Raw genomic sequence first — 137,956 nt, 5'->3', positions numbered from 1 at the left:
CTTTTTAAGGATTTTATCAAGAAACCAAGACAGCAGGGAAAAATACATGGATATACAGGGGAACAAAAAGAAGTGACAGTTCTGTATTGCCCAAGTAGCCAAATGCATGAAGCCAAATGCAGGTTTGCAAATACCAAATACTTAGATATGTAAAGCATTAGACCACGCTTGTAGCATGGACAGCCCTAATCTGAAGTTATGACCTCTATAGGGCAGTGAAGATACCATCAAAGAAATGGACTCTCCAATTTTTTGAAGATACTGAATAAGAGTGAGGAAAAACTCTCATTCCAAGGGCAAAATGGCATGCCTCATAATCAAGGTATTTGAAGAATCTTAAATGGTTTGCCTTATGAAAAACATTGAACTAGACACTGTAAATATCAACACAGGTAAAAATTTCAATAGTTCTTCCGTGCACCAAGTTAAGCATAGCAAGGGCAAATAACTGACGCTTGCAGTTCAAAACAGAAGATACAGTATTTAACGATGTATTTAGCCACTGAAGCAGCTTATTTAAGTGAAAGATTCTCCACTGTTTGCAGTTGTGACATTTAAGTGGGGAGTGTTTATGAAGCACACAGTCATTCACCTAAAAGTTACAGACCAGCTTTGGAGTTACAGACCAAAATGGAATGTGTTCTGGTAGGGGGATCCAGAGTGATAGTTTCTAACCTTAGAGACCCACTGCCATGTCAGTATCTTTAACATAACGTAGATCTTTATTTTGGAAAAGGAGACGGTACGGAGAAAATGCAATTTTAAAGAGGCCAGCTTGGCCTTGCAGTCTGTTGTCTCCAAATGTAACCACCTCCTGCCTTCTCCCAAGAACCAGACTTGCAGGGCCAGCAGTTTCCTGCGGGTGTCCTCAACAGCAGCATGAGCGTCTGTGGGCCACAGTGCAGCTCCTCCATCGTCTGTGCTCCCTGATTTGTTCATTGCTGATTTCTTCTCACAGTCTTAAGGCTTCTCTGTTGCACGAGCTGCTGCTGCTCTCATGGAAAGATGGAGGTGGTTCATTGCTGCTCTGCAAGTACTGAACTGCCTGATCAGTCAAGGAGGAAAGTGCTTGTGGGTGTCTGAGCTTAGCAGAGGGGAGCAGGAAGGCGTGCATGTGGCCAGTCCTGTGCTATTGGCATCAGCTTGAGCGAACTCCAGCTACCAAGCAAATCAGTTCCAATCTGCTGTATGGAATGATTTTGTCTTCTGCAGGAGAGACTTGGTTTTTTTCTTAGTATGGTATGCTGTCACGGAGCAGCGTTTTCTTCCCGTACTCAAAACTCACATTTCTGAGGTTATGAAACAAGGGTATGAAGAGCAGGAACAGGAGCAGCCAGCATCATTCGTCCTGGATTCTTCAGAAGCCAGTGGTTGTAAGGTGGGTGATCATCAGTGTTGCATGTTTTGCTCTGGGCTTGTGTCTTAGAAGCTAGGTGCTAAGAGGGATCTCAGGAGAAGTCATTTCTTTGTAAACTGCTGATTCAGGGTCAGCAGGTAAGACACAAGGCATCCTCTCTCTTGCTAGCTCTAGGGACTTTCTCAAAGAGTTTTTATTTAAGTGAAATATGGGCTAAAATTATTATCTCTGGTCTCATCTGCTCACTGGGCATCTGGACTGAGTACTCCTAGATCAGCACCCAGTGTTTGCTGCCTTATGCTAAAAATATTTTTACAGAGATTTCTAGACTCTCTTTAGTTAACCTATTTTGTTATTTTTCTACCACAAAAAGGCTCTAATATGAATCCTTTCTATTGCAAATTAAATCAATTTATTCTTGCAAGGTAGAAAATATTGAACTGTACTCGTGTTATATTTCAAAAGTCAATGTTTTTCCTGGAGCCTTTTTTGGAACCTCTTTGTCCATGTTACCCTCTAAATCCGTATTTGGCTTTGAGCCCTACTTGGGTCCTTTGCACTAGCCCATCTGCAGAATTGTTCGTGTCTGGCTGTGTTTCCTATGCAGCACACTTAGGACTGCTACCCTTTGATGAAAAAAGCATGAATGCTGCAAATTCCCCTGAACTCCAAAGTTCTGCTACCCACCTTGGCCTCCAGCAGCACCACTGTTTAAGGCTGTCTTGTACAGGAGACCAGCAATATGATCATTTACAGAACCCCCAGATCCTTTCCCACAGCTTCATCTACTGCTCTCCCTCTGCCTCCTAGTCTGGAAAATCTTCACTAGTAATAGGAAGGGTAGCATTAAATATATATTTGGCTAAGCAGACTAGGTTTTTAGCTCAGTGTTTGCCCATTGCTGGTGCTTGCACCCATGATCTCGAATGTCCTGTCTGAGCTGAAGGAACTGGGTCTATCGGTACATTACAATCAAATGTCTGTGCATCATCTTCCAGCTGGAGCTTAGCTCTTTGCTTACCTTACTGTACTTAAATTCTTTTAGGCAGTCTGCCTAACTGCTCTTCACTCATCCCCACTGCCAGTGAGGTGCTAAGTGCTCCATTGGATCTGAACTTACTACTTGCAGCCTTTTTGAGGCATTCTTTGAAACTGGTGGGTTTAACATCTTTTTCTGAGGACATCCTTCCTCATTGCTGTCATCTTCACAAGAAGAAACAAGATCCAGCTGCTTGCCCCAGACAGTGTGCCCCTTAAAACCTATTCAGTTTCCCATACAGTTTTGAGGAAAGTTAATTTTCTGTTTTTAATTAGGCTGTTTTCTTCCTAGTCATGGTTTCAGGGCAAAACGTTCTCAATAAGACCTTTGACATCACGTTCAGAAACATTCTTGAGATTGCCTAAACCATCTCAACTGCAGAAGTCCAAGAAAACAGGCCTCTTTTGGCGGGTATTAGCATTGAAAGTGGGCTGTTAACTTCTGTCAGAAACCCGCCAAAGTGATGCTGATTGTGTGGGACATTGCTGGCATCTCTTAAAATCCCCCCATCCCTCTGCTGGAGCCAGTTGTCCATGCAGCTACGTTGGTGCTGTCTCCTCTGGCACTGTACTGGCACCAAGCTGTTCTCTGATGTTGTGTTAGTAAGCATATCTATGATATCTACCAGCAGTTCTACTTAGCTTGTTGTTTAGAAAAGCTCTACTATACCTATGAGACTTACAGTAGATTTCTATTACAGAATTATCCTTAATGTTCTTGGTCTACACTCAGAAACATCAACACTTTTTTATCCACCACCTCTGTTTTCCCTTTTGCTGGGTCTACAGCTCCTCCAGTGGCCCTTCCCCAAGTCCTGTGTCCTCTGTGACTCAGTGTCACATCTTACTACTCAACTTCAAATGCCATCTGGATGCAAGGCCTTTTCGGAGATTACATGAGTGTGTGGTGCCTTTTTATTGCTCTGGCTGCGTGCAAGAGCTTGCCACTTTCAGTCCTCCTGTGAGAAGTGGAAGTGCAGCACAGACTACCTTTCTACTGAAGCAAATTAGCAGTGCAATTCATCACTAGCAGAAGTCCCCTCCTGTTCTTGGGGGTGGCTGTCCATAGTTGTATGTCCTTTAACAGCTTTTGGATGCCTGATGCTGTGCTTGGTCCGAGGTGTTTGCTCTTGAACCATAGTTGTGAGGGTGGGTTCAGGTCTTGCCCGAGTCTTGCGGAGGCCTAATTCATCCCTGTCTGAGTTTAAAAACTCCTTGGCTCTATGCCACAACAGGTTTTTTCTCCACTCAGTGCAAAAAGCAGCTACTTCTGCCTCTTCAGAGTCAGGTGGAGGCTGTCGCAAACCCTATTGGAAGGAAACAAAATACTTGCGTACTTTAATGTATTGTATGTTTTTAAAATACATTTGTATCGTTTAAAATATCTCAAAAGATCCAAAAGTCTGAATGTATCAATGTGTATGAAACCAGTGGGACCTCTAGGGCAGCAAGCCGTGCAAAATCAAGCAGATTTTAGCACTAAAGTGGTCCCAGAACCTTTTGTTAACAAGGATTGTTCAGAGTTTTATGGAACAAATCTTGGTGACTAGTTCTCCAAGGCAGCTCCATGTCTGCTTAGCTAATTAACGTGACAGAAACAAAATCACTCCCGGGAAAGGATTTCTCAGGGAGATAGTGGGCAGAGCAGACAGGTCAGCTACAGGATGTGCTAAACCATTCACAAAGCTGGATAGAGTCAAGCCTGTTCTAGTATAACCAGTTACAAACTCATGTGTTTCAAGGCAGGAAATTACCCAAAAGTTCCTCAAAAGGACTTAAAGAAGATGAACCATCAGCTGACCATCAGCTGAATGTGAACTTATAGGAAACACAGTGCTGTAACATCAGATTGCTAATCCAGCTGATGGAGAGAGGTGATGCTACCTCTCTCTTTAGCTGTGGTAGGGTCCAGCACTAGTGTCTCCTCTCTTAAAAAAATAAGTTAAAGCCTAGACACCTGGAAGGGCAAAAAGAGTTTACTCATAGTCTGGGAAAAAAAATGCTTATAAAGAGACAATAGGAATGCCATGTAGCTAGTTCATTGACAAATAGGCTCATAAATTCCCAAAGGGAAAAAATCTAGTCATAAAAGACTCTGTAATCCAGACAATCAAGACCAAAGAATGACTAGTTACTTGGAGCTGCCATAGCAAAATCAAAAAATGGATATAAATAGAATGTTTTTAAACAGTAGAGACAATTAACCATAGGAAGAGCTTTTCCATGTTTGTGCCTGATTAGCCATCAAATAGGATTCTAATCAAAATTGATTATCTTTCAAAAAGACATGCTGAAGCTCAGCAAAAAATATAGTGTTATATAGGAGGTTAAGGCACATGATGAAAAACTGCATCACTGCAGTTCATGATTGTATTTGTGTTTGTTTTTTGAGTTTGTTTTCAGATAAAGTCTACTCTCAAACTGTTTACAAGCAGATCTGTCTGCCATCAAAGGCAGCTGCTGGGGAAGGTTTAGGAGTTCTGATCAAAGCTCAGCTGAGACAACATAAAGACCATGACATGGACTATTTCCAAATAAAGGTCTCCAGTGGGATACTGCCCTCCTATCTAAAAATGGAATGGGAAATGAACCAGCCAGAGCCCAGATCTGGTGATAGCGACAGAGCAAATTCAATGTTTGGAAAGATGCATAGTGGGCTTCGAAAACAAGACTGAAAGGCATAAAACAGAAACATCATACTAAGAATCTTTACTGTGACAGCTAAGTGGAAAAGTAATGAGCTTTGGCTGAGCAGATCAGCTCTAACAGGTAGTATCACCTCCCTGGGAAACTGCATCTGCCAGTCTGTGCTCCCAGAAACATACTAACGCAAACAATACCACCAGCTGGAGTTTACGGAGGTCCCAAGGTGGCTGGCTCCCACCTCCCCCAAAAAAGACTTCGCTGTAGGCTCTCCCCATGGAGTGGACTCACCTTGCAAAACTTACTCGACGCGATCGCCATTACTTACTTTGATACATGCTGCCTCAGCTGCCTTCAGAACATGCAAAACTGCCTGAATTAGGTTCTGCGCGTTGCTCACAAGCAGCTCAGAAGAAGACTTGCTCTCTGCAATGACTGCTTTTACCCTTAAAGACATATTAAAGTATTTTACTGGAAGCATCACACAATAAGCCTCCCCCCTGTGGCCAGGTACTTGCCAGTTACTCTGAAGCCAAAAGAGGCATCTTCTGCACTATCAGAGCAGGTTTCCAGCTGTAGAGCACAGGGGAAGCAGAGACAGGCAAACTAGGGAAGAAGTTTGCTATCCACAGCAACAGGAAGAGGAGAGAGAGCCTCCTGAATTGTAACTGATCTCTAGTGGTTACAACCAGATGCAACATGGAGCTCTGGAGACCACCAAGCATGAGGTGGTCTCCTGAGAAGGGAAGCCTTCTTGTAAGGCCACTGACCTTAGGGAAGAGGGTCCTTTTCCCCAGCAACTCACCTGGCCACAATGCTGAGCTGGCTGCTGACGGTGTGGGTCTGCTCTGCAGCACACAGCAGCTCTGTGGAGCATCTCTTGTCAAGACAGTTCTTTGCAACGATGCAGCCAAATTTAGCGAACACCTGTCCATCGGAAGCAATTTGCCTGGCACAGGCGACAAACTGGTCCTTGGTCTAAAACAAAACAGAAATGCATTTCGGGAGAGAAGGAGAAAAAAGATCCTTGTGCAGCCACCTTTCTTGCAGGATGGGCAGAAAACTCTCCAACCTGCAAAAGAAATTGGAGGCTGGTTTAGCACAGCCAAGTTAATTTGCCCAGGAAGATCTATAGCTCTTGCCTAGGCTGGTACGCCAGCCTGGCTGAGGGTGCCCTGCTGGCCCAAGCCCGGCAGGAGCTCCTCATGAGGCACAGCTCAGAACCAAAAACTCATAATGGAAATGTTAATAACTAAGCAAAAAGACTAAAGCGACCTGCAAAGGAGGACCAGAAACTACAAGAGAAACAGCAGCTTTATGCATGAGTGATCCCCCTGCAGCTTCCATTACTTTCAGCCTGTTTTGGAAAGGTTAAACTCAGATTTAATCTGATGAGCCAGGCCCCAAACAGTGAGCAACAGCAAGACAAGGGAATGTCCAGAAAGCTCAGCTATATCATGAAACGAGGAAAATGTTAGACAGTCAGCTTGCATCTGCTTGCAGGGGGAAGTAATTCCCATTGCTTTGCACAAAAGCACCCAGCACTGCTCTTACAGCAGTGGGATAATGCAAGGTGCTTTAGTTGACACTAGGCAGCCCCACAGCAGAAGGCAATGTGCTTTCAGGCAGAAATGCAAACCTTCCAGGTGTACAGCTGAACGCCCTTCCAGGAAATGCCCACCTCACTGATGACTGCGTGAAGAAGCAGTTCCCTTGGGGTTCTTTGGACTTTTAAAGCAACTCAGAGAAGAGAGTGCTGTTGACTTTCAACTACGGAGGTTATAAGGCTTCTTCTCCTCAGAGCGCAGGTAGTGGCTTATCTCAAGTCATAATAAAGGCAAGGGAAAAATGTACAACCCAATTATCAAGTCCAGCTGGCAAATCTAAATGCCCAAATTGCTTTAAAGTGTTTTATCTCCATCTACTGCCTAGCAAAGTTTTGGCTTGCACACAGAGCACTGGCTGGAGCACACAGGTTGACTGTCTAAGCAAACCCAGCAAGATTTGCAATTAAATCATAAGAGGGTTTAGGCAGACAGGGATTTCTGGAGGACTCTGGTCCAAAGACCTGCTCAAAGCAGGATCAGCTCCACCAGGGTGAACAGGACCGTGTCCAATCAGGTTTGAATGTCTCCAAGGATGGAGATCCCATAGACACTCTGGGCCCATGTTACTGTGTTTGACCACTCCCATGAGGAAAAATATTTTCTTCATATCTACTAAAGCGCTGGGATGAAATAAACCATACCATGATTGGGCCTTTCTTCCTCAGGAACTGGGTCATGTGAAACATCCTTGCAGCCATGTCCTTCGTGACCTGAGACATCCATCTGGGGCCACCCTGCCATGCAATACTGTCTTCTCTCATGGGTTCCTCAGGCCTGCTGGCAGGGGAGACACTGGGAGGACCATTCTGTTGCTGCCAAGACAATAACTCTACAGATTCAAAGTCTGCAACATGTGGATGCACTGATGCTGAGATGTCTCTGCTTGCATGTTCCTGAAGCAGGTTTTGGTGAGTAAAGGAAATGGGACAGCTGCCTGCCACCTTGCTGGGGCTGCTCTGCCCTCCCAAACAGCCCTACTCTCCCCTGCCTCCACCCACAGCAAGACTATTAAATTCAAATACCCTTCTTCATCATCTCCTGGAGCTATCTATAAACACCTCCCCACCCAGGCAATGGCTGCACCAATGCATGCAAGCTGGCAGCTCCCATACTTGAGAATTGCAAGGATGCTCTAAATCATTCTGCTGGGTGCTTTGGATCACGTTGCCAAAGGCTTTGGTAGCTCCTCACGGCTGACAGCAATTGTTGTGAGAGTGGAGTTGCTGGTATCCCCAAAGGATGCCTGCTGGGGAGCTAAAGAGCTGAGCAGAAACAGGTAGGATGTTAGGGGACAATGAGCAGTAAAGTTCCCTGAGCCTCAAAAACAGTGTTTCAGAGTTGGGCTGAGGTCTCTATCAGATCATATATCCAGAACTTGGCTGGATAACCTAATCTGGCCTAGATATTAGATCTAACTTTGAAGTTGGTCCTGCTTAGGGCAGCGGTTTAGACTATGGCTCTCCAGAGGTTGCTGCCAACTTCAATTATCCTGTAACTCCATGGCTGTGAGGTACCAGGGCTGTTGGAGCCTGGTGGGATCTAGGCACCTTGGCAACCCATCACCACTTGTGGACCATGGTAATTTCTATGGCTATGGCACAGAGGTGGTTACAGTGACTGGGTAACCAGCAGCATAACCCAGAGTTCCTGTCCCAGTGCCCAGTGATACTGGAGTTTCACTGCTAAACTAGTCCTTTTTTTGCACAGAAATAACACAACTGCATCTCCTTCCCAACTTCTTGCTGCCTTCTGAGAAACCTGCCCCTTCATACTGAAGGTCAGGAATGTGTCTCCATCAGTGTTGAGGACCCAGGTGTTCTGCTCTCTCCCCCTCCTGCAGTCATTAAGTGCCTGAAACAGGCAGCAACCTCAAGGGGAGCAGGATGTTCAGCTGCTCCCCAGGGAAGGGGCTCTGCACTCTTCACAGAAGCTGTCATTACATGCCTCACTGCAAATTGCAAATACCTTTACTTTCAATAAGAAAATTAAGTATTTTCCTTGTTGATTCCCAACTTTCAGGCACTGTTTATATGGTAGCTTAGACCTGATTTACTTCACCTGTGCTCATCCACCCACAGCAAACTCAAGTATGGGATTAAGTTTACAGTGAGGACCAGTTTTGGGTCCAGAGATGCATGGGATGAAAAGGAGATACACTGACTGGCTGGTCTCACCATCATACTGAGTGATAACAGGAGCAACTGACAGGCCTCATCATAATCCTGCAGCAAGAGCTGATGGGCAAAAAAGCTACTGTACCCTTCTGCACATATCCCTGGTAGCTCTACTTGCCTGTCCACTCCAGCTTGGGTGAGTTTCTGCTAGCTCAGCATGGCTTGGAGCACCAAACTCTTGGGCTGGGAAGAGCTTGGCTATGCTGTTGCATTGACTTGGAGGGCATTGGTCTCCCATGTTCTGTAAGCACTGTCTTATGAGCTCCAGGATGCGTCCATCGATGCCCTGAACAGCCTGAAGCTGCGTCACGAGGTAGTGTGCTTTTGCCGACCAGTCCCAGACAATGATCTCTAGATGAAGATGTCCTTTGTCCTGTTGACTTTGAAAAATCTGCCTGGCGCTGCCCACTGCAGAAGATGTGAGGAGTAGGAGGTGGTCTGCAATGGAAAGTAGGCTCACCTGTGATTGCAGTTGAGCAGTGGCCTCCAGAACATCTTGGAGGATTATTTTGACCCACTGAACATTGGCCATTAGGTGACCTGCCTTCACTTCAAAGGCCTGTTTGCTCCTCTCTCTGTCATCTGGAGAAATAGGGGACAGGACTGGCCCAATGACATCTCGAATGACCTGTAAGTGTTCAATATTGGCCTTCTCCAGGTGGAGCAATAGTGCCTTGGTTCTGAGGGCTAAGTCTCTCTGCAGGAGCTCAAAACGAGTGTATAAGCTGGCAGTAGATGGAAGAGAGACTGACAGGGTATTGGAAGCATCCACCAGTGCCTCCGTTAGGACCCTTATCTCCTCCCTGAGCTCTAGAATTTCACTGCAACCACAGTCTTCAGGGCAGGACAAGTAAGAGAGCCGGGCAGCCTCCTGCAACCTCAGGGAGTTCTCAGACATAGCAGCCAAGATGCTCTGCAAGCAAAGTTTGTGCTTCATGGCATTTCTCAGCTCCCTCAAGAACAGGACATCCCTGCCTGTGAACTGATCCACAGCACTCAGCAGCACATGCATGCTGACAGCCCACAGGACACAGTGCAGCTCTAGGCTGGCCTCTTCCACCCTGTGGGAGCTGTCAAAAGACACTGCTTTCTCAAGTAACACTTTTGTGTTTTTCTGAGCATGCAAAAAATTGACTTGGACTTGCAGAAAGCTCTCCCAGACACTGGAGACAACATCATTTCCGTTATTGCAGACTCTGCTTGCAATGTCACCTGCTAAGTGAACAATTCCTGCTAAAGCAATCATAGTCTCATCCAAAGCCTGTTTGCTGCTCAAAAAGTCAGCAGACAAGATAAAGCAAAAGACTTGCTGAGACAGACTGTACCAAGAGCCTGCCATGGCTGCCAGGCAGCCTTTGGTATCACAGATGCTTTCTGAGAGTGTGAGTGCCATTTGGAGAAGTCTGCCTGGACCACGAAACTGGCTTGAGGCTGCTTCCCTGGCCAAACTGATAACACATGGTGTCAGTGATATGATATTCTTGTACTGCCCTAGTATCTCCATCAGAGGAGACTCAGCCATGAGCAAAGCTTCCTTTGATGCATTGATACAGCAGCTGGAGAGTTCAAGCAAACTGGAGCAGGCAGCATTGACAGCTGTCATATCATGGGCTCTTGTTGCAGCCAGGAGTGCTGTAATGACCGGGTGTATATCTGCTTTCCTTGGAACAACGTCTGGGTGCAGGTTACCTGCTCTTGGTGATAGACAACTTAGGACATCTTCCAGCAATGCAGTCTCATCAGTAATGTTCTTTAGTCCAGCGCATGATGGACTGAGCCCAAGCTCCTCTGCAACCTCAGTGCTTCGTACTTGTTCCCGGAGAGGGCTGAGGATATCTGGGTGGTTGGACCCATCCAGCCCATCTTGGACATGGTGAGAAGCATCTATCAGGCACTTTACTGTCTTCAAAAAGACATGTCTAGTTTGGAGGCAGGAGAGTCTTTCTGGACTAAGAGCTATGACTGTTTTCAGCTCAGCAATGGATCTTCCCAATTGCTCAACCCAAACCAGCAAGCCATTCCTGAAAATGGGGTCTCTGGCTCTGTCCACAAACCTGGTGGTAGCTTCAACTACCCATTGAGCCCAGTTGGTGAGGTTAGTTGCATGCCAAGAAAACCATGCAGGGTCCTGACTTTCTAAGGCTTTTTCACACCATTCCCTGTGCTTGGCTATTTGCTGAATGGACACTTTGAGAAATTCACGCATGCTGACCACCTCCTCAAAACATAGCAGGAGGTTTTTTGTTGTTCCTGCCCACGCTTGGTACAAGGACTGCAGCTGCTCAGCAGTGCTAATCCGGGTTATATTTCTGCTCATTTCTGTGAGCAGTGGAGGGAGACTGGCAAGGAGCTTCTTTAAATACTCTACACAGTCTCTGATTTCTCTAGCAGTTTTGGTTTTGGTGCATCTGGCCATAACAATGTCTGACACTCTGAGCATTTGCTGAGCATGTGTGAAGAAGGTAGCAGTGAGGGGCTGAAGCATCTTTAAGAATCCTCCGTGTCTTGCTGGGAAGCCCCTTGTACCAGTGATGCTAAGGGCATTTTCAACTAGCTGCTTCAGGGGCTCTTTAGCTTCAAAGAAGGTGTCGAGGATTTGGCACAGTGTAGCTGTGACCACTGTCTGGTCGAGATTCTCCACCTCCTTTCTCATGGTGTGACATTCCTCTTCCAGGCTGCTTTCTCCCCGGCTTTGCCCTGGCCATCCGTCTTGCTGGTTTATATGGCTGAATATGTTCTTGCTCAGCTGTAGGAGGGTCCAGCAACATTTTACCAAAACCAGCTTCATATCTGGACTGGATGAGTCTGCCAGAAGCATGCTGTACAAAACTACCATTTCCACATGAGTACTGAACTCACTCTTGGAGTGGTGCACTGAATCTGGGCAAGACAGGAGAGCCAGGAGCCTGCTCATATGCTGGGAGAAGATTCCATTTCTGTCATGTAGCTCCTTGCTGCCCATATTGTCAACGAGCAGGGAGGTAAGCTCTCTGATGGTCCTCTCCGTTAGCTGGAAAGCATAGTCTTTGGAGAGACTTACTTGCTGATCACAGGAGTGTTTAAGGTCACTGTGCTTGGCTGTATGGAGCAAAGGAACACACCTTTGAAGGAGCTGCAAAGTCTGGATCAGCCTCTTCTGTCGAGGAGAATCTCTGAACTCCTGGAGGCACCTTGCTGTCAGATTATTCAGCAGAAGCAAGGCCTCAGAAAATACCTGGAAAGCAGCCAGCAATCCTGGCATGTCCTCTGCATCCTGCAGCACTTTCAGGCACTCCAAAAGCCAATCTGCAGCCTGAATTATTCTCCTCGTCTTGGCAGCATCCTCAATCAGAAGGATCTAACCAGCATGGCAGAGAAAAGTGTCAGAGTGGCTAGAGGTCAAACATCACTGTTCACTTTTTCTTCCCTCTACAGCTCTCTCCATAAACAACCTCATCACAAAGCACTGCCTTGTGGAACCCAGATGAGAACAAGTCTCTAAACAATACAGCACAGCTTAAAAGGTGTGCCTGCTGCTGCACACTGGGACTCCCCAAGCCAGTGAAGTGAGTTGGGCACCTCCAAGAAGAATCTGGCTCCATTTTCTTTTCAATCCCCCAACTAGGTAGTTGCAGACAGTGGCTAGATTCCTCTGTTTCTTTATTGGCCCCCAGCTGAACAGGCTCAGCTCTCTTAGCCTCCCCTCCTATACCGGGTGCTTCAGCCCCAGCCATCTTGGTGGCCTCTGCTGAAATTGCTTCAGACCATCGATGCTTGTCTTGTACTGGGAGGGCCTCAGACTGGATATGGCATCCAAATAAGGTCTTAGAAGTGTGATCAGAAGGGAAGAATTTCTTCCCTTGGCCTGCTGGAGGGGAGGGAGGGGGAAAATTCTTGCTAATACAGCCTGGCATGCTGTAAGTGTCATCGTTGCAAGGATACACTATGTCCTGGCCATGGCTAGACAAGCAGCCAAGTGGATGACACTGAAGTGATTAAACAGGAGTGTTTTGCCCAGCAAAGCAATCCTTGCTCCACTGGAGCTTCTGCCAAGCCATGTCCTGATACGGGGATGCTCTTGTCCCTCCCATAGCTGCACATTTTGCCTACTGCTGCATCCAACCCAACCTCTTCTACTGCTGCCCTCCTCTTGCATTACCTTCACTGTGTCTGTTAAGACCCTTTTTGCTGACATAGCCAACTCCTCCCTGTGGCTAGGGATGTCTGGCTGTACGTGGAGCTTGTGGGCTGCCAGCAGGATACACCTCCCTGCCAGGATGAGAGACTTGGCTGCAGGACACATCTCCTCCTTGAAAACCTCATCGCCAGACTCCTCAGCCAGCCTAGAACAGAAGCCACTAGTCTCAGCATTTCACCATCCCCTGAGCAGAATCCCTTGAGCAGAATGGGCAAGGATGCTCAGCCCGTGATGGCCAGCCCTGGTGTGACCCTGCTGTGCCTTTGATATTAGTCCAAGAGAAAACCTAGGCCGAGCCAGTTTGGCTTTGCCAAATGCTAGTGATAGGACTCAGGCTTTATCACAATCATTAGCCATGCCAGGCCCTGTCTGGTCATTGCCCGGTGATCATTGCCTAACCTATGATTTTGGGCTCCAGTTTACTGAAATACTCAGTAAAATGGATGACTATTACTTTAAGGTGTGTTTAGATGGAATATTGCTTGTTTGGGTTTTGCTTACTTTGTGCAACTGCAAGGTTTTACCCCTAAAGAAATGAGTCCGTACATAGAGAAGGACTAATAGATTTAGGACATCCTTGTATAATCAAGCTTGTGAGCCAGTCAGAAAGAAGTGGTAGCAAATAAGCTGTTCAAACCATACAAAAAATAACACTGAGGAGGAATAACCTCCCTCTAGCAACACTGTACGTCTCCTGGTGAAGAATCTGGGACATTGACAACTCATTATACCCTCCCACTTGAGGAATAAGGGCCCTCAACCTTAGTGCATGGACGCTGGGAAGAGTGAGAACTTCACAGTGGAAGAAAGAGGCAGGTACTTGTATCTATCGATCTTACTGTGTCACTAATGATTCTTAATGGAAATTGTGTGATCTGCATTACCGATGTTAGTGTTCTTGTAATGGGACTAATAATAAATGGCTGTTGTAGTTTGCTTAGGCTGCTAAAACAACAATCAGATCGATCAAACTAACGTTAAAAATTCCTTTGGATCTATCTATGAGTGAACTGTGCCCTTTGGTTCCCCAGACTGTGTGTCCAGGCATGCCTTGAGGGTGGAAAGCACCCCGCAGTGAGACCTTGAAGCTAGTCTTGCTCCTGGAGAAGCAAGTTAAAGGCAGGCGGGTCACAGACCTGCGACGGGAGCTGCCCGACTTGCGCTCTGCTCTCCTCAGGGCCCTCCTTAGCTGGCCAGTAGGACCGCCGGCCACTGACCCCCTGGGAAGGGAGGTAATGCAAAGCATTGGGGGGTCAGCACCATCAGGCCCTGAGGAAGGAAGGGCGTCTTTTCATGGGGCTGGTACAGCACAGTTGTCTCGCCTGAAGGGCTGACCAAGGACAGGCTGTGTTTAGGTGTACAAGAGACATCAGGAAGAGCTGTGAAGAGCAGGGAGGGAAGCAACGTGGAGGACAGAATAGCATGAGGGTCAGAAAAGGTGCAGGAAGGCTGCAGGGAATGAAGGGAGCTGAACGGGTGGCAGGATGCCAGAAGTTTGAATCCCTTAGCTGGGCTCATCCTGGGAATTAGCAAAGCCACTGGTGGCTCTGGGAGAGTGTCACCACTCTGATCAGCCCGGGGTAGTGGCGGTGGGGAAATCAGAGTCACACATGCAGCCAGGGAGAAGCATGGCTGGTTTCTGGCAGCGAAGGGAAACCAACATAGTGGGCCTGAGTTCCTCTATGCCATGTCTCCTCCAAGCACTTCAAGACAGGCTTGCTTTGGCCCGTGTCACCTCCTCCTTTCATAATCCTGTTCCCCATTCTGCACAGTTCACCAGCTGTCTTTCCTGGGATGTATGTCTCAGCCCAGCTGTTTCCTTCCCTCCCCGCCCCCAATCCCTTCCTCTTCATCATTTTACTCTCCAGCCATGTTCCCACCTCTGCAGCAGGGTGGAAACAGGGAGCATAGAAGAGACAGACTCTGTGCTCTCCTAATGCCTCCCAGCCCACAGTTTCCTTGGTCTCCCTTCCTTCTCCTCCCTCGCCCCCAGATCTGCTCTGGAGACACCCAGCAAAATTACCTCTTTGCAATGGAAGCGAGTTCTTCGGTGGCTTTAGCTAATTCTTCCGCATTCTCCCCCAAATCAGGAAAGGCCTGATGAGTCTCGTCTTCCCAGTCCAGGGCTATGATTAGATGACAGAGCTGCACAGCCATGGGGCAAAGGATCCTTTGAACAGTTTTGTTTTCTGTTATAGTCACAAGGTCGTAAAGACAAAAAGGCTCCATTTTATCCTGCATGGAAGTGGGAAATAAACCTTAGGATTATTTGGGATCCTTTACAACCTAACAGTAATCAGCTGTAACAGCAACCTTGGATGTGAACAGCAATTCCTGGCCTCGAATGCCCCAAGAATACTGGAAATGCTACCGGATTCAGTTTCTTCCAGTCCTGCAATGAGGTCAGTGTCCAGCATTTACCCCAGCAGCAAACTTGCCCCAGCTTCCCCAGCGTGGCTCCACCAGCTCTGCAGTCCTGCCCACAAAGCGTCCTTGCGCTTCGCTAAGCGCCCAGGGCACGGCTGCGCCCCCCAGCCCAGGCATCCCGGAATCAGGAGGTCATATCCGGGCATCTGCAACCAGCTATCTCCACCTCCCCTGCGATCCCCGCCGGCGTTTCACACCGGCCTGCGCAGACAGCCCTGCGCTGCCGCGTGCAAACCGCTTCTGCCCGCACAAGGGATCTGGGAGTGCAGCCAGGAGTCCGATGTCGCAGGGGTGCCGCAGGCCCGAAGGTGCTACGTTCGCCCCTTCGGAGCGCCTTTCGCGTTCACCCAAACGCGCTGTTGGACCCCTGCGAATCCGCAAGAGCAGGTACGCCCCAACTGCAGGAAGAGCTGCAATAGGACCTTGAGCTTGAAAGACCATCAGAGAGTTCAGCGTGGCCCAAATCTGCCAAAACCAAGGCTGGGGTTAGCCCCGCGGCTCGTTAGACTGCGTCTTACCTGGCGACGGCACCGCGGTCCTCTGCAAGCGGAGCTCTGCGAACGCCTCCCCGCCCCCAGCGCGGGCAGGTCGATTCCTTATCAGCCTCATCAGCGGCGGTGTCACCCGAGCCCCGGAGCGCGGGGCAGCGAAGCGAGCGGTCCTCCACCTGGGTGCAAGCGGTCCTTGCACGGAAAGGCGCGCGGATCACGGAGGCGCAAGCAGACGCTCCGGACGGGACCCAGGTCCGCTGGCGGCAGGGCGACCCTGCAGCGGTGACGTTATCTCGCGGCAGCCGGCCGTCAGCTGGCCCCGGGCCTCGCCGGGGACGCAGGGTGTCCCCGCAAACGCAGAGCTGGCCCAGCTCCCGGCAAGGCTCGGAAGGAGACCGAGAGCGGGGTTGGTTAGTGAGGCGTGTTGGTTACCATAACTCGGCCTCCAGTGCAGAAGCTGTGGAAAACGAAGCTGGAGAATAAGCGTGCGGGGACCCCTTGCACACGCGGGGCAGCCCGGGGTGTAGTGGGCACCTCCGGTCCCCCTGTGACTTCTCTGCGCTGCTTCAGCCGCTTCCCAGAGCCCCTCTCCTGCCTGCAAAGCGGCGCAGCCAGCTTACTCGTGCTGCGGAAGCGCTTCAGCGACGAGCAAAAAGCACCGCTCTTCAGGGGGCTTCGGGGGGCCGGATGCTTCGCAGGAGCTGCTGCTGCTGCTGGCACGTGGGGAAAAAGCTAACGGGTATAAACCTTGCATTCAAAGTCTAGAAACTGGGTTAAGCAAGCAAACAAGCAATTTTAACTTTTGTGCTCGTGTGATCTTGGCAGCGGGTTTGCTTCAGCCCGGCTGGCGTTAACGCTGGCAGCGCAGCTCCCGCCTGGCAAGCGCTTTCCGGGGGCCAGAGCACTCGGCAGCGAGACAGGCAGAAGGGAGAAAACCGACAGAGAGAGGGAACAGCAGAGCCGCGGGCCAGGGCGGCGCGTTTCCTTGCCGTGTGCCAGGCTGCCTAGACATTTCTCGAAGTTCCAGCTAAAAACGCAACGAATCCTGGGGCCTTCGGGGCCCCTCCTGCGCCTAACCGTGGGTTTGCTTTAGCAGGCGGCTCACGAGCGGCTCTTCCTGCGCGCTGGCGGGTCAGGCCACCGCGACGCCTCGGGCTGCCCTGCTGCTCTCATAAATGATGTATTAATTGTAGATCCTATACCTCTTATCCAAGCTTTGCCCTTTAAAATGCTGTAAATATTGTATAAAGCATTGCAAAACTTTAAAGAACGCATTTAAGAGGGGCGTCCCAAAGGCTGGGATCTAGCACGTAAGAAATCCAGTACGTCCAGAGAGAAGAACACGGGTAGAGGCTAATTCCTTTAAAGGACCAAACAAAGCTTCTAATTAAGGTAGAAATTATTATTTTTTTCTTCCAATAATGAAGCAAATGCCCCCAGAATGGGAAAACCTGAGGTAGGGCAACGCAATTGCTTTCTGTGTAACCAGCATTATCATTTTTGGAATTAAGGATAACGAAGTGCCTTGAGCCAGAAGGAGCCCAAACTTCATGTCTGCCTCCTATTTTAAAGTCAGACTAATTTCATTGAAGCTAACAGAGCCTAAGCAGAACCACATTTGCAAAAAGCCTGAACTTTGGGTTGGGATAAGTAGCTTTTTCTTACGGAAGCTGTGGTTTTAACTGCTAAAAGGGAATTTATAATTAAGGCTATTGACTTTGAACTGGAGCTGTTGCCTGAAATGTTCTGGTGTTGGCCGTTAGTCATACAGCCTATGCTTAGATCTGCTCCGATTTTACAAACCCTTGCGTGTAAACCCAAACTGCAAGTCTGCTGAGTAAGTCTGCTTATTTCCTTAATCTTTTCCATAGCTAGAATTCTACCAGGCAAGAGGTAAATCCCCCCACGTTTTCATACTTGTGACTTTTTTAACTCTTGCACATTTTTTCCCACGTTGCAAAAGTGCAAAAGACCATTTATTTCAGCTGTGAACACAGGTATCAGGCTGCTTCTTTATAAAAAAAAAAAGGGGGGGGGGGAGAGAGAGAGAGAAGGGCTGTTGGAGTCCCTGCGCATCCTTATCGCTTTACTGCCGCACTGTTGCATGAACGTGGATCGCAGTAGTGCTCTAACCCTGCCTGCAGCCCACACCGTGCACCGTGAACCGCGCATCGACACGCAGCCACGGACTTGCAGCGCGGACGGGGCGCGTGCGGCGCGCAGCCCGCAGCGCGCAACTGTGCGCGCCGCCCGGCGCACGCGCCCGCCGGCGCGCCGCGGAGGAGGAAGAGGAGGAGGAAGAGGAGGAAGGAGGAGGTGGCGGCGGCCTGGCCGTCCGCTGCGCCGCGATGGACAGCTCGGGCAAGGAGCGAGAGGCCGTGCAGCTCATGGCCGAGGCCGAGAAGCGGGTCAAGGGCTCCCACTCCTTCCTGCGGGGGCTCTTCGGGTGAGCGGGCACGCAAAAGCGGGGTGCGGGGGGGGGGCTTGCCAAGGGGGACGCGCAGCGTAATGAGAGCGGGTGCGGGGGAGGTTGCAAAGGAGGGAGTGCAAAAAAAGGGGTTGCAAAAGCGGCGTGGGGAGTGTGCACGGGGGGGGGGTGCGCAGGGTTGCAGATTGGGGGGCGCACAGTGCAAAAGGGGGCTTGCAAGGGGGGATGCGCAGTGTGCAAAGGGGGTGCGTGCAAGGGGGATGCAAAAGGGATTTGCAAAGGGGGATGACTACGGAAAGGAGGGGCTCGCAAAGGGGGATGCATGGAGTGCAAAGGGGGGATGGGCAAAGGGGATGCGCAGGGGTGCAGAGGGGGCTGCACAGAGTGCAGAAAGGAGGCTTGCAAGGGGGGATGCAGAGTGTGCAAAGCAGGTTTGCAGAAAGATGTGCAAAGGGGAGGGGAGTGGGTGCAAGGGGGATTTGTAAAGGGGGCTGTGTGGTGTGCAAAGGGGGGGGTGAGGGGTGTAAAGGGGGACGCACAGGATACAAAAGGATGTGTGAAAGAGGGGTGCACAGTGTGCAAAGGGAGAGGTTGCAGAAGTGGGGACGGTAAGGCAGGGTTAGAGCCAGGCCTGTGCATGAGCTGCAGGTAACGCCGAGTAGGCAGGGATTTTTTTATTAATATTTTTTGATTTGGGATGGGGCAAATCTAGAAAGCAAATACATTTCTTGGAAAATGCAGCAAGATTTTGGGGTGCGATTTGCAGGGTGCGAGCTGGCAGGGCGCACCAGGATGCATTGCCAGTGGGGTTTCTGGTTTCTTCTGTCCAGTTTTTGGTCTGGGATTTTTTTCCCTCTTATTTGTGTTGCTGACTTATTCAAAGGCATAGATTAATTTAAACTCAGCATTTGGCCAATGTGCGTGCTAAATTTGTAGGTTTGTGTTGATGAGGGTCTATTTTCTACACAGTGGGATTTCCCTCCTCCTCTTCCCCCCAACCATGTCTGCTTTTGATTTCTTTAGTCACACTGAGCTTTGGGGATTAAATGCTCATGTTACAGGTGTGTAAACATTTATTGCTAATGCATGTTTGAAGCAATTCTTGGATTGCACGAGTCGGGGAGGGGGGCAGTTTAGAAAAGTGATGCCAAGGGTGACGTTGGATGTCTCTTCTCCAGCTTTTTGCAGTTCAGGAGGTTTTTGGAACAGGCTCATAGTTTTAAAGATTATTTTCCATCTAGCAGCACTGTTTTGCTTCTGTATTTTTGGCAAGAGGCCCTGTCGCAGTTTCCTTGGTCTGGGGCTTTGTCCCTGCAGGTGCCAGTGCCAGACGTTGCTTTAAAGCATGATTTGGGTCCCAGAAACCTGAACATGCTGTTTTTCAGAGAGCATCGCTCATCTTGCAGTTGTGTCAGCTCATCAGGTTTCATCCTCATTCCCGTGAATCTTTTCTCCCTGCCCACTGGTCGCATTGGCCATGTTTTTTTTTTTTTTTTTTTTTTTTTTTCTGCTGAATAATTCCCGGTGCCCGCAGGATAGCGAGGAAGGCGCCAGAGTCCTCGGCCTGTCGGAGCTGGCAGCAGCCTCGAGCAATCGTGGGATGGGAGCACGGAGGGAGCGACGTGTTTTTTAAAGCAGAGGCGTTACTGCAATAAATGTTTTGGCGTGTTTTGCAGTCAGATGAGCCAACGGGATGCAAAGGTGAAACTGCAGAATGTGTCAGAGCAATGTTGAGCTTGTGAGACCTGCAGAAATCATGCAGTGCAAGATAACCTGCTGGTTTTCAAGGAGTTACGGGCTTATGGGGCAGCTCTGAGAAACAGCACTAGAAGAATGGTTTCCTGCTCCACAGGCGCTTTTTCCTTTTTTGGAGCTTAGGGTTTCTGCTCTGGATCCGCTCCTGGAGCAACTGGTGCTGGAGGAAAAGGGGAAAACAGCCTCAGTGGCACGAGTGCTCCCGGCCGTGACTCGGGCTTCGGCAATTTTGATTTGCAAAAGTGCTTGGAGATTTGACTTTTCTAAAGAAATAAGCCCCTAAAATCACAGTTCAGGGAGTTTTTCTTTAAAGCAGAATTGGCTTTATATTTTTTAAAGAAAAGAGTGTGTTAGGAGAGGGAGGGGGCGGACATGGCTGGACTCACGTTGCTGGGTTGTGCTTGTGCAGGTTTTTTCCGATGCTTTTGATGTATCTCAGTAACGTCCTGGCAAAATCTAATGCCCACAACCTAGGAAGCAGAATTTTAAAGAACGAGATTTAAAAATAAATTCCTTCTGAGTCTCACCGAGATTAATCACGCAGGGCATGTGTGAGGTCGTAATCCTCACGGGCAGTTTTCCTAAAGCCCTTGGAGTGAACCAGCAGATTTCCAGAGGCAAATTTCTAATTTTCTTTTGCTAAAAAGAAATGCAAAAAGAAAAACCAAAAGACCCCACAAGCTTTCTTCTTTAGACAGCAGAAAAAAGCCCAAACACTCTCCTCTCCTTGTTCCCTTTTGCCTATCGCCTGAAAAAGCAATTGGATTCTGACAGAAAGCCAAGAAAGAAAATAAACCCCCAAAAGGTTGTTATCTTACCACTACCTAAATTAAATTGCCCCTCTGCTCTTTTGCTTGCTTTATAATCTGTTTGTAAAATAAAACAGGCTTTTTGGCTGCTTGGTTTTTATTCTACATAACTGGCACATCTAATAGGAATAAATTATTGTTGGAGAGCAGCTTGAAAAGACCTACATGGACCTGGCTTAATAAAAGCTAACTTAAACGCTGTTCTTATTTAATAGAAAGTACTTACAGGGTATAAAGCTCCCATCTCACATGCAGAGAAAAGGGGGTTTTAGCTTCTCCCCAAGGCCATGTGGAAGTGGCCTGTTGTCCAGCGGGACTCCGAGGGTTGGGAGCAGACCAGCTTGGCTGCCAGGTGATCTTCTGTGTGGGTGTGCAAAAAATGATAGCTTTCGCCTTTTTAAAAAAATAATGCCATGCAAATAACATTTGCATCGGTAGCGCAATAATATTGATTAATTTTACCTGAAAAGCTTAATTTGCTTGCATAAATTCTTTTTTAATATTTTTTTGAGACTAAAAGGTTGGAAAACATCACATTCTGCAGGGTTTAGCATTACCTGCTGTCTCTTTGTGGGGCTTTAGTTCGTGCAAAAAGCGGTTTTTAAGGGTGAAAACAGTCAGTCTTGAGAAACTGCGTATTTTGAAAGAAAACATGATCATCTATAAGAAGAGCCAAAAAAAAAGGCAGCAACAAATATTTTCATGTTCTGCTCATCAGCCAGCCAGTCTGGCTTTTTGGCTTTTTCACGGACTTTTTGTTAAAGAAGACAGAAAAGAACTTTGAGGATTAAGTGCCTGAGGGAATATGCATTTAGTTAACAAAAAATATTCAAATTCTCTCTTAAGATAAATTATATTCTCATCATTAATCATGCAATTCAGGGAGCCAAATCAGATTAATTCATCAATCAGAATATTTTGAGTTGTTCTTTCCTTTGTGTTCCTTACTGGAAAATATAGACAGAATTGAAAGCCAGATGTCGTGTTGAAGTTTGGTTTGATAACATAAGTTTGCTCCATGAGAGCGTGTGTGTTTGTTCATTATGCAGGTAGGGAGGTGTATAGCATCTTCTAGTTTTTGTTTTATTTTACATTCTCTGGACAATATTGTAGTTAGTGTCACATACTGGACTCTGTTTTTTGCAGGTATTTTGCAAAGCGCCTCGTATTGCTCTCAAACTCAGTTAAATTCCTTATCTTGACACCACTGGAACAAGGAAGAATTTGAACCGCGCTGGGTGAAATTCTTCTTACGTAAAGGTTTTATGAGAAATTGTGAGCCCCAAGGGAGGCTCCCCAAGGACCAAGGGAGTCGGTGGTGCAGCCTGTCACTGGGGCAGGCCGTTTCGTGAAGGAGTTGGTGGTGAACCTCCTATTTCAACTCTGGAAGCTCAGACATTTGGCTTCCAAGCCTCCAAACCAGTGTTTTTTTAAGCTTCGCTCTCTCTCCGAGTTGAAAGGATCATGTCTTGCTTGTAATGCTTCCTCAGATCCTCCCTGTGTAGAGGAGTACCAGACCTAGCACTTCTTTAACCCACTGTTTTATTTAGGTGTAGGAGAGGTGCAATTCAGGAGCAAATCTGTGTCCAGACCTGTAGCTTGCTGCAGAAAGAAAAAAGTAGAAAATTCTTCTGAACTATTGGATTTCTTCTTCTTAGGACACATGCTAGGGCTTCACCTACTGGCTTTGTGTTTTGCTCTGGGGGGGTTCCCGTGCATCTTGGAGTTAAAACAGATGCTCTTTGGGTGTCTTAATTTTATCTTTCCTTGAGAACACAGTGCTTTCTCCTTTTTTTTATGTGAACTTTTTGCCTCCCTCCCTCCCCCCCCCCCCAAAAAAAAATCCTTCTCTTCACTACCCTGAGGTCAACAACACAAGCCCTTCCAGGGCACTGGAGAAAAACAGCAATAGTCTCTACTTAGTAGACAAATAAAATGCAGTGCATGGTGAGCAGTGAGATAGAGGATGTTTCCCATGGGAAAACTAGCAATAATCCCCTTCTTCTGCATGATGCTAAAGTAACTTCTGAATGTGGAAAGGAGCACAGGATCTTGTAGGTTTGATGGGACTGCCAGAGATCTAGTTCAGCCTCAGTGCAGGTCCAGCTTAGATTAGGTTGCTCAGGCCCATGGCCAGTCAAGGGCTGAATATGTCCAAGGCTGGAGAGCCTACAGGCTCTCTGGACCCCAGCTCCTGTGTTTCACCACCCTTACGGTTCTCCACCTATTCCGGGTGCTCCAGCCCCTGACCATCCTGGTGAACCCCATTGGAATTGCTCCAGTACATCAGTGTATTCTCTGTAGGGAAACCCAACACTGGACACAGCATCCAGATGTGGTGTCCAGTGCCAAACAGGAGAACAACCATGTCCCATACCAAAGCTCCATATGCACTTGGCCTTCATTGCTGCGAGGATGCACTGCTGGCTCAGACTCAACTCACCCACCAGGAGTCCTTTGTCTTTTTCTGCAAAGCTGCTTTCTAACCCATCAGTTCCAGCCTGTCCTGCTGCTTGGGTTATTAGATCCCAGATGCAGGACTTTGCATTTTCCTTTGTCAAAATTCATGAGGTTCATGCCCGCTCATTTTCGAAGCCTTTTGGGGGTCCTTCTGAATAGCAGCTCTGCCCTCCAGTGGGTCGACTGTTGCCCCCAGTTTGATATCATTTGCTGGGAGTGCACTCCAGCTCATTAATAAAGAAGGCAACAATATTGGCCCTGAGCGATGCCACTGATTGGACTTTGTGCTACTGATCGCTATTTTAAGCCTGGTGGTCCAGCTGATTTTCCGCCTGCAGTATTATCCACTTGTCCAGTCCATATCTCTCCAATTTGGCCATAAGGATACAATGGGAGACCACGTGAAAGGCCTTGCCGAAACCAAGATATACAACATCCATTGCTCTCCCTATATCTACATAGCCTGTGGCCTTGTTATAGAAGGCAGTCGGGTTGATCAGATGTGATTTGCTCCCAATCACCTTCTTGTTCAAGTGATTGGAAGGGGTCTTCTGGATGGTTTACTCCATAATCTTCCCAGGGACTGAGGTTAGGCTGAGCAGCTTGTAGCTTCCCAAACCCTCCTTCTTGGCTTTCTTGCTTGAAGATAGGTGTGATGTCTGCCTTTTTCCAGTCCTGATGATCTTCCCTTGATTTTCATGACCTTTCAACGCTGATAGAGAGCAGTCTTCCTGTAAGGCTGGCCACCAACTTCAGTGCCCTAGGATGCATCCCGCGTGGGTCCGTATGATCAAAGGATGTAGGTGCTCCCTACCTCTATTTTTACATAGCGTGGGTGATGCAACGCTCCCACAAACATTGCTAGTAGGGCTGAGGAACTGGGGGGGGGGGGCACAAGCACAGCTGTTACCTGTGGGAAAACTGGCAAAAATACACCAAGTCCCCTTTTTTTTTCTGCTTCCTTTGTCACCTGGTGCCTGGTTCCACTGAGCAGCTGCAGACATGGGTTCCTTTGCCTGCCCTCAGAACAGTTGAGCCTGAGCTCTGGTCAAGCAGATCCCTGAACGAGCCTAGCTCTGCTCTCCTGCTGTGTGAGGTTGCTGTTCTGCTCTCTTGTCCTCCACCTTCATGTCTTCAGTCTGATCTCTGCTTGTAGGGGTGGATGCAGCAGAGCATCTGCTCTGCTCAACTCATCAGTGGGCCATGTCACCCTCCAGGCGTCGTCTTGATTCCTTGTGCCGCTATGGCCTTTCCAGCATGAGGTCCGTCCACCTCTTCCCTTTGCACTGGCAGTGTGCATATAGCAGACACCCACCACGTCATCATCATCGTGGTTGGCTCTTCGTAGTGCACTTAATGAGCAGACGCAAACGAGGGCTCGGTGTGGTACATTTGTCAGAGAGTGGTGCCAACTTACCTGAGGCAAAGCTCATTCCTCATAAAGCAAATTATGGGGAGCTGGCATTGGAATCGACAAGCAGGACGTTCCTGATGCGCTTGGTACAAGCCAGCATCTCCAGCACAGATGGCTGCAAACAGGAAACGTTCAACTCAATTGCATTGTGAGGCACATAAGAAATAATGTTTGGGGTCCTGCGGGGAAGAGCTGTGACAGGTCTTGAACATATCTGTGATCCCCAGGGCTTTCCAGCTGGAAGATAATTGGATTAGTATGCAGATGAGTGAAGCGATGGGGGTGGAGGGTAGGTAAGAACAAATGTCCTGGTGTCTCAGACTGCACTTGTGGTAATCGTTGGAAATTTTACTAGAGTAAAAATAGGGAGTTGTATGTCTTAGCTGTCAAGCAAGAAATGTTTGTGGTGTATTGAGTACGTGCACTCCTCCTGCCACAGCCCTGGCTCTACTACTGTCATGTCGGAGCCTCTCAGCGCCATTAGTGGATTTATCCGTACAGTAATCTTGCGGGGGAGAGCAGCCAGCTCTGCTCCCGCTTTGCAGATGAGGGATCTGAATCAAAGAGTAGATTATGATTTGTCCAAAGCTCCAAACTCTCCAGGGATGGACAAAACTCATAGGCTGCCATTTCAGCACTGGGTTTCCATCTGCTTTTCTGCCCCTGTTTTACAGAATGATTTTTTCCTTAAAAAATGCTGCTTCTTTCTAGAAAAGACTTGATTATTCTGTTTTTTTGTGAGCTTCCACCAGCTTGTTGTTTGCGCTGTGACATGGGAGTCGTAATCAAATATTAACTGAACTCTCTGCTTCCCTGATTTTTCTGATATTAAAACCTGCCTGTGCAGCATGCAAGGCAGTTGAGAAGTCTAGTTGTTTCCCACACTTCTGCTGTACTGCTTTCTAGAGGACTGGAAATCCTTCCCCATTTTAGGATACAGGCCCTGCACTTTGCTTTCGTGGTTGGTTCAACCCAGAGTGTGTTGCTGGTTGGATGCAGCCCTGCCCTCTCCACCCGTGGAGCACTTCTTCATGTAGATAAATAGATAGATAGATATCTCCAGTTAGGTACCCCCATGGCGATCTGGACTGGGAGACTGGCATCTGGAGTATTTTTAAAATGTTCAAAAATTCAATCATTGTCCTACCTGAAGTTTCTCTTCCCCCTCTTCCTCCTTTCGCTGCAGCAGTAGCAATGCTGGTGGCACATAAGCAGTTGTTAGAGAATGCACGGGAGCTACCGGCAGCCAGCCAGCTCTTGCCTCAGCTTCTCCTGCTCTTCTCAGCCAGCTCTCCAGTGCTAGCTTTACAAACCATGGACCTTGTGTGGCCTTCTCGGTTGGTTTTCCAGAATGCGATGGGAGAAAATTCAGTGTAAGGCCTGCACGAGCTAGTACATTTTATAAGAAGTTGATTTGCTTAGAAAGGATCTTGTAAAGATGAGGGTCTCATGAGACACCAGTGTGGTCGAGCTATCTAAAATACGTTTTTCTTCTCTCTGAACAATGATATAATGCTTGTGTTGTATCTTGTGGGCCTTATCCTGTGTATTGGGATTATACCTGTTTAAAGAGAAGAAAGCAGTGGGAGCCTTGCATGAGGCACAACTGGGATGATGGTGAATCATGGTCTGTTGATGCAGTAAAGTACAGAGGGGTTAGGTCACCAGAGCTAACAGGGTTGCAACCTCCCAAATCTTATTTTAGCTTCTAGACCATGTTTTAATAACTGTATTTCATCGCAGCATGGTATAATTGGCTCTCTCGCTCTCTTTCAGGGGAAATACCAGAGTAGAGGAAGCCTGTGAAATGTATACCAGGGCTGCAAACATGTTCAAGATAGCCAAAAACTGGAGTGGTAAGTACAGCCACAGCCTGTTAGCCAGGGAGAAGGGTTGGAGCGTTTCTTAAACCGAGGCGACCTGTGAAGGCTGAAGTGACGTGGTGCAAATTTTCAAAGTGGAGTTTTAGTTCATAGGCTATTTCCATGGGAGTGGTTCCTATGGCAATGTAATTTCTATTCCTGGTGGAAGAGGCCTTAGCTGCACTTCTTGCAAGTCTTCCTCCGAACACATGTGTTGGTTTCCAAACTTGTGCATGGATGAACACTGTGGTTCAACAGAACTGGAGCGAGGCATCATTTACCTTCCAAGTTCAGGAATTACAAATTGGGCAGGAAGAAGTAGCACCTCAACCTTGGTTTCTCTGTGCATGAGTTGCATCTTCTGCTACGTGCTCTTCTAAGCTACACTGTTGCCCATGCAGCTCCTTCTCTAAAATTCCCTGTTATAAGGGGAGTGAAATCCAGTGGGCTTCAAGATCCAAAGGATTCCCCTTTCCTAGTCCACTGGATGTAAGGCTGCTGTGGTCTCCTATTGCTAGATTCAGACACTGGCAAGGATGAGTGTTTATTTTTGAGGATGTGTGTGCATTCCCGTGTTCATGCCCTTGTGCTCTGTAGAGATGCGGTCGACCCCCAGCCAATTGACACAGAAAGCAGTGACGTGACTGACGCCACTTGGACACAAACAGCACTTGCAAAAACGAGATTGCAGATGGCCCATTTCTCCTCTTACTGAATGATGCAGCTTCAAGCTTGCTGGCTTATGCACACTCTCCTACAGGTCTCTGCAGGAGCTGGCTCCAACCCCCTGGTCCCAGGGGACATGTGCATGCACGTGCGCGCACACACATACACATGCATGCATGTTACATTACATATATACATATATGTATGATGTTACTATGCTGGGCACAGTGTTGCTGAGATGTTTATATAGGTATCACTTGCCTTGTAAGGTTCTGCTCCCAGAAAGGTCCCTGGTGCTGCCCCTCAGTGACATTTCTCACCTAACTCCCCCTTAACCACCTGTGAAATTTGCTGTCGTGCATGGTGCTGTTGGTGTTTATGTCGGCTTCTCACACTGATCTCTCATGTCTTGTCGTATCTCATATTGTATCTGGTAGCCAAACCTGAGGTCAGGGCCAGTTAGCTGCCCAGGTGTCTTAATGATGTGAAATCAAGGGTAACTGCGAAGAAGCATGTTTTTGCACTGAGATACAGGGCAAGTGCAGCTAATTCTGCAGACGGACACTTGGATCTATCCCAAGTAGTTCTTGGAAATCCTAGTTCATAGAAATTTCTCATCGTGGTACTGTAATTCTGCTTACTCGGTGGGATGGGACTGGAGAGGTAAATCCTGTCTGTGTTTCTTTCCCAGCTGCAGGGAACGCATTTTGCCAAGCAGCCAAACTTCATATGCAGCTGCAGAGCAAACACGATTCGGCCACCAGCTTCGTGGATGCTGGGAATGCTTATAAAAAAGCAGATCCGCAAGGTAAGGCAAATGAAATCCTGGGTTATTTAATGCAAATCTTAGTTGTGGAGTAGCTGGTATGCTGAATTTTTTATTCAAATGATTTGTGTGGTTAAAGATCTTCAGTGTAGACTACTGCAAAGCCTGAAGCATAGCCTGGGCTTCTATTTTTCAGGCAAGATATTTACTTAAATGTAATGTTACTGCAGAGTATGACCAGGCAGGGAACACTTTGTCATGGTTGTATTTATCTTGTACTTATCATGTATAAGTCTGATGGAAATTCAGTGAATTAATGACATTTTTTCCTTGGAATAGAGCTGCAGGTCTGCTAGGTGAATCCTCATGGTCTGTAGTTGTCACACACTGTGTACTCCTTCCGCCACAAAATATAAGGGGTCTGTAGGTGTTAGTACTGTACTAGCAATGATATAAATCAGGTTACCAGTCATATGTGGAAGGTGGTCTGCAGTCCTGTCCTGGCTAATGTCTCAGGAGCATTACAACTGCATTCGTTGCTTTGAAACAGGATGTGATTTTAAGTGGCCATTTGATTATCTTTTTTTGGTATCTTTTGAGTATCTTTTTTTTTCAAATGAGTGTACTTTGCAGATGAAATTTTAAAAGGTTTGGGTGAGATCCTAAATGAAGTTCCTGAAGAGAGCTCTGAATTCAGACACTTGCTCAGGATAGATGCCACTGTTTTATAACTTTAAAATACAAATTGCCTGGAAACCGCAGCCCTGTGTATTTACTAGATTAATATTTCGAAGTTTTTTCCATTTGAGCATGCAGAGTGATAGACTTGGAGTACCACTCGGCTGTATTCTGCCCATCCTAATTTTTGACAGTCATTTCGATGTCAGAATTGCTGCCTGCACTACAAGGCAGGCTGCTGGCGAGACACGGATATCTAAATTTGGTGTTGATGAGGGACTCGTGACTAGATTTGGAAATACAAAACTGCTGGTGATGTTGAGTGTCCTCATGCACAGGCGTGAAAATGTGTGCCTGTCGTCCCAGGCGTACGTCTGTATAGGATATTAAGGAGCTGGTTTGCAGTCTGCCTAACAGAAGTATTACCAGAATGTGGTGAACGATTTTTGGGGGGTTGTTCTGAAATTCAAGGTGTCTGATGTGCTGGCTGACCTTGTGTTGTTTTTCCTGACTGCTCACGCTGCAGAGGCCATCAACTGCTTAAATGCAGCTATTGATATCTACACTGACATGGTAAGAAGCTGCGTAGGCTGGGTAGGTTGTGGACTGATACATCGTTAATCGTGTGACTGTAAGAGATATAGCTGTCACATTTATCCTGATGCTCTGTAGATGTTAAATGTGCCAGACTGAGAGGGAAACCCTCATTTTATTCACAATCTCTTACATTTTCTAGGGGCGATTCACTATTGCTGCCAAGCATCACATCACCATTGCGGAGATTTATGAGGCTGAGCTGGTAGATATTGAGAAGGTAAAAACTATGTTGTTACTGTTGTTGCCTTTCCTTCCTTAGCCAGAAGAATGCCTAGATCAGCTTGTTTGACAAAATTCGTCTTTCGTCCAGCACTGCTTGCTTTTGTGAGTGTGAGTCACTGAAACTAGAGTTATTCGTACAGCAGTCTCAGTGAAGTGTTGACCATCAGCAGTCTTTCCAGTTGACAATGTTTAATCTAATTACTTGACAAATGACTACAAAAGTCAACGGCAGCTGGTTTGGCGCTTGCATGATGGTTCAGAGTGATGGAGCTAACAGATTGAGACAGAATTTTCTCCCTCCCCACTGCAAGGGTATCCTAATTATTTGCGAATTAGTTATCTGCAAGAGAGTGATGGTGAAGCTCCTGCATAACCTCTTTCCTCTGACACGGCCCTGAAAACCTGCTCCAGAAAATACTATGTGGAGGAGGCTGCAGTGGTCTAGGATTGACTTCTGCTGCTGCATGCTTCTTGCAAAGACTGAGCAATTTAGACCTGTTGCTCTGGAAATCCTTTGGGCACGGATTTCGCCCTAAGGAAACCACCAAGGCTGGATTTGGAGACAGCTGCAAAGCACTGCTGCCCACTAGAGCATGGTCTCCAGCTGATGCCTGTCTGTGCAATGCCAACAGAGGTTTTGAAAATCCACTCGCCACACCTGACATTGTTAGGATTGGCTCTCATTGGAATTGGTGTTGGAAAGATGGAAGCCTTTCTTATCATGATAACCACGTACCTGTTATAGAGAACATGCAACTTGATTTCTAAACTAAATAATATTAAATATATAGCAGGTCAACTAGTTACAAATCTTGTACTGGTTGAGGTTTGTTGGATGCAAATTTATTGTTTCTAGATACTGTTTTCTAGAGAATTGTTTGCCTCATCAGTTACACTTCATCAGATCCTGTCTGTCTGTATTAACAATTTCAGTGTTTAACTGTCCATGTGCAGTCCTGCTTAAATCAAGCATTATGTCAGGACAGGTCTTTCTATTAAAAGTTCATCATAACATGGCAAAATGCAGAGAAGATGTTGCATTGTGCTTGTGAAGATTTTTAGCAGTTATCTTGATAGTAATATCTCATCTTTATTAAACATGCACTGGGCATTTGGGGGTTTTACCAAGTTCACAGTAAAATTTTAAAGGATGGCATAGCATTAGTAGTTTGCTGGAGGGCAGCGATGTTGCCTCACTTACCAAGAAATGCTGCAGGGTGCTACAGTGCTGCTCCTTCCACCTGCAGAGCAAAATAGCTTTTGTAAATATGGTCACTGTGTGCTAACCAAAAATGCTACTTCAGAAGCAATATTAATGGTTTTTGTCTCCCAGGCAATCGCACACTATGAGCAGGCTGCAGACTATTACAAGGGAGAAGAATCCAACAGGCAAGTTGTCTTTGCAAAATAATTACCTTCCACAAGGAAGGGTTAGAAATGCAGATTTCTCCTAAATTGTACCCTGGCCCTTCCCAAACTCCCAGGCTCTTCCAGGATGTCCCTTGATAGGATACCCAAAGCCTCATAAATATTTTAGCTTTAGCAGCTTCAGGACTTTAGGGTCCACATGTCTTCGTGCAAACTGAGTTTCTAAAGAAAACCCTTTAGATTCACATCTAAGGCTCTTTTCCTGCAAACAGGCTTGGCTTGTTGTGGACATCCATTGCAGATGTACTGAAGTGCGGGACTGAAAGTCCGTGCCCAGCTGAAAGTCATCCTGTGCTTCTGAGTGTTTTTAATTTTGACCATTACAAAAAAAAGTTACCCTATATGCAGCTTTTATATACACCGGTGGAAGTGGTGCTTGGAGATAACGGGATGCAGATTTCCCCCCTCCCCACCGGTGGCTAGGATGCTACTGCTCACTGTAATTGTACTGATTGCAGCTCAGCCAACAAGTGTCTGCTGAAGGTTGCTGCTTATGCCGCTCAGCTGGAGCAGTACCAGAAGGCCATCGAGATTTATGAGCAGGTTAGTGTGAACTCATCTCTTGCCCTGGCATCAGCAGAGGTTAAAATATTAGGGCAGTCTCAGCAGTAGAAAATGGAATGAGCTTTCTGTGGTAAGACTGAGTTTTATTCGTCCCTTGTAGCCGAGCCCTTAAGGACTCGCCTACACGTTAAATTTTGGGTCTCTTCAAGGGTGGAAGGTTTTTTTGGTTTAAATGATGCTACCAACCAGATGAGAGATGCAAATTAGGAAAAACACTGATCCAAAGCCAAGAATTCATCAAAAATGAAAAGCAGGTCAGTGTGGTAGTCTCTTAAAATTGTCAGGGCCTGGAAGCTTCAAATCTTGCAGGTTTTGGAGTTGATCATGCCTTTAAAAGCAGCAGCTTGCTTCTCTGCTTTTAATAATTGCTTTAACTTAAGCTTTTTTTTTTTTCCTCGCCCTGTATCCCTATTATTATACTTTTGCAATCTTCCTGCATCCCTGCAGAGATGCTGAACCCCCTATTTATCAACTGATGCAGGGCCTGACACCAGGTACTTGGGCAGACCGGCTGCATGGGGATTTTCTCCTTCACTTTGGATTAGTCAAAAATCCCTAAGCTTCCTAATAGCTCTTTTTAAAGATGCCGGCAATTTTTTTCACGGTATTTCTTTACAGACAGTTGCGTGGTGTCGCATGTCATTTGAATCAGCTGCTGTGTTTTTCATTCCGTCCTTAACGATGTAATTCTCTTTAATAACGATACGCCTAGGTTGGAACAAACACTATGGATAATCCTTTGCTCAAGTACAGCGCGAAAGAGTATTTCTTCAAAGCTGCCCTCTGCCACTTCATTGTGGATGAGCTGAACGCCAAGGTTAGCGGCTGTCCCGAATTTCCTGCGTCGCGCTGCCTTTGCAAGAGCGACGCGCCTGCAGGCACAGCGCCTCGCCTCGCTCTTGCACGGCTTGAAACGTTTTATTTCCACACGCACGTTATTTGCCCCCAAGAAGCGGGCGCCCGGCGGGGCCCGGAGCGGTTACGGCCGAAACGGGGCTAAACCGCAAAGCGGCCCCGAGGCGGGAGGATCCCGGCACGTGTCCAGGACGCTCCTTCGGGGCACCCAGCCTCGACGACTGGGCTCGGCTCGCCGGCCGGGCGTTTTCCCTCCTCCCGCCGCGTCCTCTCGCCCGCTCGAGGCTCCGACTCCGCTCGGACGAGCTCGGCGTCCGCGTGTCCTTGCGCTCTCGGCTTTGCTGGGAGTGTTTTCTCAAGCTCTCCGCGCTGCTTCGGGACGAGGTGACTGGCAGAGCAGAGCGGAGACAGAGAGCGGGTATTTGTACGCGGCGCGAATGCGAAGCGTGGCCTCTCTCTTCCAGCTGGCGCTTGAGAAATACGAAGAGATGTTCCCAGCGTTCACGGATTCGAGGGAGTGCAAGCTGTTGAAAGTGAGTGAAGCCGCTGTTCAAACGCGGCCGTGTCGCGTTCGAAAACGGATCCCGCCCCTTCCCTCGGCGCCTCGCCGCCGAGGCTCGAAGAAGCCCCCGCGCTCGGCGCGCGAGGGATGCACGCCGCGCTCGCGGGCGCGCCGGCGGGGAAGGACGGCCCTGCCGCCGCGCCGCTCGCGCTCGGGCGGCCGCGGGCGCCTGCGGCGGGGAGGCGGGCGCGCGGCGGCGCCGCGGGCCGGCCGCTAACCCTCCCTGCTCTTGCGCTAGAAACTGCTGGAAGCCCACGAGGAGCAGAACTGCGAGGCCTACACGGAGGCGGTGAGTGCTGCGGCGCCGGCGCGCCCGCCCCGGGCCCTCCGGAGCAGCTTCCTCCTGCTTCCCCGCTGCTTTGATTTGCTTTTCTTTTTTCTTTTTCTTTCTTTTTTTTATTTTCTCCTATGGCGGGGGAGGGCGAGGGGATGCCGGGACGCCGGCGCCGTGCTGGGTGTGCACGTGTGCCTGGATACCTAGCTTTAAAAGACAAAACGTAGCGAAACGCGGCACGCGTCTTTTGCAGAGTTCTCGTTTGCTTTCCAGTCATTGCTTTTCTACCTTTTTTTGTCTCCCCCCCCCCTCTAACAGGTGAAAGAGTTCGACTCGATATCCCGTTTGGATCAGTGGCTCACGACCATGCTGCTTCGCATCAAGAAGTCCATTCAGGGCGAAGGGGACGGGGACCTGAAGTGATCCGCTCGTGATGCCCGCGGCGTGCGGCCTACGTTAACCCGTCCTCGCGTTACAGCCGGGGACCGTCACGGAATAGGTGATGAAATATCTCGCTTAATTTTGTTGCTTATGAGTCAGATGCCTCGTGTGTTTCTTTAGTGTCCTGCTCTGTGTCGTGACAGCATGGGTAGGTGAGAAATGATGCTCTGGGTATCGCTGGAGAGGTCGAAGAAACACTTCTGGCAGGATTTATTTATTTATTTATTTATTTATTGGTGAGCCCAGTTGTGCACTTCCAATGCTTTCCTTCCCATTTTGTCTCCTAAGGTTACGTGAACATTTTTGTCCCTGCCCCTACGGTACAAAAAATCGCTCCTGATCTATTGCTGCGTTGTGCCTGTTCTGTGTTTTCACATGGACCTCTGTCAGATGAGCTGGGACCTTGCTGGTCTTTTTTAGCGGTGCTGGTGAAAGGCTTTGTGACTCTGACGTCCCGTACGCACGTGTGTGTATACGTGCTACACAGATACATGTGTGCACACAGAAATACAGACTACAGAATGACCTAGCATAGAAAACATTTATAATTCAGAGAGGACAGGACTGCTTAGGTTGATGTCAACCCTCTGGATAGTTGTGAATGGGCCTAGTTAATCCTGTATTTTGTATTTAAGATCTAAATATAAAATGTAAGGTTCTTCTATATTTTCTTGGATGTATTTTTCCACCTATTTTATTCTGTGATGCACCCTATCCCTCCACTCCCGAGATAACTTGACCCGTGTAATAATATATTTTTCTAACTTTGTTTACCTAAAGCCCTGCTGCCGTCTCGAACGCAGCTCCGTTGTGTGTGCCGGGCAAGGCTGGTTATTTTATGATCCTTCTGCTCATTCCTGGGCTGTGCAAAATTACCGGCTGAGACTTGATACGATCCAGGGACCTTCCCTTGCCTCTCTGGGTGACAGATCACGCAAAGCTTACCTTGAAAAGGTGTAGACACTCTGAAAATTCCTGTAGCCATTACAAAAACGTGTTTTAAAACAACATCTGCAGCCCAGGCGCTTTTGTGCAATGCTTAGTTTAAGTAGAGACGATTAAGCTACCTATTTCACGTGTATATATTAAGAGGGACTGAGGAGCCTATGCAGTTTGTTGGAGGGAGCCAGTGCTTAGTATTGCTGTAAGATAAAGTAATTTTCAGACTCATTGGGGATATGCAGAGAATGAAGAAAGACTTGATTTATATATCAAATGCTGCTCTTTTCCATTGCCAAAGCGGGAATATCATAGCAGCCCCCAGTAGTAACTGCTGCAGCTATATAGGCATCGCCGCAGGTACCACATGGTCATCACCTGGCATGCTGGTCTTCAGTTTGTTTTTAATCTAAGCACTTATCTGAAGTACAGCTCAGTACTAACTTGTCAACTTGTTGTCGTAAGTGTTGTAGCAGTATTAAAGTAGTGCTATATCTGCCACTCGCTTGCCAAAAAAAAATCCTTCTGATATGCCCTTAAAAAAGGGGGGAGGAAAGAGAGAAATTCCAGACTTTTCCTCACTTATTTTCCACGGACTCTGTTCTGGGTATCACACCTTGCAAGAAAGGGCCCAGGAGCTTTGCAGCACTTGCAAGGCGAGTGGAGCAAAGCCGTGGAAGATGCTGGCTCTTGCAAGCAACTCGGTTCTTCACCTCTCAGATGGGTTTTGAGGCTCCTGTTTGTGACCAACCTCTGACTGCAGCAAAATTGTCACTTAGGCCACAGTGTTTCGTGTGCATCTTCCTCACCAGCTTGGCAAAGAAATAGTTATATTTGGCTTGTGGTCCCCATCTGCCTCCACCTGAGATGCCCTTCACTAGCTCCGTTCTCAGCTGACACGAGTGTTTGATGCCATTTGTTGGCTTTTCTGGTTGTCAGTGCTCACGCGGTGGCAGTGACGGGTGCGCGCGGCCGCTGAGCAGCCGGTTTTAAAGTGACCATCTGCCACTCTGCTGTATTTCCTCTCCACCCCAGTATGAAACTCTGTATAACGACAACTTAATGAAATGGCCTTAGCAAGAGCATAGTCTGTTGTGTGTGAATCTGTACAGTAATAAAACAGAAATCGTGAACATAGTAGTCACAAGCGTTTTTTCTTGGAAAACGCACCCAGCAAGCTAACGCTAGAGCCGAACAAAAAGCAGCAGGGCTTGATCGTAAAAGCCAGGCTGCGCCGCGTGCTGTGCTGGGTGCTTTGGCTGCCTTTTCAGGGGAGAAGACTTCCATGCTGAGGATGCAAGCCCATATGGGAAAGCACTGGATGGTCATTTTACGGTGACCATCATATAAGTAACTCACTTTCATGTGGTTGTGGAGTGCAAAAGCTTCCTTGTCTGCAGGTACTCATGCTCAGAGCTTAAATATATCTACATACTCTTTACATGGGTCATTACAGGACCACAAAACAGTTGAGGTTGGAAGGGACCGCTGGAGATCATCTAGTCTAACCCCCCTGCTCAAGCAGGGTCACCTACAGCATGTTGCACAGGATCACGTCAAGGCGGGTTTTGAATATCTCCAGGGAAGGAAACTCCACAACCTCTCTGGGCAACCTGTTCTGCACTGGGAATACAGAGTTTCAAAAGCAACATTGGGCTTGAATAAATATTTCAAATATAACCTCTGGGTTATACTTCTGCAGCTGAAGTAACTTCAGAGTAACCTTTAAGGTTCACAAAAAAAAAAAAAAACTGTTCTGGCTTGTTCTATATCCGTGTGTCCCACAGGAGGCTGGGGCTCTGTTGGCGCTAGGTGACTTAGCAAGTGAACAAAAATGTTCTCTGATGAAATAAGAATAAAATGGCCAAAGACCAACAGGAAATAGGGAGAAAAGAAGTCACCTGGTTCATCACTGCTAGTAGGAACAACTTTGTCTAGCCTGCTCTGAAAACCCTGGCACGGGAGGCTGTAAGCCCTCACTGGATTTTGCTTGCTGTGGCTAGACAGAATTTTTCCCAATTTTAACCTGACCTCCGGTGCTGCAGTTCGAGCCCATGGTTCCTGTCACCCTCCACCTGCCTGGGCTCCCCCTTTCCCCTTGGATTTCTTAGCCCAAATGCTAAATGGCCAGAAGGGAGAGCTTGGGGACGGGGCTCCACGGTGCTGAAATGCCTGTCGCCTTGGGCAGTTTCTGGCTGAGCTCCCTTACCGGCGTGCCGACGGGGGGGTTTACAAGGCTCTCGTGGCTCGAGGAGCCTGGAAGACCAGTGCCCCTGCGGCGCTGCCGGCCAGGCTTGCTGCCAGCGGAGGGGCTGGCGCTAAGCGTTGTGAAAGGACTCTGGATGTTTTCCTCCTAAATAGTGCGGAGCTGGGCTCAAGCTTCACAGCTGCAGACAGGCGAGCGCGGCAGCAGCCCTCCTGCTCTGCATCAGCCTCGGCCGGCTGGGTCGTGCGCTCTTCCTGAAGATGCCGGCTGTGGCCTTGGCCTCGGTTTATTTGAGGAGTTTAAGGGCTGCTGAAACATACAGAGCAATAAGGTAATGATTCATTTGAGCATTTACGTGAGGCAATGGCTCTAGGGAAGGTAACACCTGTCCGAGCGCTGTACCCCGGCTCGGGGAGGGACGCGCTGCCCCTGGGGCCTTCAGGAAGGTGTTTGCATTTGTGCTTACATGCAAAATGGCTCTGCCAGCTGCAACGATAACCTAGACTCTAGGTGCATGTAAACGCTGCCAGAATAAAGGCCCCATGACAGATAAATCCATTTTAATTATTTTTTCCTGAGATTATGTGGGTGGTCCCTCAGCACGGTATCTCAAAGCACAGTGATAAGCATTTGATGGTGAAGGAAAACTGAAGCAGCACCATTGCAGGAGGTGAAGATTTCCCCTGTGAGTATGCAAATAGATGTGTGACTAGGAGTGGGCCAGATCTGGTGCTTTTACAGCACATTTTCTACTTTTACGCCTGCTTTAATGTATTTTTCTGCACATTTTATTTCCCTTGCAGCACGCGCTGCGCCTGGGGAGCTGTAGCAGGAAGCCGGTGAGACAGGGCCTGGACGTGTCCTGGCAACGAGCCCGCACCCTGGGCCGCCGAGCAAGCGCCTGGCCGCGGACACCGGGCAGCCTCGGCTCCCGGGCCACGGTCACGGCCAAGAGCTCCTCCAGGCCGGCCTGGGCGCTGCCGCCGGGCAAAGCTTGAACCAGCCCCGGAGAGCCGGGGGAGGCCGGGCTGGAGCCGGGCAGGTGCCCGCCCACCACCCCAGCGCTCACACCTGGGTCGCGACAGCGGTACCGAGCGCTCCCCGGTGCCGCCGCGCGGGGCTCCGCGGGCCGCCCGCAGCCCCGGCCACGCCGCCACGGCGCGCGCGCGCGCGGGAAAGCGGCCCCGCGCCGCAGCCAATGGGGGCCGCGGGGCGGGGCCCGGGGCGTTGTGACGCGCTCCCGGGGCGGGGCCCGCGGCGCCGGCCGCGGGGGGCGGGGCCCCGGGGCGCCCCGCCGCCGTGGCGTGCGCCGAGCTGTGCGCGGCCTCAGCGGCGGCGGCGGCGGCGGCGGCGGGGGCCGGCGAGCGGCGGGAGCGCGTCCGCTCGGAAGCGGCGTAAAACTCGGCAAAGAGGCGAGGGCGTCGGTTTGTACCGCTCGGGCGGGGCGAGAGGGCGGCGCCGCTCACGCTTCGCTGTATGTGCAGCAAGGTCGCTGCTGCCTTACTGGAATAAAGAGTATCTGGTTTGGGCAAAAAAATAAAACTGTTCGGATAATTAACAAATTGCACAGTGGTCAGCAACCTCATTATTCTCAAGAAGGGACCCGGCACCCCGCAGGCCGCCCCGGAGCTGAGCCGCGGAGGGGCCCTCCTGCGCGTGGGGGGCTCGAGGCAGGTTTCCAGGCGCTCCGGGGGGGAAGGACGAGCCCCCTGCAAGACAGGAGCCGAGGCGGGCGCTTTGCTGTGCGAGGCCGGGGGGGTTTGCAAGATAAACGGGCTCTTCTGCCCGCCGGCCGGCGCGGGGTCTGGTGCCCCGCGAACGCGCTGCTGCTGCCGCCGGGCCCCGGTGCCTGCGGACCAGCAACGCATTAAAAATAGCGTGGGGATTTTTACCCACCGGCAACACGTTTTACCTCCTCGCCTGCTCTCGCGGGCCAAGCGTTTAAAAAACAGAGGTAACAACAGCATGGGGCCTTCGGCAAAGCGAAGCCCTCGCCTCCCGCCGCCCCCGCGGCCCGGCTCCTCCGGGAGGTCGCCGGCGGCCCGGCACCCTTGGGCGGGTGCCGCGAGCAGGGCGGGCGAGCTGCGAGCTCCACGGCCCGGGAAGAGCCCCCAGCTGCAATGGGCTCCCCGTGGGGCTTGGAAGAGGGACCCGTGGCGGCCGGAAGGGCCTCGTCCTGCACGGGAGGGCGAGGGGCGGCGCAGGCTTTGGCAGGAAAGGGGTTGGAGCAGCCCGGCGCTTGCATGAGGCTCGATAGCTGCAGGGGTGCGTTTGCTGCCCCGCTTTGCCGCGCGTCGCTCACCAGGACGGACGAGTCACCTTGGCCGATGGGAACGGAGCCGGAGCAAGCAAAAAGCCAGGCAACGAGGGCAGGAGCCCGCGTGGCGCCTGCAAGAGCAGGAGCTGAGCCAACGGAGAGGGGGGCGCCGGGGGGGGGGGTGTCCCAGAGAGAATATGCAGGAGCACTACTGCATCCGTCAGGAATCTTTACAAACTTTATTTGGCTGTGCATTGTGTACCATTGATAAGGATCATCACAATTAGTGGACTCGCTGCCTATAGTGGTGGGCAATACACACGAAGAAAACTCAAGGAAGCCAAACAAATGAAAACGAAACCATTGCACAGAAACGTCACCGGGATCCTGAGCCGCCTGCGTTTGTCCTCGCTGCTTCCCCCCCCCCCCCCCCCCAGAGCAACGAGGAAGAAGCAGCAGGAAAGCCCCAAGAACCCTCCAACAGGGAGAAAAAGGTTTGACAAGGGGGAAAAAATAAAATAATAATTAAAAAAAAAATTCTTATGCTCCTAGAGGAAATCTTACAGCCGGGTAGCTAAAATTTCCTCGGATGGCTGTTCAGAGTGAGCACGACCACCCCCGGGCAGCGGGTTGGGGCAGCAGCGTCGGCCGCCTCGGCAGGTGCCACCGGCGGCCGCGCAGGGCCACGGGCTCTGGCTCGCCGGCGGCACCGAGCGCCTCCTCCGCAGGCGCCCCGGGGGCGACGCCGAGCCCGGCCGATCGCAGGGAGACGACAGCTCTTCTCCCGGCTGCTTTCCCTTCCCTTCCCTTGGCCAGGAAAGCCGGGCCACGCGGGAGGCTGGAGCCGTTCCCTGCCCTGGGAACCTCCCCGCGCCCTGCGGCTCTTGGCTCCCGGGGAGCCGCGCGTGGGGCAAGCGGTCCCTCCTCTTACCCCTGGTAAGAGGAAGCAAAAACGAACAGAAACCTATGGAGGAACTAAACTAAAAATAAATAAAGCCAGGTGAAAGGAAAGCACTTGTATCTGCAATGCTCAGCCCACGCGGCCGGCAGGACTATCGCTACAGGATGCTATATACAGATAGGGCTCGTTTCAGTCATGCAAAATGCTACAAGTACCACGAGAGCATGCCTCCAGGGGCGCGCGCGCGGCAGGGACCCGCGCCGCGCTGCGGGGAGCCCGCGCCGCGCTGCGGGGCCTCGGCTTGGCCTTAGGACGGCGGACACGAGGGTGGGGCTGGGCACCTCCGAAGCACAGAGGGCGGGGGGCGAAGGCGGGCCGGAGGGAGAAATGCTAACTGTACACACGCCGAAACAGAACGGACGGACGGACGGACAAAAAGCAAACCAACCAACCAAAAAAAAAAAAAAAAAAAAAAAATCAGACGACGGAAAAGGTGGTGGTTTATCCTCAGAAAGCTCCCAGGCTCCCCTTTCCTCCAGTCCGGTCGCCGGCTTCTTGACAACGGGGCTGCGAGGGGCCGTTCCCGAGTGGCGAAGGCAAACGGATGTTTTGCAGAAGTCAGCACCCACTCTCTCCTCGCCTTCCCTTGCCCACCGCTCCACTTCTCGCCAGCTACTCTGGCCTCCCCCCGGCCGGTGCGCCCCGGCTGCGGTCACATCCATCCTCGCCGGGGCGGGTGGCGGGCGGGAGAGAGCGAGAGGAAAGGCCGCGGTCTCTTCTCGGCTGCGCTGGGCGGTGGCGTCGCAGAGAGGGCCCGGCGTCCAGGCGCCGCCGCGCCGCGGCCGCTGCTCCCGGCCGGGGTGCTGCCGGCTTTGGGGTCCTGTCTAGTTCAAAGAACGCTCCAAAGCCGCTTTCCATCAGCAGGTGTGTGAACATGGCAAATCTCTTATTCTTTCTCTGTTCATTATACACAGCGTTATATCTATATCTATACCTATATATTGCTCTATATAGATACATATAGATATATATATATTTACTATCTCTGATTGTTCCTTTAGAAGCCCTTTATGTGGCAGTAGGCTTCCAGAGATGAGAAGAATATGTACAAGAGCCAAAGAAGGATAAAGAGTGAGGATGTGAGCAGCTTGGAAGTCCGCGGCCCACCCAGCTCACCTCCGATCTCGGGTCTCCGCCGGTAGAGCAGCACACCCACACTGATAAAAGCAAAAATGGTGAAGAGGGTGACGGAGAAGGCCAGGGTGCCGGGCGAGACTTGGAAGGCTTGTCCGTGTGCCGCATGGTAGATGGCCGCGATGGACCAGGCCACCCCGATGCCCAGGAAAACGTTCACAGCATTGCTCCCGGTGACGTTCCCGATGGAGGCATCCGCGTACTGGTCCTGCGTCGCTGCCACTTTGCTGGCAAATGTGTCTGCAGAGAGAAGGCAGAGAGAAACCCCCAGGAAATAGCCAGTCGCAGCAGGATGGAGGCAGGCAGCTTGGGAATCAGCACTGACAGCATCACTGGAGGAATGAAGATACTGGCACAGTATCTACAGGCTCTCCTAGGGAAAGACCCAGCTGGCCCCAGCCCGAGTGACAGCCAGGGCTCCAGAAACTCCCAGGAGGAAGATCTTAACGCCCAGAAATACAGGGCTTCCTCCTAAACAGCCCAGGATGCCTCACAGTGCCCCAAACAAGACCGAGAGGACCGTTGAGACCACACTTCCCAGTACTACGCTGTATTGGTGTGTTCTCCACATCCACTAACTTGCTGACTTGCAAAAGAAGTGACAAGATTAGAAAAGCTTTGTGGGAGCCACAATAATTTGTCTCTATCCTAACACATCCCTTGAAGTGTTGTCTTTGCATTTCTCCACTTCCTCTAATGATATCTTTCCAATGCCTTTTGCCCTGGAATTTTGCCTAAATTCCAGGCTCTTGCTCAGACCATGACACACTGGTAAATGAGTGCTCAGCTTTCATCCCTTTTACAGGGAAGAAAAACTATGAAGGAGGGTGCATGCAAGCCTAGGCTCCCCACCAGCTTTAACACTGCAGGAGTGGAGCTGGGGTACATCCACAGCACAACACTCAGCAGCTGCCCCCATTTTATACCCTGCATCAGACCAGATATTTTCTACCTTGTATTTTGCCTCTAGGTAGAAAGTAGAGGTTAAAAAAAAAGTTCCATAAAATCAACAAAGCAACCGGAGAGAGGCTTGATTTCACTGTACATTTGTCTGCTCTCTGCCCATTTCCTTTGAGGAGCCCAGCCAATGCCCAGATAATATAACAAGGTCTGTGGGTATCTTTTAGTTCAAACAAGAGAAGTCAAAAGCAGCCATGAATAGAACCTCCTGCCTTTCTGAAATGTTTCCTTAAATGCCAACTTTATTAGCAAAAACAGGAGAGAAGTTTTAGGCCACCCAGGCTATGAAACAGCCTTGCAAAACTAATGCCTTAAAGCTCCAGCTCCAGAAGTCCAGAAAACTCCCTTTCCTAAATCTATTCTCTGTTTTTATTGTTTTGCTTCTTTTTCTAACCCTGAGATCTTTAGGCCAATTTCAAGATTTTAGGGCACCCAAGTGCTGATTATTGGAATTCAGGACTGGTGAGAGAAGGAAGTGGGAGGTGGCTGGGTTGGATTAGATCCTGCTCCTTGTGACCCAGACCCTTCTTCACTGGATTGAGAAAGAAAATGCGGGACTCCCGACACAGGCAGCGCTTTAATAAAAGACCATTTTCCTGCTCTGAGAGTGAAAGCCATGAGGGCTGTCCACAAAAATAGATACTCTGCAATGTTTGCAAGAGAGAAGGTCTTTCTTTGAAATCATTTCCAGGGGACTGAATTCACATCCCCGGTTCCATCTTCCTGTCCCACCTGAGACTGAAAAACAGCTTCCATGAACGTTTCAAATCTCCCCTCATTTGGTTTTGGAGAAAACAGTTGAGGATCTTGGTGTGTCCAGCTTTCCCAGCCCAGACCTGAGCCCTGATTGGGCAGAGGTGGAGCTTTACAAGAAACTCCACCATTGGCCTTACCAGGCACTGACGTTCCCAGTGCGACAAACACGACTGCAGTAACGGAGTCCTTCAAGCCGATGGTGCAGCCAAAATGGGATGCCAGGTCGCCGATGAAAGCTGTCAGGAGGCCAATCATGAGGATGGAGACGACAAAGCAGGCCCAGCCGTTCCAGTAGTCTGTTGGGGGCACAAAGGCGAAAAGGACCTTCCAGAAGACGGTCAGAAAGTGCATCACGTAGTCAAAGCAGGAGGGCAGCTTCTCCTCCCCGCATTCATCGTCATCGTCGTCTTCCCCTAGAAAAAAAGCACCAGTGCCTGATTATAGTCTCCCATCCTGGGGGAGCTTTGATAAAGCCCCTGTGCAGGCTGGAGCCCCCCCAAACAGCCTCCCTCATGGCTTGGGCTCAGAGCTGGCCCTAGAAGGCTGTGACTTCCCAGTATCTCCTTTTCTGGAACCTGGGACACACTGAGATGGGTTTCTAAGCCACAAGCGCTGGGCATTCAAAGAACATTGCAAGCTGCGTTAAAGGTATCCCTTGCTTTGGAAGAGGTACCTTGTCATTGTCTCTGATGTGTTTTTTTTCCCCCTCCAGGAATGTAGAGCACCAAATCTCCTACCCAGCAGGAGAACCCAGGACAGGAGACCTCAGGACAGCACGGAAAGGGGGCCAAGACACAAGGACACCACGAGGACTTGGTGAAATCCAAATAGCTGCTCTGCTCCACAGTAGATGAAGCGACAAGGTTCTACCCCACCAAACATCAGATTTAAGGGAGGATGAATCTGTGTCCTGCTTCACCCAGCAGCCGCAATATCGATCAAGCAGGCATATGCTTTCTAATGAGATCGTGCAATTTTTATCTGCCCCATGGCTGGCCTGGGTGAGCATTCTTCTTTTTACATCTTTCTCCACAATGAGGATCTTTAATTGAATAACAAAATGTATAAAGTCTCCCAAAGGGAGAATAAAATGGTCTTGTTGTACGCTTTGTACCAATACATAAGTGTCAATTAACCTCACATTCAAATGGTGGTTCTGTGCCATGACAACAGAATTACTGGGAGAAGCTGCTGGTGTGCTGTTTGCTGTTGTTGCTCATAGTAACAATTGCCTTCTGCCCTGATATAAGGTATCAACATAGCGCACCCCTCCTGAGAAGGTTGAGGTCAAATCCATGCAAGGAAAGGAAAAAGTCTGAGGGTGCCTGGATTGCTCAGGCCTTCCCAAGAGCTTCAGTCACCTGTGAGGGGAGCCAGCCTGCTACAGGTTTGGCCCAGCTCCAGTGCACATGGGGCCCTGCAGTCTGTTTGCATGCTGGGGACCCTTGGCTGAGATCGAGCTGCTGGGGACAGAGTAGGGACAGAGACAGAAGAAGGCAAGGCAGGGAGGGGAAGCCTCTAACACAGATCTCTGACCAAACACCAGGAATATGATATCCCAGACAAGGAATGGGGAGAAACTAGAGAGGGGCCAACAGGGCCACCAAGGCAATTGGGACCAAGAGGACGCTGCCTGTGCAGGGTGGTGGAGCGAGCTGGCTTGGCTGGTCTGTAGGAGAGGAGGTTGGAGGGAATCTAGCCCACAGCAACTCAGAGGGCAGATAGGAGGATGGACCAAACTTCCCTTGGCACTGACAAGAGATACAACAAGAAGCAACATTCATCAACTGCAGCTTGGGAGGTAACAGCTGGATAGCAGGAGAAACTTCTTCTCCGGGATGGTGGTGCAGTCCTGGAATGCATAGTTGGGGTAACGGACATCTCCATCTTCAGAGGCTTTCAAGATTTCACTAAATAAAGCCACAGTGAATCTGGGGGAAGTCCTATTCAGTGCCCTACTGGGATGCAGCTTTGGCTTTGAAGCACCTTTGCAAATCAAGAGCAACACATAAGCTAGAGGCAGTGAGGAACTTGGCATCTCCATAATACAATGATGGAAAATAGTGTCTTGGTCAGTGTTAAAGCATCATACTCACTATGGCAGAAATGGTAACTAATCAGGAGCATGATGCTGTTATTTTGGCAGATATCCCATTTCTGTGCATCGAGTGGAGACAAGGAACATTTTTTCAACCTGGGAAGCCTGCATTGGCCTCTTTTTTACTCACTGCACAAAAGCTGGTACTTGCAGGACACCCTGTGCTGTGCCAACACTGTAATTTTGCAGCATGCATTTTAAATTTCTCCCAAGCTATATGGCAGCAGAACTGTCGTGGATCTAAATCTTTACAGAAATGATAAAACAGACTGAAAAATGAACACGAGGACCACTGTCATAACATTCATGTAGATCTGTCGATCATTTTGTTAAGCAGGAATAATGGTGCTCTCCTGCAAAGAGCCAACCAGCTCCTGCCAAGCTAACTGGAAATGTAGAGTGAGGTCGGATGGTGACCCAGGGGGCCCGTTCGGGAATGGGCTAACAAAGCCTGGCATAAACTTGCTGCAGGAGCAACTTTTGGGGCTGCTGGACACATACCAAGGCCAGCTGCACCCGAGTGGCTGACCTCTGTGCAGCAGGCTCTGGCATAGCCCCGAAAGGCCCGGCACAGCCTTCCCTGTGCGGTCCGTCTGTCGAAGCCCTTCTCCCATCTGCTCAGTCGCTCATCCCCTTGGCGAGCATCGCCTCCAGTTGCTCACTGCTTGGGAAAGGGGTTTTTAATGTTCCTTTCCTCAGCTGGGATATTTCATTTTGAAGTGGGAATGTGTGACTTCCATACACTTGCCATGGTGGGCTGCGGGGAAAAATAAAAATCTAAACTCCAGCCTTTGAGGTGTGACTCAGCTGGCACAAAACCTGAGGAGCTAAACCCTGGCAAAAACTTAGGTCTGGAGCTCAGAGATGAACTCCTAATCCTCATTCACAAGGGACTGCTCCTGTCCACCAACATCAAATCTCGATTAATCACCCTTCTAGCACTGATGGTGGCTGCATGTTCAAGGCACAGTGGTGATGGGGCTTTCCAGATGACTGCAGTCATCACATGTGCCACAGAAGATGCAGAGATGCGAGGACCAATGATTATCTTTGCTATAATATGGAATGCAATTAAGGAATTGATTCTGGCATAGATTATTTTAGCTGTATTAGCTACAAAACCTGCAGGAAGGACTGTCTCACATAATATGTTCATGCTATATCCAAAATAATGGGAAGCTCTTGGCTGGAGGCTCTGAGAATAACAATGCTACAAAAGCAGGGACCACAACTGAAGGAGAGAGCTGCTCCAAGATGTCCTGTCCTCTTTCTTAGAGGCAAAGAGAAGACGGTATGGCCACCACTTTTAATTAATTTGTGCTGGGCAGAGGTTGTTCTGTGCGCATCAGAGCTCAGGGCAGGAAGTGTGAATATTCCCTCATGCATTTCAACACAAAATTAGGCAGATGAGTTCAAACTGCCTTCCTCAGCAATTTAATCTAAGCTGGTTGATTTTGCCCTAATGCGTGCACACACACAGCCCAGGCTGGGCTACAGGGACTGTGTCATCCAACCAGTGAGTTATAATGTCTCCAGCTGTTAAAACCACATGTCGGGGAGACACTCTGTCTTTAACTTCCCACCAGAGTGGGATGCTACTGGGCATACTGGTAAACCTGAATCCTGTGCTGGACGTACTGGTAAAGTTGGCATTGAATATAGGGTATTTCTGAGGGAAAGGCAATTCTGCAAGAGAGAGATGCAGATATGATCACAAAATAGCATGAGATGCTATTGGGCCACTGAGCCATAACCTCTGGGGTTGCAATCATCTACACTGAAGTGTGGGAAAAAAAAGGAGATTCACACTCTGCCTTTCTGCTTCTAATACGATACAAAATGGCAGCTCCAAAGAGAGCAGAAGCAAACAGCACAATCACAGTTCCCAGCCCTTAGCCTGGGGATATAGGAATAAGGCAGGCAGGATTTTCCTTGGGAAGCTAAGTGGGACAGCCAAATGTAAGACATCTTTCCCACACCTCAGAAAACCCCTGCCCGTGATCTCAGAGATGTTTGCAGCAATTGCAAAAAAGATGATCCACCACAGCCTCTGGGCTCTCTTACCCAAAAGACCACCAGAGGACAGTGCGTGCAGAGCCCTCAGACCAGGCTGCATTAAAGGCAGGGCCCACAGCACCCTGGGACTGGGCATCCCCGAGGTACAACCTCCCCCTTAGCCTCCTGTCCTCGAGGGTGGTAGCAGCATCTAACTGGCTTCAAAGCAAAATCCTCCCATGGCTGCCAGTAAAACTAAGCACCTCTGCAACGGGAGGTGAAATCTGGCTTGTGACACATCCACTGCCGATCAAGCTGCGGGCTGATGGTCCTCTTATCTCTGCAGCCAGGTGATGGGTGAGCCATGCTTATCCTGCTGGGCTCAGAGGCGCTTGGCTCCTCAAGATGTGCCTGATTGCCTTCCTGGAGAGCCAGCACAACGCTAGTGGCTTTAAACGCACAGTTTGCCCCCAGATCTCTCTGACCAAAATGACTTTTCCCCTCTGCTAACCCCTAGGATGTATCTCTACCAGGTGCTACAGAAGCACTTACTGGGCAGGAGGTTTCCTATGCATCAGGCAAGGTGATTGCATGATGGGCTTTACTCAGCTGTTTTATTTATGCAGACACTGTAAATAACTCTGCAGCCTGTTTCGCCTCGTGCCACTCCACCACGGTCAGTATTACTGATACAGCCAAACTGAGACACGAGCGAGCTTTAGCGTAATTCACCCGGAGCAGCAGCCCGCACTCACCGGCGCTGACAGTAATAGCCTCGATAAACTGCTCCCTCCAGCTGTTCGTTCCAACCACCAGCGCCAGGTTCGTCTTCTTGATGAGCTTGTCCACAGTATTCTGCAGACGGAGGCAAAGAGCACAGAATTAGGGGCTACCAGGCTAAAGCCAGCAGGTCTGGTATTTATGGGGGGCAAAAAAAAAACCCCACCCCTCAGCCGGTGTTAAGCTCAGGTCAAGAGCCCCAGCAGCGAAAGCAAATGTAGGTGCTCGCAATTCCCCTCGTTGCCGTTCAAAAAGTCGCTTCGAAATGGGCTCACAGCGGGGAGCGCGACCTGCCGCCGCCGTTCCCGTCGCCTCGGGGGCTCCCGGCACCTCGGGGCGGGGGCGAGGGCGAGGGGGGCGGCTCCGAAGCGCGGCGGGGCTGCCGCGGGGCCGGACGGGCCCCCCCGGGGCGCAGGCGGGCCGGGGTGGGGAGGCGGGTGGGGGGCCGCTACCTTGAACTCGTAGGACTCCTCGATGATGACTTCGAGCTTGGCGTGCTCGCCCAGGACCGGGCGGCCCATCTCGGCGATGCGGCGCTCCTCCTCCTCCTTGCTGGTCAGCGGCTGCTTCTCCTCGCACGCCTCTGCAAAGCAAAGCGCCCGCCCGTGAGCCGGGCCCCGTCGGCCCCTCTCCGGAGCTGCCTTCCCTCCCGAGCCGGGGCAGGGGGGAGACCGGCGGCGGCGGAGGCGGCGGCGGGCGGGCGGGCTCGGCGGGGCCGGCGGTACCTCGGATGGCGACCACGGCGCGGGGCAGCGGCCGCTCTCGAGGCTGGACCTTCCTGAAGACGGGCCGGCCTGCCGGAGCGAGCGAGCGGCGGGAGGTCAGCGGGGGCCGGCGAGCCGGCCGGGGCGGCGGCGGCGGCGGCGGCGGCGGAGGGGGGCCGGGCCGCCCCGCTGCCGCCGCGGCCCGGTGCCGGCTGGCGGGTCCCCGCGGGCCCTCGCCCCGCGCCGCCGGGGGGGCTTACCGTGCCGCAGCTTGCCTTGGGGCACCCCGAGCGCAGCGCCGGCGGCGGGCCGAGAGGAGAGAGCGGGGTGAGCGCGGGGCCGCTAGCAGCCAGGGAAAGGGGGCGGGGGTGGGGGGTAAAAATGAGGGGAGAAGAGCAGAAATCCCTACCTGTGACGGTGAAGGCACCTAACGAGCCCCCAAAAAGCCACCCCCAGACAGAAGCAGGAGAGAGAAAGAGAAGGAGACAGAGAGTTAGCGCGGCGGCCCCGGCCCCAGCCCTGCCGCCCCGGCCCGGGCTCCCCGAGACGGAGGAGGGCACCCCTAAATCCTCCCCACACACACACACCTCCCCACCCCACCCCTTTTCATCCCCCTTTTTTAACTCCTTTTTTTTTTGCCCGGTGCGGGGCCTGGCTCCTCCTCGGCGAGGAGCCGCCTTCCCTGTCCGCCCCGCGCGGGACGGCCGGGAGAAACGGGGAAGAGAAATGGATGCGCGCTTACCAAGCTCATTCAACAACAGGGCTGTGAAGGAGACAGACAGAGACAAACACAGAAGAAGAAAAGTAAATGAACAACGAAATCAAAAAGGGCACATCCACAGAAAGGCGCCGGATCCCGGGGCAGAGATTTCGGATCTGTAAAAGCTGCAGGATGCCGTTAGTGTCGAGAGAGAGGGATGCGCTAAGAATGAAGGAACAGAAACGTTTCGTGGGGCTGCGGATTTAAAACGATGATGATGATACTAATAATTAAAAAAAAGAACCACTGCAAACATGGGGCGACATGGGATAAAAGGCACACTCCCAAAAATTCATTTATCCCCTTGGAATCGTATGTGCAAGATCTTCCATTGGTCTCGGTGGCAGTTCTGCCCCCGGGAGGACAAATATATCCCATGTGCGGTGGCTACTGGCTTTGGCCTCCTCCGGCTCCCTACGTGGAGAGCGACAGCTGTGGCAGGCAGCCGCGCTTCGGACAGCAAAAACGAGAGAAGAGATGTTTGCGGCAAAGGAGTTTGGCTTAAGGAGCTTCTCGCTTAACAGACCACGCCAAGTCTCTAAAAATGAGACAAAAAGGCTCTTCCGTGGTGGCTCGCTGAGACCCGTATCTCAGAGACGCTGCCGGTCTCCGGGGCGCTCGTTGCATCTCATGGAAAAATGACCAAAAAAAAAAAAAAAAAAGGGAGTGAGAACAAATCATTGGATGGCCAAAGCAGTAAACAGCATCTCAGAATCACAGAACGACTGAGGTTCAAAGGGACCTCTGGAGATCATCTAGTCTAACCCCCCTGCTCAAGCAGAGTTACCTACAGCACATTGCCCAGGTAGAGACTTCACAACTGCTCTGGGCAACCTGCTCCAGTGCTCTGTCACACTCATAGGAAAGAATTTCTTCCCCATGTTCAGGCAGAGCTTCCCATGTTTCAGTTTGTGACCATTGCCTCTCATCCCATCACTGGGCACCACTGAGAAGAATGTGGCCCCAACCTCTCTAGACCTTCCCTTCAGATATTTTTACACCTTGATATAATCTCCCCTCAGCTTTCTCTTCTCCAGGCTCAACAGGCCCAGCTCTCGCAGTCTTTCCTCATAGGGCAGATGCTTCAGTCCTCTGATCATCTTTGTAGTCCTACACTGGGCTCTCTCCAGTAGCTCCATGTCTCTCTTGGACTGGGGAGCCCAGAACTGGACACAGGACTCCAGATGAGGCCTCATTAGGGCTGAGCAGAGGGGCAGGATCACCTCCCTCCACCTGCTGGCAACACTCTTCCCAATGCACCCCAGGAGACCAGTGGCCTTCTTGGCCACAAGGGCACATTGCTGGCTCATGGTCAGCTTGTCATCCACCAGCACTCCCAGGTCCTTCTCTGCAGAGCTGCTCTCCAGCAGGTCAGCCCCCAGCTTGTACTGGTGCCTAGGGTTATTTCTCCCTAGGTGCAGGACTCTGCACTTGCCCTTGTTGAACCTCATGAGGTTCCTCTCCACCCAACTCTCCAGTCTGTCGAGACCCCTCTGAATGGCAGCACAGCCCTCTCATGTACAGGTTTCTAAACTATCCTTTCCCTTCCGGCTAGCAAGTTTTTAGAGCTGAACTTCCCTCAACCGTCCTTAATTACCTGTGCGTCCAGGAGGATGAAAAGCCTGGTGACACTCGCTGTGGCCCACAGACATCCCCGTACCACCTAACGATATCGCTCCCACCTCCTGCGACTGGACCATGCCAGCGTGCCCGATTGCTGAGCCCTGCTTCCATTAGCCAAGCCATTCATATCAAACACCAGGCAAGCTGCTGGAGGGGACGGTACAGCTGATCTCTGAAGGGGAATGTGGCACCACTGTGGGACTTTGCACCTAAAATAGAGCTGCCTCTCCTTGCCCAGCGCAGGGAGGGCCAGGGCCGTGGGGTCCTGAACGAATAGCACATCATAACCCTGTGCCTGCTGAAGGGGGAGCTTGTGGCCTAGAAATCAGAAAGCAGCTCCAAGGCAGGCAGGCAGGCGGACCAAACGTTGCTACCCGCTTCTTACACAGGCATTAATAAGGGTCTGCGGCACTGCAACTCATTAGCTTAAGTAACTCTAAAACTGCTTCTTGCTCAGCCACTGCGAGTGCGCAAAATCAGCTGTCGCCATGAATTTTAATTTCCTCGCAGAAAGAAAAAAAAAGCCATGGAGAAATAAGTGCGCCTTGCCTATTTAGGAAGGCTTGCAGTTGGTGTAGAGCTGTTTCTATTTTATGTGATGAAAGTAAAAATTATTTTTATTATTCCTATGAGAAGCTATTATCTAGTGCACAGCCATGAAACTTTACTTGAGCATAACCCAATTTCTTCTAGAGTGATAGCATCGCATGATATTACCTGCTCATACCGTGATTCTGAGCTATTTTCAGATCCTAGTGGCAGTATAAAAAGGCTAAAGTTACTGCTTTGGCCACGGGTTTTATTTCAAGCAAAGGCTATTTTATCTTCCAACAAAAATGATGCAGCATCCCTTTTTTACCCGCCAAGCCTGCATTTTTGCCTTGGCTAAATGCAGGCCTAGCTGTGGGGTGCATTCAAAATGCCTTTTGGGGGGGCTAGTGGTGCTCATCCACCCTAGGGCCTCCGGGGTGGGGTGGGGGGCACGGTGCCGCCGGGGGCTGCGCGAAACTAAAGAGTAAAGAAAACAGGAGCAAAAAAGGCGCAGCGGCTAAGCTTCGAAGGAGGGAGGGCAAAAACGGCCGGGAGCCAAAGTGCGAGGAGAAAGGAGTGTGAGAGTAGGGAGACACAGAGAAAGCGGACGGCAGCGTCTCGAGAGCTGGTCTGGTTTTACTCTCACACCTTTCACTCCTCTTCGTAGCCACACTGGGTCCTCAAGCACAAGGAAGAAACTGCACTCTTTCTCATACTCCTCACGGTCAAGTATTCTAAGGGTAATGAATTTCCTGTGGGAACACAAGACAAAGGCAAACACATGATTGGCATCGCACGCTCATGCATTTCACGTCCGCCCAGGTGCCGTGGTGCCGGAGATGGTCGGGCAGGGGGGGAAGCGGCTGCACTTCTGCCCCGGCGGCGTACGGAAAAGGGCAGGAGCTGCTGCGAGGCTGAGCCTGGCTGGGACACGGCTCGCCCCCAGGGCCGGACTCAGCAAGGGCTCGGAGGGCAGCGGCAAGGCGCCCCAGCCCCTGCCCTTTTCCATAGGCCACGGGGATGTGGGCTGTGTGTTGCGGGTGCCAGGCATGAGTGAGCCAGACAGGGACACACAGGCTGGGTCGGCCCCGGAGCACGTCCCCCACCTTTCTTCTCACTCATCTCCACAAGCCGGGGCTCCCCGATCTCTAGGTAGAAGGTCTTGTTTTTCTCATACTCCTCATCATCTATCACCTTGATTGATATCGTTTTGCTGGAACAGAGAAGAAGAAATAGAGATTCAAGAGTGAGGAGGGAAAAGGGAGGAGGGGAGACAGGGAGGAGGAGGAAGAGGAGGAGGAGGAGGGGAGGAAGGCCAGGAGAAAGTGGCTGCAGAAAGAAAACAATGGATTTGGTAGCGCAGGCCGGAGAGGCAGCACAGCCGAAAGCAAAGGGCAGGAGTCGAGGGGCCAAGCTCACCCCCGGGCTGAGCACGGACCAGGGCGTCAGGGCACCCACCACTCCCAGGGCACCATCCTCTCTGACATGGCTGAAGGCCGCAGCTGGAAAAGGCACAACCCTCCCGGCATGGAATGGGCTCTCCAGTAAGTGCCTCATCCTGGAGGCAGCCAGACACGACTGCTCCCCAAAACCCAGGGTCCAGCGTGCAACACAGCCCCCGGACCCCTTTGCTCCCTTTCGCTCTGCCCGAGGTGCACCAAGGGCACGCGAAGTCTCCTCCGCAGATCTCGTGGGCTCACGCTGCACTCGGGCACTGGGAATGGGCTCCTAACCCCAGCCCCCTCGCCCTGAGCCCAGCTGCCCTGTCCTTGGAAGAAACACCTCTTGCCCCATCCCCGGCTCCTCCGGGGAGCCAGCGCAAGTTGGAGCAGCCCCACGGCTGCTCTAACACATGCTCGAGGAGCAACCTGCCAGGTCCCAGAACTGCAAACCCATAAACAGGGGAGCAAGCCACTCTGTCAGGAGGAGAGAAATTCAGGCCACAGGGCCACATCTCCCAGCTTTCTTGCCTCCCTACAGGCATCTACATGGCCACCCAGAGTCCCTCTGTTAAGCTGACAAGCATTTGGCATCAATCATCATCTTTTTTTTCTTGTTCAGAGCAAATATCGCCAAGCATTTGGAGGAACAGCAGAGATGATTTCTTGTGCTGTTTGCTATGAGTCAGAGTATTAAGTTTGCCCTTCATGCTTATAATGAAACCATTTACTCCAAGCGAGCAATGGCTCTGAAAAGTGTAACAAAGGAGCACCAAGTAATTGTATTTTATAATGAATATCCGTAATAATTTGTTCTGTTTATAATTATTGCTGCAATGATTCGGTACATAGGAAAAATAGTTACCTAGCACATAGCCGGTCCTGCTTTGCATTGATGAGTTAAGGAAAATTACTGTGTATTAAAAAACTAATGAAGGATGCAGAAATGCTCTCAGCTACATCGTCAAAGAAGACCTGACAGAATTAACAGAACGGCACAATTTCAAAAACATTACTAACAAAATCAATAATTTTCCTGACAACTTCCATTAAAATGTACACTGCAGCCTCCCTCTACATATTTTTTAAAAAGCCCTTCTCAGGAAAGTTAATTAAAAAAAGCTGCTCTCCATCAATTCTAAAGGCACCAGCAGTATCAAGACATAAGCTTCCCACGGGTGTGATCTGGGCTTGTTGCGTGCAGCAGTTCTGAAAGCCCCACAAAATAATTCTCTCCCCTGAAAAGAAACTGAGGTGGCAAGCCCCAAAGCTGCTCCTGATGGGTAGGTGGGTCCAACAGCACAAGGGACCCCTTGTACAATGCGGCTGCAGGACTGAAACTGCTGCTGCCAGCAGGTGCTGCTGTTTCCCAGCTGATCCTCCTCAGGTGTGAGCAAGTGCTCCGTGGTGGGCAGACATTGCTGCTGGCATTGCTGCACAAGGCTGTCCAGACACCGGGCCAGGGGAACAGCTGGGGAGTCTGCTCCCTTGCTGAATCTCCGATCGGCAAGAAACGCTGTGGCAGATTTGCTACTGGGATGCCACTGTGATCACGGAGGAAAGGATTTCCTTGCAATGCTGTTTGAGATCACACGCATTCGAAGGCCAGCTGGCGTGCCAAAGTAAAACTCACGCTTCCTAAACTGCATCCAAACAGCACCGCGCTGCCTTGCCCCTGTGGCAAAGTCAAGCTGCGGGACCCCATGCACAATGTCCGAGCGGTCGAGAAGAGCGGACCAGAACTGCATGACTTATCTTGCATTAGAGCATAGGCCACTTCCTGCTGCAATCTGGGACTCACATCTAATGCCCAGCTCTTGCCAGACCTTCTAGCGTGCGTGATACCCTTGGTCTCTGCCTCTCACTCCTCCCCCAAGCAGAGATTTGCTGGGTAGAGCCGTGAAGCAGGTGCAGGCTGCAACAAGGTCTGCAGCACACAATTTTCAAACTCCCCTGAGCTGCCACAGGGCTGCCTATGTTGGTTGTGGATTGCCACCCATGGCCTCATCTAGTCCCACACTCCTCAGTGTAGCCAGTCTCCAGTTTTGCAAGCCCATCACCTGCAGTCTGCTTTTCCAGAGGCGCTCCCTGTCCAGACAAGCGGGACCAAATTCACTGAGACCTGTGCTGAGAAGTCCTGATGGCACATCCTGGGAAAAAAAAACCCACTGTGGAGTCACTGCAGGGCAGGAACGCAACAGGGGCCCTTTCCAAGCATCAGCACCAGGATTTATCAGCTGAGACCTTGGGTCCTTGCCGGAGTCGAGGTATCTCCTGACCTGGCTTTATGCTCCAATTTAGGTGCATGGGGTAGTGGCTCTGATCAACAGTGTGTTCTGTGCTGCCAAAAAAAAAAAAGCGGTGGCATCAGCCCACCTGCTCCTGGAGTTATTGCAAGGGGAGATGGTGCCACGGCATACCAGGGACAGCCACCATAAGGACACATGGCACCCAAAAGGGATGACCCTGGACCCCTGCAGCCTGCCTATAGTGTGAGGGAAAGACAAAATGTCCTCTGGAGGTGCTGAGCACTCAACATGGAGCAGAACGGACAGTACGGCTAGCTTAGACCCTTCAGAGCCATCTCTGAAGACAGGCTGGCTAGGTTGGGTGCTCACACACCATCATTCCTGGCCACTGTCAGGACTGCCACCTGCTACGCCGCAAGCCCACAAAGCAAAGATGTTTCCAGCAGAACAGCAGCTCCTCCTGCCCACCTCTCTCCAGCTCAAGCATGGAGCCTAGAACAAGCACAACAGCGATCAAGTTCCAGAAAACTGCATGGGCGACTGTTCAGCATCGCCAACCACCCACGAAAATGACCCAAATCCAAGGGATCCCTCGGCGCCTCAGCTGGCGTGGAAGAAATGTTGGGCAAAGTGCTGAAGTGTGGAAGGTCTCCAGAAACCAGGATTCAGGCCTCTCAAACACACGAGATGAGGAAAATACAGAAGATTAAAACGTTACACACATTTTCTTCACCTCATGGCAATCTGAGATCAACTTTGGGATTTTTCAAGTCATCCCTCAAATCTGCTCAGAGGGATAGAAATGAGCTTTGATTTGGGGATGAAAGTGGGGTTTCTGCCATAATCTAACATCTCCAGGAGCTGAGGATTTAAGCCAAACACTCAAATTCACATGAGTGTGTGATACCACAGCCCTTGAAAATGCTGGACTGTTTTCTTCCTGCCCCATTCCTGGGCCAAACAGTGAGTGGCCTCAGTCACATTGCAGCTGGGAAAGAGCCGTTTCAGAGCCAGGTTTGGGTGCAGCCAGGCTGCATGCTGGTCCCTGTCCCCCCAGGCTTGGCAGACCTCCTGCCTGTCTCCTTCTCGCAGGCCCTGCTGCAGGGAGCACCAGCGACAAGTTCACAGCAAACCACTGCAAGAAGCAGTCCCAAGTGATGGAGCAGGGATGCCACGGACAGAGGCAGGAGGCAATCTCTCCATCAGATCCAAGCCGGGAATCAGTGCAGACCCCTGCACTGACTGCACATGGAGAGAGCACCAGGAGTGCGGCCCAACCTGATGCTGATCTGCTGGACAGAGGGAGAGAGCCGCTTGGACACGTTACTCAGGAGGTGTGTGCAGCACAGCTGGTTTGGGCAGTCCCCAGGGGCACCTACTCTGCAGTCCTCCACCCACATTGCATGTCCTCATTTCACTCTCCAGCAAACAGCAGCCTTCCTCTCCCATCTGCTGCCCTACTGCTGCCTTGCTGTAAAGCAAAAGCAACGGCGATTTGGCACCCTCCGTGATCCAAGTGGTTTTGGACTGCCTCAAAACAGCATTACCAGCATTCTTCTCCTTTTATTAAAAAAAGAAAGAAAAAAAAAAAGAAAAACTCATCAAGCTGGCAATGCTGAAAGCACATAGCCTGGAGGTGCAGGACACTTGTCACACACGGTGTCCTGATGATAGTACTTCCAAAGTGTCTCCCCAACTGGCAGGGAAATGCAGAGCTGCGGTGGATGCTCTCAGCTATACTTTAAGTGCTCTTTCCACCCCATTAAACACATGCCAAAGCTATCTATTTGCAGACGAGGTTTCACTCCAGTGCTGACGTGATCCCACTCTGCCATCTTCTCAGCATGCTGCTAAGTGATGATTTTAAGAGAGCCTGGATGTGGTCTGGTATGAGATGCAAAGTTACTACAGATGCTTAACAGGCTTTGAAAAGGCCAGTGGGGAGGGCAGCAAAACCAGTTCAGAAGAAGAAAATCCCAGTGCCAGTGGACAGTGCAACAGGCTGATGGCTCTGCGAGGGATGTCCAAGGAAGCTGTGAAATGTCATTTGCCAGAGTTGGGAAATAGCACACCAGAGGGTTAAGACAAGATAAGCATGACTTTCCTTCAGGACAACATGGTCAAAGGGGTTAAAGACATAAGCCCCTAAGCACAGGGAAGGGGAGCAAGAGTGGAAGGAGAAGAGACAGTGCCACCCAGATTTAGAGTCTCAGGCGGCTCAGTTGGGATATTCATGTGAAGGATGGAGAGATTCACGTGGAGGATGGAAAGTGATTTGACGGTCTTAAGAGTCCATGGCCCCCTTTCTGTTTGAAGATCTGCTTTCTCAGAAACGATTTCCATCCAAGCTGGTAAAACTTCACTTTGAGAAAGCTGTTTGGTTATTGAGTGCTGCAGGTTGGGGAAGGAGCTGAACTGATCTCTTTGCCCCTCATACTTATCTGAAAACATGGGACTCCCATGGACAACGCACCCATCAATTGTCCCTGTGGACCAAAAAATAGCGACTACCAAGGAACGATAAAATACTCACCCAAGCTTTTGCTTGGCAAAACCAATGCTGCTGGGGGGATCACTGGGAGGAAAAATACCACTCATTGGGGTCAAACTCACACCAGTGAATGACCTGGCATAGCATGAACAACAAAACCACCTGCAGCTGACACTACGCTACAGAAAAGCCCTCCTCTGGGCAGAGGTCACAGCAGCTCCAGCACACAGGAACCCACGCACTCGTCTAGTTTTCACCCTTTGAAAAAATGAAATGGAGGTGGTGTGGCTTGGCACCCTGGCCATGCAAACAGAGGCTTCATTGCCCTGAGGACAGGTGAAAGCACGCTGAATGCCACGGGTACCAACACAGGTGCTGACAGGGCCACCAAAGCCAAGCCTCCTATCAGACACATGCTTGCCTCCTCGGCTTGTTTTCAGCACAGGACTGAGTGCTGCTCCGTCAGCAAGAGGAGTAGAGCTGGAGTTGCAATTCTGCAAGGTTTGTTTTATTCTTTGATTGCTGGTACATGGAAATGAGATGAAACTCATTCCCGCAGCCTCAGCTGCAGGCTCGGGGAAGAGCAATTCCCACTAGAGAAATGCAGACAGTTGGGTGCAGGGTGGATGTACTCTGCCTTCACACCAGAGCAGGGCTCTTTGCCCAGGTAAAACAGACCCAACACCAGCGGACTGAAAACCCCAGCAACAAGAGAAAGCTGTGATCTTCATGAACAGCGCACACAAATGCCCACCCCTGCTCCAAGCCCCATGCCTTCCCTTGGGATTTAGGGACCTTCCCCGAACAGAAGTGATTTTAAACCATGCTACTTCAGTAGGTCTGCACAGCTCTTCTTTCAAAAGAGCATCCCCACACCACCCTCTAGTGCTAGAGCCAGCAGAGAAGTCCTCTTGGCTGGTGATGCTCTAAGGACAGTCCCACCAAGAAGGGACAAACTGCTGTGCCCCATCAGACCCCAGAGCCTCCCAGCACAGACTCTTGTCCCTGACAAGTGCCAAGAGCACCTGTCTGTAGGACAGAAGAGCAGGATAAGTATATTTCCAGCTGATGCACTCCCAGCCCCAATTATTTGTGTCTTCCTGGCTGGCCCCAGTTTTTAGGTATTTAGCAACTCCCCATGGATTTCTCCAGTTTCCCCTCGAGCTTGAGTGAGCTTTTGGCATTTGCAAAATCCCACATGCCAGAGAGAGCAAAATGGTTGCCAACCAGGCACATGTGGTGCCTGCTCAGCAGCGTGGATGGCAAATAGCTGCTCTTAGGAGGCAGCATGCCTCAGGACAAGCATGCCAGCCCACCCGATGCTTTCCGAATGCAGCGCTGGAAAGGGCAAGCAAGAGCACCTGAATGCCTGCCTTGCCAGTGACCCCAGCAGGGACAAGGTACTGACAGGATAGGGTTGAGTGTCCTCAGGAGGAGGACCTCACTGAGTGTCCTCAGGATGGAAACTTTGTGCAAGGGGAAAGGGGAGGCACGAGGAGAGCTAATGTTTGCAGAGAAACACCAGAGAGGGAAGCCACCCTGTTAGCAACTACGTTTCCAGCTCTCCTACCTCCACCAGCCTTTCCTCTCTCATGGGGTCAGATAGCACCAGGGGTGATGACACCTTTTACTTGCCCAGACCTTTGCATTCATTTTGAACCTGAGTATCTACCCAGTTACAGTGCACCAGTGGAAATCCCCAAAGCCTTGCGCTTCCCACACCAGGGCAGGCAGTGATTGCTGCAAGCAAGTGAACACAAGGGATGCACTTTCTCCAGACACCATTTCCAAATCACATTTGCTGCTGCTGCCCTTTACAGCACATGTTCTCAGGCTCCTGCAGAAAACTGCTGCACTGACTTCTCGTGCATCTGCTTGTCAGGCAGTCACTTAGTTAGCCAAAGTTAAAGCTCGCCACGAGAGGCAGACATGTGATATGGGAGACTCCCTGCTTCGTGCGGCTCGTGCCGCCACCTTGGCAAGCAAGATGCCATTGGGGAGCTAGCACAGCCAAGGAGAAAGCTCCCAAATCGGCATCAGGGCTAGGCACAGCTGGAGCCAGGGTCAAAGCAACATCAAGCAGGGTCCAGGACCCCGGGGCACGGCTGGAGCCAGCCACCAGAAGCGAGTGGCTCTTTTGCCCCTCACCCCCATATTTGACACTCTGCTCTCCATCGTCCTGGCTGGGCTCATCGGCTGGGTGAGCTCTTGTCTCCCGGGGGACTGCAGCAACTCAAGTGGTGAGTGGACTCTCTGGCCGCGCTGCTAGAGACGCAAAGTGGCCTTGCTGCTTCTGTGCCTGTCTCTGCAGCATGAGACTCTTTGAGCCCTGGCACTGGGGAGTGCTTTTCTGCACTTAGCAGCTTCATTGCTCAAATTTCTGACAGCTACATGAGGAGGGAAGTTGTTTTGTTGCTGGGAAGGAAAAGGAACAGATTGTTTTTTTCATCCAACTGGCTGACAACCAAATCGCACCTGATGGTGAGGAGCTGACAGCCTCACGTGCGTGGAGAAAGCCCGCTCTGCGGTAGGAGCGTTAGTCCTGGGTGCAGGCAGCGCACACATATTTGGGGACATGCAGAGAGGGCAACAGGAGTGCCCAGTCATCACAGAGACACTTCTTCCTGAGAGACAGAAGATGCACAGAAACGGGATGGACTCACGCAAGAGTTTTAGATGTTACCCAGTAGAGAGGGTTCGTTAAAGTTTCTGCCCCCTCCATGCAGGGCCCAGGCTCTCTGGAGTCCTTCACCACCATCTCTGAAGCACATGGGTATAGCTGCATCAGCAGGCAATGGACTTGTATGGAAAGACATGATGATCTTGGGGTCCAACCTTGTCTCCCTTCACACCAACAGACTGGAGGTGTCACTTCTGAAGGGTCTCATTTCCCCATCTGGCTCCCACCCAGTGGCTGCAGCTGCCTTTATTCAGCCAATTCTCAGTCATCTCCATCCCTACCAGTGGTGCAACATAGGAAATACACTGAGAAAACCTCACCTAATGCACCCTTTGCCCGCCAAAAAGCAGAGAAGCAGAGCCCTCACCTACAGGTAGTGCTATAGACCTGGGTAACAGTCTTGTGAACCCGTTACCATGGGCTCCAAGGCTTTGCCCACCTGCAGAGGCTGATTTGAGGAGTTCCTTCCCAAGGAAAACCACCACCTTTGGAAGGCCACGTCTCAGCCAGGCAGGGCTCCTTGGCTTGGTGCATGCCTTGCTCCCTCAGTTTTGAGCTGTGGCCACAAAGTCTGCAGGTGATTATCAGCAAGAGTCACAGTACAAACTGTGCTTCCTGACAAGACTGTGTGAATTAGCCCACCACAGAGAACAAACTGGCATGGCCAACTCTACCAGCTGGAGATGATAGTCAAAGGGAAACAGGAGCATGTGGGCAGACAGTGGAGATGAGCAGCCCTGAGCCTGCATTGATGGGATCCTGCACATCAAGACACCCTGTGAGTCACAGATTTTTATCCACACAGAGCCCTTTCCAGGACTGGGGTTTGCTGACGTGAAATGTCTATACTTCGTGGAAGTCTTGCTGGAGCTGTGTGCAAATGTGGCATGGAGGGCAAAGGAGAGCCTCCCTGAAGCACAGCCTGACATGAGCTTTAGGAAGGGCAGACATGAGCTGATTCGACATGGCAGCTCAGTTTGTTGGTCCAGCAGCCCAGGTTTGGTGCCTCCCATCCTCCCCCACCTTCAGAGCCAAAACTGGCTGCCCTGCACCTTGTTTGAGAAATCAGTCCTGCCGAATCAATCTCTGTAAGACCGCAGGGCTGTGTTGTCCTCTCTGTGGCTGTGCAGCCCAACACCCACCCCTCTGACCTCCAGGCGCATCAAGTTCAAACGATATCACACAGTTCAACTGCACAATGTTGGCCTGCTCCAGAGCATCGCCACCAACAAAGCCTTGAAGAAGCAATGTCCATCCAGCCTGTTCTTCCTTGGCCTTGCACAGATGCAAGATGGGAAAGGTGGCTAGCAGATACAGCAGAGTTGAGAGCTGCCACTGCTCAAATCGCTGGGAGATGGCAGGCACCGCTGATGCCCAGCACATCAGAGAGCACTTTTCAGGAGCAACGACTGCCAGGCAAGATGATTTCACGTGCTAGATCAAATGTTGCTTGACTATATTTTCAGGAAGGCCAGACTGGGCTGGATTTGTCAGATGAGAAGTGCTGCTTTTCCGGGGAATCCCTGGCATTTGCTCCAATCTGACTGTGAGTTTTGCACTCTGGCTCATGCTCTTCTTCATCCCTCTCCCAAGGCCACATTTCACAAGCGGCTGCCTGAACAAAGATGCATAGCTCTCTCTTGACTTGCCCCAAAGCAGGGCCTATGCACTTGTCCATACTTAAAAGTGTTGTTGTCTCAGGACAGCTGGAGCTGAGGCTTCCCCTTTCCCGTGAGTCTGGATACAATAACACTGAGACAACAGTTTTTTGCTGTTCTTCCCTATCCCTTCACCACTCGCCTCCAATGATGGGGGCCCACAGTCCTCAAAACCCACCAAACGCTTGCTGAAGGCATTATGATCAGCGGAGGATCAAGCAGGGCAGACATCATCTGGGTCACTATCTGGATCTCCAAGGACAGAAGAGACAAACAGCACAGTGCAAGCGACAATGACAAGGAGGGAAAAGCCTGTTTGATGCGAATTTGATGAAAAAGACACCCTCCGCAGCAACTGCTTGCAGCGCCTGGGAAAGCCGGCAGAGCAGAAACAGCTTCTCCCCTGGCTTCACACAGCCCTGCCCGTGCCAACTAGAAATTGCCATCAGCCCTCCAAAACTCAGCCCAAGTAAAGGCTTGGCTGCTCAGGGCTCAGCTTAGCCAAGGTCCCTGCACTGCATTCAACCCTGCAAAGCCCCTTCCTAAGAAGCTGGCAGTGACCTGAGACACAGCCAGGCCTCAGCATCTTCCTCCCGAGCATTTCCCAGGTTACAGAGGGTGCAGCAGTGTTCGGAGCAAAAGCCCTTGCAGATAGACGCTCATTGGGTGTCTTAGGGCTAAAGAGCAGAGCGAGGGTACTTCTTCCACCGTGCCTCTCCCTGACTGTTCTCGCACAAATTTGTGCCGAGGGAAAGGAACGGGAAACTCATGCAATTGCTCTCGACTCCTCTACACCCCAAAGGAGGCACAGAGTTTTTGTTTGGGGCCGGATCTGCGCTCACGATGATGACTGCCTTAACCTTTCAAACAAATACGTGCTTCCCTTCTCTGCATGCACCTGGCAGAGCTGCCACGACAGAGCTCCTCAAACGCAAGCCATCGCTCTCTTATCCGAGCGCCTCTGGCGCTCCCCAAAATGAATGTTAATGAACGGGAGAGCTGATGTTTCTCCAGCCTCATAAATTATTTAGCAAACTTTGCTGAGTAAACCCAACAGCAGGAACCACATGAAACATAACAGCGTGGTTTCAGCATCAGGAACTGGGGGGTAAAGGAAGCCCCCAATACCTCTGCTCTGCAATGCTCCCACGCTGCCTCTGCAGTGGGATTTTGGCTTGATCCTAGCAGTGATTCTCCTGCAAAGGCAGGTGCACGGCAGAGCCCATTTACCTGGATTTCAGGGCAAGGGGTAATTACCCATGTCATTTTGGAAGATGCTGGAGGAGGGGTCCCGACCGTACCCTGCCAGCAAGACTGGCTGGGAGCTCCACTGCTTCGCACGGGAGGAGGAGAAGGCCAAGAGGACAAGGATGACGCACGGTGACAGTAGAGCAGATTGTGCGGGAATTCAGAGGAAAAACGTCAGTGCTGAATGAGCAGGCTGGGGCTTTGCAAGACACGTGGGCACGCAAACTCGCTCTCTGCGGTCGAACTGTTGAGCAAAAAGGCACCGGCCGCGCCGCGTGCACCTGCGCGCCTGCCCCACCTGTGCTGGTGAGCCCAGCACCTGGCTCGCGCCCCAGCCGCGCTCCCCGCTGGCACCCCGCTGATGCCACGGAAGAGCCTCTTCGACCTTTACGAGCCCGTCACAAGGGCCACGCTGCACTTCGGAAAGAGACGCCAGGTCTCCTGAGATCCTGAGACCCCTGGAGCTACGTGGCGCCAATGCTCATGCTGCGAGCAGAGAAGCAAACATATTTGTTAACAAGCATGATGGATAACAAGGGCTCTCGCATCCCTCCTGGTGCCGAGATCGCCAGGAAACCAGCCCTATGGGAAGGAGGAAGAAAGCTCAGCTTCTCCCTGTAGTTACCAAGGAGACTGTTTAAACAGGGCTAGAAAAAGAGGATACAAGTGGCCAAGGGGACTGCGAGCACAGAAAAGCGTTCGCTGTTTGCTGCCAGCGTGCTGCTGAGCACGGTCCCCGCGGTGGGTTCAACCGTGGCCAGCAGCCCTTTGCCCCCTCCCAAGGAGAGGAGCCCGTGCTTCGGTGCACACGCACTTCGGTGAAAACGGCCCTGAGCACTTAAAAACGGCAGTACAGAAACATTCCCGCCCGCAGAGGAACGGATGGATGGACGGATGGATGGTGCCAGCCCCATGTCAGGCAGTTGCAGCGGCAGAAGGCGTCGTGTGGTGCCCTCTGCCTAGACCTATCTATAGCTGCCCAGGTCATCAGAGGAGGCTTCCCTGTGGGAGCAAGCTAAATGCAGTTGGAGATGGTGCTAAAAGTGATTCCCTCTGTGGCCAGCTCGGGACCTCTCACCCTCACCTATAACCCTGGAGGACTTCTGACAGCTGGGCTCAGCAGCCAAAGATGATCAGCTTTTATTTTATTTTATTTTTGCAAGCGCCAGGGAGCTGCTTCCCAGCCTTCTGTGGCTCCCAGGTCAGACAGCAAGAAGGGAAGAGCTCCCAGATCCCGTTTCTCCAGCTGCTCCTCATGCCTTATACATGAGCATCCGGATGACTGACGTCCCTCAGGGCAGAGCATGTCACGCCGCCTGCCATTAAACTTGCCCAGGACTTTCCTCTCCTTTAGAGTCTCTTGCATTTGCTTGAGACTTTAACCATTCGGGCCGAGACTTCCCACGTGGGGTGGCTGCAGCTGAAAGAGCGGCAAAATGCCCCCACCGCTGCCTCACTGAGTGGTTCATCCACTTGCATACTGAGCTTCGGGGAAAAAATATGCTGCTTTGCACATGCTAAACAACAACAAAAAAGTCATTTCTCAAAGCCCATGGTGAGTAATTCTCTCTTCCTTATGCTTTGCTGCAGAGAATGAAACTTAGCAGAAGGATCACTCCAGTGCCTAGGATATGCCAAGTCCGTGAAAATTTGCTTAAATTAGACCAAGTTATAAGGCTCCAAAAACTTGCAAAATATGTAGGCTTCCTTCAACTGGCAGCTTAAGATCTTGGAAGAGTTCAGCTGCTCTGGAAATGCTCCATCCTCTCTCAGTGCCAAGCCGCCTTTGCACAAGCCGTGCCCTGCACAGGGCTTTCCCGGCGCCCGGGGGCCACGGACATCTCGGCTCTCTGGGGCGCCAGGAGATCGGAGGCCAGAGAAGATCCTTGGGGGTTGGGGGGGGTGTCCAGATCACCTCTGGTCAAAGTGCTTTGCTAAGAACCATATCGTCACGGGACCAACAGGCAGGACCCCGAAGCGCCCATGCGCACGCTTTTTTATTGCAAGCTGCCGTTTCGGAGCTGCGACGAGCACCAGGGAAGCGGGCAACATCCTTGCAAATCAAGAGCGAAAGGCAGCGGCGCCGCTGGGAAAAAGCCGGTAGGTCCAAAGGGCTTCTCCTCCTCTCGCGTGTCCATAGCTACGGGAAACAGAGCCTCCTGCAAGCTCGCACAGCCGGGTTTCACAGGTGCCTTATTAAGTGCAACATTACACTCTGCGAGCCCGTATTTACTTATTGATCTTGGCTCTGCCAAGCTGCCTGGCAGCGAGGGTGCCCGGCCTCACCGAGACTCAGACTGAAACAACGCTGGAGATCTGCAAGCCAATGAAGGCCGGAGGCCAAGCTGGAAAAAAAGTACATATCAGAGCCCTTCCTTCCAAGCCGGCTGCTTAGGGCAACGTATAAAAAGCTCAGGCTTGCTCAGCATAGCCAGCAACCATCGCGGCGTTCTGCTTTGCAGCCTACCGCTCGGGTCATCCCCCAGGAAGCGAGCCTGGGGAGCAAGGTGTTTGTTCAATAAATAGCTCTTCCGCAAGCCGGATCTCGCCCTTCTGTGTATCGTTGCAGCCGAACCAGCTGCAGCTCAGCGGAGCAGTTCCAGGCAGCGAGAGGCTGGTTTTTCCCGCTCTCGCTGCGCTGTTTGACCCAGCTCAGCGCCCAAACACTTCAGAGGGAGCTCTCGGGTGTCTCGCACAGGGCTGAGCTGCTGCGGCCGCCGGCTCGTTCGCCCAAGGCGTCAGTCAGCCTCAAAAAAAGCAGGGCAAATCCGCTCAATTCGCCCGTCCGATGTTGGCTGCCGGGTCTAGGCAGAAGACCAGCAGAGCATGTGGTGGACACCGAGGTCTCCCAGCGCAACTGGTCCGGTGCCCAGCGGCCAGGGTCACCCGCTGCGGGCAACAAGCCGGTTCGGCAGCTCGGGAAACCCAGGCAATTTAGGGCAAGCACTGAGCTGCAGCAGGACGCGGGGCCCGCGCAAACCCAGATTAACCAGGGGCTGGCGCGGCGCGCGCTGGTTTTGGCGTGACATTTCCCGTGACACTGAGAATTTTTCCACAACACCGAGAATTTTACCACAATGGTAGGAAACAACGGGAATATTCCCGCGGTGGCAAGAATTTTCCCATGACAGCGAGAGTTTTTTTCCACAAAAGTGAGAATTTCCCCACGATGCTGGAGGGAAACAGTGGGAATTTTCCCATGACAGCGAGAATGTTCCCGCGGTGGCAAAAATATTCCCATGACAGCGAGAATTCTTCTATGACTATGAGAATTTTCTCATGATGACGGGCAACAAGGGGAATTTTCCCATGACCCCAGAATTTTCCCGTGGTGGCAAGCATTTTCCCAAAATGCCAAGAATTTTTCTATGACAGCGAGAATTTTCTCATGATGATGGGCAACAATAGGAATTTTCCCACGATCCAAGGAATTTTCCTGTGGTGGCAAGAATTTTCCCATGACGTCAAGAATTTTTCTATGACAGTGAGAATTTTCTCATGATGACGGGCAACAATGGGAATTTTCCCATGACCCCGGAATTTTCCCACGGTGGTAAGAATTTTCCCGTGACATCAAGAATTTTCCCGTGACATCAAGAATTTTCTCATGATGACGGGCAACAATGGGAATTTTCCCATGACCCCAGAATTTTCCCGCGGTGGCAAGAATTTTCCCATGACGTCAAGAATTTTCTCATGATGACGGGCAACAATGGGAATTTTCCCATGACCCCAGAATTTTCCCGTGGTGGCAAGAATTTTCCCATGATGTCAAGAATTTTCTCATGATGACGGGCAACAATGGGAATTTTCCCATGACCCCTGGAATTTTCCCACGGTGGCTAGAATTTTCCCGTGACATCAAGAATTTTCCCATGATGACGGGCAACAATGGGAATTTTCCCATGACCCCAGAATTTTCCCGCAGTGGCAAGAATTTTCCCATGATGTCAAGAATTTTCTCATGATGACGGGCAACAATGGGAATTTTCCCATGACCCCTGGAATTTTCCCACGGTGGCTAGAATTTTCCCGTGACATCAAGAATTTTCCCATGATGACGGGCAACAATGGGAATTTTCCCATGACCCCAGAATTTTCCCGCGGTGGCAAGAATTTTCCCATGATGTCAAGAATTTTCTCATGATGACGGGCAACAATGGGAATTTTCCCATGACCCCAGAATTTTCCCGTGGTGGCAAGAATTTTCCCGTGACATCAAGAATTTTCCCGTGACATCAAGAATTTTCTCATGATGACGGGCAACAATGGGAATTTTCCCATGACCCCAGAATTTTCCCGCGGTGGCAAGAATTTTCCAGTGACAGTGAGAATTTTCTCATGATGACGGGCAACAATGGGAATTTTCCCATGACCCCAGAATTTTCCCACGGTGGCAAGAATTTTCCCATGACAGTGAGAATTTTCCCATGATGACGGGCAACAATGGGAATTTTCCCATGACCTCAGAATTTTCCCGCGGTGGCAAGAATTTTCCCATGACATCAAGAATTTTCTCATGATGACGGGCAACAATGGGAATTTTCCCATGACCCCAGAATTTTCCTGCGGTGGCAAAAATTTTCCCATGACGTCAAGAATTTTCTCATGATGACGGGCAACAATGGGAATTTTCCCATGACCCCAGAATTTTCCCACGGTGGCAAGAATTTTCCCGTGACATCAAGAATTTTCTCATGATGACGGGCAACAATGGGAATTTTCCCATGACCCCAGAATTTTCCCGCGGTGGCAAGAATTTTCCCATGACGTCAAGAATTTTCTCATGATGACGGGCAACAATGGGAATTTTCCCATGACCCCTGGAATTTTCCCACGGTGGCAAGAATTTTCCTGTGACATCAAGAATTTTCCCATGATGACGGGCAACAATGGGAATTTTCCCATGACCCCGGAATTTTCCTGCGGTGGCAAGAATTTTCCCATGATGTCAAGAATTTTCTCATGATGACGGGCAACAATGGGAATTTTCCCATGACCCCAGAATTTTCCCACGGTGGCAAGAATTTTCCCATGACGTCAAGAATTTTCCCGTGACGTCAAGAATTTTCTCATGATGACGGGCAACAATGGGAATTTTCCCATGACCCCTGGAATTTTCCCACGGTGGCAAGAATTTTCCTGTGACATCAAGAATTTTCCCATGATGACGGGCAACAATGGGAATTTTCCCATGACCCCAGAATTTTCCCGCGGTGGCAAGAATTTTCCCATGATGTCAAGAATTTTCTCATGATGACGGGCAACAATGGGAATTTTCCCATGACCCCAAAATTTTCCCGTGGTGGCAAGAATTTTCCCATGACATCAAGAATTTTCCCATGACATCAAGAATTTTCTCATGATGACGGGCAACAACGGGAATTTTCCCATGACCCCAGAATTTTCCCGCGGTGGCAAGAATTTTCCAGTGACAGTGAGAATTTTCTCATGATGACGGGCAACAATGGGAATTTTCCCATGACCCCAGAATTTTCCCACGGTGGCAAGAATTTTCCCATGACAGTGAGAATTTTCCCATGATGACGGGCAACAATGGGAATTTTCCCATGACCCCAGAATTTTCCCACGGTGGCAAGAATTTTCCCATGATGTCAAGAATTTTCTCATGATGACGGGCAACAATGGGAATTTTCCCATGACCCCAAAATTTTCCCACCGTGGCTAGAATTTTCCCATGACGTCAAGAATTTTCCCGTGACGTCAAGAATTTTCTCATGATGACGGGCAACAATGGGAATTTTCCCATGACCCCTGGAATTTTCCCACGGTGGCAAGAATTTTCCTGTGACATCAAGAATTTTCCCATGATGACGGGCAACAATGGGAATTTTCCCATGACCCCGGAATTTTCCTGCGGTGGCAAGAATTTTCCCATGATGTCAAGAATTTTCTCATGATGACGGGCAACAATGGGAATTTTCCCATGACCCCAAAATTTTCCCACGGTGGCTAGAATTTTCCTGTGACATCAAGAATTTTCCCGTGACGTCAAGAATTTTCTCATGATGACGGGCAACAATGGGAATTTTCCCATGACCCCTGGAATTTTCCCATGGTGGCAAGAATTTTCCTGTGACATCAAGAATTTTCTCATGATGACGGGCAACAATGGGAATTTTCCCATGACCCCAGAATTTTCCTGCGGTGGCAAGAATTTTCCCATGATGTCAAGAATTTTCTCATGATGACGGGCAACAATGGGAATTTTCCCATGACCCCAGAATTTTCCCGCAGTGGCAAGAATTTTCCCGTGACATCAAGAATTTTCTCATGATGACGGGCAACAATGGGAATTTTCCCATGACACCAGAATTTTCCCGCGGTGGCAAGAATTTTCCCATGATGTCAAGAATTTTCTCATGATGACGGGCAACAATGGGAATTTTCCCATGACCCCTGGAATTTTCCCATGGTGGCAAGAATTTTCCCGTGACATCAAGAATTTTCTCATGATGACGGGCAATAATGGGAATTTTCCCATGACCCCAGAATTTTCCTGCGGTGGCAAGAATTTTCCAGTGACATCAAGAATTTTCTCATGATGACGGGCAACAATGGGAATTTTCCCATGACCCCAAAATTTTCCCGTGGTGGCAAGAATTTTCCCGTGACATCAAGAATTTTCCAGTGACAGTGAGAATTTTCTCATGATGACGGGCAACAATGGGAATTTTCCCATGACCCCAGAATTTTCCCGCGGTGGCAAGAATTTTGCCGTGACAGTGAGAATTTTCTCATGATGACGGGCAACAATGGGAATTTTCCCACAACCCCTGGAATTTTCCCGCAGTGGCAAGAATTTTCCCATGACAGTGAGAATTTTCCCATGATGACGGGCAACAATGGGAATTTTCCCATGACCCCAGAATTTTCCCACGGTGGCAAGAATTTTCCCGTGACATCAAGAATTTTCCCATTATGACGGGCAACAATGGGAATTTTCCCATGACCCCGGAATTTTCCCGCGGTGGCAAGAATTTTCCCGTGACATCAAGAATTTTCTCATGATGACGGGCAACAATGGGAATTTTCCCATGACCCCAGAATTTTCCCACGGTGGCAAGAATTTTCCCGTGACATCAAGAATTTTCCCGTGACATCAAGAATTTTCCCATGATGACGGGCAACAATGGGAATTTTCCCATGACCCCAGAATTTTCCCGCGGTGGCAAGAATTTTCCCGTGACATCAAGAATTTTCTCATGATGACGGGCAACAATGGGAATTTTCCCATGACCCCGGAATTTTCCCGCGGTGGCAAGAATTTTCCCGTGACATCAAGAATTTTCTCAAGATGACGGGCAACAATGGGAATTTTCCCATGACCCCAGAATTTTCCCGCGGTGGCAAGAATTTTCCCATGACGTCAAGAATTTTCTCATGATGACGGGCAACAATGGGAATTTTCCCATGACCCCTGGAATTTTCCCACGGTGGCAAGAATTTTCCTGTGACATCAAGAATTTTCCCATGACATCAAGAATTTTCTCATGATGACGGGCAACAATGGGAATTTTCCCATGACCCCAGAATTTTCCTGCGGTGGCAAGAATTTTCCCATGATGTCAAGAATTTTCTCAAGATGACGGGCAACAATGGGAATTTTCCCATGACCCCAGAATTTTCCCGTGGTGGCAAGAATTTTCCCGTGACATCAAGAATTTTCTCATGATGACGGGCAACAATGGAAATTTTCCCATGACCCCAGAATTTTCCCGCGGTGGCAAAAATTTTCCCGTGACATCAAGAATTTTCCCGTGACATCAAGAATTTTCCCATGATGACGGGCAACAATGGGAATTTTCCCATGACCCCAGAATTTTCCCGCGGTGGCAAGAATTTTCCCGTGACATCAAGAATTTTCTCATGATGACGGGCAACAATGGGAATTTTCCCATGACCCCAGAATTTTCCCGTGGTGGCAAGAATTTTCCCGTGACATCAAGAATTTTATCAAGATGACGGGCAACAATGGGAATTTTCCCATGACCCCAGAATTTTCCCGTGGTGGCAAGAATTTTCCCGTGACATCAAGAATTTTCTCATGATGACGGGCAACAATGGGAATTTTCCCATGACCCCAGAATTTTCCCGCGGTGGCAAGAATTTTCCCGTGACATCAAGAATTTTCTCATGATGACGGGCAACAATGGGAATTTTCCCATGACCCCAGAATTTTCCCGCGGTGGCAAAAATTTTCCCGTGACATCAAGAATTTTCCCGTGACATCAAGAATTTTCCCATGATGACGGGCAACAATGGGAATTTTCCCATGACCCCAGAATTTTCCCGCGGTGGCAAGAATTTTCCCGTGACATCAAGAATTTTCTCATGATGACGGGCAACAATGGGAATTTTCCCATGACCCCAGAATTTTCCCACGGTGGCAAGAATTTTCCCGTGACATCAAGAATTTTCCCATGATGACGGGCAACAATGGGAATTTTCCCATGACCCCAGAATTTTCCCGTGGTGGCAAGAATTTTCCCGTGACATCAAGAATTTTCCCGTGACATCAAGAATTTTCTCATGATGACGGGCAACAATGGGAATTTTCCCATGACCCCGGAATTTTCCCGCGGTGGCAAGAATTTTCCCGTGACATCAAGAATTTTCCCATGATGACGGGCAACAATGGGAATTTTCCCATGACCCCAGAATTTTCCCGCGGTGGCAAGAATTTTCCCGTGACATCAAGAATTTTCTCATGATGACGGGCAACAATGGGAATTTTCCCATGACCCCAGAATTTTCCCGCGGTGGCAAAAATTTTCCCGTGACATCAAGAATTTTCCCATGACATCAAGAATTTTCTCATGATGACGGGCAACAATGGGAATTTTCCCATGACCCCAGAATTTTCCCGTGGTGGCAAGAATTTTCCCGTGACATCAAGAATTTTTCTATGACAGCGAGAATTTTTCTCATGATGATGGGCAACAATGGGAATTTTTCCATGACCCCTGGAATTTTCCCATGGTGGCAAGAATTTTTCCAGGACCATGAGAATTTTCCCACGACCCCAAGAATGCTCCCATGACTTCTGAAATTCTCCTATGACATCAAGGATTTTCCCACAACCCTGTGAATTTTCCCACAACCCTGAGAATTCTACCATAATCCTGGGAATTTTCCCATGACACCAAAAATTTTCCCATGACCTTGGGAATTTTTGCAAGATGGTGGGAATTTTCCCATAGTAGGAATTTTCCTACAACCCTGAGAATTCTCCTATGACCTTGGGAATTCTGCCACGGCCCCAGGAATTCCCCCATGACCCTGTGAATTTTCCCACAACAGGAAAATTTTCCAGAAATGCCAGGAATTTTCCCACAGTGCTATGAATTTTCCCCTGACAGTGGGAATTTTTCCACAATGCTGGGAACTTTCCTGTGATGTTGGAAATTTTCCCGCAACACCAGGAATTTTCTTGCAGTGCGGAGAATTTTTCCATGACAGCAGGAATTTTCCTGGGACATCATGAATTTTCTCAAGAAAGTGGGAATTTTCCCATAGTACTAAGAATTCTCCCACATGGTGGGAATTTTCCCACAACAGTGGGAATTTTCCCATAATGCCCAAAATTTTCCCATAACACCAGGAATTTTCCCACACCCAGAATTTTCCCATGGTGACAATAGGCGGATCTGAGCTCAGCACAGCTCTGCAGCAAGGGGCTATGACAGGCCTCTTGCACCCAGTACTTGATATCCAGCTTAGTTAACACCTGCTTAATCACTCATAAGTCAGACTCTTCTAAAGGAGTAATAATAATAATAATAATAATAATAGCTCTTCTTTAGTCTCTTTGCTTTGCATTTTCCTGTTTGTAAATCTCAAGGCCGTCAATGAAACAGTGTCACTGCTGAGTGGACTTAGCCATCAACCTCCAAAGAGCCACCGGTGATTTTGCCTCTGAAAATAGCTTTTATCCATGCCCTCCGCTCCTCTTTGCAGATCTAGACACAAATGCTTAGTGATTGTTACTTGGCAACCACAGTAAAAACGTAGGGAGCCACAAGTGGCTACAAAGGATGAAATCACTGTCACGAAATTTCCAAAATAAGTACCAAAATACCAGAACTCTTATTCCTAAGAGGAACAAATAAACCTCTTCTTCTGTCCGATACATATTTTTTATTAGCCAGCCGCATTTTGTTCTCCTTGCTCCTTTGCGAAGCAGGGACTACACTTCTTGTTCGGCTTGTTTTCCCACAACGCGTAACACACGCTTTTCTTCCCTATACTTATCAGATGCGGCGTATATGCGTCTCAAGAAATACGTGCGCGTGCACGCAAACACATCCTCCCCGCCCCCATCCAGGATGCTTTCCAGACTCGGGAAAAAAGCCAAAACCACACTAAAAAAAAAAAGAAAAAAAGCTTAATCCATCCGAGACCGCTTTAATCCCGATTCCGCTAGCGAGAGCGACAGCCAAGACGAACACCGGCTAGCGACCAGCCGACGGCCGGCGGCTCCGGCCGGCGACCGCCCGGCTGGCTCTCCCTTCCCGTGCGGCTCGGCGGGCGCCGAGGAGCCTCGGGGGCTGCCCAAGGAGGGAGGCACCGGGAAGGGCACCCGCCCAGCCAGCCGGCGCCAGAGCTTTGGGCCTTAACGAGCAGCAGGAGAGCTGCGTGTTCAGAGGCCGAGGCAGGGTCATCTCACTCTATCACACATCACCACTATCTTCATCGGCGACGCGGGGGAAAAATTAATTTTCCTTTTTGCGAAAGTGATGTATGAAGAGCCTGGATTTGCTGGAATAATAATACCAACCTCAGATCTGGCTGTCACCCTTGGTCTGAAGCATTAACATTAGCAGCAGGCAATTTAGGAAGATTGCTTTTAAGTTGTAAAGCCAGTGTTCAATTAGAGCATGAAATGAAAGACTGATCGCTAGTGCCGGAGCAGAGATTTATTCTCCAAAAATTCCCTTTCAAACATAAAGACATCACTTTTGCTAGAAGTGACATGCTTAGAGCAAGTTGCTTTTGTCTAACATAACTAGGAAAAACGGTTTGGAAGCAAGCATTTTGTGATCAGGAAAACGACAATAGTTTGTTGAGAAATTACAGACAAAAAATAAAATAAAATAAAATAAAGGAGCAGACAAAACCCCAAAGCAGAATCCTGGAAGTCTGAAACATTGTAGGATCCCAAAAGGAACATCCAAAAGCGATTACTGAAAACTTTTAACTTGCAAGAAACTGGGAAAAGAAAATATATATATATCTCTATATGTGTATTTATGTGTGTATATATACATATCTAATAATATATATATATATATATTTGTTTGCTGGGCCCCAGGACACAGCAGTTGCTCAGCCCTGCACGTCCCAGTGGGAAGCAGCCCACAGCTGAGCTGCTGGCAGCAGGTACAGGGTTTTCCTGGGCCAGGCACAGAAGAGCACCTAGCTGCAGAAATAACGAAAATACGAACTCGCTGCCGGGCCAGCAGTACCCTCACGCCTCGAGACCGCGCTCCGGGTCGGCCAAGGCCGGACACGCTGCGGCTGGGATTTGCCAGGAGCGTCGCGGCGCCCCGGTTCCCAGCTCGGCAGCGCTCCAGCCCCCAGGGCTGCCGGCAAACACGGGAGATGGAGATCTCATCCCGAATCCCTCCTGAATTAACAGGCTCTTCAGTGGAGCTTAGGGGATGCTCGGGCTGCTGGGGCTGAGCCGTGCCAAGGAGCCCCTCTCCGCCGCCTCCCGCCCGGGATGGAGCCGCCTGGTCCCGGGGCAAGTCGCCAGGATGGCTTCGTCCCGCTGTTAAAGCGGCAGCTCCTCCGCCAGCGGGCCCTGCTCCGAGCGCTAAGGCCCCGACCGCGAGAGGTGAGGACAAAGCAGGCAGCAGGCTCCGCGGGCTGCTCCGCTCCGTGCCGGCCTGCGGGCACGGCGCCGCTCCCAGCGGAGCGGGCAGCCTGCTCCGAGCCCCCACCGGAGTTCAGCTTCTCCGTCCACATGCATCTGTCCCTGACCCCGTTGTGACGGCTTGGAAGCAGCATCACACACAGCGGCTCTCCGCATAAAAGGGCAGAAGACGGAAAAGTCCACCAACTCCAGCGGAGAGGCACTGATTTACACACGGCAAGGGTCTAGCCCTGCGTTGCTGCCAGGACCTTCTTCTTCTGGAAGAAAAGTTATTCAGCTGCGTTTTCGTGTCCTTGCATTGGCAGTTGTTCGGTTTAACAGTACGATACGCCAAGGATTTGAAATGGGGATTAGAGCACTCCACCAGGGTATCTGCAATCAACCCATGCCTGAGATGGGCTGAAAATGAGGAATACAGTCATTCTGGGGGTCCCAGGGTGCTGGTCCAGAAGCCCTACGGAAAAGACTGATGGAGGAAAAGGACATCATATCTCCTACAGAAGTGAATTCCCACAAAAAAGAAAATCACTGGATTCCTTTATACAGCACCGTTTCTCAAGGCTGCGGTGATTATCACCTCACTGTGGTATTTTCCAGTCGCACTTCACAGAGGCCTGGATGGAGCAGAATTGCACCTTAGTTCTGGGCAGCCTCTGGCAGAAGTTTATATTGCATCAAGAAATGGAAAAAAGTACTAGAAAGTTTCTCGCAATGAGAACATTTGTCACTTTGATGTTTCATGGAATAAACCCTGGGCACAGGACCAAAAGAAGTAATTGGACTGGCTATACTCCATATTTAAGATACTTGTCTTGGACTTTTGAAACGTGAAAGGAATATCAGGTCTTGCTTACAGAGAGCCAGGACAAGAAGGGCTGACAGTGTTTGCTCCTCAGACCTCCGCGCTTCACAGGTCCTAATGCCACCAAACACCCACAGCCAGTGGGCTGGAGAGTTCGTGTGACATCTGAAGGCAGCCCAAAAGCAACCTGCATGGCATGAAATAGGTTTTCTCGACTCCTTTTACTCAGTTATGAGTCCCCATGCTCTGAAGCGGGGATGAAGTCTTCTCAAGAGAAGAAGGGCTGCTGGCCCAGCTTGGGCTTGGCTTTGCAAGGATGCTCACCCCCGAGCCCTGCTCTTCCAACTCCACCAGCACCTCCACTTCTGAGAAATGCTTCAGCGCATCGGGGAACTCAAGCATCGGGAAGTCATGCCCATGCGGGACACTTTGTCCAACATCACTGCCTTTGGCATGCAAGGGATGAGAACCTGCTGTTGATTGGCATACCTTGTGCTGGCTGCTCCCTGGGACTCTCCATGGGCCACCTCAGTCTCAAAAGTGCCTGGTGCAACCCTCGGCCCAAATTCCCAACAGCTTGGGAAGGGAAAGGAGAAGAGCGTGTCTGTGGAGGCATACAGGAATGCCACACAGATAGAGAAGACCATGATCAGAGCTACTACACTGGAGACAGGCGATCATAGATGGGTCACCAAAAAGCTGCTTCTTGCAGCGCTAGTCCTAAGCCCAGCCAAGTCCCCAGGTTCCTCTGGCATCACCCTGGCTCTCTCAGCACGAATTTATCCCTTAGGTTTATTTTCACTCATCCCCTGTGCTAACTTGGGCCTGGCAAGTTCTGAAGTGCAGTAACAGCAACCTGAGCCACCAGCCGCCCAAGCGATAACAGACACAGAACAACGGGGCCAGCCAAAAACACCAATCATCTCTCAAATGAATGTTTTTCAATTGTTTTTTCTAAATTCTGTCCTAGCAATGCATGCTGCATTGCCAGGCAGGTCAGTATGCAAGCGTGGATCCACCACCTTGCTTTAGCGGGTAAGCTGAAACTGCACAACCCCTTCTCCGTGAGCTGAAAACCATAGATTTACGCAATATTTGTTTTCCAACAGGAGAGCCCCCATCAATATGTAAAGCCGAACAGGTCTGAGAGCCCTTCATAAGGCAGCATCCATCATTTTGGTTCTTAATTTTGTGCTTGCTCACAGCATTACCCACACAGTGGGGAAATGAGTAACAGCTAAATAATTCACCAAATCACTTGACCTCTTGGTTCTCCCAATCATTGCTGAGCTTGGACACCCATCACGGGGATCATGCAAAGAGATAACATGGAAAAATGAGATGGTGGGGTGGGGGGGGAAGGTTGTGCCACATTGATACATTATTCACCACTCCCAAAACACAGCAGTAATATCACAACAAGCTCTATAAAGAATCACCACAAGCTCTATAAAGAGGTATTTCAACATCTCTCGTGCTGCTAGTATCACTCGGAGGCCCCCCCAGAGCTTGACCAGACCTCCTGTGTGCCCACTTAGAGAGGAGGACCTGGTAAGGCGTTGGAGCTCACAGGCTTTGTCTGGTCAGGGCGAGCAAGTAGGAGACATGGCCCATCTCAAACCCAAGTGGGTAGGCTCTGAAAACTGGGATCCTCAAAGACAGAGAAGCTTGCAGTGAAAGGTCATCTCCCAATGACCCAGAGCAATGCTTTGCTGGGGGCCAGTGAAGGGATTTTTGGCTGCAGGCCACTGCGAAGCCCATACAGTACTGAAGCGCGGGTCCCAAACACCCAATAACAGAAGGCAGTGTGAGGGAAGCACAGAAACGCTTTGGACTCCCCTGGGCACGGAGCTGCGTTTTGCATTGAGAAACGAGGCTGGCACGTGGCGGTGCTCCCGAAGAGGTTGTACACCCTGCCTGAGCAAGGAGGAGGAATGAGAAGCCAGCATCCACGCAAATGCTGACCAGATCCCCCTGCCTCCTCCGTGTGCTTTGTGATGACCTTTAATAAATGCAGAAGGGGAAACGGGCTGCTCAGTTTGCATTAGAGATTCACTGACGTGTCTTGTGCTTCCTCCTGCTTGTCAAATTCAAGCCGCTTGGATGAGCCCAGTGAGCAATTAGGGCTACAACCTACAGCCAGAAATTTCAGAAGCCCATTTGCATAGAGTTAGGCAGGAAAACATTGATTAATTTGTTCTGATACACTCCTAAAAAACTGCTCCAGTGGTGCTGGGGAGCTCAGGCAGATTCTAAATTGTTTTGCTCTAGACTGTAAATATTGCATCGGTGCCTCCCTGTGTGTTTTAAAGACAGCTTCATGAGCTGTGCCTGCATGGAGGAGATTTGTTTTAATATTTTACCACGGAATACATATTTCATCCATGAGGTGATTGAGAGGGAGGGATTTTTTTATTTCAAAAAACTTCAGTTGGGAGGAGAGAAAGCATGGACTATACAGAAACCTGCAACCGCAGTAAGCTAGGATGCAAATCATTACAGCTACCCCGAGATGTGATTAAAAATGCACAGAGCAAGAGCACAAAAAAAATCAAGAAGAGCAACAAAGATGGAGCAGGCAGTGCTGCAGCAAGGAGGCAAATGAGGGACTAGTACAGCTGGACCTAGGAGAAGGCGCAGAGCTATCCAGAGTCTCCATCACATCAGGCTGACGGCAACTGTGAGCACACCGGGGCTGGCCACACCTGGGCAGATAAGGACCTTTACATGGTGGCTGCTATTAATTCAAGGAGATCATCCTTCACCATCAAGCTCCAGTCACTTACTGATTAGGTTGGCACAGTACTGAGACCATGGGAGCTCCTCTCTGTACCAAGTATCGGGGGATGGTGGGTCACCCAAAAGGCTCAGTGCCCCCAAAGCACAATGACAAAGCTGTAAGGCACTTGGACATGCTGATGGCCTCTCTTGCAACATTAGCAGCTGATAACACATTTTGTCTTTCCTTCAAGCCTCTTCCACCTAAGGACCCTCCAAACAGTAGGTTTGCTTGGTAGACTGACTTCCACAGACCCCTCGGAGGTCACCCATAGACCTTCACAAGTTGAAAGCAATGGTCGAGTGTGGGATGTTTCTCCCACAGGGTTAGGGGACCCTATCTCCAACATGCATTGCTGCAGTGAGCCCTTGTTTCCTGCACCATGCTGGGCAAGCTGATGCTCTCCCAAAGGTCTGGTCTCAGGGACCCAGGGAGCTATGCGAGAACTTACCTTTTCCTTAAAATATAACTAACTTTTAGACTATATGCTTGCAGAGGGGGAAAAAATGAAAGTGAGATCCAGGTACAACCTAGCAGATTCCCAAGAAGATTTTGTGCCTCCTGCAGCTCCTTGCTGCTCTGGGCTGCAGCTAAGTGCACTCAGCAGCAGGCAGAGCTGCTTCCTAACAGCACATCAGGTGGGGGAAGTGAGGAAACACAGAGGCTGATGCAACGCATTGCCGTAGGTCTCACAGCCCAGCAGGTCCACAAGCCACCAAATTCCCTCCTGTGAGTAAAAACATTGTTCGGGTGACACAAATCCGATCCGACTGCGGCAACGTGGCTGTTCAGGGTGCAGTTCTGCACAAGAGCTGGTGGCATGCTCTGAAGATGCAAGGAAGTGCATCAGAGGTAGCAATGCTACGAAAGCCACCAGGCCTTTGGTCCTTGAAGTGTTAAGCACGGCCACAAAACATCTAAACATCTACAGCCACTAATCCCCAAGGTTAAACCTCAGCTGCTCTCACAAACATGAGACAAACATGTGTCTCACAAACATGTGTCTGGGTGCACAAGGGGAGTTTTCCACCAAGGCCAGCCACCAAAGGCAGGGCTCAGCGCCTGCCGGACACTTAGATGTTGCATCTGCCTTGGCTTTTGTTCTTGTTGAGTGGCATAAGCAATCAAACTGACATCAACACAGGCATTCGGTGGGGGCTTTTAGGGTTTATCTTGCTTTTAAGGGTTCATTCAGCTTCCTTCAGCCTTGCAACCCAAGGGCTCTCCATCTCTCTCTTCCTTCAAGCACAGGTGGTGCAGAGGAGAAGTAACACCCAGCTGCACCTCAGCCACCCGTTCGCTCACCACCAGCCTGAAGCTGCTTTTGCCTCTGCACTGTCAGATGAAACAGCCCTCATCCCCATTAATCTGGAATGGAGAAACCCTTTGGCGCACCCACCAGCCGTCAGACGGCTCCTGGACGCCGACGCGCAGCCCTCTTGTCTAGCTGCCAGCAGAACCCTTTCTACCAGAGAGCTTTAATCTCAAAACAAGCCCTGGAAAAATATCATGAGCTTTATTTGTCATTCGCTCTGGGAATGTTTGGAGCTAATAAATAAAGCTAAGATATTTTAAAGGACAGCAGCTTTGTGGAAAACTTAAACTTGAGTCTCTCACAGCAAAGCCGATATCACCCTTGCCCCAACACCCGGCACCACAGTTCCTGCAAAATTAGGTTTCTCCAGCTGTAAAAAACAAAACTTTGCAGACTCAATGCCTTCATACAACCATCATTAGCAAGTACCTCCCTGGTGGAAAATGACTCCTGCTACCCTATATTTGGGTGAACCCAAAGAGGTCCTTCTGCCTTTTTTTTTCCACGTATGCACACAAACACAGAGGCAAGTCTGCATCTGGGTGGACCAGAGCTCTAAAGTCGTGCACCAGGACTTGCTTTTGCATAGCCTTTGCCTCCACCATCCTCTGAAAACCATGAGCTTAACTTAATGCTCAGGCAACAGGGCACCTGGCCTGCCCAACACTTCCCACGCATCCTTCCTTAACGCCAGGGTAAGCAAGCGCTCTTTGGAAAATGCAAAAGTGGCGGATTTAAAAGCAAAGAAACGGATTTATTTCTTCATTGCACAAAGCGCGGCTCAACGGCGGCATCAACCGACAAAATATTTGTGAGGGTGGAAGATGAGGAGGATTAAAGAAGGAGATGTTCAGGTGGGAAACGCGGCTACGTGAAATGCAGGTTTTGAGAAACGCCCGCGGGCCCCTGTGTTTTCGTGCAGCGGGGTCGTCGAGCATAGCGCAGCTCACACCTTCGCCAGGCGTGTGGGAAAAGGGAAAAGCTGCCTTACGGTGGAGGGTCAGGAGAGCCCGCTACCGCTACCGGGGGAGCTGCCTGCTCCGGCGCCTGCTCTTCAGTAGCATTTCGGAGGATTCCCCCCCCCCAAAAAAAAGCTGGAATACAACGGGAGAGCTGGAAAAAGCCCCTGGCAGAGCAGCGTGGGGAATAAGGAAGGGCTATTTTGCTCACGGAGGAGAGACTCGCCTGACCCCAACAGCCACCGATCTGTGCTAAGCGGAGCCCGAGGAATCCAGATGGCGCGGGAATGCAGGCAAAGAATTAAGATGAGCAAAAAAAAAAAATAATAAAAAATATCACTGTGTCTGCAGACAGGAAAAAAAAAAAAAAAAGGATCAAATCTTGCCAGAGAGAGGGAGTCATTTGACTCACTTCTCTCGGCACAGCTCGGCGTAACGCCCTGCGCAGGTCCCCGTGGAGAGGAGCGCGTCCATCCCGCCGGCAGCCGCGTTCCCCCTCCCTCCCGTGGCCCCGCTGCAGGAGACGCCTCGGGAACCGAAATCCCTGGGAGGCCACAGAGGGCAAAGCTGGCCGCCCGGGGGGCGCTCCCAGAGGCCGCGGCTTCCCGGCCTTTCCGATGGGAAAGCGCTCCGGAAACCCACAGGTGCGTGCTGCACCGGCAGCGGCTTCGGCACCCGGGCTAAAAAGGCTTCGTCGCTGGCAAAGCGCTGCAAAAAAGCGACTTTCCCCTTAGGAAAAGCAACTTTTTCCCTCCCGGGGGGTTGGTGCTGCGCGGGGAGAGCTCCGCGCGCCGGGGCGGGGGGCCGAACGCCGGCTCCCGGCTGCGCCGGCACCGTCCCGTGCACCCCGCTCGCCCGCACCCGCCGCGGCGGACCGGAGGAGGGCTTGCACCAGCAGCGCTGCAAACTGCCCCCCTCCGAAAAACTGCCTGTGCGGTTACCTCCGGCTCCCGGGGCCGGGCCGGGGCGAAGCCCTCCAGGGCACCTGTGATAAAAAGGAAAATTAGCATCTTGGCCCCGATTCCCGGCTGCACCTTGCAGGGGGGCGCGTGCACCCCGCAGCTAAGTGCCGGCGCTCCGGCTCCACTAACCCTGCGCTCGGGGCTAAGGCACGGCTCCAGCAGCCCTGATTTTCATTAATCCCGGAGCTTCTCCGCCTCGCCAAAGGAAGGAGCTGAGGGCAATCAAAAAGAAGGAGGCGCTCCCGCCGAGGCCCCTATTCCCCCGGGGCCCGCGGAGGAACGGGCGCTTAGTCCCAGCTCCGTTACCGCGCTAACAAGATTTGCGAGCAGCTGGTGACAACGCAAGCGCTTCCGAAATCCAAGGCACGGCATCCGCGCCGAAGCGGAGCAGGGCGCCGGGGACGGACGGGCAGGAGGACGCGGCGCCGCGGCGGCTGATTTCTGCTGGAAGCGGAGGGGGAAGCTCCCGACGCCCCTGGAAACCCGGCGCGTTTCCAGCGCGCGCGCCCAAGCACGCCGGGCTGCCGATCGAAGCCGAAGGCGTCTTGCCGAAGCCGTTCGCCCCAAGCGGGGCCGCAGCCGCAGGGCGGACCGGGACGGCAACCGGCAGCGGCTTCCCGCGGTAAAACCCCGATGTCCTGCTCTCGGAGGACCAAGGGAGGCAGGAGAGGGAGCCAACGGCGCGCGCGTGGTTTGGGGTTGGCCCGGGGACGCCGAGCGGGACGCAGCAGCCCCCCAAGCGTCGCTCACCGAAAGCCGTCTCGTTTCGTTAACGGCGTTTGCAGCAGGCGGGGCGGGAAGCGGGAAGTATTATTAATATTAATATTGTTAATAACCAGTATTAATCATCAGTACTGTTGCACTGCCTATTGCTCGGCGCCCTCTGCCACATTAGCTCTTTTTGCATCACAGCAAAATAAATAATAATAATAATAACAACAACAAGAAGGCGGCTGTCACAGGGATTAGCTATTTCCCCCCTCGCCGCCAACACTCGCCTGAGCGTTTGCTCTTTCTCCCCGTTTGCAGCCAGCGCTGCCCTACTTGCATCGCTTCCAAGCAGCCTTTCTCGCAGCAGTGGGAGCGGGCCTGCACTTAGTTCTCACACGTACTATTTGCAGCCCTTTAAACAGCCTGCATTAAGTAAGGAGGAGAAAAAAAAAAAACAACCCTGGAGCTGCCAGCTCCTGCCACATGCAACAGGGCAAAGACGCTGCTCGCTGCCCCGAGACGCCAGTTTTTAAGCGCTTGCCTACGTTCCCTTTCGTTAGCAGGCACGCTCGTTTGCTTGCAAAAGAGGTTGCAACGCAGGCGAAAGCCTTTGGCCACAGGCATCTATCGCCTCCCGCCTCTCTCCGCAGCCGTGCGGCACCGCACAGGCCGGCGGGATGGATTTCACCAAATCTCACTCTACAGACCCCAAAATAGGGGGAAAAGAAAAAAAAAAAGGCATCACACCGCTTCGGCTCAGGGCAGCCGGCGGCAGAGGGGCCCGGGCAAAGCAGGCGGACGGTACTGGGAGCAGCCCGCTGGCTTTCTCTGGAGTTTAATAATAGCAGCGGTATTTATACAACCGAAATATTTTTGTTAAAAAGCTAAGTGCTGGTATGTCACGCCAGTCACTTTAATTTAAAATTAATGCTGAAAGTTCTCACTGGGAAAGCTTGCAGCTAACTATAAATACATGCAATATGCAGATGGGGTTTTTTTTTGTTTTCGAAAGCAGATTTATGCTTCTTCAGAGACCCTAAACTGCACATCAGCGCAGCGTTTCTATAGCACAAATTTCCAGACGCCCCAGGAGTCAGGACTTCAACCCTCCTGCTGCCTTTTTTTTTTTTTTTTTTTCCTTTTTCCCTCTCTTTTCTTCCATTCCCTCTGTGCCGAGCAGCAGCTCCAGCTGTGTCGATGAGGCTTTTGTGATATGGGAAGAGATTTTAAAAGATTGAAGGGGGGGGGGAAGGGGCAACGGAGGAGCTCGGCGTGGCACGGCCATCCTCATCCTCCCCGTTTCTTCGCTGGCCGTCGGCTCCCGACACGCGGCGCCCGCTCGGCCCCGGCTCCCGCGCCGGGTTTAGCACTCGCGCTGCTTTTGCAAACCCCGGGGCCGAGCGACGGAGGCTCCTCGGCACCTCGGGTCCACGCAAGAGCGACTTCCTTGGAAGGGGCCGAGGACAGGCTGCTTCCCGAGAGCGGGAAATATTTATATCCACTGCTCCCAAGCGCAGCCTTTTGGCCGAAAGCTAAACAGAAAGCTCAAATCCCCAGGCCTGCAAGTTGATACCTTGGCTATATATGGGCAAAGAACTACCCTGGCGGGGGGAGAAAACGATGCTACGTCCCTCGCCAGTCTCGGACCCGCCGTGGTCCCGTTGAGCTCTGCAGGACCAAGCGGCCCCGCGGCAGCCGTCAGCAGCGAAACGGGGCCGGCGCCTTGGCTGCCCGAATTGCCCGGCTCTTCCCAGGTGGAAACGGCAGCAAAAACGCCTCCTGCGGGAAAACGGACTCGTCGAAAAAAGAAAAATCACGATGCGCTAGTTTGCTTGAGACACTAGCGGTGACTAGAGCTTTCCCCTTTCAAAAAGGTTCTTTGAACACTAGCAGCCAATCTGAATTTGAAAAAAAAATAGAGATTATAAAAGAAAACTCACATTTCCTTTTGTGAGATCTTAACATGCTGCATCGACCTGCTTATTGCTCCTTGGCAGACAGCGGCAAATTTGTTTCTGCACATGTCCCTGCCATATGTGGTGATGAAACCACAAGAAACGTTTCTATTTAAATAGAAATCCTCTTTTGTTTCTCTTTCTGTAACTCACGCTGCAGCTCAGCAGGCCACAGCCACAAAACCACCAGAGTTTTGTCCCAGACAATGCCAAAGCTGCAGGAACACCAACCAGCTATGAGAAGGGTGAGCTTGTGGGGCAGCAGCCATCAGATGCCACGAACCTCTCGGTTCAGCAAGGAAGACACTCCCTTGGGAAGTGACCTGATGGGGACTTCCAGTGAAGGTATCTCTGACACACCTCAAGACAAGCTGTCCGCAGGTCACTTTTCCCTCCCTGTTGAAAATGCCCATCCTTTATGCGCTTGCAGACAGGTATTTGCAGGCCTCTTATCAGTTCCCTTTTCACCCTGCTTCTCCATGGTTTGGGAAGAGCACACTCTTGCTGCTGCTCGCTGCAAGAAGAGCTTTCCAGGCTGCAAATCAATTCTTTCAGCCCTTTCTTGAAAGGGATTTGAAATGGGCTCCTCTGCTGCTGAAGCAGCCATGGAGCCCACTACCAACAGCCTCTGCAAGATGGTGAACCCTGCTGCTCCAAAGTGCTTTGAGGCCCCCCAGTCACTGAGCTGGTGTTCCCCTGCCAGGCTGCAGCCACCCGTGCACCTCTTTCAGTGGAAAGAGGGATTCTCCATTCACCCAGCACTGGCCTCTCCCAGGGCCTCAGCACCTGCATTCCCGGGGCCCAGCTGAAACCCTCTCCTGCTCCCCCCTGCTGATCCGTTCTCCTTCTCCACTCCACAGACCCCACACAAGGTAAGCTCCCATTGACAAGACAATGAGCAGGAAGAAGCACAAGCCTGAAAAAATACATCTCTAATGGGAGCATTTTGAAAGGCAGCCTGCTTCTAGAAGGTAAGAAGCTATTCACGACCTCATCAATTATCTACAGAGATGAGCGAAGCTGGCTGACAAAGAGAAATTCGATAATAAAAGCTCCGATTTAACTCATTAAAGTTTCCATTGTGGCTCCAAGTATGTGCAGTCCAGGGGATGCTGGATTTTATTTACACCCATGTTGCAGCCACCTTTGTAGAGCAGCACTCCAGGCTGCTAGAAGAAGATCTAGGGGGAAGAGAGAGAGGCCAAATGTGAAATTTCTGCAGCCCAAGAGAGGCGAGCCATAAGCAAGTAAGCAAGCAGGCCTGTCGCTCCATCATATTTGACCCCCAACCACCCTAACAGATGTGACTGCATCGCCTTAGCAGGTCATGGCCCGGGGCCTTCTTGTCCCAGCAGATCTCCACGGGTCTGTTGATAGTGGTGTTGCAACATGGATTCACTGAGGACTGAAGGGTGATGTTTTATTTTGTCCAGGTGCCCTCTCTAAAAAACAAACCAAAAACCCTTGCAGATTCCTTGTGGTTCGTCCTTTTCTAGATTTTTGATGAAAAGCAGCTAAGCTTCTGTGAAAAAAATCCCAGTTTCCTCTTTCTTGCTGAGAGAAGAAATTGCAATAAGGGAGGGAACCTTTGGGCAAAGCTGTGGCCTCCCAACGTAAGTGTTGCAGGGTTGACAACCGCCAAGCCTATACAACTTCTGTCCCACAGGGAGGTAACCACAAGACCTGTAACGGCCATCTCTAGCAGCCTTGTTAGATGTAACTATGTTGTATTTGTAGATTAGACCATCTGGGAGATGAAGCCCTCCTTTACAGGCTAAAATGATTAAAAATCAACGGCCTCCATCTCGTAGCAATCTGCCTTCAGGCAGCGGAGATAACCCACAGAGTAGCGAAGACCATCTTGCTCGAATGGAAAGGTCACTGAGGCTGCTTGGAAGCAAGCTAAGAAGATGCTCAGGAAGTGCCTGCTTTCCTGGGAGGTTTTTACTAGGCTTGGCAAGAAATCCCACGCTTGAGGTCAGATAGTCCTCCGTAACTTCATGTCACCCTACTGCATCAAGGACACTGCTCTCACCACACTATGAGTTGTTACTTTAGTCACACAGGAGAGACGATTGCTGCCAAATCAAGACCCCTATTCCCAATAACTGCTGCAAAGGCAGCATCGTTTTGCTTCATATTTAATGACACAAATACAAGCCTAAAGCTATCCATATTCAAATTCAGCAGAGCTCGCCAGTTCTGCTCTAATTAGTATACATACCTAAGCTCAGAAGCAAATAAATGAAGAAAATGCATGCCACAAACCAAAAAGTGTGGTGCCCCAGCAAGGGCTGGAGAGCAGCCGCTGTGCCCAGCTCCCCCAGCTCCTGGTGGACATCACCACCAGCTCCAGAGCCAGCACACACCTTTGCAGCCCCTGCCTACTCCTCAGCAGGAATTCATCGCATAACTAGGGTGCTAGTAGCAAACCTCCACTTGCAAAAAGTTGTTGCCCAAGTTGCATGGTGTGCTAGGTACTTTCTAACCTACTGGCTTTCACCAAGAAACCACGATGCCGAAACATTATTGCTTCACCTACTGCCACAGTTGCTGCTAGCCGGGGGTTTCAAAAGTGCTCTGGTGAGCAACATTTCCCTAAAACGCAGCTCTCACTCAAGGTCCCAGAGTGAATGGAGAAAAGCTCATTTCAAGATGCATTTCCTGTGATGCAATAAAAAAAGAGAGAGAGAGAGAAAAAAAATGAATCTCAAAACTTCAATTAATTTCTTCAAACTTCCAAGTTAACTTATCCACTTGCAACTTTTCTGAAAAGTAGAGCTCTAAGTGAATAACACACAGATCAACACGTTTCTCCTCACGTCCGGTAATGGAATTTCACACCACCACTCTAGCTAGAAGGGAACGGATCAATGCAGCCTTACAATGTGGACCTCTCCAAGTTACTTTTTTTCTTGATGGCTCTCACGCATGAGAGCTCACCCATGCAGAGTGCCACTACCTCAGCACCAAAATCCTGACCAAGCAAATCCTGATCACTACAGTTCTCCCTTTCCCATGCACCACTTGAAATCACCTTAAGGATGATCTTTCTTGGCAAGGCCAGAAGTATTCCTTTTTCCTTATTACTTTTACCTGTCCTGCCTCACGCCAAGCCAGGGCTCTCCCTGTGAGTGCACTGAAGCTGAGCCTCGTCCAACATCAGCTCAATGGATTTAAGACACAGATGTCAAATCCGTTCTGCAGTGAGAGCCAAAGGGCTTTTCCTGGCTGGCCCTAGCGAACAGGAGCAGCCCAGCTCCAGGCTCCGATGGGACCAGCACGGCCGCAGCACGGCCCTGAGCAGGCTCCAGCATACCGAGCTCCCCAGGTTGGCTTTTTGGGACAAACCGCTGCTTTGCTGCATTAGCAGGCACTCTGTAGGAACTTATCTGTGTATTTCCAAGGGACCAACACACTCACTCATACTGGGTCTAGACAGACCAGCATCGAGAAGTGACTTAACTCTCCACCTTCCCTTCCAATTCCACAGGACTGAGATTGGGGAGTAATTCTCCCCCCAAAAGCCGCAGTCCCCTTGCACTGCAAGGGCCAGACTGAGCACATGATATTTCACATGGAGTCTAGATGCTATTCAGCATTTTTCTGAAAGCCACAGCTCTGGAATTAGACAAAAAAATAATAATTTTCACCTGAGACATAATGAGTGAAGAAACCCCCAAGGTTTTAGCTCTTGGCGTTGTAGAAGAAAACATTGCCAGAAAGGCTCAGGCAAATAAAATGAATCTAATGGCACTACAGCAACACTTTCATATCTTGTAACATTTAAGTGGCCAGATCTCCAGCAAAGCTGTGTGTGACCACATGCAAATGCGACTCATGGGATCTACACATGCACCTAGAAGAAAGCAGGGGCAGAGACATGCAAAAGAGAGTGACACCAGCAGAGAAGGAAGCACAAAAAGGAGCTCTGGGCTTCTGCTTTCTCAAAGCCACTGCCTTAGGGAGCAGAAGTCCTCAGGCACTTGCTATTTGCAAACTAAACCAGGCATCAAACCACCTCCTTTCACACCCAAGGCCGAACCATAGCCTTCCCTTAGGGTTTAAGATTGCTGAGGAGGAGGAATTTGGGAAACCTTCAGCCTGGCTCTGCAGTTCTTCCCTGCCAGGAGCTACGGATCCAGCCAAGCTTTCCCTCACCACGGATTTTGCTCTGTTTATCTGTGGGATCAGAGCCACTGCTGTGACCCAGGACGCCCCCACGAGCACTCAGCCATGCAGTGGGCCTGTTGCAGGGAAAGGAAACAGCCGTGCGGGCTTAGGGAGGGCAGGCCAGAGGCTCAGCAACCAACGTCTAGACGTGCTTTGAAGGGAGTAAAAGTAGCTGCATTTGTGGCTAGAGCAGGCTCATGAGAAAATAACCTAAAAAGATCCTGCAGGATTAGGAAGCCAAGAGGAGCAGCAGCATGAAACTCCCTGGAGATGCCCCAGGCCCCAGCTGGCAGGACCAGGAGCTTCTCCTGGTGCAGCTCAGCTCCTTCTGCCCACCAGGAGGAAGGGGCACCAGGACCGCTTCCCTTTCTCAGGCTGACTACCAACGATCCTCTCCCATTTCCCCTTTGTTTTGGGGACAGCCTTCTCCCATCCTCATCACCCTCAGAGCAGCGGAGAGATCGCTCTTACAGTGCTGGAGCACTGGGGCCCCATTACCTGCTCTGAGCGAGGTGGGATATCACGCAGAAACAAGGAGCTGAAGAGCCAAGGGGATTTTCCCAGGTTTTCTAATCAGATCTGTTTTCCAGATCAAGTTTAATAAGCGCAGCCCCTTGCCCACCACCACCTTCGGATTTGCTCCTCCACGAGGGCTCTCCGAGACCGCCTGTTCCCAGGGGGCTGAGGCACTTTGATTTAATTGTATATAATTAAATACTGCTCCCTTATCTAGATTTCAAAGTTTGCTGTTGGGGCTTGAGTACCTATGTTCTCTTCCCCTCTAATTAGCTCCCTTAATCTGCACAGCCTTGTTTCTTCCCCCGGGGGGATGGGGCTCTCCTGCTGGGAAGTTTGGTTTGCATCTAATTATTAGCAGAGGAGATAGATGGCCGGTGAGCATCAGCCCCGTCCCAGATATCGTCTAGAGCAAAGGGCCCAGCTGGGGTGGCCACGAGAGAGCTGCGAAGGGTGCACACGTTTGGCCTTTCTGCTGCCTCTGCAGCTTGTTATCTCACCACCCATTTGTGGCATGAAACCTCACAGGATGGACGGCACTCCATCTGAAATGCAACTCATCCCATGAAAGCTGTTGCCTGGCTAGAGCATAAAAGACAGGAGAGGAAGAGTTCCCAAGATGTTATCTGACCCACACACATCCTATGAGAGATGATCCACCCAACATCTCCAGCAAATCCTTGACCAAGTGTCCTCTCCCATTGATGAAGGTCACTCGCTTCCCCCAGCTGCTCCTGGGGGACCCATTTCCACCAGGAGGAAATTCTCCCTCCTAGCTAAGCCAAATTGCTTCTGCTGCAATTTCAAGACCTCATGCTCTTTCCCCGCAGACACAGCAAATAGCTCAGTGCCCTTCACTTAGCTTTGGTCTTCCCTGTGCTGGCGTCCTTCTAAATTTAACAGCCCCAGCTCTCACATTGTTTTGCCCTGGGTCATGTTTCTCAGACCGCCAAGTACTTTCCATTCTTTCTACTGGACTCCCTCCCTCTTTGCCTGGAGCCGGGTGCCCAGAGCTGAAAGTAGCTGGGCAGAGTGCGGCAGAACAACTATATTCCCTAGGAGTAGCTCCAGGATGATGTCAGCCATGGTTTTTTTGTTTGTTTGTTTGTTTGTTTGTTTGTTTTGTTTTTTGTTTTTTTTTTTTTTTTGCAGGGCATGACATGAGCTCACACACTGCCTCTAGGTCACGATGGCTTGTAACTATTCTCGTCCAGGCACTTAGAGTGTCCTGCCTCTGGACTATCTCCCGAACCATCCTGGCAAAACTCCACCCTATCTTCCCCCATGTCACCTCATCCAAAAGCCTGGCAGGAAAGGAAATCAGGATGGCTTGATAAGATTCACTCTTGACAATTCTGTACCAGCTGTTATTCAGCTTCTCATTATCTCTGAGGTCCTTGCAAATAACGTGTTGATTTACTCCAGGCTCTAGCAGGTAGAGGAGGAGACCCAGTCTGGTCGAGCTCTCCCCTGTTGCTTTCAAAGGTGGCAAACGAGGCCCTCTACACATCCCGTCCATTACCAGGGAAGCCCCCAAGGGCTGCTGTACTAGTTATTCCAGACTCCCCACGCAAGAGATTTTCCTGCCTCAAATGCTGCATTTTCACATTGCAAAGTTTCAGCCATGCAATATTAGGACAGAGGAGCCTGGGCTGCAGGATAGCATTGCCAAAAGGGAACAGAGGGCTGCAGCAGAGGTGTCCTAAGCATCATGGAGCAAGCACACCACCGCGTTTCTTTATCAAAAGGCATGGCAGGAGAAATCGTCTACAAGCCAGCAAGGGGAATGCTTTCCCTGCACGGGTCCGGCAGGCAGAGGAGCTGAGCCATTACCACCTTCAAGCTGAGAGGCTGCCTGCAAAGTTTGAGGGGCTGATGAGCACTTTAATGGATCAATTTATTTCTACTCCAAATTGTTTGCAAGGGCTCAACATATAATTATGTTGCTCTCACGGAAGTAAGTACCTTTACTCAACAGAGCTTGCAAAAGAGCTCCTCAAAGAAGCAAATCAATATTTTTTTCTTTTTTTTTTTTTCTTTTTTTTTTTTTTTTTTTTTTGCAAATCAATTTTTTTTTCTTTTTTAAGTTTTGGGCTCTGCTGAACCCATCGCCATCTCTGTCCTTCACCATCAGGGAGCATCTGCGCTCGGTAGACTTTCCCCGGCAGAGAGCTTTGCTCCCATTGGGCAGACATGAGCTATCAGCTCCATCTCTCCCCATCCAGTGCCTGATTCACAGGGATCCTGTCCGGGCCCCAGTTCTTCATCAGCGCTTCATTTCTCCTTGCCAGGCACATTTAATTGTTGCCTTGACTGTGTAGGAAGGAGTCCAGCCTCTATGGAAATGGCACCATATAGGGACTGGATGGAGAAGATGCACGCTGGTCACCCTCACGCTTGCACAGCAGTGGAAATATTTTCTCTCTTATGCTGAGATATTTTTAAAACCGAGAATGACATTATTATTTGTTGTCACCCAGGATCCAGCATTGCCATTCTTGGAAGCCAGCATAACCTCAGTGGCACAAATGTTATTAGTAGCAGGTTTGATATCTCCTGAGATAGATATCATCAAGTTAAATGGTGTTATGGCCCAAGGAGCACTGACCTTAACTCCAGTGATACCCAAAGCTGACACTGGAGTCTGCACCCCCTCGTACCTATGATGCCTGTTAACAGCTATCTTTCATTTGAAGCTCAAGGCAGGGACAAATACGTGCATTGCCTTTCAAGCCCACAAATGCCACTCTGCCCTGGAACAAGACTACCAAGCACCATCCCTTGGGTCAAAGCATCTGAGCAAAGGTTGTCTATTCCCAAAGCAGAGGAACAACCTGAATTCACACTGAGGTCTTGCCCATCAGCTATTATCCCCTTCCCTTCCTCGAGAGCTTGCCGCAGGAAAGGATTGCAGGGGGGAAAGGAGGGAGATCGACAGGTCCCTGCTTTCTCTAGGAGACCTACACAACACAGCTGGTGCCCACGCTGCCGTCAGCAGCACTCAGGCATGTACCAAGAGCCTGCAAAGGCAGGACGAGGGCTTCTCTTACTCCCCAGCCATCCCTCATTCCCAGCAAGGAGCTGGGCAGCCACACTACGCACCAGGACCAGCCTTTCCCACACCCCCAAGCATCAATGGGGCTGCTGCTTTAGCGCCTTAAAACGAGCCGGGATCCTGCGCTTTATGAATTACTACAATGCATCTAATAGGTAGCCTTTTCATAAAGGAGCGCAGCGGATGTGTACGCAGGCCCTGATGAAGCTAATAACTGCCTCTCAATGGCTTTCGGAGCGTTATTACATATTTAAGCTCCAAGCTCCCTTAATCAACCACAGAGATGCAGCTGGCAGCGGTAAATTGCCAACAACAGCTCATTACAAATAAGGAAACATTGGTTTTTCAAGGACAAAAACCATGTCGGTCCTTCAACTGCAGCTTGCCACTTCCATCCTCACCATCCTCTGCCCTGGTCTCCCGCCATCCACAGGTGCCGCATGCTTCATCCTAAAGCCCCTTCCCAGGGACGCAATCAGACCGAGTTCCCAGGCCTCCTGCATGGATAGCCCTCTCCAAGCTAGCCCAGGGCAGGGCTTGTCCCATGCCACTAGGACAGCAGGAGACAGCAAGGCCCAAGATCACACCCACTGGCACTGCTCCGGCAAGGAGAGGATCCATTCGAGCCACAAGACACGGAGAGACACAGATGCCTCCATCTCCATCGCACCTGCACCGTACAGGATGGAGAGGAGATGCCATCCATGGGGAGCTTCTACCCTGAAGCCCAGGAAAGTTTTCCTTACTGCTAAAGGCATATATAGCATAGATACTCACCGATTTTCAGCCACAATGGCAGTTTTCCATAATAACAAACCAAAACCATAACCAAAACAACACAATAAAGGCTGCAACATCCAAGCTGGAAGCTGGCTGAAGAAGAGCCTAATCTTTCTTTGGGCTATCTGGGTATCTCGTGCTGTGCTGCTGGCCTTGATTCTGTGCTAGCCCAGGGGGGAGAAAGAGATTATGCATTCAGCAACGCGACGCTTGCCCGCTTTGGCCCTGCTCGTGCCAGCATCTCTGCTGCACCGCAGACCCCCTCCTCCCCCCATCCCACGGCAAAGCCAGAGGAGCCAGCGGTTGCTTTTCCCTCTTTGAAGCTGCACACCACAGATGCAAAACCAAGGCAGACAGTTCCCAGAGCCAAGTCAGCATTTCATTTGTGCCATTTCTTTAAAAATCCTGCACTCAACTTCTTTTAGGAAAGGAAAGGAGAACTTGACAGAGCAGTGCTGTTCTGTTCCTGCTCCCCTCAAAATCTGCTTTTGTTGACCCTGACATTTTCGCGGGGCTCTTGGGAGGGAGCATGTGCAGTCTCGGGGGACAAGGTGATGTTTCCCCAAAAAGCTCAGAAGGGTTTAGCTGGCGTTTGTGTCCCCAGTGGTATTTGGCTTCTAGATTTAGGTTTCTAGAGAAATGCCAAAAACAGCTGGGAAAAGTTAGTTTCAGTGGGCTGAGAATTTCACTCCCTATAACCACAGAAGACTCCTTCCCTAAACTGGTTCAACGGCAGTGAAAGAAATACTATGAATAGCAAGGTCTAGTCACATCAGTTCCTCCATGCATTTTGCAAGTGGAAAGGCATAGGCAAAATATCAGTATAACTGACCACCACGTATTTGCTTGTAACACCTTTGAAGCTGATGAAAACAAGAGCTTGCTTGATTCACGCACAATTAAGAAAAAAAAGAGACAATTTCAAAAACATTACAGTTTAAAACAAAACAACAAAAAAAAGAGGGAGGAGAGGAGTGAAAGGGGCAGGCATACAGACCACAGATTGTGCCAGATCCCTACTTGCAATCTCAGCTCTAGAAAAAATACTATTTCTTGACCACAAAAGAACACACATTTTTCATACAGCTTTGCAGTCAAACCTGGAAGAGCTGCTGCTCCTCCTGACATTTCAGGACAACAGCGAGAAGCAATCCGATCAGCCTTCCCCCAGAAAAGGAGGCTGGACTCCTTTTGGATTATTAGGCATGCGATCAGGAGATAAAACCCCACTGGCTAGATGAACCACCGACCTCCCTTAGGACGAGAGCAGCTGTGACAGATGGGCAGGCAGCGAGAGCCTGCAACTACACATCTTATTAACCCACGTTCTCCTGCTCGTCAAGGAAGCGCAAATCATGAACAGCGATGCAAGATAGAGCTGGAGTCACCTTGCCGAGGATGGCCTCGAGGAGCGGCCGTCTCTTGCGGTCAGCATCACAGCACCCTCTCCTCCACGGACGCCTTGGAGCCCCAGGCCCCCCGCGCAGCGTCGCTGAGATGCCAATCGAATTCCTACAGCATTCCCGCGGACCGGCCGCTGCGCAAACCCGCCTCTCCCTCCGCAGGAGGCATTTAAACACCATTTCTTTCGCATGCCAACACGCTCTTGTCAAACACGCTAGCTGCACTTCAGGAGCGAGAATAGCCTCCTCGTAGAGGGACTAACGTCTCCTCCATCGCACAGCTCTTTTAGTAGCCTCAGAACGGTATTTTTGTTTAAATGCCCAGGAGAGGCTCTTCTCTGGCTGTTTCATAGCTATTTTCTCCGCTCTGGGAAAGGAGACACGAACAGACTGCAAAACGGGGAAATCTCTCTGGACGCTGCTAACAAACAACATGTTACGTAATTGGGCCTTCTGGGAGCAGAGGGATCTCCAGAAGATCAGACCCTCCCAGCACCTTCTGATTTTACTGCGACTGGGGCAAGCCAGGCCTCTAGTAACAGAGGCTTGTGCACTGTTTGCTTTCGTCCTCATGTCCTCCTGCACTGCTCTACCTTTACTGTTAGAGAAACACATCTTGCTCAATTTCATCAAGTTAACCCACGCAGCCTTGAGTGTCAGAGCTGAAAAAACACTGAAGACCTTTTGAAAGGGCAACAAACCCATCCCTTGGCCAGATGATGGGAAAACTCAAACTCTTTGAACTTCAGCAGGTCAAATATGCTGGGAAATTTCACCATGCTACACAGCTGTGATTTATATGAAGCAATGACATAGCAAATTGGCTTCAGCTCTAGAGGTCCACTTATTGTGCTAGCAAACCACATGTGCCCTCTCCTACCTGCATGAAGCAGTCCCTTGGTGAGCATATGGCCCTGCAGCGGGACAGCAGCCACCTCCTCCCACCCCAACATCTCTGCCAGCCCAGAGGCTGCTAAAACACCCAGCACAGACCCCTCTTCCCATGCCCCATCCCTTCCCAGTCTGCGGTACCAGCAGCAGATGGCTTAAAGGCAGCAGAGATACAATGGCAATGTGCTGGCATCTGCACAGAAAAACCACACTCCGGTTTCTAAGAAAGCCATTTTCCCTGCTTCTTGTTTGCTGTGTGCATGCAGTGGGTTGATAAGAAAAGGAAGAAGCAGGTTCTGGGGGGATGGCACACCGCCACCCCCTCCCGGGACCGGGAACTGATCTGACAGGATGTGGTCTGCCCACTTCCAGCACACCCCTTGGTTAGTTGGTGGTTGGGAGAAGCCAGTGGTGAAGAGGCAGTGAAAAAGGCTACCAGCAACCACAGCAGGCCCTAGTGCAGCACCGCCGAGAGAAAGCAGCAGCGCTCCACAAGACGCTGTCTCGCGCCAGGCACCCATGTCCAAAGGACGACTCGGAGACCCCGGCCAGAGTGCTGGCTCCAAGGCGCTGGGGCAGCCCGACGTAGCCGCTGACCGTGCGCCGGCCTGCCGCACGTACTTGTTGCGGGCAAATCAAAGCCAAATGTCAAAGCTGCACTGCCAGCAGTCTCACTGACGCTCAGAGCGACCTGGTTAAAAAGTAAAGAGCTTTTGGGGGATATATCCTTACAGTGTAGTTCATTCCCTCTCTGCAGGCACCTCCCTGCCTCTTCCCAAAAGAAAAAAGCCCCAAAACTGTAGCAGTTATTGCTCAGGAGTCCAGTTCAGAAACAAGAGCATATTGCGTGCTCCTGACCTTTGTGTGGCCTCCAGACAGCTTGAGCCACGAAGTTCTCGCCTAGTTCTGAGAAGCAAAAAACCCAACATCCGTCCGCTCATCTAACACTCCGCTCAACAACTGCAAATCACTTATTAATTCCCCTCAGAGCAGATACGAGTACCGCATGCGGTAGCAGGCCCAGTCCCTCTGCTCGCCAGGGTCTGCCCTGCTTCCTAAGAAAACAGCTACACAAGATGTAACATCCAAGTCAACCTTTGGGTCTCCTTTGAGACAGTTACGCTATTTTTTAGGAACCGCTTCAAGACCTACACAGCAGTTATGTGCCACAGAGTCTGCTGCCAGCAGTACTAGCCTACAGACGGGCTTCACCCTAGGAAAAGCCTCTGGCTGGAGCAACAGAGCTCCTGACCCATGCTCCTCCTAGAGCTACAACCAGGCAAGGAAGTCTCTTTGGGCCATACCTGAGGAGAGACATTTTCCACCATGATTTACTGGGCTAATTTACATTTTCCACATTACATGATAAACAAGGCTGCAGCATAAGTAATTTTTCCACCAGTCACCCAGTAGTGCTCAAGATTAACCTCCAACAGCTTCCAGCCTCTTTTCTATTTGCAAACCTCTGAATAAGGTGGCAGTTAGTCACAAGCCTTCTCTGTGTGACAAGGTTTACTCAGGACACGCACTGGACAGCAACCCAGGCCCGCAGCATTCAAAAGTGGAGGAGGAAGAAGAAGCCTCCTCCAAAGCCAACAAGCCTGAAGGGAGCATCAGTGGAGCCCAGTCCCAGCTGAGCTGACCCTCAACGGGCAATGGAAAGTACATAACCCAATTCAAAGACTCAGCTTAGGCCCTCTGTAAGAGAGGCCACTGTTGTTGAGTGGTAACAGCCTCCTCGATTCTGGTCCCCACCTCGCTGTAGGGGTCTGCCCAGCACATGGGTTTGATAGGGGAAGCTGGGCTCACAAACCAGCCCCACCTCCCTGCTGCTGGGGGTGCAGCACCCCAAGCAAGCAGCACTCTCTATTCACTAGCACAGCAGGAACATAACATTTCAGGTGTGCATACATAAGGCCCCCGGAAGCACACAAGGCCATTCTGGGCTTGCTGCAACACTCTGGCACCTGCACCCCTCCAGCGCAGCTTCGGGAGCCACGAGCATTTAACTTTCGGAAAAAGACTTCATAAGTAACAAATAAAACCTCCACTTACACTATCTCATCATTCTGGAACTCCAGCTCCCCGCAGGTGTCTTCAAAGTCCTCTCCTCCACCTTTGGCTGTACCTTCAATGGTTTTGTAGGGCACAATAACATTTCCTCGTGCACCAGAGGTTCGCAGAACTTTCACTTCCATGGTCCCCACACTCTCGCTGACATGCGTAACTGGCTCCTCAAAGGTAAAGATGCCAGCGTGGTCATCATCAAAGATGGTGACAGTGGCAGTAGATGGAGAGCCAAGGCAAGCGAGCGTTGAGACACGACCAGCCTCAAGAATGCTCTCATCTGAGGCTTCAGTGCTCACACGGACATTGCTGAGATGGACCAGGAAATTCTCATCCTCCTCGAAAATGTCATCGTCGATTATGCCAACCCGGATTTCCTTCTGGGTCTCCCCGGGCTTGAAGACTACCGTCCCTTCAGTGAACTCATAGTCAGAGCCGGCATTGGCTGTCCCGTCCTCTGTCCGGAAGTCAACGTACACTGTGTTGGTTAAGTCACCTCCTCGGCGAATGATGGTCAAGGCAACTGTGCCACAGTTCTCCAGACACTGATAGGTGCCCTGCTCAAAGTAGAGCTTGCTGATGGGATCATTTTCTGCTACCTCGCTATTGACTTCATGCATGCTGACAGCTTTGCGAGCCTGGTCTGCAGCATGTCTCTTCAAGATGTTGCCAGCTCCGGTCATGAGCCGGGTGGCCTGGATGCGGTAAAAGGCCCTGCTCTTCTGCTGCTGGCTCAGGACCTGGTAGTTGGCCAGCTCAATAAGCTGCTCAATTTCCTTGTCAGGGTGCTTTTGTTTCAGCTCCTTCAGGATCCGAGCCATTTCCCTCCTGGCTTCCTCATCGTCCTGGTCTTTCTCATCGACTGCCAACACCAGTGTCCCATCCAAGAAGTTCTCCACATGAGAATTGGCCATCTTTCCATCCATCTCAATATCAGCTTTGGAGGAGGGTCGGTCACCCTCGTGTTCAATGATCATGCCTCTCTGCTTGCCAGCCCGGTATTTCTTGTAGACATACTTGTAAAATAAAAGCCTCCTGTCAGCTACCCATGCAAACACCACACAGATAGGGAAGAAGAAGAAAGTGAGCAAGCCTTCCCAAACTTCCACAATCCCAGGAGATGACACAGATAAAATAATATAAAGCCAAGTATAGGCAAAGATGCTCCAGGCCGCTGTAACAAAAAACACTCGCAAGTGCTTGATCTTCCTTATCTCTCCATCAGGAACGACGTACACGCAGATCGCAATGATGACAAACATGTTAAACGCAGCACTTCCTACAATTGTGCTTGGCCCCAAGTCCCCCGCTGTGAAGCCGTGACCGCACACTTCGATGACTGATAGGAGGATCTCAGGGGCTGATGAGCCCAAGGCCATCAGTGTGAGGTTGGAAACGGTCTCATTCCAGATCCTCACTGTGGTTTTGCTGGTCTCGCCATTGGGCTTCTTGATGGTTATCTCCCGCTCTTGGGATGTAATGACTTCAATGGAGGACATGAAGCGATCAGCTATGATGGATACTCCCAAGAACATGTACACCATTGCTACAAAATACACTGTTGCCCGAGCGATTTTGTCACCAAACGAGGGGTCTTGGGGTTCCCATATTGGTAAAATCACACCTTTCTTGCAGATGTATGAGCCAGTGCACTCCTCTGTCTCATTTGCTGGCTCTTCACTCGGGCTCTCCGCACATACACCGTCTGCGTGGAAGAGCAACACCACCACGACGCTCAGGAGGTGGAAACCCACCGGGAAGGCAGGGGGATAAGTTGCTCGTGACATGGCCATCTCCGCCAAACAGCTCCCAAATGTCCTCAACCTGCAGAGACAAAAGGAAAGATGCATTAGCTGAGGCTGACCAGAGATAACAGAGATCTTCCTTTCCACCCAATTTATTTTCCACTTTCCCAAAAGCACAATCAAATTACTCCTTTGCTGAAGAACACCCATCTAAGGAGCTCAATTTGTATTATGATTACTGCAGGTTTCCACATACAGACCATCTATAGCGCAGTAACCTGAGGAGAGACGGATCCAGATGCTGCCTGCAGGCTAGCACCCGACCTCCTTCAGCTACGTCGATATTTAATGCCAGCTTCCCTCTCTTTGCTAAAAGCTTTATTTCTTCAATTGTGTTTTCATGTTTCTCATCTAATTAAAACACATCATTCTGCTTTGCTGCTGGCAGAATTGTCTCCCATTTCCAAGTTAGGAGCGCTCACTCGTTGGAGTCCAGGGTCAAGACAGGGAAGTCTCCTACCCCTTCTGCTGATTCTTCAATTATTTTTATACTTGCTGCCTTTAATCACTGCAAGCTACATATTTTACAGCCTTTTTACGCTCACAGACCTCCCCAGCATCTACTCCATATCAGAAGCCGACACGACACTAGAGGAAGCCCTGGCAAAGCCACACTCTTTGCAGTAACTCGGTCATAAGGTACACCAGAAGGGCAATCTTTAATTAACGATTTTGGAGCCATTTCTTCCATGGTGCATCGCTTTGCACCTTCCCGATGCTGGGAGAGCCCTATGTGCATCCAAGCACGGCTCTCTTGGCACGCCTCAAGAGGAAATCTGTCCCTATGCTCTCTTCCCACTAGGTCAGCTTTGCCGGCTTCCCCGTCAAGGGCCTTTCATGCTTCATTTCCAGCAGTGGACACGGCGGCAGTCCCTGCCCTTGCCCTGCCTCACGCTTTTCCAGCAGTATTAAAGAGGTTGGCAATGAGTTAACAGTGCATAAACCTGCACAGCGGATGCCTCTAAGCGCATAGGGATGCTTAGTACAAAAGTCTGCGCATGCTCCGTCTTTCATGCTCAATTTTACTAGCCAATAAAAGCCAGATTCCTAGTTAATAAACCTGAATTTCCTCCTCAAGGAGAGCCTTTGCCACACTTCGCCTCACCATTCCAAGTTAATTTAATCACACAATACTTAATGTTTCTATTAAGTGCGAAAATGAGTATGTCAACACCTTTACTTTGCTGGAGCCTACAAATGACTCAACTGGTAACGACGCACCAAAAGCCCTCTGCTCCACTTGCTTTTATTGCAGGAGGCTGTAGTAGGATTAATGCAGTGGCAGAATACTACTGAAATTTGATTAAGATGGTTTTATGCAAGTCAATGACATTTCTTCCCCGGGAATCCTGTCGGGCTCTCCCTCCCTGCCGCAATTTTCTAATTAAGGAAAAGGCGCACAGAGCACGAAGGGAGTATTTTGGCAAGCTGGGCGATAAGAGCAGATAAGGCAAACGAGGAAAGCAAGTCTCCGGCAAGACAGTCCGTGTAAATAAATAAATAAATAAATGTTTAGAAAAGTGTTGGGGAGAGTCACTTGTATTAGAAATCCTGCTGATGCTCCAGAGAGCCCCGCTGCCCAGCTCTGCGCACCTTCTGCTCTCCACAAAGCCGGCTGCAGCCGTCCCTTACAAATGGGAAGCAGAAAAATTAAAAACATCGTGTTCTTAAAGAAGAGTACCTCGTTGCAGGCCATTTGGCAGGCAGCTAATTGGAAACAGATGTGTGTTCAACGGACATGGAAGTTGAGCCGAAACATGAGTTAGTCACCCGGCAGCTGTAATCCTGACTGTGTTTCGCGCTGCTTTGAACCAACATCTCCGAGACGTTTGATAAAGGGGCTGTCAAAATACAGGCTCGCTGGGTATCTGCTTGGTTTATCCCTGATAGCTCCAAAGCGCATTTTTTTTTTTAATATATAGACTTAAGAAAAAAAAATCAGTGTGGGCATGAAATAGCGCTCAGCTGCGTGGCTCTTCACCATCCCCTTCTGAAGGGCAGCGGTTTCAACAGAAAACGCTGAGCATCCACCTGCCCTTGCTCAGGGAATTTTCTCCCCGTGGCAAGTCAAATCCTTGCACACGTACAATTATTCAGAGCAACCAGGCATTGTGAAATCCCCTTGGCAAGAAGGGAAAGCAGATGGTCCTGGAGGAAACGTTACGCTGCGGGTCACTGATCCAGGTCAGAAAGAATAGGAGCGTCCCATCGCGCTTTGGACCAACTCTGCAGCCTTAAAAGGACACTGGTAGTGTCAGCCAGCAAAACAAAAAAATTAAAATAAAAAAAACAGATTAGATTAATAAGTTGCTCAAAGTTTGTCATGTTTTTCCCTTTCAATCATTCTAACATACATTGAGGTTTTGCTTCCAAATAAAGTCCCACGTTTTGTTCGGAGGAGGGACGGAGGCCTAGAGGCTTGTAGCCGAGCTGTCCGTCCGTCTGTCCGTCCGTCCAGCTCGCCGCGCGCCCAGGCAGCGTTCCTCCTTTGTGCGGCAGGAGAGCGGAAACACGGCGCGTTGGGAGAAGACAAGACGCCAGCACCCAGCTTTGGGGCGGCTGCAGCGGCCCCCAGCCCTGCGCCCGACTGTTTCGCGTGGCCCTGCCGTCAAGCAAGACCCACATAGCTCCCTTCCCCAGCTCTCCTACCGGGACCAAATTGCAATTAATGTTATTAACGGACTGGGGAACTGCAGAGGGCTAGCAAACACTCGGCCGCAGCATGCTGCTTTCGCACACGCAGCCACTGCCCAACGCTCAAAATCTCTCCGAGAAGCCGTTGCTATAAAATTAGCAGCGCTCCTTTATTTGTATAATCCAAGATAAACAGCTCGATCCCCGGAGACCCTCTTGCTCCACTTTTGCCCAGGGTCTCGGGCGGTGGTGGCGGACTCCGCGGGAGGAATATTCCCAGACAAATAATTCTCGCTGTTCTCCAAGGGGAAGGAAGCAAGGCCCGTCCCCATCCTACAGCCACCACATCCAGGCAGAGAGGACTTTTTCCCGTTTTTTTTCTTTTTTTCTTTTTCTTTTTTTTTTTTAAGCACGCTGCTGCAGGCAGCAGGGCCGTCAGCTCCGAGCCCCTCGCCGGGGGCAGGAGAAAGCGGGTCTTCCTTCGGCCAGAGGGGCCGCGAGCTGCGGAGGAGCAGCAGCAAGCCCCGCGCAGCAGGCGCCGCAGGGCACCGCTCGCGCACGACCTGGGGAGACGCAGCCCCGAAGCGAGCCAGCTGCTCCCCCCGCTCCGCAGAAAGGCACCCGCTCTGCAACCCCACGCGAGACCCCACCGCCCCCCCAAACAAACGGGTCCCCACTGTGCTCCTACCCCGCGGTCAGCCCCGGCGCCTCCAAATCACAGCGGCCCACTCCCAGCCGCCGGCGCGGGACAGCGGCACCGAGAGCACTACCCAGCCCCCCGGGGAGGTGCAGCCCACCTCCCCGCCGCCGGTGGCACTCCTATGGGACAGCCTGTCCCCGGGAGGGCTAAGGACCCTCTCCACCTCCCGTGCCAAAGCCCATGCAGCTGTGTCCTGCTGGAAGCAGCAACCCGCTGCTGCCACCAGCAGCAAAGCCCATGCTGCGAACGGACGTGGCTCTAGGAAAAAAAGCCCAGACAAACTGTCCGGGCTCTGACCGGCAATGAGCCGAAGTCCAGCCTCGACACTTGGGCACCAAAGGCATGCAACCTGCCTTGGAGGGTGTGGAGCAGCCCAGCGAGTCACCCAGGAGGCCACAGAGCAGGAGGACCCTAGCGCCCCACCGGCTGGACTTGCGGCCCTGCGGCCGGCTCCAAACACCACGTTCCCGCAAGCTCCTCTGGCATCCCCTCTGGATGCCTGCTGGCATCCTCCGCCCGTGACCCTCGGGACCACCACATCGGGAAGGCCATTTCCAAGCCATCAGCACCCTGATCGCATAGGGACCAAACCCCCTCCCCACACAAAAAAACAGCAAAACCTTTCCAAATATAGTCAGGGGCGCAGCCCGCCGTGAAACCACCCAGGTAAAGTACACATCGGGCCACCCTGTTTTCTGCAAAGGGCATTAAAAAGTTAGAATAATTACCGGGCTGCCACTGATTTTTTTTTTCCAAGGATCCTCTCTGTTGAATGCAGCGTCCAGCCCCTCCCACAATCTCCCCAGCAACTTTCCAAAATAAACAGATAAATAAAGAAAATAAAGCATCTCCGATAGAAAATTTCAGCCAGATTGGTTGAGTTTGGGGGCAGCTCGCCGGGAACTGTTTGTCAGAGGGATTGCAGTCTCGTTTTATTAATGCATCGAGACCACGCGGCGAGTTGTTCCTCTCCCCCGCGATGCGAGATCTCGGCAAGGAAAATGCCAGGAAAAGAGAAGCGAGGCAGAAATACTGTTTTTTTTCCCTTGGGGCTTCTGGTGCCCTGCGTCTCCCGTTGGAAGAGGGGGAAGCCGGGTGCGCCGGCAGCAGAGCACACGGTGGACAAGCCGGAGGCTCCTGGGCAGCCCGGGTGGCGGGAGGCAGCGGGCCCCGCGTCCCGGCGGCATGGCTCTCCGGGCGCGCGGCTCCCGCGCTGGCGACTCTAGAGGGAGCCGAGTGCCGGCGTCGAGCAGACGCCCGGTTTTTCGCCCGCCGAAGCTCGGTGAAGGGGATGGGAGGGCAGGTGCGTGCCAGGCCTTCGGGCACCCCGGGCCTGCGGCGTGGGGCTCAGCCGCCCGCCGTCCTGTCCCACGTTGCCGCCCGCCCGCCCGCCCTGCGTGGCCGCGAACCTCACCTCCCTTCGCGGCCGGGCCTCCCGAGGAAGCCAGGTGTACGAAATCACACTTTCCGCGTCCGTCCGTCGGTCTGTTCGCATCCCTCCCTCCCCCACCCGTTTCGGCCGACCTTGCCAGAGGGGCAGAGGTAGCTCCTCTCCCCCGGAGCTCCTAGGAGCTGCCCGAAAACGAGCCGGAGGGCCAGACGGGGGATGCGACGCGCGCCCTTGCCGGGGAGCTCCCGCCCGTGCCGGACCGCGGCGAGCCCCGGCGGCGGCGCAGCAGGCCCCGGCGGCGGCGGCGGCGGCGGCGGGGCGGGCGGCAGCGCGGACCGCCGGGCGAGGCGATGCTCCGGCCGGGGCAGGGGCAGCCCGAGCCCGGCGCCGCCGCCGCCCCGAGGCACGGGCGCGGCCCGAGCCCCCGCGGGGCTGCCCACGCCGCGCGGCGCGGCCGGGGCGCCCCGACGCCCCGCTGCCGCCCGACACCGGCCGCGCCGCGGCAGCAGCGACACAAAGGCGGCGCCGGGGCCGGTGCGGGGCGCGGGGCCGGGGCCGGGGCCGGGGCCGGGGCCGGGGCGCCTCCCGCGGCGCCTCCCGCCGGGCGGCAGGTGCCGCCGAGCCCCGGCCCGCCGCGCCGCGGACGAAGCCGCCGCCAGGTGCCCGCCGGCCCCGGGGCGGCGGCCGCCGCGCTCCGGCCCCCGCCGCGACATGTCGCGATAGGGGGCGGGGGGAGGGCGCGGGGAGGGCAGGGGAGGAGGGGAGCGAGGCTGAGCCCCGCCGCCTCCCTCCGGAAAGGCGGCGGGAAGCGGCCCGGCGGAGCGGGCAGCCCCCCGCCCGCCTCCCGCGGCCATCCGCCGAGACCCCCGGGAAGCCGCTGCGGCCGCGGCCGGGGCCGGGGCCGGGGCCGGGGCCGGTCCTACCTGGCGGGGGGCAGCTGCGGGCGCCGCCGGGGCCGGGGCCGGGGCCAGCTCAGCAGCCGCGGGGCACCGCGGCGGGGCGCGGGCGGCGGAGCCCCGGTGCGCGGCTGCGGCGCGGCGCGGCGCGGCGGAGGGAGGAGGAGGAGGAGGAGGAGGGAGGGACGGAGGGAGGGATGGAGGAAGCGCACACACACACACCCGCGCACACACACACGCACCCGCACACACGCGCGCGCACCCGCACTCACCGCACCGCGCGGGGATGCGCTCAGCCAGCGCCCTCCCTCCGCATCCCCCCGCGGCGCTGCGCGGGCAGGGGCAGAGCCGCCGTCTCCCGGCGCCGTGGCGGTGGCAGCTCCAGCCGCCCTCCTCCTCCTCCTCTTCCTCCTCCTCCTCCTGCCGCTGCTGCAAATTTTACCCGGTTTCCTCCTCGGAGCGAGGGACTTTGAAAGGCAGAGCTGGCTGCGGACCCACCCCCGGCCCGGCCCTGCCTGCCCCCTGCCTGCCCCCAGCCCTGCCTGGCCCCTGCCCCCTGCCTACGCCCGTCCTGCCCGCCGGGGCTCCGGACCCCCGGCTTCCCGGCAGCCCAGCAGGTCGAGCCCGACCCCAGCTGCAGCCTGCCGGGGGGAGGCAGCTCTGGGAGCTGCTGGTGCCCCGCAGCGCGGCTCAGGAAGCCCTCGGGGGCTTGGAGGGGGGAAGCCGGCAGGGCTGGTGAGGGCTGCCCTCCTCTGTCTGTCCCCCATGGCCCTGGTGGGGAGGCGGGAGGGGGCCGGGGCACCACGAGGGGTTCCCGGGTTGGGCTTCAGCTCTGGGGACAGGTCCGCCGTGCGTGCAGGGGTTGTTGAGGGCCCCGTGAGGGCCACACGCAGGTCAGCCCACACCCTTGAGCCTCCCATGGCAGCCCTGATGCTGCTATCCCCCAGCTCTGCGGGGCTGGCAGTCACCCAGGGACGTGCTACCCCTCAGGCTGGCCCAATTGTCCTTCCTCGGGGCAACTCGCTATCCACCCAGTCTCCGAAGGCCACAGCTGGACAGTCCCTCCACTCCTTCCAGGCTCCAGCAAGGAGCAGATGAACCTGTTGTCCCACCTTCAGGCCAAACTCTGTGGCTTTGAGAACTTAAAATAGGACTAAGGCCAACAAGGCATGCACTGAGCAGTTGCAAGTGCTCCACTACCTTCAGTAGCCCTGTGTGTCCAGGCCCTCCGGTGTAAGGAGACCAGTGGGGACACAGAGCCACATTTCTAGCTCCTGCCCCTCTTAACACTTCTCCATCTCACCCCATTGCTGTGCCTGTAATTTCTGTTACCGCTGGCAAGATAACGGGACAGAGGTTTCCTGTGGATTTCATTTGTGCTTTTCTTTCCTTTTTTTTTTTTTTAAGGGTTTGCATCGCCATTTCCTCAAGCAGAGATGGAGAACTAAATTCCTCTGGTTGGGATCTGGTATAAAATGCATATGATGTCCCAAAAGCCTTTCGTAAGGCATCCACAGCTGAGGTGAGCTGAGCAGGGGACATGTATCGGTGGCCTTTGCTTTGGCAGCGGGTGCAAGGTGCCGCACGGGTTTGGTGGCACACAAGCGGTGTGGTCAAACGGCATCTACCTGCTCGCAGCAAACGGCCCCCGCCGCTGCTTCTTGCAGCGCACGCTGCGATCTAATCATTGCAGCAGTAACCAGCGCGAGGCAGATTTTAATTAGCTGTCAGCCGCCAGGTTCTCCCTAAAGCTCCCCGTTGCCCTCAGTTGTGCTGCTGACCTACTTCCCAGCTCCTTCGCTCAACGTGGTGCCAAACTGGAGCACCAGGACGTCACCTCCACTGCCCGGGCTGCGGCAAGGGGCAGCGCTTTGCTCCCTCTGCCTTCTCGGCCACGTCTCTCTCTTTGCAACGGCGCAAACGATCACCTGCCGCTGCAAACGCCCTTCCGGCCGCTCGTTAGCGGTCTCGAAATCGTGGAGCTTCTCACGCCGCTGTTAACGAACCGCTCGCTCATTCATTCATTCATGCACACCCACAGGTCTCCCCGGGAGCCACCGAACCGCCCGCGCCCCCCTGCAGATGCTGGAGGAGGCTCCCCCGCGGCGTCTGCCTGCGTACGCCGAGAGCGGAGAGACGACGATTGCTCCCTGCTGAAGGAGGAGACGGGCAAACAAGGCGTTAACGGCGGCGGTGGCATCGGGAGCACGGGGCCGAGCCTCCGCTCCGCACCTGGGGCAAGAGGAGGGAGGCACTCAGCCCTGCGTGTCTGAAGAATCCCCTGTGCGCCCCTGCGGGCGGGACGAGCGGTCAAGGCAAGGGCAGTCCCCCATAGCTCCTCCGTGGGACGCTTTGGTCCGTGCTCCGGAGTTTGCGGGTTCAGATAACGCTGGAGGTGTCACCGGTGAGTCTTTGGGGGTTAGCGCTTGACCCTCGCCATCCCCAGCCTTCCTCGAGTGCCGCAGGATCTGCTCTGGCAGGGCCTGAGGAGCTGCTTCCGAGTAGCTGGTGCAGTCCGAGTCCTGCTAACCCCAAGGGGGGCTGCACACGTAAAGCTGGCCGCCGGCAGGCTTTGTACGCTGGCCGGCCCGAGCTCTTGGATGCAGAGGGTGTCTCCAAGCTCTGGAAAGCTGAGTGCAAAGACCATACCCCAGGGAGAAAGTGGTGCCCAGTAGGACACTTGCGCGTGTCTGCGAAAAATTGGCAACTTAGGCTTTGCTCTCGCCGTGCCGCTGCGGGAGCCTGCAGAGGTGACAGGAGAAACCACGCGCGTGCCGCTTGCAAGCTTTCCCCCAAGCGCTTGCTCTGTGCTGCATTTCACGCAGGCTTAAACAACAAATCTGCAGCATTAATTGCTGACCGCAGCCTTTAACAGCTGGGGAGAGAGTTTTCCTGGAGGAAGCCAAGTCTCGCAGAGCGCAGCCCGCGCGCGGCAGACGCAGGAGCGCGTTCGCACGGGAAACCTCCTGCCGTGCACCTGGGCCGGAGGCCGGATTAGCTGTAGGGGCCGGCTGTGAATTCAGGGAGCTTGGGAAGGGAGAGGACTGCCTGCATTTTGCAAACGTCTTGCATGCAGAACCAGCCAGCACCCTTTCCCCATAGCATTCAGCTCCAGAATCTCGTTTTTCTTTTGGAAAAACCTGCTTTCTGGTCATCAGGGTTACATAGAAGAGCTTCAGCACGTGCCCAGAATATCTTGAGCACCTGACGCCAGTGTAAGGGGCGCGCTGGGTGCGAGCTCTCTCCCTGCTCGGCCCAAAGGAGTGGAAACGCAAAGGCATTCTCACAGCCGTCACTCGTCTCAACAGCGGCGCACGTTACCACCGGCGTCTCACGCCCGTGCCTGCCCCACGGGCCAAAACCAGCTCCTGGAAAACGAAGGAGCAGATGTCCCCGGCTTAGCCGCCAGTCCCCGTGGCACCCTTTCCCCCCCCAGACTACCCAGCTTTGCTTCGCCCCTCCAAAACCGCAGAATCTTGGAGGGAGAAACGCGGAGGCGACGTCAACCGAGGCGCGTTTCCCGGGGACAGCCACGGCGCGGGTGGGCTCTGCCGCCCCGAGCCGGGCGCCCCACGGCGGGCCGTGGCGCCAGGCTGCGTCCCTCGCCTGGCCCCCGGCCGCGAACGACGGGGGCTCCCCGCCTCGCTCGCAGACCCAGCTATTTGGGAGCAGTTTTCGCTGCTTGCACCTCCCAAGATGTACAAACCGGTGATGGTCGCCTTCTCCGAATTGCGCCGCCAGGCAGCACCGGGGCAGCGGCCAGTGCTGCGTGTCCTGGGCACGGTAAGCACCGTCCCGCACGCAGAGAAAATTTAAACAAGAAAGAAGAGAAACAGAAGAAAACCGGCCGTAACTTCCGGATTGATGTATTTTTTCTGAGAAGGATTTTTGAGAAATGAAACTGTATTGTCCGTGAGACTGGATTTTCTTTTCACCTTTCCCATGCCGTCGTGCACGGGCCTGTTCCCATCCCCAAAGTTCAAACGGAGCCTGTTTGAAAGCCACCCTAACCCAGGTGGCGTCTTCGCAGCTCCCTGGGTTGTCTGCTGCGTCGTGACCCCTACCTAGCCGCGTGGCATTCCTGATATCTGTGCCAGGGCTGTTAACAGCACTGACACTTTGTTTGCCATCAGTAGACTTCAGAGTTAACAGCTACACTTGGACTGAAGATGCTCCTCTGCCACCTGTCTCATGGTTCAAAAACCCCCTGTTGCTTATGAAAATCTTCCGCTCTCCTGGGGGCCGTCCCCCGTGTCCAGCAAAGCGGGGCTGGGAGGCTGAATCTCCGGGTTTGTATGCGCAGGAGGGACGTGTGTGTGTCTGTGTGTGCGCACAGATGTTTCCTCCTGCAGATTGCGCAAGCGCTGGCTTCTTCCCCCTTGCATTTCGGCTCGCTCAGATGACCTCGTGCTCTTGTGCGAGCGCTCCTGTCTCTTCCGGGGGTGGGACGGTTTCCAGTGCATAGCTCTGAGTCCAGGAACGCAGCCCGCATGGGGGCTGGAGACCGAGGAAACGCGACGGAGCGGGGGCTTGGGCAGCTCGCTCTGCTCTGCGAGGATGGGGGGCACAGTGGCAGCAGGAGGGCATGGCCGTGGGGGTAAAAGCAAAGATCCAGCAGTCGAACCAGTCCGCTAGGATGTCTGAAGCCCCATGTCTGGTGGAGTACCAGGGTCTTAGCAAAGCTGATGGGAATATGGGCTTTTCTCCTTTGTTCAGCTCTTATCCTAGGCACTAAGAAAGCTCTGGCCCCCTTCTGCAGCCGAAGGACCCCTACCCAGCAATGTGGTATTCCTGTATGCATGCCAGAGCTGTTAACAGTACTGGCATCTTTTTGCCGTCAGTAGACTTCAGAGTTAACAGCTGCATTTTGATGAGCATTGGCACCAGGAAGGCAGGCAACAACTGTGGAGCCACCAAATGGGGAGAGATAAGAGAAGGGAGAGGTCGAGGAGACATGATCCAAGAGGAAAAATCATAGGAATGTGGACTGACAAGTCAAAAGGAGACCTACAGCCTCATAAACCTGAAAGAGCATCTGAAAATCTGACCGTACCACTGCTCTGTCAGGACAGCAGCATAAGGAGCGGCGGCGCACTGCCTACAGCAAAGCGACAGCAACGTCCACGCGGGTGGCTAACCCTGACCGATGGCCACTGGAGATCCATAAGAAGCCAACGATGTGAGAAGCTATCAGAGCCTGGAGATAATAAAGAGAAGAGTAACGTGTATGGAGCTAGCCATCGCTGACCAGCAGGACAAAATTACCAATGCAACCTGCTGGTAGTACCAAATAAGTTTAAAAAGTCAGCAAATCTGGGGCCGGTGGGGAAAGAGTCACTGGGGGTGGATGGTTTGTCCAGCAGGAGACAAGCGTGGGGAAGAAGTGGAGCTCGTCTTGTTCCATGATTTTCCTTCCTTTGCATGCTCTAAGGTGCCTTTCATGATAACCAGACTGGCTGTTACAGAGGCAAATGTTTAAATTGGGTATGTTTTTGTCAACGGGGACAGAAAACATCTAGAAATCACGAGCAGTGGTGTAGCTCGAAACACTTATCAGCTCGCCCGGTTTCGTAGAGTTCCTCAAGGTCTGGGCATCAAAGCCAGCTTAAAAATAGACTGCCTGGCTATTTTTAAGGTGCGAACGCTGAAGTCAGACATCCCCTCATCACTAAGGGCCCAAAATTTTCTCGAGCCCTTCCACGGAGGCCCATCTGCAGACCTCTTAGCGCACTGAGGCATTTGCCAGGCACGCAGGAGGCCAGGTGGACATCTGGGCAGATTGGCCCAGCCTTGATAAATGCAAGGACTCTCACCGATGCAGGGTCTTCGAGTGGAGCTTGGGCGCTTTCAAAAGGGGCGTCCGGAGTGTCTATAAAGAAACCAGCTGATTTTCCCAAAGTGCTAATATTCTGCAGTAAATCTGACCCAGTGTTTGCTCGCTGAGCACATAACCTGTTGCCTGCTGGGTGGATTTTGCAATGTAGCCAGAGAGGACAGCGAGGGCATCTCTCGCAGCCGCCCGTTTGTCCCTTTACGGTATTTAGCCCAGGAAGGAGCATTCCCAAGAAGATCTGGAAGTCCTGCTAGAAGATTTCCTCTCAAGTTTTGGCACAGCTATGTCTTTGGAAAAGCACGCAGGGAAGAATTGCGGGGCCCGAATTGCGGCTCGCAGCCGAAAGCCAGCAGAGCGGGCAGCGGGGCAAACGTCGGGACCATCCGTAGGGACGGGGACCTCCTCCCCGAGCCAAAGCCGGGGCAATCCAGGGTAGCCATGCTGCTCCCGTGCGGGGCACTTACACTGGCCGGGAGATGCTTTCCAAGAGCCGCGCTCCACCAACCGGGCTAAATCCGGAGGTCAGCTTGCGATAGCAGCCGACGAGCCGGAGGGGCTTAACATTTAATGTGCTTTAAAGGACCAGATGGAATAAGTTATTTTCCCATTTTCCCTGCTAATTCCCTGCTTTTGCTTAGATAAGCGGGGAAAGAAAAACCAAGCCAAACAGTCGGAAAGGAAGGACAAGTCCGTGGAAGAGCAGGAACCGGCAGGTGGTGGTGGCACAGGGGCTCAGCGTGCAGCCGCGGGACAAAACCGCCCGTGCCGAGCCCCGAAGCCCCGGGAGGCCGCGGGTGGGAAGAGGGCTCCGCACCCCGCTCAGCTCGGCGTGGTCCCTGGGGACTCCGAAGGAGCCAAGCACCGAAGCTCCCGGCCGGGCAGGGGAAGATCTCTTCCCAAGCAGGGGCAGAAGAAGACCTGGGGCGTTCGTGGTCTTTGGCTACTTCCAGACCGGGTCGATAGCCGTCGCTAAAGCAGGCGGAGCGCGAGCCGGGGCGGTCCGGGGCGCTCGGCCGCCCGCCGGACCCCGACCCGGCCGCGGTGCCCCCGGGCGGGTTCCCGGCGGGGAGCGCCCGGCTCTCCCCTCCTCGCGTCCCCGGGAAAGGCCCCGCTGGCGCGCTCTCGAGCCGGAAACCTGCATTTTTCTGCCAGCGACGTCAGCGTTCAGCGTCGCAGGGATTTGGGAAGGCTCCTAAAAACAAACAACCCAAGCGCGGGAGGAAGTTCAGCGTTGAACGTAAAAGAAATCCAAATATGCTGAAGTGTGGAAACCAAAGCAACTGCAGCTTCGCCCTGCAGTAACCCCAGGCAATAACGACACGATTACGTCTGGACCACGGTGACGCTCGGAGCCCTCGGCAGGAATAACCTGAGTTTCGAGGGCCTCGGGAGTTAACGGCGCTTTCGCTCTGGTTTTCCCGCCAGGAAAGGGAAGCGCGTGGGCTCGCTGGGAGGGCAGAGCGGAGGCAGCCGCGGGGAAAAAGCCTTTCCTCTCCCGGCGGGCTCGCAGCACCCGGGCCCGCGGGGACGCCGCCGGCCCGCGCCGCCGCCTCGGCCCCCTCGAGCACCGCCCTGCGGCGCAGCGGGGGGAGCAGCCCGCAGTTTCGGTCGCGCTGCCGACGGGATTTTTGGTCTTCCCCACGCAATTTCGCTTCCCCTGCTCTACCGCTTTTTTTTATTATTTTTTTTTTTTTGCGGGGGGGGGGGGGGGGGGGGGGAAGGTGTCTCCCAGCTTATTAACCCACCTGGAAAACGAGCAAACTTTAGCCAAGACGTCGCAGGGGGAGCGCGAACGCCGAAACGCAGGCGGGCTCCTACCCGCAACGCTGCTCCGCGGCTTGTAAGGAAAACGGGACTCGAGGCCAAGCCGCGAAACCCTCTCGGCATCCTGTTTAACAGAAACGCCGCCGCGGAGGAAGCTTTTTTTCTCCCCCCCCCCCCCCTTTTTTTCCTCTTTTTTTTTTTTTTTTTTTGGCCGGCGCCCAGCTCGCGGCGCGCGGAGGGAAGCCGGCCGCGGCAGCAGCGCGCAGCTGGTTTCGCTGGGGCCGCCTTTCGCGGCGGCAGTCCGAAAAACGGCCAGAGCAAAGAAAAAAAAACAAAAGAAAGAAAAAGGAAAAAGGCAAAAGGGAGGCAATCGACCTCCGATCTGCGGAGCGGCGCTGAGGAACGGCCGCCGGGCTCCCGGAGGAGCAGCAGGCGCTTGCAGCGGGCTCTTCCCCGCGGCCGGCCGCGCTGAAACGGGACGCGCTGCTCGAAACGAAAGCAGGACCGACGGCAGCAGAGAGGGGGAAAAAAAAAAAACCCAAAACTCTTTTTTTCCCCCGGCAGAGCTGCTGCGGGCCCCGTGCCTCCCGCAGCCGCAGCTTTGCGGGTCTGCCCGGGACGACGGTCCGGGCGAGAAGCTCGGCGCCCCCGAGAAAACGCTCGCGCCGCCTCGCACTTACCCTGGGCGAGTGGCTGCAGCCGGGGGCAGAGCGGGAGGGAAGAGCAGCCCCGCTCCGGCTGCGCCTCTGCGTTCACCATGAGGAAAGGAGCCGGCGCGCTTGTCCTTTAAGTGTCTCTAAGGATGGTTTGCATAGCTGGATCGCAGCTTATCTGTGCTTTTCTGCTTTCGCTTCCATACATGGATCTGTTCCCAACAGTAACTTCAAGCTGTCGAAAAGAAGCTATCTGGCAGCTTGCGGCTTCATTCGACACATAAATGAGCGAAAATAAATAAATAACAATCTTTTCTGCCGACTCCCCCGCTCCCCGCCGCCCCAGCACCTCTGAACCCCTTTCCTTTCTTCTTCCCTTCCCCAGATTAACGTCTTGCTATTTTATCCTGAAGGAATCCTTAAGTGGGGCTAATAGAAATGACCAAAGTGGATTTCTCTCCTTCTCCCTCTCCTTCAGGCTCACATCATTTTATTCCCAGAAATACTTTTTTTTTTCCTTTCTTCCTTGGTTTACTTTGCTTTGCTTATAGGTCAGGGTTTTGTATGTTTGTTCCTTGGAAGCATTTCAATGCAGTATACATCATGTCTGCAGCGAGGGAAGGTTAAGAGTCAAATTTTTGGAGCAAGAGCGGCTATAGGAGAGCCACGTGACGGCTCCCAGATTAGCAGCAGTAGCAGGAGTAAGCATTCCTCCGATATTACAGTAGCCACCATGGGACGTGCTGGCAACACTGACGAGGGGAAGCTGCAGTTTGGAAGCTCCTTGCAGATGTAGTTTTGCATAAATCACTCCTCGTTCTCCTTCCTACCTCTCCATCCTTCCCAGGTTTCAGTTCCAGAAAGGGAAACTAGCCACATGATTAACCTTAACTCTGCCCTTCGTTATCTCTGCGAGTGTTCAGGCTACAGCAGAAGGGCAAGACTGAGTATATGTCATTATTATTGCATGCTGTAGTGACAGCTGGGAGCAAGGAAGTTATCAGGGACCTAACTGCTTGCTTCAAACCGGGCTCCCCGGGCAAAAGAGGTGGGTGAAAGACATCTTTGGGCCTTTTCCTAAACAGCTGTTGAACGCTCATCAGAGGAAAGTTGAGGGCTCACCAGCTCCACTGCTACAATTAACGACACACTATGTTCTGACACTTTTACATTACCAATCACCCATTTAGAGAGGCCACTTCAAATGCCTGTTCAGCTCCTGCTCGTTGGTGTCTCAGAGGTCTGGCGGAGGACGTAGCTCCAGCAGCTACCTCACATCCCAGACGCACACCTAGCCTGGCCGCTGGGCCGGTGGGAACGAATGGGAGGAGGGAAAGCCCTCCTACGAATCTGTCCTGGGATTTCTTCAACCCTGCAAGAGCAGGATTCAGGCTCCTCCTAGGAGGGTGCCTGGATGGGAACACATGCCGGCGTTGACTGCCGGACAGGTTTGGTGATTCAGGAGGTCACTTCCAGCTCTGTAGTCTAGCACAAGTGAGACCTCAATCCAGCAAAACACTTAAACATCTGCTTAAGCACCTTTAAGTACATGAATAGTACTTTCGACTTTCCTGGGGTTATTCCTGTAGTTACAGTTCTGTGCTTTACTGTGTGGTCCAGAGAGAGGCACGGAGCAGCCATAACATGGCTTGAAAAATAGAGGAGATTTGGTGCTGAGCAAATGAATATGTCTGCAATTCACAGGTCTCTTGGCTTCCACACGTTGCTCCTGGGAAGGGTATCAAAGCAGGCTTACAAAAACAAGGCTATCAGCTTCAATTCATTGCATGAGTGTCCTCCTCTCTGCGAAGGAAACATTGAAAACCACAGGTGTACCTAACTGAAGAAAAACATACAGGAGGTTTTAGGTGTTCGAGTATATCATGATAATGCTGCATGCAGCGTTTTGATAACCGCAAGGCCGAGGGAGGAGGCTGCTTGCTAGCTTTGATCTGCCCTTCTGCACAGCCGCTGCATGTCACCCTCCCGGCCAAGTGACACCACCCCCGTTGAACTCGGCCCTTACTACAGACTGGCCAAAGAGCTTCTCATATTTTCCACTGAGAGTTTTTCCATTTGTCCCATCCCATCCCTGCAGGGAGAGGTGAAGCTTGTGTCAGGGCATGTGGGTGATAAGGTGAAAGGCATTTTCCTAAGGCAAAAGGAAAAATAGAGAGAGGGAGAACATCTGGCTGATCTGACAGTTGGACATGTGGAGGACATCAGCAGCAATGCTTTGCACATGGTCAAACAGATCTGCAGGAGAGCTGGTGGGAAGGACACCTTGTAGGTCTCTCATCCAACCTCCTGCTGTTCCACCAAACCTGAGCCCCCAGATGGGGACCCCATGCCAACTCCTGTCTCCAGGCTGCTTACCATCCCAAGGAAAAATCCTTCCAGCTGGTAGCAGGCTCTGCCCATCACCTCTGCATGTGTCCTTTGCTCCTATGGAGGAGAGTTGGGCTCTGTGGTCTTTGAACCTGTCCATCAAGTAGCTGCAGGCTGCCATTAAATTGCCAGGCAGATGGATTTGGGGTGGCCCAGCCACACGCACTGCCGTGAGCACCATCACACTTGGCATTTGCAGGCACAGGACGGCCTGGCACTGTGTCCCCGGCCCCAGGAGGTCGTTCCTTACACTATGAGAAATGTGGCAACCTTGGGAGGAGATGGGGCCCTCGGTCTTCAGAGCCACTCGGGCTCTTCCCCACGCGTGGGCTGCGCTGTCGAGGAGGCGTTCAAGCCTCTCGCTGAATATCAATGCACATTTCGCAAGCGGGGTTTAAATATAGCCGCCTGCTTCCCTGGGAGACCCTGTAGCGGTATTCTCGCTGCAGCACGAGCTGCGCCGTATGCCCAGAGCTCACAGCCGTTTCCTGAAGACCGCCAGGGACTTGTTGTGCTGCATTTGGCAGCATGCATTTGGGATGTGGTCCCAAAGTACAGGCTTGCTGGGGAGAAAGGGCAGATGGACAGACAGCGGTTTATATCTTCAGCGCATTTGGGCAGGTGGGCTCAGCTGTGTTTACACAGCATTTACACGCTAGGAGGGATGGATGCCGCTCTGAGCAGCCCAATCTAACGTGGAAGTCAGCCCGGCTTTGAGTCAGGGCAGAGTCTCCATCCAGAAGTCCCTTGCGACCAAAATTATCCCACGATTTAGCGAGAAACTCAGCTTAGGATGTAGTCGTATGGCAGAAGAAGAGCTACAGAAGCCTGAACTTCTAAGACACCTGGGTCCTTTCCTGCCTTCCTCTCGCTTTTCATGACTCCATCTACCTTTCAAGCTCTTTGAGCAAGGTCTACCTCTCATTGCACACACACACACGGCCTGTCTCTGATGTTGGCCAGGCCTCGCTGCAATGCAAGTAAAAATATCCCCCCCCCCTTCGAATTGTAATTTCCCCTCTTTTTTAGTGCAGACTGATTAAAATGCAATTGGGCCTGTGCCCAGGTAAAGTACAAGGAAGTCAGGCAGCCATTCTTTGCCCGTGTTAAGCATGTAAAGCTTTGCAAGTGAGTAAGCCTTTTTCTGTACAGCATAAGCAAATATGTCTCAAACCTGGGGAAAGTCCAATTCTTAGCGATCACTAAGTGATTGTTTATTTCACCAAGGCATAAATTACTGTGCTTTCAGGACAAAGCTAATAGAAAAATGCTAATTAGTGCTGGGCAGAAATTTTCCAGTGGAACATTTTTCTGTCAGAAACTCTCTTGATTAGTCAAAGTTGAAATGTTCCAGAAGAACGTGTTGATTTTGCCGACTCTCCAGTACAACCTGGTGAGCTGGGCCAAGGTGGAAGTCAGGAAAGAGGGAATCCATCGAAACCCTGCATTTTGATCTCCTGCCAACTCATCTGCCTGGCTGCAAGCCTCATGGCAGCCTTAGGGACTGGAGCTTGGGGCAATCTGCCATGCAGGCAACAGAGGTAGATGAGCCCTCAAAATACTGAAGTCAGGGAGCTGGTCTAATCTCCACAGCTCCCTTCTGGCAAACACCAGCCTGGAAGCAGGCATGCAAAATGGCCCATTGGCATTTCCAAAGAAGTTATTTGAATCAGTGGCATATTTTGTCATTTCTGTTCTGTTGGGAAACAAGAAATTTCTCTTTAGTATCCAATAAAATGATTGTATTCTGGGATCTCTGCTTGGAGGACAAGGAAGAGTTCGGGTCCAGTACTAGAAGAGTTCATTGGGACACTGATTTCTACGTGTGTAGGCTCTCCATGTTCCTGTCCCTGGCAGGTAAAGCCAGCATGCTGTGCTTTCCACTTCCCCCTCTCCTGACTTCCACCAGAGCCACCTCCAAGGCAGAGGAGACAAGAGAATCTCAGCAGCTTGGTCTCTGTGATATCCCTAAATTCAGAAACAGCCCTGATGGTTCTAGTTCCTGCATCTGGAAACACTCTGGGCTCCATGGCTAGATGGAGCTGGAAGGCCACGAGCATTGGGGCTCGAAAGGCATGAAGCCCATGAGCATTGGGCTTCTTTGCTGATCCTGGCACCTCCTGGACCTGTGCTGCAGGACCTGGAGATCACAAGCACAGCAACAGCATGATTAGATGGCATACACAGCACTACACATTTGCTCCAGGCTCTGCTTGTGCTTCTTTGACACTCTCCTGCTGAAACACTTCTAGCTCTTTGCACATCCACCTTTCCCTCCCATGAAGAATGCTCCTATGGCCAAGCACCGATGCAGGGACTGGATGTGTCCTCTTGATGGTCAGGACCTCCTGTTCAAGTCCCAGAGCTGGGAGGAGTTGGCTCTAATACCAGAGTACTGGAGGAACCAGGACTAAGGATGCCTTGAACTGTCAAGCATTAATTTTTGATGCATTTCAATATTTAAAGAGCCTGATAAGATAATTTAAGAAACACTGTCGCTTTTTAAATTATTTGTAGACAATTTATAATGAAGCAAATCCACTTGAAATGAACAATATTTTGGCTAGGGTAGGTGTATGGCTGAGACAGCTGCCTTCATTTATTTAAAACATCAGAGAGAGGACAATTTTGAAATCCACTGCTGGAAACCCCGGGTCTCAACAGATCAGCTTCCCAGCCAGTGGCAACATGCAGGGCATCCAGGCAGCATCATAACACTGGTTGCAATTTTGTTGAAGGAAAGTTTGGCCTTTGGAAATAAAGAGGAAGAGGTTTTTTCTGAAAGTTTTGTTTTCAGTGAAAATATTTATGTTGTCATCTAAACTTTAAAACCACAGCTGAAAAAAAAATTAAAAAAAAGAATTGCTGGTTGCCAAAAAGAGGAAGAAGACTGCTGCTATCTTTTTCTTGAATGATTTGTTTTCCTGGAAACATCCTGGTGTGTGCGGCTCCAGTGGTTTACATCTGGTCAGGATCTGGCCTAATCCTGATAACACCATCACTTGCTTAATACGTCAGTGTAGAGTTTGCTGCTAGAGTCACATCTCCTGTACATACCACAGCGCTGCCGTGTGCCGGGAGCGGAGGGTGGGGAGGAGATAGCACAGTTCATGTGACCCGAAAGGGAGCTGCTTTGTGTGCTACAACATGCCTCCGATGCACCCAGCACCCCACGGAAACTATGAGAGCGAAGCAAGGAAAACTCTCGGCCAAAGAGTCCATAAAGGACAGCACACTTGGGTACCGGCGAGGTAACATTTTGCATGAATCACCCACTTTGTATCCGACCTTCTAGTCCTGATCATCAAGGGAGATCTATAAACATATCTTCAAAAGATGACCCTGTGAGCAAAAATTCATACCTGAAAAACAGGAGCTGTAGGCTTTGTAGCTCATAGAGATTTCCTCCAGCAGCCTCTTGGTGACTCATGGAGAATCATGGCACTTTCTTCTTCTCTTTAATCTGCTGAGAGATAGCCAGTTCTTTGCCTCCTTCCTCTCTGCTGTTTCTGTCTGCTCCCCAAATATATCTTTGTTCTTTCGCGTAGCCTTATTGATTTAAGGTCATTATAAAACCATTCTCCACCTGCACTTGGTGTGAGTGTGGAGAGTGGAAAGTTCTCTTTTGCTTGACTTTTCCTGCTGTTGTTGGTTTAACACAACAATCTTCAGGGCAGAGGAACGTATCTGCCCCAAAAGGCACAGGCAACCATGGCAGAAGTGTAGCAATGCAACAGCTGGCAAGAAGAGCCTCCCAACAGCCTTAATTTATTCCTTGATGATGCCACAGTTGGTAGCTTGGAGGCCAAACCCAAAGGCAGGTCTTATTTCGGCATAACTGAACATCCTCTGTGCCAGCCGTGATGCAGCTGGACGGGGTTTGGGAGCCCTGAACTGTTGTTTATGATGAATTTCAGAAGTTCACACAGGTCAGTGGAGTTGCTGGGATAAAACTGTTGTTTTTAAAACTGGGCCACAGAATATCACGTGAGGGTGTCCATTGCCCTGGGAATCCCAGAAGTGATTTTTAACTTTCTAGGTTGAGGAAAAGGAGCTTTCATGCTGCGGGAAGGAGAATGTAGCTGAGGAGCTCCCTTGCTTCAGTGAGCATGTAAGGATAGTGGGATTGCGACAACCTTTCTCCAGTGTGTTTTCATTTCTGTTGATCGGCCTATTGGTCTGATAACATCAATCAGTACTTCTGTGGAAACAGTGCTTTCGGAGACAAACATTGTAATCAGGATGAAGAGATGCTGATGAGTATTGCTAAAATTAAAGAGTCTAAATCCAGCAAAATTGCTTTCATTGGGAAAATGTATTTTTATCTGTAGCCACTGTTATCTGCTAGCTCCATGCTATCTCGGCAGGGCTGGGCATGCTCGCACTCGCAGGGGGTGGCATCTCGGCAGGAGTCCCAGCACAGATGTTCCTCACACCTCACATTTTCCCAGTCATGCTTTCCTTGGTGTGTCAGCGCTCCCACCCTTCGCCTGTCATCTGGCCAGATACTTGCAGTGAGCAGCTTTGGCTCCTGGAGGAGACACAACCCAGAAACAGAAAATCCAGCCCCACACACATGTTGGAAGAATTGGCAGCTGCCTGGTGCCCTCTGGAGCACTCCATGTCCCAGATCCTACTGCATATTAAAGAGGTTTGGGGTTTCTGCCTGATGCTGTCAACCTCATATGGTCTGTAGATGTACCAGAGCTCTTCTTGATAGCATCTCAGCCACAGGATAGAGGAAAGATCTTGGGATGGCAACCAAACACCACTGAGACAAGAGGTGCAGCATGCATGTCCTTGTTTTTCCTTACTGTCTGGCTTCTCACCATTGCTGGAGACTCATGCTATCAAGTCCTTCCAGGAGAAGCTCCTGGAAGGAGAAAGTCCTTCCAGAAGCTTAGGCTTCTCCTAAGGCAGCTGGAGGAGGAGTGCTACAATTCTTTCGACTGGCCCTTCTCCCATCCCTGACAGCTCCTCAGGCAGCACCTGCTACTCTCCATTCCTTGCGCCTGGCATTTCTCAGTTCTTTGCCGGCACATCTGTCTCACTGTAGACAAGCAGCAACACTATGTGTGCCAGGGAGTCCTGTTCCTCACCTCCTTGAGCTTCCCTGCCTCCTCACTGCATGCCTCACCAGCCACGAGCTCCCCTCCAGGCAGGGATGGGAGGCAGAAGACACCTTCCTGGGTTTGGTCAGTCACCTCTTCCCTTAGCCACAACAGTGTCTCAGCTTGGAAAAGCCCTGGTGACTTCCAGCAAATGCATGAACATAGTGAGACAAGCACATAGGTGCATGTGCTTGGAGACAACGGGTAAAGCTCAAATCTCGTCTTCTTGCTTTGCTTTCTGAGGCTGCACAAGTCTCCTGGAGGAAGGGGTTGTCCTCGTTTTCCCTCTGGTGGCTCTGTGCCTCGGAGTATGATCCTTCCTGAATGGGTGCAAGCCCTGCCGAAGGCAGCAGCTCCAGCCATGGAGTGTGGAAACGGGAAGAAAGGGCTCTTTGCACACCTCTGCTGCAATTGTAAGAGCTGGAGCAGATGAACGTTCAAATAAACCCACAGAGTGATGCAAGGGTGCAGCATCAGTGTTAGCATGACTAACTGGGATCTGGTAATTTGTGTGCGAGTGTGACTGAATGTTAGAAGACAAGATCTATTTGCTCATAAACCTGTCAAGGGTGAAGCATTTCAGAAGCACCTCGTGGCCTATAAAACTGAAATACAAAGCCTGAGTGTATCGTTGCCTGATGGAAGGCACTAACCAGCTCAAACGACAAATACCGGGGCTGTAAAGCTGCAAGTGCACAGCCCTGGGGCATCACGGCCTCTCTTCTCCTACCCTTGCTCCAGAGAAGTGAGAATTGTTTCAATTTCCGTGAATGGTTTCCTGCTTAACCACCTCTTCAGAAAGAGTGAGGAACCAGAAAAGAAAACAGAATTTCTCATCACTTTGTATTACACACACTGACACTTTATAACATTAACATGGTACATCCAATACAGATTTAAAATACAATGAATACAAGTAATAGGCAATCATTTCCCTGTCTAACACGCTCTAGGTGACCCTGCTGAGCAGGGGGGTTGGACTAGATGATCTCCAGAGGTCCCTTCCAACCTTACTGATTCTGTGATTCTGTGTTAACGATATCTCACGCGTGCATAGGGGTGGAAAGCCAAGCCCCAGGCTGGCTGAGCAGCGGTCCTCCTCTACACATCCAGTCAATGACTGGCTCTCCCAAATGTTTTCCCTGCCCTAAGAATACCTGCCCAAAGTGTTTGCATCATTTTTAGTTGGAGAGTGGGAAGAGGAGGAAGGATTTTGCCTGCTGCTTTGTTTTATGCTGTCCCAGCTGCTCGTTTTTTGGTGCTTTGATTCAATGGTGGCCTCTGGGCCTCGGATGTGGAAAATCTACCTGGCCCTGTGTGAGGAAGTGGTTCCCGTCAGTCTCCCATGGGCCTTGGATTTGAGGGTGGGAAGATGCTGCTCAAGGGAGGACATTTCAGGAGCATCTCAGCCCCCAGAGAAAGTTCTCATCTTCCTGCTCCTGCTCATTGGCTATTATACCCAGAAGACCCTCATGGTAGGAGGCACAGCACTGGCCTTCATTATGCCAGCACTGCCCCTTGGCATCCTCACTTTTTTCTCAAAGAGGATGATGCCAGCAACCGATGGGAAATAAGAAGATACGCTATTTTTCCCCTGGGGGGTGGTAAAACGTGGGAATAGAGACTCAGAGGGGCTGTACAGTCTCCATGCCTGGAGATATTCAAACCCTAGCTGGACACGGCCGTGAGCAACCTCATCTAAGTTAGTCCAGCGTCCCTTCCCATCTTAGCAATTCTCTGTATTTCCAAGATCCAAGCATTTAACATAGCCCACATCCTAGAATTAATAGTTATCTCTTATCCACTAGGGGGCCCAGGGTAGGCCTGGAAGCAAGCTCTTCTTTCACCAGAGGGCTGGCTCCAGATTGACCGCAGGAAGAACCATCCTTGTCTTGCACATTGTATTTTGCCTTCTGCTGGTTTAATATTCAGGATTGAAATGGCTATGGAGACAGAGATTGATCACCTAGTACTTTAGCAGTGATTATTATGAATTCATTCATTTTAACTAATTTGGAATTTATTTTTCTTGCTTTTGAAGGCTGCTGTTGGATAGTTTAATAACATTATTTCTAAGGACTGCAAGAATAAATATCTGACAACTCTAGTTCAGCAACGTGTCATCTGTATGGATGTTTTCTGATGTATAATAAAAAATACATGCTTGTTAGAAATATGTGATCTATATATCAAACTTTTTCAAGGTCTTTGATTAATCTTTGCGAACGGTGTAAGGGAGATTGCTTTTAGCCTGTGATAGGAGATCCCTCCTCTGGGCCCTGGTAACAGCCACTAGAGTTAAGGTCATAAAACTGTTTCTATTCAATCCCCTTTGTTTTCATTTCCCTGTAACTTTCTGAGATACTCACCTCCAGGGCTAAAATTTTCCATGCCAAACCTCTGCTCAGAGGTGAGTGGCAAAGCCTGGAGAGCTTTAGGCAGCTTTGGCTGGGAAGGGAAAGCAGAGAGTAGCAAGAGGCATCACTTCCCCCTCCCCCTGTAGCAAGAGCCTTAAGATAGCATTTGCAAAGTGGTGCAGAAGTCCTTCTCTCTAAGGAGACAGGTACAACTTAGCATTGGAAGGCTTACAGGCATCAAAAAAGTACCGTAGCAAGCATGATATTCCTGTTGCATGGAGAAGCAACACACCACCCTATGGCCAGGACTCCCTTCCTGCACAGGTGGTGCCTATTCTCCTCTGCCAGTCACTCCACTCCCCAGCTGGACATCATCCCCAAGAGATGGGGGTGGGAGAGAAGGGGGAGAACCTTGAAGGTGACATAAAAGGCTCAGAAAAAGGCTATTTAAGATTTGCTAGTGTTTTGAGTGGTGCTTCTAATAACTTTAGGCACTTCTAGGCTGGAATCTAGGGAGATCCTGAGGTCTGTGTAGCAATGTGAGAGGCTGCTCTGCCTTTTTAGCTGGGTGTTTTATTGAAATAGCAGCCTGGAGAGTTGGAAATTAAAAAATCTTCTCTGTCTACTCTGGTTGTTAAATAGAGCAGCCTGCTCTTTAGGCATGCAACTGCCTACCTTAAATGCTATTGTCAAGGACAACAGCTTCTTGCAGTCACCAGGGTAACACTTGCTTTTCCAAAACTCCTTGGGATTTGGGAGCTGCCTGATGATCCTTCCAACCTTCAGCTGCACACTGGCAAATGTTTAGTAGGAGAAGACCTTTGGTGCTGAGGGGGTTGTAATGGAGAAGCTGCACATCAGTAACGGTAAGGGCTGTTTGAGAGCCTGTGTTAGAGAAGATTTCAGCCTGAAGAGCTTGCTATGCTTTTGTGTTGGTGTTGGGGTCTCCCAAGTCAGGGATGGGCACCCTTTGCATTGGGTCTCTATAAAAACAGAGCTGAAGGGCCTGCAGCTGCCCTGAACTGTTTATGGTCTGAGCAGGAGCTTTTGGGAAGTGCCCAGTTCAGACTTGGACCTTGTCTTTAAGTAAGATCTTCAGGCCTTGTTGGCCCTGAATGCAGCAGGATTTTTATCTCTGTGGTGTTTTTTCTCTCTTCCTGTGGAGTGTTTTGTTAAGAGTGTTAAACATCTGATTCAAGTCTTCTGGGAGTTGATAAAGATCAACTGTAGCAGTCTTTGTGTTGTGTGCTCTCTGATGTTTCACACTTAGCAAATGATGGAAACTGTCTGTGCCATCATCAGGTAAGGCAAGGAAAAGGTCATGTTCAGTAATTGACTCAGCCATCAGGAACCAGCGTGTCCCCTTTGGCAAATGTCAGTGCTGCCTGTGGCCTGACCTTCATCCAAGACCCTGGGGTGAGGGTGTTGATTTGCACAGGGACTGCACTAGGGTGGCTGCTGGAGAAATGGTTTCACAGGATGAATATTGAATCATGCAAGAAATCTTCTTGATCAGCAGTAATTTATACTGCAAATGGCTTACCTATGTTGAGATCAAAAAAGCTCTCCCAAGGCTTGATAAAAAGACCCTTCTTTGGATACAGTAATTCATTTGTAACAGTGAAGCCTATAGTGAGCCTGTAGCATCGGGTGATGCTGCTAATGCCCTGTTTATAATACTGATGTTAGTAGTGAGTATTTCTAGACTCTCTTAAAACAGTCCATTGACTTGTTTGATACTAACATATAATGTTTCTAATAATTGGTAATTAATAGTTATAAATAATTCCTTAAATTGGATTGTTCTACTAAGGGTGACCCCAGGTGGGCCCTATAGATGTGCTGATGGGAAGCTACCTCTGCAGTCTCTAGCCCAAAGGGTGCCTCAGAAGTTTATTGGCCATATATCCAAAGCACAGCTGCTTCCTGAGTCTATCCATTTCTGGCTTTGAGGGCTTCAGCCTATACGTACAGTGCAGTGAACTGCAGCAGGTGCTGCTGTAGCTGATTGTAATGTGGTGTTTTATGACCAGCTATCTCTTAAGGGGACCTGCTGGTTCAGTGCCAGGTAGGCAGACTGGGTAGGAGACTAGGTACCAAATAAACCCTGGTGGTACCCAGCATGTTTCTTGCCATGTGTCAGTCCTCAAAAATTTTCTGTTAAGGTGGCCACATGGCATGTTTTGTTGAGCATTATTCTTGCCAGTTCCAGAAGAGATGTGTGGTATCTTCAAGCCTGGATTTAGCAAGGCAATATACAATAGCTGCATTAAAAAAAAAAAAAAAAAAAAAAAAAAAAGAAGAAGAAAAGGAAAAAACCACCCTTTTTGTAATGGAATTATGCCTTTATCTAAACCCTAGCCTTAGCTTAAAGTACAGTGAGGTCTTTTAAATGAAACTCATCTTTTCAAACCCATATAGTTATTCTCAGCAGTCCAGGTTCTTAATATTGCCAGAAGTGTAAGGATTCTGGTTTAAAAATATCCAGGCAGTTTTGTGTCTGTGCTTGCAGTGTATCTGGAAGCAGCAATGTTCATAATAATTTCAAGTCTACGGATATAAGCTGCAGTGTGATCCTGCTAAAGCTTCCTCTGTGCCTGGATCAGAGTCAACTGGTGCTGTGACAAGCATGGGAGCAGCCGGCGTGCTGCTGGCATCAGCTGGAGTGTCTCTTCAGGATGAACATATGTTCTCCAGTGCAGCCACTGCATTTGCTGTTTCCTTGTTAACTTTAACTGCATGATTCCCCACCCACCCATGTATACCTTAATTAAGAACTTTGACCTTCTGAGAAGTTTTTTAATTTTCCCTTATCTATGGAGATAGAGAAGGGCAGATGCTAGGAGACTGAAGCTTTCTCTGATGAAACTAATGAGATTTTTTTCATATCCTATCTAAGAAGGAAATTGGAACAAAGACACCAGTAACTGGAGTCATGTTCTGAAAGATTTTCATGATTGGCAGGATGTTAAAACTGGATCTCTGCTATCTGGCAAAGAAGGAAGAAAATTAGATGAAACTACATCAGATGAAGCTGGTGAGCAAACCTTTAAAGACACCAGACTCCTCAGTTTAGCTCAGAAATGTTCCTCAAGATTGCTTGTGGCTCTGGGTGTTGCAGGGCATTGGCCATACCAGGTTAATGGAAATCATAATAAAGAACAGAAATAATGGACATGGAGATAAGAAATACAGTCATGATGAAACGAGGAGAAATAGGACAAAAGTCCTTTGCATATTAATGTGCTAAAAAATGGAGGAGGCATAAGTGCTTATTCTCTCCATGGAGAGAAGTTGCCTGCGGAATCTCCTGTGTCTTTGAAAAAGATCTAGGAGAAAGTTGCCAAGCTTGTTGCTGATACAGATCTAGTCTGGGTAGTCCAAAATGCCTGAGGAGCTGGAGAAGCATCTCTCAATGTTCACTGTGTTTAATTGCAAAATGTTTGTGTGGGGGAGCCCTTGATACGCTTCCTGTTTGTCTGTAAATTATCGCTAAACCACTGACAAAAATGATAGATGTAGCTCTCTGAAACCATGGGTCTATAGCTCACCATGGTCAAAAAGGCAGATGGGATGTGAATAATTATCAGGAAAGATACCTGGAGGAACAGAGATAATGCTTTTACCCCGTTGTATAGATCCCAGGCACGCCTCAAACTTGCATGTGGCATGAAGCTTTGTGCACTCTCCCAAACAGTATCATGGGAGGAAGGAAGGGATGGGAAATGGTGTTTGGGGAGCCAAAGTTTGGGAGAATGCTCTTTTATGAGAAGTTTAAATACAACTGGGAAGGAAATAACTGGAGGGGCTGACAAAGTCCTCTGCGTTCATGAACAGTAGCAAGAGCAGAAAGGCTCTCAACCGAAAAGCATCAGATCAGTTATTTAAAAATAATTAAAAAAAAAAAATTGGAAGGAAGAATGTGTTCTACACATTGTATAATAAAGCTATGGAGCCCCCAACAAAAGATGTACAACAGACTGACGTCCAAATGAGAGACAGCCTTTCAGAAAGGGATAAGAAGACTCATCCAGATTTGATCTATCAAAGGTTATTTAACATGACAACAGCTGCTGTGGCCAACACTGTGGGCTCAGATGCTAAGTAAATATGGCTAGGAAGAGTTGCTTGTGTGGTATCTCCTCTAAATAATAGCTAAAAATACACTAATTAATATGTAATCAAACATATGATGTGTAGATGAGTGTATAACAGCTCTACCTGGTCTCTGTTATCTGCTAAAAAGAATGTAACTTTCATGTGCATTTTCCTTCCTGTGCGTCGAGTTTTCAGGCTGTTCAGAGAGGGAATGAGTCACTATATGAATTTTTAGCAGTAAATATGCTGGGACCTTCACCTTGGTTGGACTCCTGGCTGTAATTCCTACAAAAGAGGATGACAGTGTAGCTCGCAAGGAGAGGTGGCAGTGAAATCCTTGTATTCGAGACAATAAAGTCTTTTGTTCTACATAATCTCAGGAGCCAAAGCACAAGGTGTCTTGCAGTCAACATCTTCCACGTGTCCCTGAATGATTTGGAGCAAGGATGTGAAATGTGATTTAGCAGTTTCAGTGCTTGTCCTTGAAAGCGGTGGCATTTTGGTGGCGTGGAGTCCCGTTGCATGTATTTTTTTTTTCTCAAGTTTTCTACTCTTCTGGAGTAAAGACACTTTGCACATCGAGTTGCTCTAGTGAAGATTGCTCTCAGAAGTGTGAAAATTTCTGTTTTTCTGCCACTTGCTAATCCTGTTTTGGCTGGTGCAGTCCCTGCGAAGAGCTCTCTCCATAGGATGTGTTACTCTGAGACACGCCATAGTATTGCTGAGATACAAGAAGGGCTTTGATCTGCTTTGAAGTGTTTCACTTGCAAAGCAAACCTGGTGAGCATTTGCTATCCACCAATATAGTGAAAAGGAGGAAGAAAAAAAAAAAACTCTTAGCTGTTTTATTTTATCTCTTTCCCTGACATGGACAATTTTGCCTCTGTTCTATATTTGCTAGTCTTCCCCCAGGGAAGTCTTAGCTCTTTGAATTTCTTGGTGCAAGCTAACCTTCCCTGGTTTAGCATCAGGTAGATGTCACAGGTGTGTCCCCAAACTGCTCCTGCTTTCAGTTATTGGCACATACCAGTCCTGTGATGGGTAGCAGATGAGCTGGCTGTGCGCAGGCAGACAAAAATGGGCTATTTGACTGTTTAAAGAGGAAATTGGAAGAAGGAGCTGGCTGGCAAGCTTGCAAATGAACCGCACCAGAGTTGCTGTATCATTATGTGTCTCCTGCCGGTGGCCAGCACAGACTGCTTCAAAAGGAAGGTCAAGTTGCAGTTGTGCACCCTCACACTGTCTAACCACCGTCCCCTTTTCTGCTGCATGCCAGGTACTGAAAAACAGTGGGGATAGGCACGGAGGATGGAAAGGGATGGGATTTGGGGTGGGAAGCAAGGGAAGGGCTTGGACCAGAGGTTGAAGGCTGGGGAAGGAAAATGGGACTGCTTATGGGTAGAGGAAGACACCAAACTGGTTGGCAAGGAGGCTAGGTGGGCTTGAGGAGAGACCAGATCACAGAACCACGGGTGGAGATAAATAAGAGGAGATGAGGGCGGGTGAGCCGGTGTACCTTCCTATGGCTTTCCTCCTTGAGCCTGAAGTGTCTGTATTTCCCTGCTTCCACATCCCTCTAATAGCTCCCATTTGGTGAAAGGGAAGTAATATCGTCTTGATTAGTGGTGTGGTGAAGGTAAGTGACTTGTAAAGAACTCTAATAAGCTCTTGAGCTGGGGGAATGACCAAGCGTGATCGCAAGGAAGGCTTTGGATTGTGCAGTAAATTAGGCGTTCAAAAGCATGGATCATGCAAAATATTGAATCTTAAATGAGGTGGAGAGACCTCCATCTATCTGGTCTGAATGAGAAAGGCATTCTGCGGACAAAAAGATTTTAGTTAAAAAGAGGCAACATGCACACAGAGGGATTGAGTACTGACTGATGGACAGACTTGCCGATTCATTTCTGGAGAATTTTTTTTGTTGTGCTTTGAACTGGGAGAGACTCCAAGAGCTATAGCACCTTTTTTCATAAGCAGTGATAGAAATCTAAGCAAAATATGCTCCAGATACAAGAAAGATTTACCATTTTTGGAATATCTAAATCTCTTATCTTCACAGTACGCTAATTCAGTACTGAGGCCTGCATCTGCAGACAGGGGAACAAACTGTGCTGCCTCTGCTTTTCTGCTGAGGAGCTCTTTCTGTCTGGTAGCTGCTCCATATGGCCTATTACTTTTACTACCTTTTCCATATTAATAACATCCTTGCTTTCCTGACATATATTCCTTATGAGAGCTGTCAATTCCTCTTACCTTCATCAGTGAATGGGTCTGGCAAACATATGTTCATGTACTGGGTCAGATGAGTCCTCTAGACCAAAGTGGAAGTAGAGTTACTGTGACTGGTGTCTACACCTGCTGCTGCGTCGTTCCCTTGGGAACAAAGTGGGTTGCTTAATTACAAGATCTGCCGAGCCTTGCTAAGCAGATAGCTGAGCCCAAGTCAGGAAATGGGCAAGGCAGGACCACAGCATGGTGCTTTGAAAGAAATAAGACTTGAGTTGAGATCAGTCTCTCTGGCACGGAGGAGAAAGGATTTTTCAGTTCCCTATGGTTGAAATATACCCAAGAGCAAAGGGGATTTCTCCTAGACACACTTGGGTTTCTGATGACTCTAAACTTTCCTAATGTTTTGGGTTCTTTCTAGCACTAAATTGTGAAATCTATGCAGACATGAGTCTACTAGTTTCTTTACAGCGTGGCAATTACAGTGATTTATATGGATAAATGTGATCCTGAAAGAGCAATAATGAGACAATATAGATCAGTATTAAAGCAAATGCATCTTGAAAATCAATTTTTGAAATGAGAATTATAAGGAAAAATGTACAAGTGTGTGTGTTCCTGGCACTCTCACTTGTCTGACTTCTATTCTGCAAAACTTTTAGCAGTGCCCTTAGTGACACCGAGGTGGGTTATTACTCTTTGGAGATGTGTACTGTGTGAGAGTCAGATGTGCTCACCTGTTTACAGCAAAAGGCTGGAAGTTAAGGTATATGTTGCTCTCCAGTATCCTTGTAGAGCGAAGTGAAAATTTTCTGGAATATGGAAGACAAAAAGGAATCTATTACAGGGATATAGATAAAAACTTCTCGCTAAACATCCAGCAGAAGTGTGGAGAGCAAAAGCATACAGAAAAGCAAAGTGGGCAGGGTTAGACTGAACCATGAGTCAGACCTAGCTGAGGAGTTTGCAAACATGTATTCCAAGTATTCATTTGGTTCTATAAATAACTAATTCAGAAGAAAAATATGTGACTGGTTCTTCGTAAGCAGGGAACTGATCTATATCAATTTTCTCATTTATCAACAACTTCTTTTCAAACTTCATTACTCCTGAAAATTTGCTAACTTCAGCTGGCTTTTGCTCCAGTGCCTGAGTTGCACGAGGAATGCAGTGTTTTGCACCAATATTTGCGCACAATAAATTGCTGTTACAGGCTTGGTGGAAAACATCAAGCTCTCCTCTTCTCCTGGGTTTTCTGGCTGCTCCTGCCACACAGGCTGCAGTCCCCTCTGCTGGATGGAAACACAGCATGCAGTGGGCAAGATGATTTGGGTCACGCGTGGGGAACATAGAAACCATACTCTTGCTGCAGAGCTTTTCCTTTAGGAGACCGGTGAAAGTCTCCATAGGAGGTAGAGGATGCTGTGTCCTGTCCCTGGCAATGCACATGTGCAGTTTAATGACTGTGTATTTTGCTGGCATGGATTTCTTACTCTTGTCACTGTAAGATTTCTATCTTGCTCAAACACTATATTTAACCTGATGCTTTGTCATGCTGCTGTCTCCGAACACCAAACAGACATCTTGTGTGATCTATCTGCAGTACTTCTCAGAGCTGTGTCCTTAATAACCTTACTAGATTTTTCTTGCTAGTAGGTATTAGCATATCTTTATCTAAATTGTGGAAGGGAGGTGTCGTATCACTTCCATCTCCTCAATGCATCTGGATTCATTTGGAGTTGCAGTGCTCCAGGATTTGAATCAGTGGTGATTCACAAGACAGAGGCATATGCAGAAATGCTCTTATTTTGAATTCACAGAAACTCGTGTTTGTCAGGAAAAGTGACTTGACATAGGCCACCCAAATTTACCCTGTTCCCAGTTACTGGGCTCCCTGTCTGACTCCAGCAAGACACCTCATGTAGATTTGAAGGTGCCAAGTACTGTAGCCTTGTCCGTTGCTCTTGTTAGTTTTCTCTGACTGTCCTTGCTGTAAGAGCCAGGGAAAAAATCACACAGAGGATAGCACCAGTTTCTGATTTACCTTTGGTGGAAGAACCTTTAGCCTGGTGGTTAAAAAGCCCATTAGTACCCACTGTCTTCTCCTGGTGATGGTGCTTCTACCTAGCAATTGTATCTCAAGGGTGTGGGGATGTGTTAGTGCAGATGCTTTCCTGACTGCTGGATTTTGAGGAAAGAATGGGGCTATCTGTCATAAATGCTGGATGATCATTCACTGTGTCCATAGTTTCCCACTGTGGCCTTTTCCTCTGTGGTTGCAGCTCTTCACTGAGTTTCTCTGCCTGAGCATTGTGGCAATTGCTGCCCAGGGACTGATCTGAAGCGGGAGAGATTAAATCGTACTCAGTCATGCCAAAACTGTCCTCTCTTGATTCAGATCAGAAAGCTCTATACCTTGCCTGTGGAATAAAAGGGAAGGTTGTAGTAGGCCAGTGCGTTTGGAATTTGACATTGGAGATTGAGTCATGAAGAACATGGCCTTCATTCTCAGATCCTTTGATTTAGTGGATTAAGCCCTAGCCCTTCACTTTAATGATGGCACTTCTCATTTAATGGTATGCCAAACTCAGCACAGCAAATTGAGCTGGAATCTGTTGTCCTTGGATTACCTCTGTGTTCAGATATTAGACAGGACAGGCATCACAAATAGGAAAACAGTGACTTCTCACAAGAGCGGTGTGCGACAGCCTGACATGGAAACTTCCTGCGGCTCTGTTTAGTGCCCTGGAAAAAATCTGAGGCATTGAAATATTTTTTGAGGAATTTCTTTAACCCATATTGGCTTTCTGGCATTGGAAACTCACCTGACATATTGAATTATATTGGAATATTGTCATTACTTTAGTGAAAACCAGATTGGACACTTTCTTAACAACCATTTTGATAATCTTATTAAACAGTCTTAGAAATTGCGAAATGAAAGCCCTTTTGGAAATCTGAGGCTAAATACAAATGAATTGACATTTTTGACAAGGCCAATAAAATGGCTGTGGTTTGCAAGAATCCTCTGACTGGCTTCTGCTCACTTGCACTGCATTGGTGAGGAATTATTAGAGAAATTGCATTCAAATAGAACAAGGATGAAAGTGGTGAAGAGAGGAAAATAATGTTTATCCTTATATATGACCAAAACTTGACTGGACAGTGCCCTGAATAACCTTATCTAGCTTTGAGGTTGCCCTGCTTTGAGTGGTGACTTGGACAAGGGACTCCTAAACCTATTGCAATCTAAGTTACTCAATGAGTCTGTGAATTTTCCTGAATTACTTCTCATGCTCTTTTCTCTTAAAAACTCTTTTCATGCACTTTAGTTGCTTTGGATGGTGGAAGGAGCAAAGCAGGTGGCTGGGAGCTGGCTGAGATGGCCAGACTCACCTCAGTTTTAGGCTGAGGAAATCCTAAGCCTGGATTTGTTGATAGTTTTTGTTGATGCTGATGACTTTGGGAACTCTATTGAACTTACCTCAACTGATATAGTTCACCAGCACTGAAGCAACTTTCCATGCCTGATTTACTTCTCAGCATTTCCAGCCTTAATCATAAGGGGAATGCGAGATTCCAAATATTTATAACAAACTGCTGAAAATCTCATCCTGGGCCAAAAGACCGAGGATGCACTCCAGTGACTAAAAGCCATGAGTTAGTGCCAGACTATCTACAGTTTGCAGAGTTATGCTGAAAATATTAAGAGCCTTTTTGATCCCTGGGAGAGCATTTGGAATCAGAGAACAAGGCATGAGAGCAGCTTGGCTGGGTGGATTTCCAGGCCTAAGGATATATTTGTACCAGACTAACAATCATGATAAAGTTCACTTTAAGCCAGGGTATATGTTGAAAAGTCAGCTCTTTCTGCATGTGCTGAAGTGCTCAGAGGTCTCGGGAAAGGCTCATGCTTTGGAAACAGCTTAATTCAAGACTTGCTGGTTGTGTGACTGAAAGGACATCTGTGCAGTAAAAGGCACTGGCTGAAGCCTGGCCAGCTGTAGGTGACTGGAAATGTCCTGCTTGGGAAAATACAAATGGAGCCATGCTTAGCTTGAAATTCAGAGCTGGTCCCCTGTGAAGGAGAATAGATTTTCAAGTTACTGAGTATTCCGGATTGGTTTATTTTCTCCCGCTACTTCAAAGAGCTTGAAACAGGCTTATATTATGGATTTTTTTTTTCCTTGGTACTCTTCTTGGAGCTATTCTGGAGATAATGATTGATTTTTTTGGAAATACTTTGTCTACTTGAAATCAGTTCTGTTTAACTTTTTTGTTAGCTTCATGTACACACCTTCTGAAAGAGCATGGCCCTAGGATGCCTCCAAGGGCTTGAGCAGGGCTTGCAGACTTGAATACAATGAGCTGATGGAGTCATTGCTGTCCTTAAATTCCCACCTTTCAGCAGCCAAGTGTTGTTCTCTTGAATGTTGCCTCGAATCAGTTAAGTATTTCCTGGAATGAAACCTTGATGAAAATTTGTGAAAGACTGCTCCTATGTAGGAAGCTGCCTCTACCTAATTATCTGGTCAGAAGGGAACTTCAAAGGCTGTTTTAAAACACAAAAATGTCTACAACTGGAGTGTCTGCATTTCAGACCTAGTATCTGTGTTGCGGAAAAGGACTCGTGCCAGGTCGGTGGTAAGATACCTGTTGCTGCGCGTGCTCTGCTTGGCTCATAAGCCTCTTCCATGATGTTGTCTGGTTGCAGAGGGTTACTTTGAGGAAGATGACAAATTGAATTCAGCCTGCGAGGAAACTGCATTTGGAGTGTTCATTCACTTATTAAAGACGAGCCAATGTTTAACTTTTCTTCGACACGGTATTAGAGGGAAGTGAATGAATTACTGAATGAACTATCTTCAAAAGTTCCCTGAGGCTTATATCATCCCGCACTTACCAAAAGCATGGTGCCTGCTGTGCTCAGATAATCCATTTACAAAGCTTTTAAAAATATTTAAGGATGAACTTTGTAGGTTTCCTATTTCAAGTTAAACAAAGCATAGACATTTTTTAGAAAAGCCCCCTGAGAAGTGCAAAATCTCATTGTTTTAAAGCAATTTTTAGAACTTGTTCCCAATTCCCAACAGCCTTGTCTATTCTCTGAATTGATTTTTTTTTTCTGTAGTGTTATTCTCTATAAGGCAGTTTTTCTTCAGTTCTCCATGATTATCTGATACGATCTGTTCAAAATACAGCTTATACTCAGAGATGCAACCTGTGACTCAGGATGTGCTGAAATTACTGGCTGCTGGAAGGTGGGAGGGATGCCAAGAAAAGAGGCATTTTTGTCATGCTTTATAGATTTGCAGCAGTGTTGGTGGGAAGCAACTGCAGATCTGTGATCCAGCCTTCTATTGCCAATGCCAGATCAGGGCAGCTAAGATTTTGTCATGACTCAGCTCGTGACGGGGCTTCTCCCTGTCCAAACTCTGTGGTGACCTAGATCCTGGAGAATAATTTTTTCCTACAGTCTCATTTGAACCAGCCAGGCTGCAATTCCTGTTGCTCCCTGCTATATCGTTATCCAAGAGTTTGGCTCATTGCTGCTGTGACTGCCCTTTAGGTAGCTGCAGGCTGTTATCAGATGTCCCTGTGGCCTCCTACACCAGACTCTGCAAGCCTAGCTTGCAATGCTCTTCCAAATTGCATGCATCTTGGCCACCTCTATGGACTGGAGGCTGAGCATCACTGCCTCTAGCACAGCAGAGCTTATGTTTGTACTTTCCTTCAAAGATTTTTTTTTTTTTTTTTTTGTCCTTTGGTCTCCTTGTCAGATACAACTCCAAAACCGACAATAACACTTAGCTCCAAGTTTTTTAAATTTAAAATTTTAAAGTTTCCTTTGATCAGAGCCTGTTTCTAACATTGCAAGCTATAACCTCTTTTTCACTGATGCAGGCTTTTTCCCCCTTTTTGCCCTGTTTGCATAGAGAGAGCTGAGCTGCTCTTGCTAGCCTGGCTGAAAATGTGGTTCTGGATGTTCATCTATAGCAGCTGTTGTGCTCTCTATTGGGATCTTTTGCCCTAATGTGCTTGGTTTTTTTGCTCTTTAGTGGATGGCAGGGCTGTGACTAACCTATGCTGCTGCAGAGATATGGGCAGCAGGCAAAGGAACAGCTTTTTTTACAGTCACGGGCTGTTCAAAGGGCCAGTGACAAGCTCTCTTAGGTCAATGTGCTTCTGGCTTATGCAGAGGCTGCTCTCCCCTGGCAGGAGAAGCAGTATTTGTCTGTTAAGGACAACAAAAGGCGCTTTTCCTGTGGTGTGAGAGACACTGATACGAGAGCATGTGGAATTAAGCTAAATGTAAACGGCTGTAAGTTGTCCTGGTTCCTGAGGCCAAGTGACTAAACAACTGCATGTCTAATAAATAATTTTCAGCCTAAATTGAAAAATAAATCCCATCATGTAAAATCTATTTTTTTGTTCTATATATATATATATATGCTGCACTTGCTCCAGGTCTTGCTATGGTCCATCAAGTTGCAAAGACATCCAGTATGAAAGGCTAAGAGACGTTTGCCTTGATTTAGGGTTTTCATCTGCTATGCAAGCTGGGAAATTAATTGGAATGGTTGTTCATACTTCAGAGAAAGCAAATCTCAGCTGATTATTGAGAGACACAATGACAACTTCAAGTTCTGCAAGGGTAGCCTTTCAGATAGTTTTTGTGTCCCATCATTTTGTTCCCAGTGGGCAACCAACTGCCTTTCCTGCTTCCATAGCCTCTGCTCAATAGTTTAGTTATTGGGACAGCAGGAAAATGGAAAAAGGGCTTCATACACAGGAATTTTCCCAGTGCTATTGGGCACTTTCTTCCCTGGATTCATAGAATCATACAGAAGCAGACTCAAGTCCTGAAGGTGAACAGGAACAGAAGCATCTGTTGAGTCTCCAGGCCTACCTGTTAATTCTGGAAACCTCACTGATGGTGAGGTGGGTGCTCAGCTTTTTCCAAGTTCTGGCCCTGCTTGCAAACACAATTTGGCAGCCCTGTGGTTGCCTGGACATCAGTCAGCTCCTTCCTAATCCCCCCAGAGACTGTAGATGTTGCAGCTACCAAAGGTCTTGGGGTAAAGGTGTAAAAGGAAAAGATCCCCACAAGAGAAATGAGAACAGTTGGTTTGCTGATCAAGAAGGACGCTTGTGCCATGATGGATGTGTTGCATGGGCTGAGAAAGAGTCTCTGCCCCTGCCCAGAGGCCAACAGCAGGCTTTGGAGGAAGAAAGTGGGAAAGAGTGCATGGTAGACCACATGGATACTTTGGAGCATAAGGAAAGCCTCCTCATATAGGATACTACTTTCTCACTAGCAGTTGGAGAAAACATATGAAGTGGATACAGCTGGGGCTGGCTGCCCTGCTCAAGTAGCAAAGCCTACTGAGGAGAAGAAAAATGTCAATTTGATATATCCTGGAGTGGCATCAGCTATCCAAATTATCATTCTCTTAGCGTTCAGAAGGTCGTGGCTGAATAAGAAACTATGGCACAGCCTCATCAAACTGAACGTCAATATTTTATTAGCAAGGCAAGACAAGGGGCAGAAGCACCCAACAGGCCAATGCTGGGCTGGACAGCTGGTGTCACCCATAGGGATTCAGCTTTCTTGAATGGCTGGCAAGAGGACCTAGGAGAACTGTGGGGAAGGGATGGAGTCCACCAGTCACCAGTGATGCTTCTGCTTCAGGAAGTCACGCTAGAAACTTCCAGTGGTCCCTCTCCACCCTTACAGCTGTGACTTTTTGCAGTTGTGGTTAAATCCACTGTGAGAAGCTCTGTTTATTGACAGGGACACAGCAATCTGCTCCTGATACCTTCTACGACAGATCTAGAGCTGCATACTATGGATGAGAAGTGATGACTCTTCTCCCTTATTGAGAAGTTTGCCGGATCTGGCAGTGTTAAAGGAAACAGGGAAATGAGCGTATCTGCAGTTGCTGACACTGTTTTGAATTAACTTTCTATTTCTTTTTATTTCCCCAAGGCAAGGTCATGTGAAGGTACTGGAGAATTTTAAGGCAAGAGAACTCAACACCTCAATTTTTTTATAAAATACAATTTTATATATATAAAGTGCTGGGACATTTGGCAGTTTGGCTAATCTCTAAGCAATAACTAAGCTTTTAAATGCTTTCTCAGAAAACCTAGAGGCTTTAATTTTGGCAAAACAATGTCAACACACTGTCAGTTACCTCCTGGTAGGTAATTACAGACAGCAATAAATATTTTTGAACTCCTAGATGAGGGCTACATCAAGGGGAGAAGAATAAAGAGGTCAAGTTGTTAAAGGCAATCTATCTCCCGGCTTGGAAAGATGTAAATCTGGCAGATGCTTAAGCTGCCAGGTCACGTGTTAGCACATTACATCCCACAAAGCTACAAGCTTTGTGCAAATAGCCTCTGTATTAGGAAGTTTGGGCATTTTGGCTGAAGTCATGGAAGGGACCCAGCGTTTTTGCTGCTGAGATCCATCTTCCTGCAGTTCATCCACATACAGCTTTGCAGGGCAACCAGGATACTGATTCACAGCTGAGAGCTGTTTAAAAGACAACAGAATAAAAATACCTGAGTAAATGTAATGTTACAGGCTGTGGTCGTAAATATGCATCGTTATTAAAGCGCATACTCCTAGCGGTGTAACGGGCAGGGCAGGACTGTGCA

The 137,956-nt window shown here is 50.5% G+C and overlaps 2 protein-coding genes across 6 annotated transcripts; one reads left to right on the top strand and one right to left on the bottom strand.

Annotated features, from left to right (window-relative positions):
• The first annotated feature begins 18,229 nt into the window (after positions 1 to 18,229).
• LOC134139137 (beta-soluble NSF attachment protein) lies at positions 18,230 to 35,767 on the top strand. Of its 2 annotated transcripts, XM_062573532.1 has the most exons (11): positions 18,230 to 18,360; positions 26,557 to 26,636; positions 28,000 to 28,116; positions 29,279 to 29,325; positions 29,489 to 29,566; positions 30,905 to 30,960; positions 31,458 to 31,542; positions 32,276 to 32,380; positions 32,883 to 32,951; positions 33,219 to 33,269; positions 33,573 to 35,767. In XM_062573532.1, the coding sequence occupies exons 1-11, from the start codon at positions 18,263 to 18,265 to the stop codon at positions 33,675 to 33,677; spliced, it is 891 nt and encodes a 296-aa protein (XP_062429516.1). In that variant the 5' UTR covers positions 18,230 to 18,262; the 3' UTR covers positions 33,678 to 35,767. The 2 variants fall into 2 exon arrangements, with proteins under 2 accessions (XP_062429516.1, XP_062429518.1); XM_062573534.1 differs by lacking the exons at positions 18,230 to 18,360; positions 26,557 to 26,636; positions 29,279 to 29,325 and having other exon boundaries at positions 28,006 to 28,116.
• A 3,546-nt stretch (positions 35,768 to 39,313) lies between these two features.
• Positions 39,314 to 113,318, bottom strand: SLC8A1 (solute carrier family 8 member A1). Of its 4 annotated transcripts, none has more exons than XM_062571645.1 (11): positions 113,134 to 113,315; positions 97,420 to 99,255; positions 52,506 to 52,612; positions 49,228 to 49,248; positions 48,895 to 48,912; positions 48,746 to 48,760; positions 48,507 to 48,575; positions 48,234 to 48,364; positions 47,757 to 47,856; positions 43,046 to 43,321; positions 39,314 to 41,432 (listed from the first exon to the last, which is right to left on the bottom strand). In XM_062571645.1, the coding sequence occupies exons 2-11, from the start codon at positions 99,222 to 99,224 to the stop codon at positions 41,056 to 41,058; spliced, it is 2,919 nt and encodes a 972-aa protein (XP_062427629.1). In that variant the 5' UTR covers positions 99,225 to 99,255; positions 113,134 to 113,315; the 3' UTR covers positions 39,314 to 41,055. The 4 variants fall into 4 exon arrangements, with proteins under 4 accessions (XP_062427629.1, XP_062427630.1, XP_062427631.1 ...); XM_062571646.1 differs by lacking the exon at positions 113,134 to 113,315 and adding an exon at positions 105,129 to 105,271; XM_062571647.1 differs by lacking the exons at positions 48,507 to 48,575; positions 48,746 to 48,760 and having other exon boundaries at positions 113,134 to 113,316.
• Between the last annotated feature and the right edge of the window lie 24,638 nt (positions 113,319 to 137,956).

The sequence above is a fragment of the Rhea pennata genome, chromosome 3 (genome assembly GCF_028389875.1).
Source record: "Rhea pennata isolate bPtePen1 chromosome 3, bPtePen1.pri, whole genome shotgun sequence".
Lineage (NCBI taxonomy): Eukaryota > Metazoa > Chordata > Aves > Rheiformes > Rheidae > Rhea > Rhea pennata.
This window is presented reverse-complemented; position numbering and strand designations above follow the sequence as displayed.

Bases quoted from the DNA above. Each gene is read 5' to 3' on its own strand.
- LOC134139137 (XM_062573532.1), top strand. From the start codon at position 18,263: ATGGACAGCTCGGGCAAGGAGCGAGAGGCCGTGCAGCTCATGGCCGAG. The intron at 28,117-29,278 runs GTAAGGCAAATG...CTCACGCTGCAG, and splicing joins TAAAAAAGCAGATCCGCAAG to AGGCCATCAACTGCTTAAAT. The intron at 32,952-33,218 runs GTGAGTGAAGCC...CTCTTGCGCTAG, and splicing joins GGGAGTGCAAGCTGTTGAAA to AAACTGCTGGAAGCCCACGA.
- SLC8A1 (XM_062571645.1), bottom strand. From the start codon at position 99,224: ATGGCCATGTCACGAGCAACTTATCCCCCTGCCTTCCCGGTGGGTTTC. The intron at 52,613-97,419 runs GTAAGTGGAGGT...TCTCTGTTCCAG, and splicing joins TTCCAGAATGATGAGATAGT to CAAAACGATATCAATCAAGG. The intron at 49,249-52,505 runs GTGGGGGACGTG...TCTCCTTCACAG, and splicing joins GGAGATGAGTGAGAAGAAAG to CCCTGTTGTTGAATGAGCTT.